Here is a 116,655-nt window from a genome sequence, read left to right as displayed (position 1 = left end):
TCTTGATTCTAAATTAATGGGTATTTGTATATGGGGTTTCTAGTTTTCAGGACCAGCAAAACTTGATGCTTCTGCTAGGAACCCTTTGCACAGAGAGTTTACTGTTTGTAAATTAGACCAGTGGTGACTACTGACCACAGTTAGAGGTTGCTCTATCCTGGCACTGTTCCTTACCACACTCGGGAAATGCATAAATGTGGCATAAGGCTTCCGAAGATGAACTGAATTGAATGGCAAGATCTCCAGGCCACTTTGTAAAGGAGTAAAGAAGCAAGTAACTGGTTGGTAAGTTGTCATGCAGACCAAAGCACTCGCTTCCTTCAAGCCCTGCAAGCTGCAAGGGGAAAGGAGTACACGGGAAGGCAAGGTTTAGGTTAGCCTTTGTCAGCACTGCGTTGTTGGGGTGCTCTAACTGAATGCAAAGCAGATAGGTGGTGGGACTCCGGGTACAGTGGATTTCTCTTTCTTGTAAAGATTAAGGAATGTGGAAGAAGCATGAGGGAACAGGTCCTTAGGGGAGCAGGGAGTTAAACTTCTGTAAATACACAAACACTGTGCAGACTCTTGACAAACATTCCTGAAAATAATGTATTAGCATACAGTACCACTACTAGGAGACAGGGTTGGCTTTCTTTTCTTACTGGCATTTATTTTGCTTGATTGAAGAACTGCAAAAAAATTTTCCCTGAACTCTGCTTGGCTTTCAGCCATGATGTAAAACAAGATCTTTAATAAAAAATTAAAATAATAAAAAACCCCCAACAAACCAAACCACCACAACCAGAATTCTTGTCTTCACCAGAAGACAGTGTCTCCAGTTATTTGATGTTCAGTGTTGCTTACTTTGAAAATAATTGTCATGACAGATTTTCTTTTCAGTTACAGTATTTGTTACGCTGGTTTTACAGGGGGTGGAAGGGGGTTACTCGCTGTGTGTATTTGTTTTTAATCAAGTGCAATAGTTGTAGAAATGCAGAAGACCTGATCCTGAGGAAAGGGAGTGGGGGAGGGGAGGCAGGGGAAGAACTTTGACATTTTACCATGATTGGATTAACAGTGAATGCAGTTACTTTTTGTGGCTTCAGGGACTGAAGGAAGGACAGAATTAACTGCATAAATAATGATATGACTCAGCATTTAGAAAATTCAGTTAAAACACTTCAAAAATCGTTAAAGAATTCTTTATATGTGCTACATCTTTGAACAGAGAAATCGTGAAGGATTGTGCTGGCTCACAGGCACTGGACATGGATCAGATCAGGCACACCCATGTTATCCTAACCCCACTCTGCCTCATCTTCAGAGGAAGGTGGAGTGGAAAGCAAAAGTCCTGCTGAGAGGGATATGCCTTTATAAAGCCCAAACTTACCGCTTGGTTTATCCCTGGCTGTGTCAGGAAGAATTATTATATAGATACATTCTTCTTTTCCTTAACGTTTGTTTGTTTTGTTTGTTCTTCTCTTTGCCTTTACCCCTCTATTCCTGGTATTCCCTGAAGAAGGAAAGAGGTATTGTGTAACGTATAAAGCTTCTCTGTCTTAACTGTTGCTTGTGCTCCTGCTGCTGTTTGGTTCGGGGAGACCTTTCTTCTCATGTCTCTGAATCCATTTCGGCACTGTATGCGTGCATTGCAACAGGCCTTCACCCCCCAACTTCCAAGTACCTGCACCTAGCCTCCTTTTACAGCCAGCTCATAAACTGAGGGGATTGCTTCCACCAGCGCACCTCATTAAACTTATCTTCATGGGGAAGTCGCTTCCACAGTGTTAAAAAGATGAAAAGGAAAAAAGAAGTAGCTCTTTCCTGGCCTTTACATCACAAGAAAGGGTTTCCCTTGGTTTATTTTTATGCCCTTTTGATGTGCTCTGAGATCCTCTTGGTCTTTTCCACTGTTTTAATATAACATGTTCCTATCTTCATTTTTGAAAAGGCGTATAATGTCTTTTTATAGTTTGTACTTTCCATTTCTTTGGCCAATGAGTGTGCTTCTATTCAAAGTCCCTTGTTTTCTGAAGCCTTTTCCTAAATTCCACCACCCACTTTACTCATCAGCCCTATGACTTTTTTATTCCCCTCATTTCCATAGGCCACAAGATTATACATCCATTACAAAAAAACAAGGGTCCTGGTACTGATCCTCAGAAAGCTGTGACTCTTCATGGTGTTTTCTTGCCATCTTTATTATCATCTCCATTCTTCTATTCAGTTTGCACAGCCACCTTCTGGTTTGGCCACTTGAGAAAACACTGTCTAGCATTTTGTTAAATGGGTTCAGGAGTGTACACGTGCGAGAGAGAAATACCACGTGTTAATTTTTACATAAGAAAAACTCCTTTGCCTGTTGCGTGGTTATATGTTTAAAGAGATAATCCTCCCAGTGCTAGGGTATATAGTTAAAAATACAATGCCGGGTAGTCTCAAGGTCAGGCAGGAAAAAGGTTAGTCATTTTTCTTATAACAAAGGAAGTTGGTATGGTACGACCTGGGGACGTGAAGGCTTCTGCTCCAAGGGCATCCTATTACAATCCTGGAAGATGACCTCAGTGCAACGTGAGGGTGGAACATAAAATCAATGGGCCTATGAAAGGTTGCTCCCTGTCTTGATAAAATCTGACTGGGTCCAAATTGGAAACGGAAGGGTCTCGCGTTTCCGTATTGGCTTTCTATCTGGCAGAGGACCCAGAAAAAGCTGTAAAGGCTGCATAATGTTACTCATGCAAATTAAAAGAACCCTAATTGGTAAATAGGCACAGCACTTCTCTAGGTTATTTTCCCTGCTGGATTTAAATCACTGGAGGATGTGACACGCATCAAGAAATTAAAAAAAGATGTGAAGGGTAAAAGCCTGCTTTTGGGTGAAACTGCTATAGTTTCGCACAGAGTAAGGATGCAGTGCCAGGAGCTCTGCCAAGTGGAAGGCCACCCAAAAGGGAGGGAGGACTCCCCTCCTGCCTTCACCCTCCCATTTCTTACCTTGGGCTGACGCTGGTGTGTGTTGCAGTCTTCCATGTGCCACGTTAGCTCGCTAGGCCAGAAGAAAAACCTAGAGACTTAAAGGGCTGATGGAAAGGTCTTGCAAGTGTGAAGCGGGGACAAAAAGGGAGATGAGCCTTTTTCTTTCTTGCTGCAGTGGATCATTAGCTGCCCCTAAAACTGCACTCTAGGCAGCCTCCCTGCAGAATGATGGGGCAGCTTCAGCATAGAAAGGTCCTTCCTAGCTTTCGCCTACAGGGAACAGACACAAACAGCACCTGGATGTGGTAGTACAGGCTAGCCAGCTGTGTCTGTACCCGCTGTCGAAAGCAGGCTGGTGGCTGGGCTAGCCAGGGCTGATGCCCGTGCCACTAACTTTGGTACCAGCAGCACTTCCCCTGCTTAGGCTGGGGTTATACGAGTGCATGTATCTGGCCTGCAGTCAGAGCTCTGCTTGCTGTGGAAGTATGCCTAGGCCATCCCAAACAGTTGCAAGACCTCTGTTAGTGAGAGCTTGTTCAGCTTCTCAATCGATTAACCGTGTTCTGTCAGGATACCCTTTGCTTTTATGTTCTCATACGACACATCAGACATTCTTGGTGTACTCCTTACACTTACTCATCGTGAGCCTCTAAAACACTCCCACTCAACAAAAAGTTGCCAGACAGTGTCTTTTCAGCTTGGTGCTGCCTGGTAGTCAATTATTTCACTTCACTTTGACAGTAGTTCTCCAACTGAAAAGCCCTTCAGCTAGTTGTTAATACCTGTTCTCCAGGCTCTTGGCAGCTTTTTTGCTCAGAGGTTCCTGGACATTTAGTTTCTCGTGAAGGTTAGCACAATTTTCCTGCTCTCTCCCATTTCAGCGTTCAGGTCTAAATTAGGTTTCCTCTACAACTTGTATAATGTATCCCTCCACTAGCTTCAACTATAACTCCACTATTGTTGAACAGCCAATTAGTCATTGACAGCGCTGAATGAGACCCAGTTTAAATTCCTTCTCCTGTCTGCTTTATGTTGTATGTGTTCATGCAACTTCTCATTTTACCGTGCTCCTGTGATGTCTACTTCTTCTGAATTCTTAGAGAAGCACTATCAAATCTGACTGCTTTTTAGTTTAATATCAAAATGCTTGTGTTATGCAGTGCCTCCGCTGCAGGACCATCACATATAGATCTGATATCTGCACTACATGAAGGATGTTTAAAAGCCAACGATTTTCCTTGAACGAATCATGACTGCTTATCTGGGGAATAGAAATTCAATAGGTGAAGGCAATTTGCTGTAGGAAAGATACAGGATCCACTGACTGGAAGTTGAAGCTAGACAAATCCAGTGTAAGCATAAGCTTCAGTTTTGTAATCGTAAGGGTGCAAGCTAAATATTAGCTACTGAATAACATAAACACAGACTCCAACATTTGAAGTTAACGTTGAATGCTGCTGTTCAAAGAGGAATCAGTTCAGGCTTCTGTTTGATACAAAGTCAACTGCATGATCACAGGTAGTGCTTTCTGGAGTTAAAATCAATGAACAAGAAATTATTTGGGGAAAAAAAAATCAACCCACAGAAGCTTGTGGTTCATTTAGGCGGTATGGAAACCAATTTTGGAAATCAAGCCCCTTTCCACTGTGGTATAGACATTTTACTTCCGGATTCAATGGTACAACAGAAGGTAAACCCAGATTAATGTAATGAAACACTTTAATTTGGATAACAGAATTTAATCACTTCTGAAAGTCCATCTAGGAATAGCAACCAGGCAAGTTTATCCTCCTCTTTTTTAATCAAATACTTATCTGCTTTTTTCATTTACTATTGTGCCAGAATGTGACCTTTAATTAATTATATTGCTCCCCTTTAAAATGCAAAAGATTATAAAAGGCTTGTTTTCAGATAAAGTTTGAATGGTCTCTCTGACGCTGAATAGAATCCAGCAGAAAGAATCAGACGATTTTACATTACAGCAGTGAAAGACTAAGAAAAGTTTCATTTTAGTTAATGTTGCTTGTTTTCCCTGAAAAAGCAAACTGAGATGATGCTGTATATAAAGACTGCATGAGGACTAGTCAAACTATCTTGTAGGGTTGATTTGCCGCATGTTTAGCGTATTAAGTTGTACTGTTGTTGGAAAGTTTTGCACAAAGCCACCTTTCCTTTTTAGCCAGGGAACCTGGGTCTGGTAGTATTGAGGCGTACCAAAAATTGTCTGTTTTTATTGACTAAAGTTAATTGTCTCAGTGTGTGATCTACAATGTTTCTCATACCATTTTCATTTTGTGCAGCACTATGGAAAGATGCAACTACAAAAATGTAATTTTTGTATATTTTGTTGTGTAGTCATGACTGCCTCTAAGGTGCCATTAACATTTTTTAAAATAAAAATATTTACATTTATTTGATGAAGAACATTGTTTCTTAAACTGACTCTCTGATCACTCAAACCCCTCTCAGTTTTTCTTTGTCAGTAACAAAGTTATTCAATTGAGCATAAGCCCCAGCTTTAAAATACCCATGAAACCGAGCATTCTGCTCTGCTGCAGTTTTGACAAAAACTGGTAATTTGAATTTTATTTACAGCTATGACATGGCAAAACTGCAAACATCAAATGAGGTATCATCACTGCTCTTCTCCAGAGCTTGTGTGAACATGCTACGCAAACGTGATGCTATTGTGCCAAGCAGTTGGATTCGCTTTGGATTATTTTTTTTGAAAACTGAATTAGAAACCTAAGCTGAATTTTTACATTATTGTCAGAAATCTTGGTCACACGTGCCAAAAATGTAACAGACATGCCTAACAGTTAACATAGCTGACAGAAAGCAAAACATTTGCATTTATTTTTCACAAAAGCAGAGGTCTTGTCAGCTGGCACTGGCAGCCATTGGGAATGGTATCGTTATACCAAGAACAGAGTAGAAATAGTGCGGCAGCAGCATATTGCTTTGCGCTCATGCCGTACTTCCCGTTTCCTCCTATTCGAGGAAACGGCGTACAGCGGCTCCCATGTCACCTGCAGGCTTTCCAAGGTCTTGCCATGCTGAGTTTCTCACATGGGTGCCTAGGACTTGGTCTATATTAAGGCTAACTCCATTCACAAACGGCAGGTCCCCCCCAACCGCCAAAACTTTTGCTCACTTCTGGTATGGGCTGAATAACCCCTGCTAACACACTGACAAACCAGATGTAAAAAAGGGCATCTCACTCATCATCAGTTCTCTCAGTTGCTCATAACTCTGGCTTTGAAGAGTGCATAACACACCCTGGTAACTGTTTTGGCACCCGAAAATAGAAAGGCAGAGGGGAAAATACAACAGTGCTGTTTAACTTAGCATAGAAAGAGAAGTGTCACTCATGGCCAAGTTAGTGGTCACTATACAGTGTTAGCAATCACTGGATGAGACAAATAACCCTTACCAGCAGTGTACACTGAAAATACTTCGTGTTGGTTCTTGGAGGTATGGGGGCACCAAAGTTGTACGAATGTGCCAGAAACCATCTGAAGGCACCCAAGACACTATCTGCTACTATACTGCAACTCATTTTGCAACACCAAAACCCGCTTTCAACTAGCTAGTTCAGACAGTGCTAGCAGTGCAGTTTCAACTTAGGGATAAATGTTTCCTGAGTGCACGTGTGCCCTTGCTCTACTCATTGCATCAATACTCATTTGACAGAAACTTTAGGAATTGAGCTTGCATTTGATGTAGTCGTGATCCCTTCAGTCGGTGAGTGTGCCATTCTACTCATCTGTGTGTGTAAATTTGGAAAAACTCTTTAGTTAGCATGGCTAGAGTGGAGTCAATCTAATGGAGATGAAAGCACAGTCAGGACTGAAGCCTGTAATATATGAGAACGGTATACATAAATGTGAAATCTCCTTGCAGCCCAATAAATTCCCTCTGTATTTTTCTGCTGAGTACCATTTTAATAAGTTGGTACTGGTCTGGGAAACATCCTTTTTCCCCATAGCCACAGACACATGGTTGAAGGGGAAGGACGCAGAAGATCAGTGTTCATAAGCACAAGATACTGTATGTACGTGCTGAACAGAAAAGCAGCGAACACACACCTGTGTGATCAGCGGTCCCGTACAACCCATTTGACTGAGTAATGGCTTCATAAACTGCCTCATGCTTTATATCTACTGATGTCCTATGTGCTAAAAATGACATTCCGGCCTCACCGAGCTCAACAGTAAAAACCCCTCTGAGTTTAACCGGGAAAGGCTCTTATCACAGCACTATGGCATTTAAAAGCATCTTCTGATTTTGCAATGCCAAAAATATTATTTTTCTCAGGCAATCTACGCACAACAACATACGGTTTTAACTCTCCACCACAACTAGCACACTATGCAGTTGCAGACGCCTCTGCCGCAATTGTATGAGATGATGATACTATTTGGATGTTTTCAGGCTCTGCTGACTCAGCGGCTGAACAGAGCTTGTACTCCCAACACTAATTCCCCACTTGGCCTCTATCCTACTAGGCTAGATTCAGGTCAAGGTGACATAAACTAAGCATGGCTTAAACTACAGGTATGACTGGCAGCATGTGTGCATAACGGCAAACCCCTTCTCTAAAGATAGGCCACTGGGCTACAGGAGCTTGAGGATTTACCTAATACGGCAACTATTTTCAGCTTGCTCAACTGAGGCAGCAAGGAAGTCTAAACAAGCTTTCAAACTCATCAAGACATTTTCTCACCATGCTTACACAGTATCTTTGTCCAAAGAGTGTATCTGCAAAATGCATTGAAGTATTTTCCTGGGCTTCTCTACATATTTTACAGCTCTTTGTATGTTGCTTGCTTTGTGTGAGGATGAACCTTGCTGCTCTGTGAAATGCTGATCTATCCAGAACTAATAGAAGATGACATGTAAAGAGACATAAATAATCTCTAATACTGTCAGCCGAAAACCTTGAGGTCTCTAAATGAAATCTCTTTACTTTTACTTGAGCCCCACAGTGAATTTAAATAGTGTACCTTAAAGAGACTTTACATTTTTGTAAACTACTGAGATCTGTAGCTGCATAAATTTCTATTTCTACAAAAAACCTGTGTTGTAGGAGACATTTCAAAAAGGGGAATTTGCCACTGTTGGAATAATCCAACATATTATGAAGGTATTATACCTGCTTCCTTTAGGTACTGACTTAATTAGAAGAGTAAGACTGACATAAAGAAAAAGAAAATGAACAAACAAACCCCAATGTGTTTCCCCTCTCTCCTTGACAGGATGGCTTCTTTTCATATTTACTTCTCTCTTTTTTTAATTTGTCTTGTAATATTTATAGTCTTCATTTTCCAGCTGTTTCTCCCTCTTGCTCTCTCTTGACTGACCCTCTTCTCTCTCTGCTGTGTCCATAAACCCCACGTACCTGCTTTCCATTCCTCCTTCCTTCAGCCATCTCCTCCTCGTGCCCTTGAACTCCATCTTCTCTTGCTTTTTCTCTCTCTTTCCTTGTACTCTACAAGATTCCCAGGTCAAGCCCATCTGAGTTGCTACAGCAGCTCTATTTTTAAAGCACGCAGAGGTAGGAGCCGGTTTTCAGCACTGCTTCTTGCATTGCTGTGAGACATGGAGGGAGACGGTCACTGTGACAAAGAGGAGCATCATTACCACCCATACTTCAGAAATGCTAGCTGTCAGGTGATAAACTACAATTACCTGACTCAGTGGGCCTCGGAGGGAAACAAGTACCCTTTTTTGATCAATGTGAAAAACATGGAGGCAAAAATAAAGCAACACGATTTCCACCATCTTGAGTCATCCTCTTAGAACAAGATTCCACGTTGGAAATGATTACACAAAAATTGCACCATTATTCAACAAATTAGCTGGCAAGAGACACCCAACCCTGTCTGTTGATTTTAGCTACCTAAATCGTTTTAGATTTTGTAGTTTTTTTGCTATGTCCCCCGCAGAGCTCACACTGAGTGACCTAGATTCTTGACATCATGTTTCTCATGTAAATTAATTGTTTTCCAATAGATTATAGCTGTGTAATCCTAATGTGAACAGATACTAATAGAACCAAAGAAAGAATCTGGGCCACGCTACCATTGCTGTTAATGAAGCTGTACAAGGGAGGAAGACTTCTGTTTGCCCTTAGTTAGCATTCATGTTTGTAGAGTTGATAGTGAAAAAAATAATTTAAAAATGAGCAAATTTAATACAGAAAACGAGTCAGGCATGCAGCTTCATAATACTTTTTAAAAAGATTTTTTGCATTGTAAAGCCGTGTAGAACTACGGCTTTTTTTTTTTTCTTCATCAAAATCTGTTTTGCATCAAAATTAAATTTTAGTTCATTTTGGAAGGTGAACTTTTAAGTTGTTGTAATGTTACTTATTTCAGTATAGGTATACATTGGTATAGATTGAATACTGTTGATATTTCACTTTGAATATTGCAAAGGTATTGACCACAAGCACAACATACATGTAAAACTGTACGGCAACATCAGTCTGCAGAGTCAGTCTTCCAGTGAAGTACTAAACTCCTGTCATTGTAGCGATGGAAGTGACTGTAATATGGTTTAGACACCTTCTTATTAACTAAGCTTACAACCACCTCTAGGGGAGCTAACTGTAATTGTAATCTCCACATCTGTATAAAACTACTGGCAAATTTAACATTTGGCTTCTTTTCTCTTTTTCCTTGGGGATGTGTGTGTGTCATCAGTAATACCCACCTTCTAATATACTAATTGAGGCCAATTTTAATCTTCATTAAAGGATTGTTAATCTTATTAGGGGAGTGTCAATACCGGTCTGGTTGATCAGTCTCCTGCTTTAGCCAAAGAGATTTTAGAGAGAAATTGAGGCAGTTTACCAGAAGATCATGTTTACAGTATTTCAACTGCTCTTACAAGCCGATTTCTGTCAGAAAACAGGGATCATTGCCAGGAACGCCCGGAATGTATTTTTCTTTCTACGTGGCTATGTAAGCCTGCGTGTTCAGCCTGGTATTAGCAACTGGACAACAGCTACTTAGTACTGCTGAACACAAAACATAACGCGTACTTTTTTCCTCGGCTAGAAAGCGTTAGACTCAGGTATCTGTTACCAGACATTATTGTGAGCTGCACGGCCGTGCCGTCGTTCCCATCAGCGCTGTGAGTCGAGGCCTGTTGTTCTCCTCTCTCCTTGAGAAGCGGAACTGCAACGATTGGCACAGAACTTCGTGAATGTGGCACAGAAGCTTAAAACTCCTTATTCAGTGACTCAAAAACCGCATTTTAAATACACTACGTTCACGGTGTCATTTTGATACGGCAGCCTACAAGTATCTCCCCCCCCCCCCCCCCCCCCCCCGAAACGGCGAACCGACCGCTAGCCCCAGCCAACTGCCCCGCGCGCGCGGGCGGGCGGTGCCAGAGGGCTCGGGGGCGGGGCAAGCCCGCGGAGCGCCGCCGGCGCACGCGCACGCGGGGCGCCGAGGTCGCGCGAGCCCGTTTCCGCGGCAACGCTGCCCCGCTTCCCCCTCCCCCCCGGCTCGCCTCGGCCGTCCCCGGCGCGGCGCTCCTGCGCTCCCAGGATGCTCCGCGCCCCGCGGGACCCCGGCGGGCGGAGGCGCCGGCGGGAGGTGAGGCGCCATTTTTAAATTCCTCGAACCGGTGGCGGCCGCTGCCGGCTGAGCGGGCCGGGGTGTGAGGGACAGGGCACCGTTGAGGGGAGGCGGGCGGACGGACGGACGGACTGGGGCCTTCCTACTTGGGGCTTCACCTCGCGGCGTGCGAGCTGGGAGGCCCTTCGGCCTTTGCTCCGGCCCCGCTCGCTCCTCCCCTGGGCCGTTAGTTACCGAGCAGAGAGCTGCAAAGCCGGGAAGAGAGGTCGGCAGCCCGTCCCAGAGTGCGATCTTCTTGGTCTTGTGTCCTGTCTGGTGGTAACAGCCTGCTGCGGCCTCCGTTGGCTCGTCGTGAGCTGGTGGGTTTGGGAATCACCCAGCACAAGCCGGGACGGCAAAGTTCAGGGGTAGGAAGAGCCCGCTCGCTGCCAGGCTTTCAAATGTTTGCGTTTGCATGCCTTCTTTTCCACCAGTGAACTTCAGCCATGTGCAGTTTGAGGATAATGATTATTGTTCTGCACTTCTGGATGTGTGACACCCGTATTAGTGTTGTTCCTCTGACCAAGCTCCTACATCCATAAGTCATAGGAAAATTAACAGTAAAAATATCATGGTGACTTACACATCTTGCTTTGCCTCTCATGCTCTTTGTCCACATACTGTAACGTGCATATAATCATACTTCTGCCTACAGGAGGTGTAGGATACATAGACTAACATGAGACCTATGCCCTGTCTGAACATCTCTATTTTTAAGTCAATATGAAAGCGAAGTGATTTTTCAGAAGAGTTTTGGTTGTGGACTATACAACTACTTGTGACAAGCAGCCATCTGTATGCCTGAGTAAAACATTGAATGAGATTCTAGTGAGCAAAAGTTTCTCGTGTGTTTGAAGGTCTCTTGTCATGAAAAAACAGTGGAAAACATATGTGGCATATGTAGACTAGCTGTTCTTGAGTACAGCTAGATTTACCAACTGTAGCTCCCATACAAAACTTCAGTTTGATCGGTAACTGCTGTCAGTTTGACTTAGTAGTGTGTGACTAAAGCAAAAATTTTAATCCTGAGTTAAGATATAACCTTGTTTTTTGCTTTTCTTAATACCTAATAATTAACCGTATCTCTTGTATAAGACAGAAATTGAAAAGGTGATACTGTGTGCCATGTGTAGGGATGGACACTGAAATAATGTATGCTTAATTGTTGTTGGAATTTGTACTTTGAACAGTGTTGTGGAAGAAGTGATGGTAGTTTGAATGAAATTGATGTCTTTGTAATGTAGAAGTCATACAGATGTTCTCCAAAATTTCTGCACTTAGGCACGCAAAGGTATTAAGTGTTTACTTTCACTGGATTCTCTACAGTGATATCTGAACAGTATCCAGATTATGGAAGTTCCTATAATAAAGGTTTTCATGTTTCTCTGGGTTTTTTTTTCCCCAATATGAATACATATATATATTTTTTTAAGGTGATTACTTTGGCTATTGCAAGTTGCTGATGGTGGATTAGTAGAATGTGGACTGTTAAAGTAATGAAAGGTATGCTATCATATTTCTCAAATTATATATAATTTTGTTTTTTATTCACTTGATGTTCATGGGAAGTCTGATCTCTCGTGAGTGTGTTGCATAGTCATTTAAGGTAGGATTTGTTTGGCTTAGCTTTGACTGTCTAAAAGCTAGGTATCTAGTCCAAGGCTGTGATTTCGTGAACATTTGAGCTCATGATGTGACAACTCTCTGCTCCTGAAAGGAGAAAGCCTTGCTCTTCCTCCTGCCTATTTACTTGGCTCTTTGTTCCTTTCTCCTAGCCAGTACCAGCTGCCTACTTTCACTGCTGATGTAGCTTGTTGGGTTTTTCCATGAGCTAGCATGACTCACTGACCTCACAGAAAACCTATTGAGTGTTTTCTGCTTGTTTAAGTGTGTTGGCTTCTTGTGCTAACGCAGTTCGTGGAAAGGTCTGATGAATGACAAATCTAGGAATGGGGATGAAGACAGAAGGAGTGGAACTCACTGGTGACAGTGAGCTCTTGTATTGGATTACACTTTTTCATTAGTTCGTTATCTAGTCTTACTGTAGACCCTTAAGCAGGGATGAGAAAGGGTAGTGTCTGAAGAGTCACTTTCATGAGGCTGGGCTTCCTTTGAGTGTCTCACTTACTCTTTCAGGCAAATAGTTTATTGTTTCACAAGACCTTAGCTGATTTGATTAGAAAAAAAGAAAAGAAAGAGCGTGTAAATAGGTCTAGAGTTCTGACAGAAGCAGGCAAATGGATTAAACCATGCATTGTGTGAAACAGCTGTTTGGCTTTCAACAGATTTTACTGAGAATTTTACTGCTTGAACAAAACATGGCACAAGGCTAAATACTGTTAATTTTTTCATCAGTAGTTGCAAAATTACATTCATTGTATCATCTAACTGTTTAAAACAGTGTTCAAATATGATAAATTTATGTGTGTTAAGTGTGGCTGTGGTATGGAAAGCAGAGCCATGAGTGAGTTATATATGTCACCCAGGTGAATTACCAATACATGCTGAAATAATGTAATTTGGTTATGCCAGGTAAGCTAGAAGGAAGCCTTGTGGTTGTAAACAACATACAATAAAAGTTGTAATATAAATAAAATTATATGATATCTTCATATTTTTCTCTAAATACAAGTATTCTCACCATTTTAAGTGCTTGTAGCAAACAAAAAGTTAAAATAATGTAGCTGAAAAATCTTGTAAAAGAAGAAAAGCCCTTTCACGATGTGTAGATATAAAGAAGAGGGAGATGTAAAGTAGGTCTTTAAGCAAGTTTATTTGCATCTCCCAGTATGCTAATAAACAATTCGAGAAGAAAGGCAAAGCAAAGGTGATTCTTGGAAATATAATTGAGTTACTTCACTTAGCTAGATATTCTACAATAATTATTGCTGTTTTAGCTACTGAGTGTGCATTTTTTAGGTTTCAGGACTCTGCACCAATACCTTTATATGTATTCCTGCACAAAATGATGTTAAGATTTCATAGTATGAATTCGGGGCAACTGATGCAAGTTCTGTAACATGATAAAATTTGGCAAGTATATAGGTGGAGAATTAATTTTAGATATGATGTGGGTTTAGTTTCTTTAAAGTATGTTTTATGGTTCTCTACTTCTTGAACAGATCTCCAAGAGAGGAAGAAATTTTAACTAGTGTTCCTTTAAAGTATTTCTCAAAAATTATGGGCGTAGTCTTGTATAATTTTGAAGATTATTTAAGGTCTGTTCATTGACTATGAGCAAGTACTGTAAGCCATTAGCACAGAAGAAATTCTTGTTAGTAATATACTTACAATATTTGTAGCCCTAAACGCTGTTGACTATTGATGGTTCACTGCCAGGAATTATTTTACCATTTGGGGAAATAAAAAAAAAAGTTTTTTATTTGTAAGAATGTGAGTAGGTTAAATATTACAAGTTGCTATTAATGATTTCAACGAAAGAGCTCTCGTGAAGTAATGAAATCTCTATGTTATTGCAGTTTGTTTCACAGTTGTCACCCGGAATGCAAATCATGGAATGTGCCACTAGGTGTCCCTGCAAGCCAAAATAGTTTTGTTTCCTTAAATACACACTGCTTCGGGTTTTGTAGTCTGAAACAACTGTTTGTAAGGTACAATTTTTTCCCTCTGTTCTTTCCTTTTTTCTTTTTCATGAAATCTTCATGCAGATGAATACATGACCAGGTGTGTGTCTTGCTTTATAATTTGTGCACTTTTTGATAGTAGCAAAAGCTGTGAGGAGAGAATATGCTTCCCACCTGCAGCAGCTTGGAATTGAGAGTACAAAAGGTTGCATTTCCATTTATCTTTTCCTTTTGGTTGATATGCTCTCGGAAAACGCCGTGGTTTTTTGGTGTCTTTGACTTTATATCTCTTATGCCACTTCAGAAATACTTCTTATTCAAGTAGGCTGCAGGATTCAGACCCGACTTTAAATCCTGTGTTCCTAATTCTGAACTTTGGATTACAGCTTGATAGTTACATTTGGTATCTGTAGTTTATGAAAGCAAAGACCTGAGACAGAGAAAGGTACTATTGCCTGGTGTTGGGTTTTGGTTCCCCCTACCCTTGCCCTCCCCCCCCCCCAGTGATCATGATAGCCCTGTTGGTATGCTTAGAAATTCTTAGGGATGTGCTGCCTTGGGTTTTCTCTGTGTACCAGAACTTAATCTTCTCTCACGTGGTTTACTGTCCTTAGGATCACTGACCAGTTCTCCTCATACAGCTGTTGGTTTAACAGTTGAAAATGTCTTCATATTGAGTTTGGAAATTGCTGTTGTCCTTTGTTTCTCAACAACCAACAAAATTCAGGAATGAAAAATAGATACTGTATTGATTAGAAGATTCTTCAGAACTTGTGCTATTGATGTTTGAAATTGGTTGTGCATATAGGACAGTCACTGAGGAGAAAGTTCTTTATTTTGATTTCTTCCCCCTTATTCTCTCAGCAAATTTGAGGAAAGCAGGATACGAAGTTGCTGTTGCTGCTTTGCCTATACTAGTGTTGTAACTCCGGTAGACTTTTCTCTGACCTTTTTCCATCTTAGTGATGAAGGAAGTAAAAATGGGAAAGAAAACTTAAACGTAAGACTTTCTTGACATTATTACGTCTTTTAGCGGAATGGACACTGACATGCAATGTTTATTTTCCTATGTGGAAGACAGATTTTCATCTTGCTGATAGTTCAGGGGTTTATAAAGTCAAATGGTAAGCATTTAAGACAGATCCATGAAAGACTGAAAGAGTGGAATGGTACAAAACATTGTATATTCAACGGTACATGTAAAGAAGGTGAGGTACTTGCAGTGATGATGGAGATTTAACATTTTTCCTGTTTGAGTTTTACTTTGTACAAAGTTACACTTTGTATGCTGCAAGCATGGATTTCTTAGGCATCGGTCCAGTTATGCCAAAAGCTAAAATGGCAGAGTAGTTGGTTTCAAAGCTTTGTAATGTCCCTAAAATTCAGTTACAGTCCTCCCTCCCCCAGATCCTTTAGAAGTGTCAGTAATGATCAGATTAATACATCTTGCTTCTAATATCGAAAAGAACTAATGAGGCATATTAGAATACTTCCTCATTTCTCAGCATCTGTTGATTTGCAGATTCCTCACACCAATCTGATGTTGTCACATTTAGTAAAACTCTTTCTGAAAAGGTCACAAGAAACCACGAAATAAACTTTGAAAACGAGGAAGTGACAAGTGTCAATGATATATTTCAGGGCTGAAGTTTGGACAGGTATCTTCCAGACTGTCCATGAAACCTTAACTCTTCTCCAGAGAGTGCTTGATAGGAATTCAACGGTGAGAATTATCTGCCTTTCTTCCAGCTGAAATGATGATGTGGTGTATTGAGTAGTACAACTTGTTAGGTAGTGTGACAGACTGTGACTCTGATAAGTAGTAATAAAAGCTATATGTGTCTGATATCTGTGACCTCTGCTTGAACCCTGGTTAACAAGGCATAATTAGGGCATTACTAGCATCATAGTTTGATTCTCAGTGTACAGCATAAGTAAAAATAACATTTCATGTAATCTGTCAGATAGAAGTGCTTGTGCTTATTTTGTATTGACTCAGATAATCTCCATGTTTAAGTTTATTCTGTGCCCCTGGAAGGACTATTACTTTTCAGGGCAGGCAGAATGAGCAGAGGAGTTGCCCTTTCAGTAGAAGTTTCTAACCTGAGTTACAGCAGAGCAGGATTATTCTGTACTGAAAGCAAAAGCAGCGTGTGAAATCTTTGAACTGTGAATGTACTTGATTGCTAATTACATGTCCTTGTATTTGTTCAGGTGACTTGATCTTCTGGGATGTCAGCAGAAAAAGTGGATGGCATTGTAGATTAGTTATAAGTTAATTTTTATTTTGTCCTTTCCGTACTCATCGTGAACAGTCATCATAAAATGGATGCTTTGGGCAGTCTCCTTCCTTCTGTGGCTGGAAATGGTGATACAGCTAATTCACAAGAATTACAAAAACTTCTGATTGATGAAAAAATGCGATGTGAACACCATAAAGCAAATTATCAAACTATAAAGGCAGAACATCTAAGGTACACTAATTTAAACAGGTTTCTTCATTTGAGCTGTTAAAAGGTGAAGCTAAATGTTAGGTGGAAGGGATTTGTGTGTGTTAGCTATTTCTGTATTTAAGGACAGATTTGAGCGTTGGTCATATTGGAAAATAAACAATTCAAAATGTCTTAAGACATTGCAGATTATGTTTCTGCAATACTTTTTATGCTTATAAATATGGGATAACTTTTCAGTATATTACAGGAAGAGGATATTAGTAAGCTTAGTTCTAACTTGGTATTTGTCTGCTTCTGCATGTGAGTTTTTTGAGCTTTAAGATCTAATTTTAGAGGGTAAATGTAAAATAAATACGTATTTTATCTTGCAGATTACAGGAGGAATATACAAAATCACAAGATGAACTGAAGCGGTTGTTAGTTGAAAAGCAGACTGTACATGACAAATTTCAGTTTCTTCTTGCAGAATATCGAGAGGAGTTGCTGGGTAAAACACAAGAGCTGGAAAAACTGAAGATGCAGGTGAGAATTTACTGGCAGGACTTAATATGAATTTTAATCCTGTAACAGGGCCATGCATATATTTCTGCTTATGTAACATGTATATACCTAGCTTGCATATATTTCAGATATCTTGAAATTCACCCAACCTGAGTAACGTTTCTTCTCTAGAGTGACTATGGGTTGAAATTATTGTTTTCTTGTTTAACTGAATCTTCCAAATCCTGTTGTTATGTGCTATGTCAATAATAAGACCCTCAGTCTCTGTCTGTGTGTGCTCTCCTGTTATGGGGAGAATCATCTGCCCTGGGGGATAAGTGACTGGAAAAATAGACATTTGTTTCTCTTTGTGATGACAGCTTTCTTCATCTTAAAAAAAATCCCAACAAACACAAAACCAGACAAAAACCCCCCAACATTTAAGATAACTTGGATGACACTTTCTATAACTGCTTGTTTGCTTAAACTAACGCAGGACATGTTCTTAGGAAACAAATATAGCATCTAACAAAGGATCCCAGACTCCGAATGGAGGAGATGTGCCTTGGTACCATAACTAGAATTAGTTTTCAGGGACTTCAGGGTACAGATAAGTGGAAGAAAAGTAGAATAAATTATAATATGTCACAGGTCGTGGATGAAATTTTTTTTTAACACTTTTTCTTGGTAGATAGTTTGCTGTTTTAACCACACCCAAGAAAACTTAATAAAATACCATGTAGCATGGAGCTTAAGGCAGGGAATCTTTCCTGATCTTAGTTTCATTTCAAACCAGTACCCATGTATCTGTTGGGAAGCATGTATCTAATGTGTTTTACAAAGAATTGGTTTGGTATTGCTCATTTTGATTCTTTGGGGTTGGTTCACTTACTGTTTAAGTTTTTCCATATGCTAATTCTTTATCTTTTATGTATGACCACTTTTCCTTCCCCCACAAAGGAGATAAATCTCCTGGCAATTCAGCTTGACATTTGTATTGCTTCTACCAGTAAATACTGACATTTTAAATGCTTCTGTTATCTTCCCAGAATATGTTTAGTTCACTAGTATCATGATTTTTTGCTTCTGTAACTACTACTGAAAATTCTTTAGAGAAACATAGAAAATTAAACAGGATTCCTAAAATCATACTTGAAATACTTTATTCCTGGCTATTTGTCCTATCACAGTGTAAATAAATGAATATGACTAGTTATTTATGATACCTTTCTGTCTCTAGGTGCTAACTCCTCAAAAATTAGAACTGTTAAAAGCACAAATACAGCAGGAATTGGAATCTCCTATGACAGAACGTTATCGGAAGCTAGAAAATGTAAGTAGTAAGTGTTGAAATTCTGTTTCATTTAAAGTAATGATCACCAGTTTATAGTTGTTCCTAAAACCTTAGGAAATTAAAACTGAAAGGGGAGCAAAGTATGACATTCTTTATCTGGTACTTTCCAGTACTGTTGCCCCAGGCAGTGAAGGTTGAAACTCCAGAAAAGGGATTAGGAGGGATTCAGTTCATCAAATATAACTTGTGAAATTATAGGAACATTGCATGGACATTTGAAGGAAATAAATCTGAAAACTTCTGATTGATGTTTTTGGTCTTTTTATCTAACTTAGGAAGTGGAAAAATACAGAACAGAATATAACAAACTTCGTTATGAACATACTTTTCTGAAATCAGAATTTGAACATCAAAAGGAAGAACACGCACGTATTTTAGAAGAGAAGAAAATAAAATATGATGCTGAGGTGCATACATTTTAAGCTACTGTAAAATTCTATCTGATGACAAAGCTGCTTGAACATTGTGAAAATGTTGGTACTTGAAGGGTTGTCAGTTTGACACCTTTTCATAATGTAGTGTTTGTTTCCGTTCTCTTAATTCTCAAAACACTTGTGACTTAGCCTAAAGTTGTCTCTGTAGGTTTTTTCAGTCATGTGTCACAATATAATTCGTGCTATTACAAGTAAGAATAGACTTGCCTTCTGATAAATGACAACCAGTAGCTTTGCTTAATGCTTTTTTTTAGTCGCATGTGTGATGGAATTTGAGACATTACGCTAATCTGAAATTAGTGAGTTATCTGAGCAACTGATGTAAGTTTAATTTTAAATTACTTATGTAGCAACTAATCCAAGAAGAAGGCAGCAGAAGATATTGTTAATACCAGGCAAGGGTACATTTTGCAACTAAGTTGAATCATGCCAGTGATGGTCAAAAAGATACTGAAAACTTTGGTAACTTTATTTCAGTTGTATTAACTCTTGAAGAAACCATTCATGAATTTTCTGTTTCAGAATTGGACTATCAGAAGTGTAGCTAAATAAATCGCCAGCTTATTTATGTTTTAAATATATGCAGCACTGTAAATGAGTGTTGCATATGTAATTTGCATATTCATGTAAGTATTTGTCTGGGAGCATATATCCGGAGATGTATTAGTCCAAACATGAGACACAAATCAAAGCAATGATGGCTTTCAAAATCAATCCCAATTTGCAAATGCGATGCATTAAAAACAGAACAGTTGTCCTTCCCAGAGCTAAATCCACATGCTGCTTTACAGCCTGCCTCTCTTGTGGGCTTGTTGAGTTTGTGCTAGTCCTGCAGCTAATTAGCACACTTGCAGAGAATGAAACTACCTTGAGCCCAGGGCACAATGTGATCTAGTTTCTCTCTCTTAGAGCCTTTTTAACCTTCCATGCCATTTAGCACAAGGAGGCTACAAAAACATAGAATCATTAAGGTTGGAGAAGACCTCTAAGATCATAGGGTCCTACTGTCAACCCAACACCACCATGCCCACTAAACCATGTCCCTAAGCGCCTCATCTACACGCCTTTTAAATACTTCCAGGGATGGGGACTCAACCACTTCCCTGGGCAGCCTGTTCCAATGTTTAACCACTCTTTCAGTAAAGAAACTTTTCCTCATGTCCAATCTAAACCTCCCCTGGCGCAACTTGAGGCCATTTCCTCTCGTCCTATCGCTTGTTACTTGGGAGAAGAGACCGACACCCACCTCGCTACAACCTCCTTTCAGGTAGTTGTAGAGCGTGATAAGGTCTCCCCTCAGCCTCCTTTTCTCCAGGCTAAACAACCCCAGTTCCCTCAGCCGCTCCTCATAAGACTTGTTCTCCAGACCCCTCACCAGCCTCGTTGCCCTTCTCTGGACACGCTCCAGCACCTCAACATCCTTCTTGTAGTGAGGGGCCCAAAACTGAACACAGTATTCGAGCCTGTGCGGCCTCACCAGTGCCGAGTACAGGGGCACGATCACTTCCCTAGTGGCCACACTATTTCTGATCCAGGCAGGATGCCATTGGCCTTCTTGGCTGCCTGGGCACACTGCTGGCTCATGTTCAGCCGGCTGTCGACCAGCACCCCCAGGTCCTTTTCCACTGGGCAGCTTTCCAGCCACTCTTCCCCAAGCCTGTAGTGTTGCATGGTGTTGTTGTGGCCGAAGTGCAGGACCCGGCACTTGGCCTTGTTGAACCTCATACAGTTGGCCTTGGCCCATCGATCCAGCCTGTCCAGGTCCCTCTGCAGAACCTTCCTACCCTCGAGCAGATCAACACTCCCGCCCAACTTGGTGTCGTCTGCAAATTTACTGAGAGTGCACTCGATCCCCTCATCCAGATCATTGACAAAGATATTGAACAAGACCGGCCCTAAAACCGAGCCCTGGGGAACACCGCTCATGACCGGCCGCCAACTGGATTTAACTCCATTCACAACTCTGTGGGCCCGGCCATCCAGCCAGTTTTTGACCCAGCGCAGAGTACACCTGTCTAAGTCGTGAGCCGCCAGCTTCTCTAGGAGAATGCTGTGGGAGACGGTGTCAAAGGCCTTACTGAAGTCCAGGTAGACCACATCCACAGCCTTTCCCTCATCCACTAGGTGGGTCACCTGGTCATAGAAGGAGATCAGGTTGGTCAAGCAGGACCTGCCTCTCATGAACCCATGCTGGCTGGGCCTGATCCCCTGGTTGTTCCGCTCATGCCTTGTGAGCATCCTCAAGATGACCTGCTCCATAATCTTCCCCGGCACCGAGGTCAGGCTGACAGGCCTGTAGTTCCCCGGATCCTCCTTCCGGCCCTTCTTGTAGATGGGCGTCACACTGGCAAGCCTCCAGTCATCCAGGACCTCCCCTGTTAACCAGGACTGCTGATAAAACATCCTAATTCTTAAATGATGGCTTGGGCATGTCATGCAGTAAGTGTTTGAATCTCCTCATAAAAGGGATTTGGAAGGCTTTTGCTGCAGAAATTGGCTTTGCTCCATAGAAATCACTGATGCAACTTCTAAAAGCACTGCTGCAGATCAGAGTTTGGGTTAGTCTCCAAATATCAAGTGAACTCTTACATACCTTACTTTCTTACTCTTTTGCACCCAATATTACATTCAGCCCATGTAACTCATTTTGAAACACTAGAATCTATATATTTATAATATGTTTGTTACTTAGAGTCTCGAGATTAGTTTGTACCTATCGTACTACCTTGTAACAGAAAGGTGGGGTTTTGGGTTTTTTTGCTTTATTTTCTGTCTGACAGGGCCAAATCATGTTGGCTGTCTTGAGTTACTAGCAGATTTGAGTTCTGTTGTGGTTATAGAATTGTGGAATCATAATGTAAGTTGGAAGAGACCTCCTTCTAGTCCAACATCCTGCTTAAAATATTGAAGTGTAATGAGATCGGGTTGCTCAGGGCCATGTCCAGTTGAGTCTTGAACATCTGCGAGGATGGTGATTCCACAACTTTTCTGGGCAAACTATTCCAGTATTTAACCATCTTCACGGTAAACTTTTTTTCCTAATATCTAATTGGAATTTCACATGTTCCAACTTGTGTCCATTGCCTCTCTTCCCATCACCATGCATCTCCGAGAAGAGATCCATCTTCTCTGTATCCTTTTGTCATGTATACAGAGGAATGAAGTCTCCCCTGAGCCTTCTCTTCAAGCTGAAGAGGCATAGTTCTTTCAGCCTGTCCTTATATGTCATGTTCTCCAACCCCCTGACCGTCTTGGTGGCCATCCACTGGACTTGCTCCAATCTGTCATTATTCTTTGTGTACTGGATACAGACTCCAGAAGCAGTCTTACTGGCACTGGAAGGGGACGAAGGATCACTTCCCTGGATCTGCTAGCTATCCCTCTGCCAATCTGCCAGGATACAGTTGGTCATCTTTGCTGCAAGGGTACTCTGCTCACTAACGTTCAACTTGTTGTCCACTAGGACCCCCAGATCCTTTTCCATGGAGCTGCTTCCTAGACAGTTGCCCCCAGCCTGTACTGTTGCATTGGGTTACTCCATCCCAGATGCATGACTTTGTTCTTGCTCTTGTTGAAAAGGTTCCAGTCAGCCCATTACTTCAGCCTGTCCAGATCCCTCTGACTAGCAGTTCTACTTTCCAGCACATTGACCATTTCCCCCCAGTTTGGTGTCACCCGCAAGCTTGCTGAAAGTGTACTCCATCCCATCATCCAGATCACTAATGAGGACATCAATCAGTATTGGACCCTGTACTGATTTCAGAAAGACCCCGCTAGTTACAGGCAGTCAGCTGGGCTTTGCACCACTGATCACTCTGAGCCTGGCAGCCCAGCCAGTTTTCCACCCATTTTATCATCCACTTACCCAGCCCATATCTCACCACTTTGGTGAGAGAAAAGGCTATGGGAGACAGTATCAAAGGCCTTGTTAAAGTCAAGGTATACGAGATCCACTGCCCTCTCCTTGTCTGCAGTGCCAGTCACCTCTTTCTAGAAAGCAGAAAAGTAGGTCAGGCATGATTTGCCCATGGTAAACCCTGCTTTCCATCACCTTGTCTTTCATGCATTTAAAAATGGCTTTTAAGAGGTTTTGCTTCATAACCTTCACAGAGACTGATGTGAAGCTGACTGTCCTGTAGTTATCTGGATCCTTCTTCTTGCTCTTCTTGATGATGGGTGTGCTGTCTGCCTCTTTCCAGTCATCAGGAACCTTCTCTGATCACCATGACTTTTCGAAGATGATAGAGAATAGCCTTGCGATGGTACTAGTGAGTTCCTTCAAAATGCTTGGATCCATTCCAAGGACTTGTGTGTGTCCAGTGGATTAAATGATCCCTAACATTTTCTTCCTCTATTCTGGGTACTGCTTTACTCCCACAGAGTGCTAGGGGGCTCAGTGACATCTGAGGCCCGAGGACAAGCCTTATCAGTAAAAACTGAAGCAAGAAAGGCATTGAAGAATGGGTCTGTTGATTTTCCTACTCTAAGAAAGAAAATAAATGTGAATGTAATTTCTTAATATTTTAAATGCACACTGCTGCTCTTTCCTGAATTGTCAACTGCTGTATTTGTTGCTGTCTGACACCTAACCAATGTAGAAGCTTTTATTTTTCTGATTAACAACTATCAGATTGCAAGGCTGGATAAAGATAAAGAAGAACTCCATAATCAGCTGCTTAGTGTTGATCCCACGAGGGACAGTAAACGCGTGGAGGCACTCTGTAGAGAAAAGGCACAACTGTATCAGAAATTAAAAGGCTTAGAAGCAGAAGTAGCAGAACTAAGAGCAGAAAGAGACAATTGTGGTGTGCAAGCAGAAAATGTTCAAAGAGTACAAGTACGACAGTTAGCTGAGATGCAGGCTATGACAAGGTCTCTAGAGGTAAGATTTTTTTTTATTTTTTTTATTTTGTTTTTTTAAATTTTGCCTCCTTGTAGAGTGTAGTGAGAATAACGCTTGGCCTGATAGAACTGTCACTGAAGTCACTGATAATTTTGCCAATGACTCCACAATTTGAACTTGTACATTTCAGATTTAAAAACAAATTGTAAGGACATTGTGAGTACTGCCAATTCAACTTTGGAAAGGTGGAGAGCTCAACTGAGAGATTGTGTTGAATGGTCTCCTTTCTAAACATGCGAGTGCTATCCATCTTTGCAGTCAGTAAGATGCTCATGTCAGCACTTGTCACTTGGCTAGAGTTAGAAACTGATGACAATATGTTAATAATCTGCTACAGTAAATTTTTTATTCTTTTCAGAAATGTCATATGATGCTCCGCTATTTCTTTAATCCTTTCCTTGTGTGTCGTCTTCTTTCTTGCCTACCTGTGTCTCTCCTTTCTCCAACGCATTACTGCAATTGTTTAGTTCTTGGCTGTTGCTCTCCCTTAAAGAACCTTTGGCATTTCTGGCCTGTTGCATGTTTCCCAGGGTTCCACTGTATTCCTCATCTGTGGTCTTCAGTTCTCCTGTCAGTTCTTGCTGTCTCTCTAGGTAGTGAGTCTTTCCATGTAGATTTCTTGCACAGTTGCAGCATACAGATAGATGGTTCATTTTCCTTTTTACTGTTATCAGTGCTGTATACCTTTGTTACAAAATGCTCTGATCACAACTTAAAAAGAAAAGTGCTGTAATATTCCTAATTTAGAAAACTTAAAAAAAAGTCCTACTGGAAACAGGTCAGTTTGGAAAAAGGAAGGTGAAATCGTAGGTTAGATTACCTTTTTGATACTTAGTAAAGCTCAGGGTCTTGAGTCTATAATACTCACAGTAACTGCATATTATTTCCTCTCCGTGATGTCAATTCTTCAGTTAGTATAACTGCATAGGCCAACATATGACATCTTTTTCAGCGCCACTTATAGTCATACTGGTGTTTACAGCCCAGTAATTTACTGGTAGGAATACCTGCTGCCTCCTAACCGAGTCAGATTACCTCTGCCTCTTGTGAAGTAGGATTGAAAATGTGTGTGATTCTGTGCAGGCAGTGTTAGTAAAAACAGTTGTGACTTTTGAATAAAATGCAAGACCATTGTTTTATTGGAACATATTGTTGAGCAAAGATAAATATTTATATATTATATTATTATATAATATAAAGGGTCAGTAATATCTGAAAGCCCAGGTCAATTGAACCTTTCAAGTGAATAGCAAGAGACAGCCCTGCTCCAAAAATCTTACAAATACCTCCTTTATTCAAGGCAGAAAAGAAGTCTGCTGAACTACAGATTGATCGAATTGAGAAAGAACTACGGATGAGTCATGAGCAAAACATTCTCTTAACTAGTAAACTTCACAAATCTGAACGAGAAGTCAATTCCTTAGCTGCTAAAGTAAGTGCTTTTATGGTATCTGAAATACATTTTTCATATCCTGTTATGTTTAAGTTTTTCTGCTTATATTTTACATTAAGAGTAAAATAACAATGTCTTCTGCTGTGACTTAAAATAGGTTTGGAATTTTTTTCCCCCCAGTTTCAGTTGAAAGATACAGAATACGTTACCTTACAGGAAAAACGTCATCCCTAAAAGTATCTCTAAAGATTGAGGTTGTGCTCTTTTTATTTAATTTTCTAGATCTTTTTTCTAAACAGAACAGGGCTCGAAGAGGTGTCTTTATATTCATGTTTTTAGTACTCATGAAAACAGCCAGCCTTATTTGATGGAAACAAGCATTACTTTTTAATAGTGTGTAAAGTGCAATGGAGCTTTAAATTGATTTTTTTCTTTTTTTTTTTTTTTTTTTAAATGCAGCTGTGGCTTCTGGAGGTCTTAAAAAGTATCCTCTTGAATGGGCTATGTTAGCTACAGGAAGCAAGCTGCATTGGAATCACTTGTGGAGATTTAGGTTATATTAGAAGCAGGATAGTCACATTAGCATAGCATTCTTCTTGGGCTAATGCCAACATAGCTTGTACAAAAACATTTCTGTACGGGACGACATCATATCATTTTAAGTAGATCATCGTCTTGCAACATGTTTGAGTATCTTAGTTGTTGGGTTGGCACCAGATCTTAGAAGTTTCGTGCTGTTTGTATGCTTTTTTTTTTTTTTTGAGATCTTAGAGAAATTTCTAGAAAAATACTTAAGAAAAAAAAGATCAGAAGGTTTCTAGTTTAGGGAAAACCTGAAAGTGCTTAAGAAACTTGACGTCACTGTTTAGTATTTCAGCATAATTGGAGTAGTATGGATGCCAGATTCAGAGTTTTATCTGGTTGCAGTGACTCCTCAGCTACACAACTTAAAGAAGACAGATCCTTTATGCAATTCCATATGTGATTATTTCAATAAACAAGAAAAATTGAAACACTAGTAAATGGTTTTACCTTCAAATGTTGCAGAATTTACATTGCTTTATTTACATTGCTTTATGTAAATTTGAGTCAGGATACTAGTCCTAATGAAATAGTTACTTGGGTAAATATTAGCTTTCTGCTGTTTCTTATTCCCTCCTTTCTGGAGAGAATACTGGGTAATAAATTTTTATCACATCTGTCAGTTCCTAGTAGCAAATTTAATCCCCTGTGTTTTCTTACCTTTCTGGAGAGGCTTTAGTTAGTTCTGAACCAACTGCAAAGCCAGTAACTTTGGTCTTGTATATCTAGCTGAATGCAGAATTATTGTAAGCTCTCTGTTGTCTTAAAGCTATCCTGCATTTCTGAATATACTTTCCAAAATAACACTGACATGCGCTTTGTATGGGTACAGCAGTTAATATTGTCATAATATGCCTCAAGAAAGATACAATACAGGAAGAAAACTTTGCCTTCTACCATAGTTGTTCTTTAACAATCTCAGATTTCATTCAAAACAGGCTTTACATGCACAATTATGAGTGTGAAGTATTTCATTTTGGTCCTTAATCCAAGAAAGTTCTAATTCACCATAAGAATAGTATATACCTATACCAGTATTTAAAACCTCTTTATACAATGTGTCATACTTGTCTCACATGAATAATAAATAAGAGGGGAAAGCTTCTGTTAAAACATTCTTTAACCAATGGTCGATCAGAATATATAGAAGATTGTTACAGTCTTTACTTTTTGTATCAACTGGTGTTCTCCGCTCACCTCCAGAAGTAGGAGAAAATTAAAATGTTCAGTGGTGTTTCTTGAAGGGCGGAAAGTAGACACTAATTTCTATACTAACCTCCACCCCCTTCTGCACCCACTCAAACTCACTCCTGAGCACGGGTGCATGCATTTGTCTTCCGGATTTTGTGCCTTAAAAAAGCCACCTTAAATCTTTGCAAGTTGCCCTGAAATGTTCTCAACTTAGTATTTAAGCAACCAAATCCACCGCATAGTTACTTAATAAGCTACTATGTCATTCTTAACCTTTTGCCACTTGTGTATGCTAGCAGGTTGTAATTACGTTTGTCATTGTGAATGGATTTTCATTATAAGTGCTTTCCTCTAGATATTTAATTCTCATTGACCATGTAATTACTGCGTACAAATGCCTAAACTATAGAAAGTTGCCATGCAAGCAGTAATTGTCTTTGATTTGATGTTCTTAAAGCTCCTGCTTTTATGAGGCCATTTGATGTGGATGTCACAGTTGTAGAGAAGTATTTGATTTAAAATGCACTTCAAAACTATGAAGACCTGGATTTTGAGAAAGTAGTATAGCACTCCAGGAGGTCAGGGGGACTATAAGTAGCTACCAAATTGAAATTACTTGGGGCAGCAATTGATAATGTGGTTTTGCTTATCACTGTTTTGTTTTACTTAGGGAGATTATTTTAGCTTGACTCTGAGGGATCTGTAGTCAGAAGTGAAGTATGTGTAAACTGACATGCTAATGCTTGAGTTAGTGAGGCATCAGGGTCTTAGGCAATTTGGATCAGTGTCATAGCAAGATATTTCCAATGAGTAGTCTTTTCAGAAATACCCCCAAATTCGGAGGCTAGCTTGTAGAATGTGTAGTATTTACTCAGAAACCACGTTTTCACCGGCAATCCTGCGCATCTGTGCATGTATCACCAAGGCTTCTTAAAAGAGTAACTTTTCTACATTGTAGCTTGTAATAACTGGCTGGTTAAAGATGAAAAACATGTCAATAGTCAGACAGCCTGGTTCCTGGAATATATGTCGTGTTTGAGCACTTTAATTTTTTTAATCAGGGAATATATAAAACTTGCATGTCAAGATGACTGACAATTCATTCAATAATCTTCAGTGTGTGACTTGAGGAATTAATAAAAACCTGTAATAGGACTGATTACGATTTGCGGAATCAGATCATGTCAATAGCTTTAGTGTTACAGTATCTATATAATCACCATTAAAAATTATCTATGAGAGTGGATATTCTGCATTGGCTTCAGGAAAGCAGTGGATGAAAAAAAATATTTGTCATGTGTAAAATAAGTGTAGTCCACGATTATTTGGCAGATTTTCATGTTAGCAAAGTATCACATGAAAAACTTACAGTAAAGCTGCAAATATATATATTTATTTTAGTTGATTTGTTTTTTTTTTAATTCACAGGTAGAAGAACTTAAACATTCACATAAATTGGAAATAACAAATGTCAAACTGGAGGCAGCAAGAACAAAGAGTGAGGTAGAAAGAGAGAGAAACAAGATTCAAAGTGAAATGGATGGTAAAATGTGCAATTAATTTCTAATGATTTATTTTGTAACTTCTAGTAAGAATACTACAATTATTTTTCCTCCAAACATTCCCCAGCAGCCTTCACCTTCTACTACTGGTCTAGGTCATAGATCTGACAATTCATTTTGTATCTGAAATAACTGTGTTGTTTCACTTAGTCTACTAGGTTAAGAAGAACAGGTACAGAACAATTTTGCATTTATGTAAATTAGTGAATTTGTGACACAATTTGAGCATAATCTGTTTCAAATCATGTACTTCATATGGTTATTTTTTCTATTATTGCCGAATTCTAGAGTCTTTCACACTCTGCTTGAAACCTTAACGTACCATAGGGCTTCAGTGGTTGTTTTGTTTTCTGATTCTGTGTCCGTGGAATTGTTAACAGTTGGGTAAGGCTGCCGGGTGAAACAAAATACAATTTCTAGCTCGTTCTTCGAAGAAAATAGGCAATGCTCTAAGCTGAGTATGTAGGCAACTTGAAATAGCTTTCTAGAGTGAAAAGGTCAAAGCTTTCTAGTACTAGTTATGTGTTGATGATTTAAATCACTACACAGCTTTTAAGTGGACTGTCCTCACCGATTTGTCATAACCCCAAAACAGTACTTTCGTCTTCCTGGAATAGTTGTTTCTGTTCACTTGCTTTAATATTAAGTTCTCAAAGAGCACCTAAAAAGTGGTGTTTCCTGTATCGACAATGCACTTACAGTATATTGTGAACTAAAAATGTTGAACCCTATGAAATATGAAACTAAATACAGGCAAGATTTAAGCTAACTTGAACTTGCTGCAGAATCCAGTTTGCATCACTGAATTAGCTAAATAACCAGGAATCACTGTTGTAGCATGGTGGCTTATTTGCCAGTGAACACGGGTGTCTTGGTCACAAGTTTTTAATTTGCATCTTTTGTCCTTGCCTATAGAGTCATAATTTTAGAATTGCCTTATTTGGTAATAAGAGTGGATAAAAATGTGAGATTTGTTGTAGCCAGGTTACTATGGTTTCACTGGTAACCAGTTACTGTTTACCATAAACTTCTCCATAAAAAGAAAATAACAAATTTTCTCGCTTGACCTTTTTGTAGCTATTGTGGAACCCTTTTTTTTTTTTTTTAAAAATCCAGACACAACTGCATAGCAGAAATTGCTTTAGAGTTTAAATCTATAATAATATCAACTGTTTAATTACTTTTGTATGTTAAAATAATAAACCCTTGCAGACAGAGATTCCAGTGTAATGGTTACTCTTCAAAAGTTTTTGAAATGTTGCTGTTATACTAAGAAAAGCCATGTCTCTCCTGTTTTTCTTGGGTTTTTTCCCCATTCATTCATTCTATCACGTGAATTGTGATTTTTAGCTCCCTTTTATCAATTTATAAAGTTAGTTTAATACTGGATTTCATCAGGTTGATATCAATAATGACATCTTAACTTCTTTTAATGTATAATGCAGGATTGCTGTCAGACAAGGAAATTCTTAAGGCAGCTGTTGAACGTCATAAGGTGCTTTTAGTAGAAAAGGATCGGGAGCTAATTCGTAAAGTGCAAGCTGCCAAAGAGGAAGTTTTTGAAAAAATTGCAGCCTTACAGGATGAAAAGTATGTTTGTTGATTTACTGCTCAACTTCTAAAAGAGGAGTGTTTTGAGTAACTTTAAAAAATGTCATTCTTAGCAACTAGACACTTCTGGCATTTTGGCATGATTCTTGTGTACATGTTGAATAATGTCTCAGGTTAGAACTCGAGAACAGATTAGCTGATCTAGAGAAGATGAAACTGGAACAACATACTTGGAGACAATCTGAAAAGGATCAGTATGAAGAGAAACTACGTGTTGTACAGTTGGCAGAAGAATCTAGCAAAAAGGAACTTCAGCGTTTGCGGTAGTGTGGCTTTTCTAACCTTAACACAAATTCCTCATTTTTTCCCCCCTGATTTCTTTACAGTAGTAAGTGTAGTAGTTTACTATTCATAGATACACAAATGCTCATTATGGTAAATTAAGCAAAATTATCTTTTGCATTGTGTAAAAAGAAGGCAGAATTAAAAATGTGTTTTTTTTTTTTTTTAAAAAAGAACATTTTTCATCCAAACCTCTAAAAATTATATTATTTTAATGAACATTTTAAAGACATAATTTTGCAGTACTCATGTTTGTTAAACTTGGGTCCATGGTGGCTGCTGGCATAGCCCCAGCGTTAGAGTAAACCATTGCTCTTTCCACAATGGTACCGTATCAGCAACTGGCAAACTGGGACCCTAATATGACATCTCTTTGAGTTGGTTATTATACTTCTCAGTGAAGTTGTTTTACTATGGTATTTGTATGAAGGTCAGTATGATAAAATGAGCAAAAGTCATACTCCAAAAGCAAACAAATCAACATAGTTCTTACTCCTATATGAATTCTAATAATCAATAAAAAAATATTTTTAATCATTGTTTAGTTAAATATTTATCAGCCCTTCAAATTATGCAATGTATTCTATTGTCAGACTGATTTGTCCTAACTTCTAACATCTGTATTTTAATTAGATAAAAATAAGGATGTCTTATACAATTTTAGATTAAAAATTCAACAGCAAGCAATTCAGACAGAGGAATTGGAAGAAAAGAAACGTGAAAGTGCTGATCTGAAGCAGGTAAGGTTTTATTGCATTGTAATGTTTTATAGAGAAATACAATCTTTCCTGTGGTTACCATGTCCAGCGTTTGAAGATTAGATTGAATTTTTAAGGCTTTTTTTTCCTGAGGGACAAAATGCATATAACAGATACTTAAAAGCAGAAGTGTTCAGAAATCAGTCATGCTTTCCTGGACCTTTATAGATGGATTACAGCTCTTTCCTTCATGCGTGTTGTGGGTACCAAGGATTTCAAAGCTGAATGTTTATAGACTGGTGTACTGAATATGGTTATGCACTATTTAACTGGAGATTCAGTTTCCATGGAGACTTATAAATTGTTTCTAGGTAATGCTTTGCATTTACACTGCATCTCTCATCTGAGGTTCTTCAAGTGCTTAACAGATGTTTCATAAATGAATAAACTAGTGTAAAGAGGTATATTTCTATTGCAGAGTGAATTGATGGCAGTGTTGAAAATAAAACCTAAATCTTTTAACTCCTGCTCGCCCATGATGTTATGTTTAGTAGGTAAGAACATAGCTGTGCATCAAAGTAGTCTGCAAGCTGTGTGCACTTGAAGTTCAAGGCAATATTTGTTTTTCCTCCAGAAATCAGAAACTGGGGTATCTGAGCGTGCATGTGGGGAGAGGAAAAGGAAAGGGAATTCATCCTTTCCATGTCCTGCTGGCTGCAGAGGTTGGACTTTTCAGACTCTACACTTGACTTGGTTTTGTGAACTGGTTTGGTACAGCCACGGCGGGCTGTAATGCATTGTGCATTATGAGAGGGAAGAGTCTGGGTAGCTCCACAGCTCAGCTACTGAATGTTGTGTGGTGCTCTAGTTCTGTTCAGCCCTGAGGCTTAATGTTGGATTTCTTAAGTTCTGGGGGACACATCAACAACTGAAGACTCCTGCCTCCCTTTCTCTTTCTCATTTTAACTACAATAGAAAACCTTCCTTGTCTAGTAGTGATTTACTGTAAAGCTTCCGGAGAAGCTTGTTGAGTAAGGAGAAAAGGAACAGATAAGAAAGGCTTATGAAAAGTTAATGCAGCCAGTTGGTGTTCTGCATTTTGCTCTGTCTCAGTATCTCAAAATTAATTTAGTTAGTTGCATACCTTATCAAATGGAAACATTTCATTTCTTTGTAGCAAATGCACGATATGCAACTCCAACTTGCCTCACTTGCTCAGTCAGAAAATAATTTACTGGAGTCTAATCAGAAGCTGAAGGAAATGATAGAAAGATTGAAACAAGAATGTCAACATGCAAGGACTCAGGCAGAAAAAGCACAACTGGAAACAGAGAAGTAATTTTTTTTCTTCTTTTTGGCTTTACTTTTCCTTTTCATATTGCTTGTATTCCTTTCACGTGGATTGCTTACTACGGATTGTAGATTCTGAATAAAGTCTGAAATTAAAAACAAACAGGAAATATCGGACAGTTGTAAAAAATGGCTATACCTTCTGTTAGGCAGTATGTATAAAAGCTTTGCTTGTGGTAACTTCAAAAATAGGAGTTTGTTTCCATTCATGTCTGTTACAATTCTTGACTAGTGAAATACACTATTTTTGCAAAATGAGATCCTATTTATATTGAAGTGAATGTCAAACTTATATTAGTTTAAGTGGATCCAGAGTTTCACACAGAGTTCTTGTAAGAGTCTTTAAGCATTAAGGGTGAAAAAAGTGTTTAAGCATTGTATTATGCTTTGATAAGGTTTCAGGGACCCAGTCTGTATATATGCGTGTATACCTTCTCCCCCTCCCCCCAGATCCTTTTAGGTGATACGAGGCAAATAACAGCTTATTGGATATCTTCTAGTTGCTCTCATCAAAATTAAAAATAATCACTTTCCTTTTTTGCACAAGCTTGACCACATACAATGAAAATATGCTAATAAATGCTGAAGGAAACCAAATCTTGTTCAGAGCCCGTACAGTAATGAATACATTCCTGGAATTTAAAGATTAATTTGTCAGTTAGTCTGAAATGGGTATTTAATATTTCCTAGACTAACAACCAAACACATGTCTAATTTGTACTGAATTATTGTGTGGTGGGTTTTTAAAAAAGTCAGCGTCCTAGATTAAATAGAAAACTTCCAAGAGGTAGAATGTGGCATTTTTTTGTTTTAACTTTGCTACAAATTGGTACTGCAATTGCTGCTTTGTCATTAGTTCAAGTATTGCTTTTCAGTTTAACATTTGAAGAAATTATTGCATCAGGACTGCAGAGTATGTTCAGTTGTCAGTAGCATGTTAAATACTTTGGATGTTTACTTTAGGAAGGTGTATTTGTATTTTGAGTGAGACTGTCACTGTTATTTGAGTGAGACCGTCAGTGTCATTTACATGTTTATGGACCATAGACCAGTCAGGAGTAGCTTTTCCTGGGAAGGCAGTGGAAGGAACTTGGCAGTCCTCAGAGATCATTGTCTAAGTATGTAGATAACGAGAGATGCACCAAGGCTGATACTGCAGAAATTAAGCAGCTTTGCAGCCTACATGTAAGTCCTCCAGGTCTGTCCTACTGTTACCCTTGGGACGTGTTTCCATTCTTTTGCTGACTCTGTGGGTGATAGGGCTTCCTTCCTCAGCTCAGTAACTCTTACGAGCCTGAACTCCAAGAGTTAAGCTGCACCAAAGCAACTTGGCTTAAACAGGAAGTGAAATAAGGACCAAAAGATAAGAAAGCCCAAGATAAAAAGTTTCATATAAATAAAATAATGCCAGTTGAGCCATAAGTAGACGAAGGAGCTGCCTGCCTGGCTGTGTCAACCTTAGGCTTGGAAATGAAAATGTCAAGTGAGAAAAAGGGCTGAAGGCAAACTATGAGACTGATACCTATCAGAGATAAGCTCAAACAGGCACTTGTTAAGCATTTCAGGAACAGCGTTACTGGCATTTTAAAAAAAATCTCATGGCATTTTTAACCGCTGTCTCAATGGAAATTCTTTTACTGTTAAGCAGTGCTTTTCGAGAAAGCTCTTTGGTTCCGGGGTAGTAGTAGTTACTTGCAGTCAACAGCAAGGTACAAACCATACTGGGTCTACTGAAAGAACTGTGATGGGTACCAAGTGGGCCAGGATCCTGGTTCTGATATGAGAGTGGATGGCTCCTAATACTTCCACTGCGGGGAAGGGAAAGGCTGTTTGGTGAGAAATTTATGGAGATTCATTCAGAGTCCCTGTAGGGAAACTGTATCAGCCGAGAACTGGAGTGGTATGGGTGCACTGATACCAAGCCATGGATTGCATTTCTTAAAAACTGCTGCACAGAATCTCACCATTTGATTTTTTTTTTTTATAGTAATGTACTTAAATGTGCAGTTAATTCTTGCCTGCTTTGGCCCACAATGCAGATAGCCCAAACAAACAAGGCAGCAGAGAGAAACTGGCTCCTTTCCTATCCACTGCTAGAGAACACAGCCTAATTTTAGTGTGTTTTAACCATGCAAAGGCCTAAACAGATAACATACGTTGCTGATGATGTGTGTTCAGCTGGAATGTTGTCTAGGAACCATAGCAGCGGGAGCTTCCTGTTGTGTTGGCGTTTGTTCTGGTCGGGAGCACACGCTAGTCAAGTCTATACTTCTCTGTTACAAAGGCATAGTAGACCACACAGGGCAGCAACCTATTCTCTTACATCTTCCCTTCCAAACAGAGCAGGCAGTTGTCAGCTCTTCTGACAGCTGATGTTTGGCATAGGTGTCTACTGTTGTGTTCCAGTGTGATTATTTGAGCTAAATTTAGGAATTTTCCATGGATGGTTTGGTAACATGCCAAACCAACAAACAGCCTACAATTAACTAGCTTATTGGAATCAGTTTTCAAAATGTGCCTCATACTTGAACAAAACCTAGGGTGTTGTTAAAGCACAGGTTCAATTTTGGTGAATCTTGTGCACAATCAAATTTAAATCAGATCCTTCAAGTATATAAAGGGAGGAGTTGTGAAAAGATGCATCTATTTTAGGAGCCTTGAGGCATTAATCAAACGCACTGCTTTGTCTATATAACCTCTTGATCTTTTTACCTGATTTTTTCAAAGGACTTTAGAATACAAACGTATAGAATGGCTGGAGGAGAAGCATGTGCTTACTCAGCGTATCACAGAGAAAGAAGAGAAATACAACCAAGTGAAGAACAAGCTATGTCGAGCTGCTCTTGCTCAGAAAAAGGCACGTTGACTCTTCCTTTATGAATGATCCAGCTTATGAAAAGTTCAGCTTTACTTTGGGCAGCTAGCATTGTTTTGTTATTAAGAGTTTATTTGCAATCTACTGAATATAGTAGCAAAATATATTGTTTCTTCAGGATTAGCACAGAACTAGGTTTGAAGGGATATGCAGAGGAATATTACAGCCAACAACTTTGTTATAATGCCATCAAAGATTTTGTGAGGCTTTGTGTGTGTGTGTGTGTATATATATATGGTTATTTAAGAGGTGGACTTCTTGATTAGTAGGGATGATGGTTTGGATACCAGACAAACGATGTTCTGCTTTTCCTTGATGGAATATTAAATTTTTATATCTTCTCCTAAGCTGCTTTTTATGAAATAACTTGGAAGAAAAAGCTGATTAATTGTTTATAAAAGGTCAAGATTAATTGGCAGCTTTATACACTGGACATATACAGGTTATGAAACCTACCAGTAAGGTTTTTAAGGTTTTTAAAAGTTGAGGTCAACATGAGCAGGGCCGGGGGGGCGAAACCAAACCAAACCAAAACCAAGCATACTTTTTTTGGTCGTGTTTATACTTATTTATGTATGGTCATTTAAAGAATGAATTTTGTAACTCTCAAATACAGTTAGTGTTTGTTAGTACAGTAAGTCACTGACCAACGAGTGACTGACAGCTGTGCAGCTTTCAGTCGCAGCTATGGATCATTTCCCATCTCTTTTGTTTCCCATCATGGGGATTCAGAACCTTCAAACAACACAGCGCTGCTGCTTCTTAAGGAAGGAAAATCCTAAAAACTGTCACAGCTTTGAAACCATAGGCAGTGTAGATTTAATTTTTATAGGATCTAATCTATCAAGGCATTACTTAGCTCTGTTTGAAATGTCTGTTTGACAGAGAAAGACGCTCAATGATAATAAACAAAGGAGGATGCAAGAGAAACTAGAACTTTTGGAAGCCAAGATAGAAGAGCTAGAAAAAGAAAATCAGGTGCTAAATAGGTAATGAACTTTGCTTTTTCTGAACTTGAAAAATGATATATGCCCAAGATCTGACTTACAAATATGAAGTAATTTTGAAGGTGCATGACAGTTTAGTAACTGGAGTCCCATCTAATGACATTTTCAGCATTAGGATTCTTTGAATAGAATCCATTTAGGATGGACAGCTAAGACTTTGGGACAGCTGTGGGGCTGTCTCTTCAGGAAGAAATGGAGGAAAAATATCTGACACGCAGTTGCAGGAATCCCCTCAAAAGAAGGAAGTATGTAAAAAAGGAGATGTGGCAGTGAAGCACTGTTAGAGTTGAAAGTACGGTATGTGAAAATAAATGGAAGATGGGAAAGAAAAAGACTTTGGAATTGCAAGAGAAGCAGACTTAGCATCCTCTTTGAAAGACAAGCTATTTTTCTTCTCTTCATTGCGTACCTATGGAGGGCTTGATTCAGATAATTAATTTAATGTGGCTCCTGCGGCTCACTACTGTGAATGCTATTAAAAGCTTAATTTATTCCATGTAAATTCTAATCTGTAATAAATAAGCAGGTAGCTTAATGTGTAGAGGGACTTCTAGATAGACATTTAGGCAGAAGAATATACACAGATCTTCCACCTTCCAGTTTTTCTGGTATATAGTTTTCCTTTGTAGGCATAATAAACAGTAGGGTACTCGTGGAGAGGTGTGCTTCTATGTTGGGATAATAAAGATTTTGATTTCTTAGAAATCTCTTACTTCCTAGGCAGAATGTTTCCTATGAAGAATATGCACGCCTCCAGAAGAGACTAAAGGACTTGCAACGTAGACACAACGAATTCCGGAGTTTAATTCTGAATCCTAACATACCATCACTTAATCCAGTCAGTACAATGTCATCATCTGCCTTGCCTCCTGGGCCTGAAGCGTCCTTCCCCCTTCTTCAGGTGGTGATGTATTACAAGTTGTGAAAGTAACACAACGAAAGAGGGTACTAGAACCGTCCTTCATTACAGACCTTAGTCTTAAGGAAGGAGTATTTGATCTTTGAACAGAGGAAGGAAACTTTGAGGAATGCTTCTAGCGCTGTTCCCTTCCTCGCAATAGGAGGGAGTTCTTCATAGACAAACGATATGTTACAGAATGTAACAAACGGGCAGTTTTAACCTGGTTCTCCGTACTGTGTCCTTCTCCCGAGAGGCTTTAAACAGCTCCTTCTGGGCAAGAAATACCGTAGTGGTGTTCTCACACCATGGTTTCATTATTAAAAAGCAGTATCGCTGCTCTTGATTTCTTGTGTGGTTAAAGTTTTACTCACTCTGGTGAGCTTCTGAGGGTGAAAATCTCTCTGGCTGAGGTTGACCAGGCTGACCAGGCTGACTTTACAGATTCTTGGTAGCCGAGACCTCAGGTCTGCCTGCCTCTTCATCTGAGAGGAGGAACGCCTGCACGCGTATTTCCTGCTGATGCTGTTCATCGTGAATGTCAGAACAATACCCACAAAACACTGAGGAGTAAAATTTAAGGAATAAGGGTATTTTGGACTTCACAATTTTTATTTTAAAATCGTTAATTAAAGGAAATGAAACTATTGCTCATTTTGGTCCCTTGTAGGTGTGCAAAATGTAACAGAGCCACTTTTTTTTTTTATAATTTCAAGGAGGAACAGCATCAAAGAGAGCTTTCCGTGCTTCGCAAGCGGTTGGAAGAACTAGAAACCACACAGAGAAAACAGCTGCAAGATCTTGGACCATCTAGAGAGCGAGTAATGGTGGGCGCGTACAGGGACTTGGCTAGAAAAAAGATCGCTGGAGAAGGCGATGCACAAAGTGAGGACTCCAAATAAACTCTGCAAACTCTACATGCTGTTAGTTTTCATTAGCTTATCCTTTGTACAGGCTTTTAATATTTTGCCAAAACCATGCTTGTATGTGCCTGAAGAGCATAAAATATATTCTGCACAGTTTCGTATTTATTTTTGATAGACTGTCATAAATTATCAAATATAACGGTTCAAAACAAAAGCATCGAAAGATTACGTTTTTAAATGTTTTTATATAAATGATGTAAAATTATTTGGAAGTCAAAACATATGAAATAATCTCATCACACGAAACTTTAAAAAACATTTATCAAGGTTTGGGTTGTGCTGACATTTTAAATAAAAACTAAAATCAAATTTTTTTGATAAATCCTTCAAAACTTATTTGATAATATCCTCTTACTCCTTCAGTGTAGAAGTTACTGTATCAGCGTGGAGTTTTGGTGGGTTGCTGTTTTGGTTGTTAACAATGCTGTAATCCATGTTTGGATCATTATTTTGAAGTTCCCATGCAGACAGAGAGGATGCAATGAAATGGAGAAAGTGCTGACAACTTTTATTTGTTACCCTTGACAATGTGCCTCTTGCATTTTTATAGTGGGAATAAGCAATAATCGGGTTTTTTAATATAATGTAGCAGAGATGAAGTATAACAAATCGCCTTCACATTATGAAAATATGTTTGTATTTGTTGCTACTGTAATTTGTTTACTTAACTACAATAAAATTATTTATTCAAGGTTGAATGTGTTTAAAATCTGCCCCCCCCCCCCCCCCCCCCCTTCATTATCAGTTTAGTAACAGAAACTTGTAAAGGATCAATTAATTTTTTTTGACTTGGTAGTGAAAACTTTCCTGGAAGCATAAGAATGATTTTATCTGTTTTTTGGGTTTGTTTTATGGTTTTGTTTTGTTTTTTTTCCAAATACTGCAGTGAAAGCATGAGACAGCGAGATATGCAGTGCGATTTCTTTTAGTAACTTATTTGGTATTGTTACTAGATTGTAGTAACAGCCACTTGCATGACTACATTGCCTATGGTGACGCTGTCGTCCATTCAACTTTTCTCTCCGGACGCTGCATTTTTGATTTTCCATACGGTACGTCCGTACAAGGATTGTGCTGCACTTTCTTGGGGAATCTGTTAGACTTCTCCGAGGAAAACAGTGTAACTACGAGGAGTAACAGAAGCTATTGCTACTGTCTCCTGCAGGATCAGTTTGGAAAAAGTAACTACCTGTGCCTGAGCCAGCTTTGCCGAATGTCCTGTTCACCAACGTCTGCCAGTAGGCGATGGCTGCAAAGCGCTAGCTCTCAACCGCCTCGCGTTGCTGCCCCCGGCTCTGCTTACGTGGCCTCCAGCAAGACTTCCAGCCGGTGCCGGGGGGCAGGGAGGGCGGTTTATGCGAACCAGGGAAGCCTCGGAGGGCAGAAAAAGGGTAACAGCGGGAGGAAGAATTGATGGTTATCTACCGCTTTGTCCCTCTGGGGCTCCTTGCGTGAGAGTTGATTTCCTGTCCCTGCAGCACCCTCTCCTGAAAGAACAGTTATCAGGTTATCCTCGTTTTTAACATCTTTAGCTTTTTAAAAGCATCATCGGCCTCAGAGCCCTGAAGCAGTGACGTTGTAGCGCGGCTCCTGAAGGCCGTGTGGAGGTGTAGCGGGCACTGCCTCTTCGGCCTGCCGCTGCTTCACGGAGGATGCTCCCCCCCCCACCCCAGGGAATCCCCTCCGCCCCCTCCCTGCCCCCCGGGCCCCGCAGCGAGGTCGCTGCTCGGCAGCTGCTGGGCTTCGGGCCAGTCCCTCTCCGCCCCCAGCATCCCCCGAGCCTGCATCGTACCTTCCTTTTTTTGTACTTCCCAACGTCAGGGCGACGGAGGTGGTCTGTCACGCACGGTGTTCACCGGCGTGGCTCTGCCTTGGAGCCGCGCAGGGCTGGAACCGCAGTAGTAGCTCTCAGCTGACGCCGGTCAGTGTCTTACGCCCCATTCCTTGCACGACCTCGGCATTGCTACAAGCGGTGCTTGCTTTCTTTCAACCATTTTAAAGTACACGTTAATCAAAATAACCTCCAAATGCATTTTATTCTAGAGAAACCCATACAAACACCAACACGTTATTTGTCATTTGCACTTTTTTTTTAACCATTCATTTTAAACAACAGGTTAACTTCTGTACAACAGGAATTACTTTACACATTAGTAAGATTTGACTTTAAACTAGATGACTGCAAAATAATGCTCTGTAAGCTAGTGTTAAAAAATACGCCGTTTGCCATAGCAGTTTGCCTGTAAACATGTGAAAATACGTTAAAGGGAAGTTTGCTTTCCTTTCAGAAAATGCTATTAGAATTGTTGAGCTGCCATACCACAGCTTTAGGTGGGGGGGGTGGTTCTTTTTGTCTCTGTAAGAGTAACAGCGAATTGCAGATATGGAAGGTGTGCCAATGTGTTGTGTGCTGACCCAAACCTACCAAAAAAGAGCCACAATCACTTCATTATACTTCACATCACTTCGTGAGATCCACTTGATGGGTTACAGAGTCCCAGCATGACTTTAAATGGTTTACTAACAGAGTGACGCTGTTTAGGAGGCTTGAATAAAAGGCAATAATCCTATTCCAGGCTGTAGGCTAAAGCTACAGGGCCTGCTTCAACACATACTTAATCTCTAGAAATCATTAAAGCTATTGTAGCAAACAAGCAGTAGTACAAATACAGAATAGGACTGATTTTTCATTTCCTCATCATATAAACACATATAGTGAAGTTCACAGGATCAGACCCACGCAAACAGACTATTTTACAGCTTTTCAAGCAGAAATGTTGGGGGGTTTTTTTTGTGGCTTTTTTTTTTTTTTTTTCTTTTTTTTCTGCCTGTACAGAAGGTTACTGTTGAACAAAACTATCACAGTTCATTCAAATGCACTGCCAGCAAACACCTGAAGTGGAATGGAACTGCTGAGACATCGGTCTAACTGGAAAGAGTAACCTGCTTATGCCCCTCCTTTAATATTAATTACTGTGCTTTTTTTTTCTTTATTTGATGCTGCTTTAAAAAGTTAGGTTAAGAATGATAAAAATCAAGCCCTTAAGTACAGGTATTCTAAGCTTAAGTGCTACTCAAGCCACAGTCCGCTCCTTTAGGACAGAGGGCAAGATAGGTTAGGGTTGGGGTGGGTTGTTTTTTCTTTTTTCCCAATTAAAATTAAACTTACCACAATATATTGTGCCAGGCAGAGAAGAGAACTGCTGAAAGTACTGCAACACCGTAGTGCAGTTTCCTGAACAAAGCCATACATTCCATCAAGTATAAAGTGTAAACTTAATAGCAAGTATAAGACTTGAATTAAAACACAAAAAAAGCCATCACAGTATGGGTTGGTGGCTGCCCTCACTGATATGCAAGAGGTACAGTTTGTGCAATCACATGGTAGGGAGCGGGGCAGACCAGTAGGCAACGTGTTTTTGTGTTTGCTTTTTCCCCACGTTAACAGGTGGCCCTGCTTCTGCCAAAGCGTGGTTAGCGTTCGCTGGCACTGGCCGGCCGCGTGCTGTGGGATTGCACCTGGTACCAGCTCCTGGTAGGCACTGCAACCAAACCCGCCAGCTTTAGTATTGTTGTACTGCAGCCTCTGGGCTGCTCCAAAGCAGCGGTGCACACTAATAAATGTTTTGAGCGCTCCGCTGCCTGGGAGCCCTGCGTAGGCGTCTCTGGCTGGTCACAGCCCCAGCATAGGCTTTCTGTACTAAACTTGGGCCATCTGTGCCATTCGCAGCCCGTGGCGCCCTCGCCGCTGCCAAGGCAGGGGACAGCTCTTCCCTCTCCTGTGGGCCACTGCGCTACGCCACTTGCCTCCAGCGGTGGGACCTTCCGGCAACGTGTGGAAACGTATCTCCATCTCATCAACGCCTTACCTCAAATCTGAGGGTAGGCTGCAGCCTAAGTGCCTCCGTGTGCCTGAAGCAGAGTCCACGGCAACAAAAGGTTTCAGCTCTGTAGTGGAGGGTAGGACTGTGCTGGTGTGGTAGCAGAACCAGAGCCACGGCTGCGCCTCCGTGGCTTTGCACGGTAGCCACTGCACCAGCCTCGTCTCAGCAGCATGGCCACGTACCTGCTTTCCAGCTGGGCTAACTTCAGCCACCAGTGCAAATGTAACGGACCCCTGTGAAAATGGCCAAGCCTCAAAAAACACCCCAGCAGGACTAAGGCAGTTGCCTCCCTCTGCAGCCCTAACTCTCGTGTTTGTATCAGTTTCTCATACAGAGGCAGAGATTGCACCAGCCCTCCTGTTCTCACATGTTATTAAACTAACCCTCTTTTGACAAAGCCTTTGTGTGGACAACCTGAAAAAAAATATGCTGGCTTTAGATTTGTGAGGCCCTTGTACACGGATGGCAAGACTGGCCTGGACTGTCAGCACTGATGCATGGGCCGATCATGCACCTGAGTACAGGTTTGTGCACCAAAGTGCAGCCATCGTCAGCTGCTTCATCAAATCACAACGGTGTTCCGATGCGGTGCAGCTGCATGGAGGCTTCACGTGTGAAGCTGCTCACAAGTGTTTCACAGCTTTTTTAAGGATGGAAAGGTAGAAATGTAAACACAGACTGATGCCGGTCTAGCGCCCTTCTCCAAAAGCCTCCCCCCGTGCTCGGTGGTTGGCTTCGCTTCGCACGTGGAATTTCTAACCTAAGGAAGAGAAGTCCTGCCACGTGGCGTTTGGACTTCAAACCTCAGACCCACTTTTTCTGCTAAACACACTTGTCCTAAGTGTCACTTCGGTGCTGTTTTTTTTTTTCAAACAGGAACCAGTGTACATTTGTCTGGAAGGAAGGAAACTGCAGCTGACCCATATTCTGAAGCCGGAGCTCATCCTCACCGTTAGCAAAGGCTGCCGAAAGGATGTGGCGAAACATCAGCTTTCTCTCTTCAAAAAAAGAGCTAAGCAACTTACAAGTTCACATGGGCAACTCTAAACTTGCCATGTGTTTTGCGCATCTCCCGCAAGCTTGTTTTTAAGTAAGCAGAAAGCTTACTTAGGCAGTATTTTTGAACCAAAAGGTACATGTGTTCAAAGTACCTAAAAATGCTGGCCCTGCCAATGCTAGACTTGCTTTCGCTTTCATGCCCGCGTTTGAGTAGCTACCCCTGCCCGTGCTTCATTCCCAAACGCAGGTATTACTTGGAATGGTCAGAGTGGAGAAGAGTGTCCAAATGTTTCAAACCCTGTACATATAGTCAGTCAAAACAGTTTTGGGAGCAGTAGCGCTTATTTAAAATCCCCCACAGTGATGCTGTGAGTCAGTGCTCTGCTCAAAGCCATTTGCATTTTTTCTTTTCATCAAATAAGGCTTTTACTTGCTGGAGCTGTTTCTGGACTTCTTCAAACCCCCGTTCTCGCTCGAGTTTGCTGACAATCTGTTAACAATTAGCAAAAAAGAGAATCATTTCTTTAGTGCTTATTTTACTTGCTGTTTTTTAAAGCCTGCTTTTCTGCATTCCAACAACTACTGGCAGAAAAATCCATCTGAATGCCTGCCTATATGTAAACATTCTTTTCTGACTTTAACACTTTATTTTGGTAGTTTTCCTTTCAAGTCACTATGATTACAGGATTTGCAACACTTCCACAAAAGAACGACAGAGCCAAGCAAAAAAACCCAAAACAAATCCAACACATGTTCATCTCTTGAAGTGTGAGGCGAGGCCAGTGCTCCAGTTTTACCCTAGAGCAGATTTGCAAATGCTATTTTATTTCTCTTCCTCTGCCCTATAATCTGAGGGCAAGGAACTGCCTCTCTTCCTCTAGCTGGTCCACTTGGCACCGACCCACGTGATAGGAAGGAGCACTACTGCTGTCTGAAAACCCTTTGCTGGCAACTCTACGAAGCGACTGAGGTCTCAGCAAACAACGAATGAGGTTTAGCTGCTCCCAGTCAAAAGCCAGAGGCGGAAGAGCAGAGGAAGGGTTTCCTTCTGAGGATGGGATAAGTTTAGCCAGTACTAGCTTCAAAAAAGCAAAAATGGGCACTAAGATTAGAAAGTATTCTGAAGTCTCCTGCGTCAACAATTTTAATGAGCTTAATCAAGTGTAGCGCCATTCTGAGTATCATCCCAAGCTTCTTTTAAGAGGCAAAGATTTGATGCCGAACCCAGATAATTTGAGATGTTAGAGATCAGAAGTGGTAAGCTAGCTAACAGGTGACTGAGAACTGGATGATTACAGCAAGCGCTGCTGCTGTGCTGCTGGGGAGGAAAGAGAGAAAGGTCTGGTTGCTGGGAGACCCAGACAACCTGCTGGAAGTGGTAACGAGGCCTTCAGGCAACACACCCCAGCTGGCTCTTATCTTCGTTCCTGCGCAGGCACATGCAGCCTCTGTTAAGGATGCCGAGCAAAATGGAGTGGAGAATCCTATCATGCAAAGCGGAGGGCAGGGATTTTCTTACAAAGCAGCTTAGAGGTAGCCTGTGACCAGGCGCTTTCAGTTGAGAAAAGATTTCTTTTGTTAGCAGTAGCAGGGACTGGAAGCTATAGCTTCTTTTCTTTAAGAGAAAGACTATTAGAGCAGAGCATAAGAGGGCTATGATGGGAAAGGAGCAGACACCTCTTCCTGTAAGGCTGAGTCTGCTCCGCTGAGGTGTTTGTACTGACTGTTAAATCGAGATCCCTCGTGCTACGTTCTAATCTGATTTCCGAATCTCCAGGGAAATTGAGCGCATGCACAGGAGTTGTGACAGGCATTAGCAGATACTCTGCAAACATAGTAAAACAAGAAGTCTAGGCTGTATGGGAACTTTCTCAAAACTGCAGGGAGAATTTTATTGCCACTGTCTCTGTGAAATACAGTGGTGACAGTAAAGGTGCCTTTAGAAACCTTTGGCCGGTGACCCCTCCGGGAGGTGGGGGCTCCAGCCGCCCCGGGGGCTGCACTGCTCTGGGCCCACACAGCTCAGCGGGAGGAGCAGCCGTGGCTGCATCACTGAGAAGGGGCTGTCTCTGGAGTGGCACCCAGTAAGTCACACACCAGGCCAGCCCTTGGTTACTTTGTCAAGCCCAACTTTCAAGCCTGAGGAGGAAGCAAGTTAACATCAAGGGGTTAAGCAGGAATAGCAGACGTGCTTACCTCATCATAGTATTTCACTATGTATCTGTAGATTTCAGTCAAGGCCACTTTCTCATTAAATTCATTTTCATGTTTCTAAAACAGAAAACAGTTCCAGTCAGATAGTTCTCCTTTTTAAAAAACTTAACATGAAAGCAAATGAAGTTGCTGCTTCTCAACCATACCTTAGATTCCTGAGTTAGAAATTCTTCAACCTCTGAAGTGGTCAATGGAGGCAGATCCCTGATGGCTTTATAGTACGCTTTCACCTCCTTCTTGTAGAGTGGAATGTCCTTAGCGTAGAGAAGCTTATTTGTTGGTGCTTCCTTAAAAGAAAATATTTGAAGCCTTGTCAATTTTCACAGCACAGATTTCCTAAGGTTCCACCTCCACATAGTTAATTGCATCTAATTGTGTCTGTTCTCTGTGTGACTCATTTCTCTTTGCAGTGGTTATATGCAAAGAATCAAGGTTATGAAATAAAGATGAGGAACAGACGCAGGACCTCAGCAACAGTGCATTGTGTTTCATGACAGTTGCCATATAATTATTTCTATTGGCATCAGGAGTGATGAACATGTGTCCCTTAGACATATTTTTCTTCCTTACTTCCTCCTCACCGCTCCCCAGACCTGAAAGATTGGGAAAGCTGAACCAAAGGGCTTGAGGCTGGTACCCTGTTTACATAGAGGATACAGCAGGGCTGTGGAAAGTTCCCCCAGGGTAACATGCCAGAGAGCCTTGCTAGATCCTGTCCTGGCGGAGAGTGCCCTAAAACTCTCTGGTCCCTACTGCTCCTTTTGCTCGGGGGTTCGAGAGCATGGAGAGCTGGCTGCCAGGCACGCACAGCCAAAGGGATTTATTTTTTTCCCCAGGGCTTCAACAACCCGGGTCAGCACTGACCTACCAGGCAGCTTTAGGCTCATCTGAGGAAATAAATGCTGGTGTTTGTGGTAGGAGCCGAAGCCCCACCTGGAAACCATGTTTTCAGAAGGTAAAAGTGGGGGCTGGTAGTTTCCTGTCACTGCTCTAGTTTAAATTCTGGGGAATAAATGACACAACCATGTGATATCTTGTCACTACTGTTTCCGCTGTGGGATGAAATGATTTAAATGTTTGTTTTCTCAGTGGCTAAAGAATGTTCTAAGATAAAAGGCTAAAAATCATGAAAGTAAATACATTTTAGTACTAAAAGGCCACAGGATGTTTACTGCATTGCAAACCTTTATCAGGTTTCAGCATCCCTTTTCAAATGGCTAATGGGAGCTGTTGTACTTCACAATGGATGTTAAGCATGGAAACCCAAGGGACCATGCTCATTTGCAGTTTTTCCATCAAGCAAGTGATGTGATTAGTTTTAATTCACGACACTTCACTCCTAAAATAAGATAAATACGCACATTTTTTGTTATTTACCTTTAACAGATGAGCAGTTGGTTCAGACCACATAGGAAATTAGTCCATTTTTATACACATTATTTTTTAGGCTAAAAAATCTCTAGCCTGTTTTTCTTGGTAGTATGAGCCTGAACAAATGCTTCCTGCTTTGGTCCAAAGAAAAGGAAAACATCCTCGGGGAAAAGTGAAGTATTTCTGATCCCCAGAGTTTTGGACACTGTACTAAAGAGCTTTTGAATATAAGATTCCTGGACTTGTTACTCCAGCAAATAATTTTGCATATAAAAGGGAGCAGCTAATACATGTGAAAGGAACTGTTTCAAACTTCAGAGCTCTTTCAAGTATTCTTACAGCTCCCAGTAGCTTACTATGAGTGTTTTCTGAACATCGGTGTGTGGCAGACAAAATTTGGACTACTTATCAAATAATGTTAATACTTTTAAGACCTTTGTTTGAAAATTCTTTAAAACGTCATTAAAATCTTACAATTTCCACCCCCTTCCACATATTCTATAAACACACTGTGCAGAAACTAACTGCAGAGAAGACAAGCAGCAGTTAACTATAAACACAGCATTCTGTGGCCTGTATCTGTCTACTCCTGTGAATTCTTCAAAGCCTTGTGAGGCGGAGCAACAAGGAATGGAAACCCAGCTTGCTTAGGCCCCTGACAGCTTTGCCCCCGATGTCAGCAGATCCAGGACTTCATCCCCTAAATCATTATACAGTTGAAAAAGACATTGGTTGAGAAGTTAGCAAAACATTGGAAGGGCAGCATTACCTTCCCCAGTGTCTGTTCTGCTAGAGAAAAGGCATCCATGAAAGCTTGTGCGATTACAGACAAACAGCCATCTATATGTGAAGTCTTCTTAATATCAAAGACAAACTGGGGATTCTTCAGTATGTTCACCCAGAAGCGAAGAGGAAGACTAGACAGAGAAAGAAGAAGCATCTTTAAAATTAACCACTCAGGTAGCACAACTGCTTTAAAATGGTAGTTTAATTGCACCGCAGTCATGGAAAAAAGCACATTTCTGGGCTGCTTATTCATGTTAAAAAAGGGATCAGGGAACAAAGGCCACAGAGCAAACACATCAGTCAGTCACCCTTCCATCTTCAAACAATGCTCTCAACCTGCAGATACTTCTGAGTGTGAATTCAGTATGCAGACTTAGAAGTCCTGGAAGCTATGGTGGTTTGTATCAGTATCCAATATACTAAAATTACTGGGATCCACAAAGCCAAACAACATCTTCAACCAGACGTGCCAAAATCTTATTCTTCTGATCACAGGTGACCTGTTCCACCCTTGCAACTACATTTTCAGAGAGTGCACGCACTCCTGTGCATATCATATGGGCATACCTGTTGGTTTTCCATATATGGACCACATCAGGGTCAGTAATTTTTTTGCTTTCAGCCTGGGTATCCAGAAAGTCAAAAAAGTACTTGATGGCAACCGGTGCTTTATTGTTGGGTAAACTCCAAATGCTCCTGAAGAGCTTCTCAACAACCGAATGAATTGCAACCTGAAAAGTAAGAAAATGAACAGTGCTATTATTACACAAGAAAAGAATAGGATTTCTTGTCTCAGAGAGCTGAGCATGCCCCAAGGCAACCACACACAGAAACTACAATATGCTTGTGGCAAACATCTAAGCCATAGGTTATTGGCAAACAAGATAGTCAATAACAAAAAATGAAACCACAAATACACCATAATGAGCTGCTTTCTAATGTCACATGTCCTATCACTTTACTGACAGGAGAATTGTGGTGAACTCTGTGATGAATCGTAGGTGGAAGGAATCACTCGTTCCAACAAAGACAACATCAACTCTTCAAATACTGTTGGCACCGTTGCTAAAGGCATTTGGAAATTGTGACTGGAAGTAAGAGGGAGGTGAGCAAAAGGAGTTTAACCAGTTTTCTAGGGCACTGGCCTTCATGGTGCCATCTGCGACACATATTGAACACGTGTGCTCATCAACACTTCACAGCCAAGCGACTGTGGTGCTTGATCTAGCTCTAGGATAACAGCTTTGGGTGGCATACGAAGACACTAATATTAGAGAGAAGAACTGAAAACTGAGTATTTCTGATCCAGCAGTGAAGCTATTTGGCTCACAAAAGCAATGGCTTGGTTGCTGACGGACTCACTGACATCATCACAGAGTATTCATAAGTAGAGGCAAACAAAGCAAACCACTGTTTTGTGCTTTTTTTCTTCACATCTGTTCTGAAGCTCAGTTCAGCCCCATCTTCTCTCAACAAGAAGGATTTAAGTGTATCCCAGGGCCTTGATGTGCTACTTGCCAGTTCATTTCACGTGGCAAACTGCAGTTGTGTCTGTGTGCATGTATGGGTGAGCGAGAGAGGGAGAGACATGGTTCAATGCAATTTCCTTTAGTGCACGATGTATCATGGGTGGAATTTCACAGTGAAGGATATCACAGCACTGTTGTTCAGAGCACTATCCTATTTTGGAGAAGGAGATGATTAATTTAAAGCCCTTTAAAAGGACTGTTTCTTAAGAGCCTGATCTTTTCTTTTGTACTTCAGTCTTCCCCCATAAGGTGTTACTGGTTTATTCCAGCAATTCCTAAGGGCTTATGTTAGTTTCCACAGTTAATGAGAAATGACCAGTCTTCACTCTCACTTTGGGTAGCGTCCCAAATTACTTCAGATGCTATCAACAATCTAATTAAATAATGATTGATAGATTTTTAAATGCAGGAAGGCCATAATCATCATCTCTTCAGGTCTCTTGTATCGCACAGTTCTCAGTGTCGTGCACTGATTAATATTTTAAGTAATATGCTGTTGCAAAGAGTTTTATAACCCTTTTGAGTAAGTCAGAAACAAGATGACATTACCAGAGGGAGCGAGCAGGGCTTATTCCTAAGGAATGCGCACTGTATAAATTAGGTACTCGTATTATAAATCCTAAGGACCTTGTTTTTAAAATTAATCTAGTTATTTTGGATGCTTAATTTGAGGCCCTAAAAGATTATTTCATTTCATGGGCAGTATTTTGTGAAATTCAGGCCTGGGAAGTTGTCTCTAAACTGGGCAAACTCTAGGAGAGAGTGAGGAGACTGTTGACTGAAAGCCGTCTCTCCAGAAGGGATCGTTCTCGCTCTATGGGACTCAGTGGCAAAACTCACTTTCTGTAAGCTCAATAACTACCTTTTTTCTTTAACCTGAGAAAAAAGGTTGTCTTACTGAGGAGATAGAGAGTGCGAGTAATAGACAATTTTAGAACTCTAGCATTAGAAAACCTGAAATGCGTCCGTCTTTGCAAATGGTCATAATCCATAGTGAATTTTATAGGCTATCTTTTCATTTAACATTCGATACACATGCAGGAAGTCTGCATAATTTCTGCTTTAATTTCTATTTCTGTTGTGCCAAACTAGCCAAGCCTAACATCAGCCCTCCCCCATAATAAGGCCTTTACAGTTTACCTTGGTTGACAGAAGCTTTGTCAGATACATTTCTTTCACTTTGAATTTTTGCTTTCCTTTGTGACCTGCTCCTTTCACATCTTTGTTTGCTTCGGAGTCTGGTAAAATCTGAAGAGATTAGAGAGATTACACAGATACAAATACAGCTCAGTATTAAATCTACCACTTAACAGTGTAATGACTGAACTCACCAAATGACAGTGTTCATCCGAGTAGTCCACATCTAAGCAAGAGAAAGCAGAGAGCGAACAGGCATTAATGAAACACACAGCTACAAGCTTGTGAATTCTGCTGGGCTCTTGGCTGTGCAGCAGGGTGCATGCCAGGATGCCGAGCAAGCAGGCGTCATGCTTTCCTGTCTGCAGTGTGGGGGAAGCCTCTGAGAAATGCACAGGTCCTGGCTCACCTCCCCAGTGTCAACCTGTAGCTCGGACCACTAAGCTAGGGCATCATCATCTGCTGCTGGGGTAAGCTGGCAGCAAATCGCAGCTCCTCTGAAAGGAGGACGATAGACAGCAGATGAGATGATTGCATTGGTTTAGTCTCCAAGAGTACTCAGTGCAGGCGGGCTAAAGTCAGGCTTGAAAGCAATGGCTGAGAATAGACAACCCTGTTCTTGCTGAGGGAAAGAGCAATGCCATCCCAGTGACTTGCGCCTCAGGGACACATCTCTCCTAACTTTAGATGTCCACTTTGACGGTGAGGTGAATCACACGCTAGAAGAGTCTGTTTCTCCCCAGGGGCTACAGAAAGTCCATCTCCACCGAGCCACCAGCTGGGCTGGAGCAACCTGCATCACAGGGATAAGGTAAGATGAACTGACCCCTTGTAAGCACCCTTTAACTCCTGACCTGCTGTTGAGACAGACGAGTCAAAGCTTTCAGAAACACAGTCAAGAGAATAAGGAAAATTCCAAAACTGAGGTTTTTTTGTTATGGCTGTCTCTGGACAGCATACCACTATGTCCGTGATGCACAACGCCAGGCACCGGAGCAGGCCATGTTCCCCATGTTGGTCTCACCAGTCAGCACATTGTGTCACCTGGGCTTCCCTGCCCTGCTTTCCTGCCTATGAGTCTGTATCTTTAAGCATTCATTTGCCAAGGACTGTAAGTCCTTCTGTCCTTCTTTCCTTTGCCTTCTTCCCTCCTCCTAGGCCCACTGTGCCTGCCAGAGGCCCAGAGCCAGGGTAACATGGCTCTTCCTTTGGCTCAGCTATATCAAAGTGCCAATTTTTCTGACCTATTGACCAAGATACAACCTGTCATAGCTCAGCCCTCTGCATTCCCAGCCCACTCTCCACAAAAGATTAAATAGGTTGCAGTTCCTTTGTTACCTGATCGGGTATTTGCCTTCTTTTTAAAGACTTTTATGGTTGCTCCATTTGAAATCTGAAAGCAAAAACAAACATATCATGCCAAAACAAAAGTGTCTAGAATTCACGAAACCCTCAGTTTCATTTCCTCTGTCCTTAAGCCCGTGGCAGTGCAGAAGCATGCCAGCCTGCTTCGTTCTCACCACGGTGTGCACGGCGCTCAGCAGGCAGCCAGGGCTGGGCTTTCAGGCACAGGCAGCAGCTGCAGTTTGTTAGCCTTACCTGGCACGGTGAGAAGGCAGCTCTTCCAACAAACCGGCCTTTAAGACCTTTCCCTTTCTTTGATTTTTCTGGTTCAGCCCCTACCTATTTGGACATTTTCGTTTTCATGTACTGCTTTGTGCTGCTTCTTGCATCCATCTTTCTACAGATAGCCAGACAATTCAACCTGGGCACCAACGCAACAGGATCTTACGGGAAGGTGAGGCAGGGAGGGGAACACAAGGATGATTTCTCTTCTGCCCCCCCTTCTTCCAGCTCAGTCCATTCCCCCCATGCCCTACGGAGGGGCCATGTTGAGGGTCTAGCCTGGTGCTCCCAAGAACTATTTTCAAACCAAGCAAAATACTTACGGCCCGTGAACCGTAAGGTCAAGATCCATATCTAGCTACCTTGGGATTTCTAGGAAAAATCTTCCCCCCTCCTTCCCTGAAATTATAGTGCTGCCAGGATGGTAACTATTATCTTTAAAAGAAACTGGCAAGTCATGCTTTTATTGTCAATGAGTAACTCAAAAACGGTTCCCACTGAGAACTACACCACTGCTCTGCTGTCAAATGTTGGGTCTTGCCAAGTGCTAGTGTACTTCACTCTATAATTACAAAAACAACTGGCCAGTTCTAGGAAAGGATCTCTGCCAAAATAATTTAAGTGTTTTTTAAACCTTGGCAGCCGGCCTGGTGTGAGAAACCAGTTTAAACATTAAGATACTCTATCAAAAGCTGTGTCTTGGGCCAAAGAAATCTGCACTTACACTTGCTCCTGGAAAGTAAATGCAATCTATTTTATAAGTATGATTTTTTGCAGGGTTTCCATTTATCATACAGTGTTTCAGAGCCCTTTCAGATAACACAGAGCACTTTAAAACCACACTACAAGCAGGAATATGCTCTAAGGCTAGCTTGTGAGGTGACACAAACACCCAGAGAGGAGTCCTACTTGGCCCTGAAGATAGGCAAACAGGAACAGGGCTACCCAGCAGCTTACCCCCTCCCAGAGCGGCGTGGGCAATACGCCGCCTCCACTCCCTCTCCAAGAAGCAGGAGAGCAGCTCAGTGCTGAAATGTGTTGGATCCTGTCCTGAGGGAGACGGCAGGGCTTGGAGGGAGAACTGTGCTTCCCTCCAGGAACCAGAGGCATTGGTGCAGTGAAGCCATGATCCAAACCTCCACTTCAGGTTTTATTTCTGGGATAAATGATGCTTTTAGCATTGACTGGAATATGCTTTCCCTTCTTTATCATTACTGCAGCAGCCATACTTGCTGTTTCTTTCAGTGTGATCCAATAAAAAAAAAAAGCCCTTCTTTTTGTGTCCTGCTGTCTAAATCACTTTTCGTGGTGGGCTGCTCCCATGGGCACCTCAAAACATCTTTACTTTGTCAGGTGCGTTACTGAGGGGGACAAAGAGGAAGAAGGGAAATCTGTTCAGACCCACACAACATGGAGTAGAGCTACTTTGCAAAATAGAAGATGTAGTAGTGTGGCTCTACGCCTCTTCCTTGTTCTCCAGGCCTTCTGTCCTCCCTATAATCCAGTTCTTGTCAGTGAGCTCCCTGGATCACACGTTCAGATTCGCTCTCTGGGGCTGTGCCTGCTCCTGGAACGTGCGGTGCTGCTACAGGTTGAGAAATTGGAGATCTGTGACCGGACAGCAGATCTGAAAGCGGTTCTCTAGCTCTCTTCTTGTGTGGGAAATAGGACAGCATGATAATCAGCAACTTTCTAGTCAAGGCTTGTGGTTATTCTCATGCAAACAATAGTGCAGACCTCATAAATAATCACATCAATAACCCTACTAGGAGCAAAAAATTAGAGCAAAAGGAGCACACAAGTCAGAGACACATGAAAGTCTAGTAAGAGTACAGTGGATTTTTTTCCCTTCAGAAACACACACAAAAATGCAAACATCCCCTACTTGCGCCTTTTAAAAATCAGTGTAGAAACTAAGTCTGCTTTTTCAAGAGTGACTGGTGATTCTGGGACCTTTACAACACAACCCTCATGCTCCAGTATCTTAAAAAGATTTGATGGTACTTCCCAGTTTCAAAAATCTGGTTACTTTCTAGCATTTAAGGCTGGCAAACAAAAAGAAAAATTCAGGCTTGCCACAAAACTCTAGGCACTGTTGAAATGTAAGTTGGAATTCCTCAGGCAACCCCTCACACTGTGTATGCAATGTTCCTTTTTCTTGCTAACTAGACACCTTTACATTCCTTTTTGCATTAATATGCATACAAGAAAATAAACTAGATATGCTAATGGCTGATACTTGCCACTAAGCCACTGCCTGAAACACCACTAATCTTCTCCCTAAAATGTACATTATTTTGTCAGTGTCAGAAGAAGTGAACTAAAATATATAGCAGAGATACCCAGCACAATTTCCATAAGGCAGCTGCTAAGCTATAATTAGTGTAGTTACAGCTTTGCAAAAACAACTGAACCTCCAACCTTACTTGCATTTGCCTGCAGAAACCTCAGACAAAAACAAGGGCTGGGACAAAGATACCCAGGGATGACAGCGGCCAACTGGAGCAGCCTCATTTGCCATGAGGTATGGCACCCATGAGCCATGGGCATGACATGAGCTCAGGAAGAGCAAAAAGCTGCCAGGTACAATCAGGGAGTGCTTGCAATAGCTGCCTGTAGTAAAGAGGGTGGGTGCTATCACATTAGCCAGAAGTTCAAGTATCTAATCAGATTCAAATCTACTTTGACCTTTGCTGCACAGACTCTGACTGCAACACTATAATGTCCTAATTTGTACAAAATCTTTACAAGGGGAGTGGACGAAGTCCCACGTTAATCTATAGACAAGATTCAAGAGAGGCACAGGAAAAGCTGTATTTAAGACACTGGATGGTGACTCAGGACATCGGAGTTCACTGCTGCCTCCCCAGGAGGTAAGGAGAGTAACAAATGCCTACAGCAATCTGTAAAGTGACTCCAAATGAGCTTGCTCCAGATCCGAGCAGCCTTGTGCTCCACCCAAGCTAGGAACAGTCCTGCTAGGACTCCTTGTTCCTCTCTGTGGATGGCACTGTATTTGCTCATGAAGACAGCAACATGCTCAGGGCTGGCTCAGGTTTCTCTGCACCATACTGCCTTGCATGACACAGACTTAAAGCAAAACTTCATAAATATTGATTATCGTGTTAAGAGCCAGACTTTCAAAATCAATGAGGCATGAAGAAAGCTCACTAAAAGCACTCAGAATACTAACCTCATTTCCAAAAGCTATCTCTAAGCATCAAAACGTGAGCTACCATATCACCTGAGGCAAATCATCTGCTGCAGATTTTACCCCAGCCTCTCACCCTCTATTTTGACTAGTGGCAGTGGAAACTCCTTAGACAGGCAATGCTGCTCGCTATGTTTTCGCAATGTGCTACACCCACAAGGGCTCTGCCACCAGTTGCAGCTTTGTGTGTTTTTGCAATGATGGGCAGATTATTGCAGCATTGAAAATGACTGGTTTACAGGTGCAATGGGAAATGGAGGGGAAAACTTACGGTACAAGTGGCAACAGTAGATGGAAGCAGAAACGGAGAGAAAAAGGGAAGGAGACTGACACAGGAGGTCTCAAGAGAAGAGTGAGTAAACTCATCAGTCCTTTTTATTCTGACTCTTAATGAGCTTTCACAAGTATCACTACTGCCTGTTCAGATAATCAAAATATGAGGTGGGAAGAGGTAAACAATTGCTCATGGTGCAACAAAAACTCAGCAGCAGAGACTAGAAAAGACTCAAGGCAATGTTCATAGCTGGAAATCAGACGCTGCTTTAACTGAAATGCTCAACAGAAGTAACGGTTTACCTGGCTTGAACCAAACAACCCTGAAACAAGCAAACCTCTGAAAAGTAACAGAAAACATATGACTCATTGGCAAGAAAGTTGTGTGTCACACATTTCCTTCTGTTGATGATGCTCAACTACCTCTTCAAGATTTTGATCAATCAAGATACTTCGGTGCAAACAGCATTTGGGAGTTGGGGTGAAACTGCTTCTTGATTCATTGGTATGGCTTCCATGCTTACCTCATAATGACCGATGGTATTTAGCTTCCTTATCCCATCCTCCATCACCTCTGAGGAACCATCAATATCTAACAATTCTCTTTGGTGCTCCTCAGACACAAGCTCTGCAGTACGACAGCAACAGAAAACAATTACATCCCAATGGCATTCTCACTGTACAGATGTTTGTAAAGAAAAACAACACCTAATTATTTTTGTACCAGTGGCTCCCAACTGAGCTGTTTCTCTGTCCTTGTACTAAGTCATGAGAGTGGTTTTGCACTCCCACACTACAGATTCCTTTTCTGGGGTGACAGCCTGGGTAGCTTCCATTACTGCAGGCTACTGGTGCTTCACTTTGTGTTGGTAAAGGCAGCGGTTTTGGAGGTGCTTTCACCTACCCTAGCTATTCTGTTGCACAAGCGTGCCCTGGTGTTATGGCCACATTGGGACTAGAAGAAAGGTTTCACAAGCCACTTCTAAGAGATCACGAAAATGAGCTGTACAAGACTGACATAGTATTTGTGAAGGGTGGTCAGGCACTGGTGGTGGATATAAACATCAGATATGAAAGCAAATTATCATCGCTTGCCAACATAGCATCTGAGAAGGTGAGGAAATATCAACGTCTTAGGGAGCAAGTCCGGGAGGTGACAAATGCCAACAATGTAGAGTCTGTTAGATTTCCTATTGGAGCATGTGGGAAGTGGTATGGTGGCAACCACAGGCTTTTATCTCACCTTGGACTCTTGAAAACCTGACAAGAAAAGGTGGCTCATCTGCTCATCTGGAACGGCCTTATTTACATCTGTAGATATTCTACATATCTTTGTGAGTCACATGTGAACTATTACGTAAACCTAATCTGACTGTAAATAAACTATATTTGTGGGTTCTCCTGATCAAGGGAAACACAGGCCTGTTGGAAGGAAGGGTGGTAGGAGAGATAGTACGTAGGTACTAACGTACTTGGTAATCATGATGTGTCATCTTACCTGCTGACAAAATTTATCAACCGGCTGTATTTAGGTGGACGGGCCACCTTACTTAACCCAGAAAAGGAACATATAAATTATACGTGTTCAGTAAATAACACGTGTTTGTTAACTGCATGCTGAAGTCCTTGAAGAAGCGAAGCAGATGTAGTTCCAATGTTCTAACTGGTAGCATAAATGATCTAGTATTTCCCTAGAAATTCCTTACAAAAGCTATGTTCTGCCTAGACACTAAAAAAAAATCAAAGCCAAAGGTAGGAATTCCTAACAAAACTCCACAGACAGACCAGTGAACTCCATGAAAATACAACACAGTGACACTCTCTTACCAAGACCAATTTCATCCAGCTGAAGACCATAGAGAAAGCCATTCTTATTAAGGAAAGCCTGAAGGCTCTTCTCCTTGGCTTGGCCTATGGTGTCGCAGTCCAGAACATTAACTTGGATAGTCTGACAGGCATCTCCACTCTCATTTTCTGGGATTTTTTCAAAGATAATGTTCACTGTCTGGGGAAAGAAACGCATGTTATTCTGACTTACAGGGAACACCTGGCACAAGAAACCTTTAAACTCCTGACAGCAAACCTGAGAGATTTTCAGCATATTTATTATTAAAGCTATTTCAAATAAAGATTATTTGAAGGAATTACACAATGAAGCATTTAGAATTCCTCATGTCTGAAGAATCAAAGATATATAGCTATGTATTTCCAAAAGTGTATTTTGTATTCTGCTTTTGTACAAATCTATTTCAGTGAATTACCCAAAAAAAAGACAGGAGACCAGGACAAATTACAATGCATGTTCTAAAAAAAGCAGATCTTTTATTTAAAATGAATGCCTTTAAAAGCAAAACTGTAAGTGACTAGAGATCTGATAAGGTTGCTAAGTAAGTCATCATGGTAAGCATGCTTGATTTTGAGTGGATAGGAAGCAGTGTTAAAATGCATATTTACACCAGCAGATTATGCCGAGTACCTTGTATCATACAAAAAAATACACCTCCCCTGGAGACATCAGTGTCTGTCTGCATACAGCCATGTCTCTAGAGGCAGCAGAGACAGGGCTACTGCAGAAGCAGTGGAAAGCGAAAGCATGTCGCAGCAGACAGAAGCCAAAGTGGTCCAGATCTGAACAGAAAAGTGCGATTTATTCCATTAGTTATTACTCCAGGTCAAACACCCACACGACCTGCCCAGTTACAACACCCCTGCCCTTTAGCTCACAGCTACTCTTAGCTGGGACACAACTCATCTGCTGGGCTGCACACAAGGTAAGTATGGGCTAGAGGGAGGTGCCAATGAGACTGGGTGACCATCTCCAGGGAATGTTTTTAGTCAGGTCATATTTCTGGTCAGGTCATGCAGATCAACTGCTTCCAAAAGGCAGGGAAAAGGACTGAGCACAGGGTTGCTAATGCCGAGTGATAGTAGCACTCATTTCCAGTGCCATAGCCTGCTCCTTGCAGAGACATCACTGTTCAGCTACATGGATACAGACATTCTGCTGCAGATGTCTTGGGACAGAATTAAAACAAGTGTTTTAGGTGCCAGCACTTGACTGCAAGTGGCACAGGGAAATCTACGTACTCAAACCATTCTGGCTGTTGGACATTTCTGGTATCATACATATCTTCTGACTGAAATGCGAGCACTGCAGGTGTGACTCAGTGAAGGAGTGATCGTTAAAAGAGGAAGCAACTAAAAAATTTTTTTTCTCCTGCTGTCATGCGAAGGAAAGAACTTCTGTCCAGGTTGCTGCAGGGACAATTTTTATCTCTTCTTAGAAAAATGAGTAGTTATTAATAGCTGTAGAATGCTATTTTCTGCTTTATTACCCAGCAAGAGTGGAAATTACGGCACACTGGTGAAAAAAACTTTACTGTTTCTACAGAAGCAAAAGGAGTATTAAAAACAGAGTTGCAAAACTATGAAGATCAGGATTTAACAAAGACTAGGATGTAACTGAAGTAACTGAGAATAACTTAATCAGGACACCGAGATGTTTAATTGTGAGGAAAATGAGTCCATGGAAAGGACAGACAGAACGGAAGAGGAGGATATGTGGGAATGGTGCCTGCAGAAAGAGAAGCAGACTGGATGCCATGCCTCAGGTTGGGATTTCATGCAGAAAATTAGTAAAAAATATATTGGCACAGGAATGAGGGATTCATGCTTGGTTAGGCCCACAGACCAACTGAACAGACAGCAGTCCTGCCCTTGACTTTGATTGCCCTGAGGTCATGGTCTTGTAGGATAAAAACGTGCACAGGGACTAACTGTATTTTGATTTTGGAAAACTCATTTTAATCCAAGTTTTTGTCTCTTCTAGTCTCCGAACTGATGTTTCTGGAGTAGCTACTCACACTTCAACTGATGTTGATTTGTCTTTACATCCTTGGAAGCATTCCTTCCTTTAGTTGATCCTTTCCTCCTAACATTATTCTTACACTGCAATATTCATGTTCCTGCTTCTCCTTCATTTCCTCTTCCCTTCAGGCTGTCAAGAGAAACTGTCTTTTTCGCTGCTGCATTTCCTTTTCAGCACATGCTCTCACACAGATTGCACATAAATGTGCAGCCTCTTCAGTTATTAGCATGCCAGAGTCCTCCCATCCCCACTCATTGTAGGATGACAGGACTGTAAAAAGAGAGAAGTAGTCCTTTATGTAGGTGGAATACAAGTCATTTATGGACTCCTTAATCGAAAGTATCCACAATGTGAGGATAACAACACTACTTTATGACTCAAAGAAGTGGTCAGATGGGAAGAAACATTTAAACACGTAAAAGTCTCTAAACCAAGAGAGCCGGACAGTTTTGCTGATATGATTTCCTGCAGAAGTTAATCTTAAGTGATGAAGCAATTGATGGGGAGCTAGGAAAGCCAATTATTATTATGTCTTCCCTCTGTAACTGAAGTTTTCATAAATCAGATTCAACCTGTCTGACAGCACAATCCCTGGCTTTAGAAACCATTAATCAGAAGCTGACAGTCACCATCACTGCATTTAGACACAAAGTGTAGAACTGGAAAAAGAATCAGAAATGACTGTAAAATTATGAAAGCTCTTTTATGATCAGCTCTGAAAGTCAGAAAACATTTAAGAGAAATCACAGGAGGACACATGGAAGTCACAAGGAAGCATCATCAGGCCCTTTTCTAAGCTCTCTCACTTTGCAAAGGAAACAAAAATACAAGTTAACTTAGGGAAAGATTCAGGAGAAAATTACAGGACATATGGTTCAACCTAGTAATATCTAGAGTTTGAGACTTCATGCACTAGAAATTAGTGATCAGCAACACAAAGTCACGCGGAGGCTTAACACAGGTTGCAAGAATTGTTGGAGGCTACTTAAGGAGCACAAGGCAAGCATCTGCAACTACTTGTATAGGAACTAGCTTGAAACCTAGCTAAAAGACAGCAACAAGTTTTAAAAACATGTTTTCACTCATGCAGTGACAGAAATAATGACATTTGAAGACAATGTTTACGGATGATTTTTCAGATTTGTAGTTTTCTTGAAAATTAATTTCAAACAATGAATTATGTAGTAAAGCTATTAATAATCATGGCAGACAATAAATGAGATGTGGTTTAATAAAGAAATGTGATAATACTATAATTTCTTAGAAGTAATGAAAAATCATCTGGGATATTCAAGGGCTCTTATTCATTACCCTGTTCTCTATTCAGCTATGCATCTGAACAAAGCATATTTCCATTTATCAGACAGACTGAAAAAACAAGAAAAACTTTTGATTGGTATGGAAAGGAGACAGCACCATGACGTACAGCACAATGAAACTGCCTTAAACCTACTCCCCTGCCTCCCAGACTATGAAATACAATAAACAGGAAAAATCAGACTGATTGTATGATCCTCCTGTAGCAGCCAGAACAGTTACCCATGAAGAGGTTATAGAACAGCTAACAGACTGGCATAGAAAATGTTACAGGAGTTATATTTAGGCTAGATGGGCACTACGCAAAGCAACGTTGTACTCTCGATGCTACAGTATGGTACTCAATCTGCATCTAATTCAGAAGACTCTCCTGTAGCCAACATCTGCACTGCTCGTTTCCTAGCGAGGGCTGTTGTATCCTTTTCTGTCGACGAAAATCCCCATATGTCACATGCTTTTAATAGCTTCCTTATCTCTCACAAACTGTGCCTAATAATACCACAACCATGGCGTCTTATCAGGAAATTGGGTTCCCTGTCTCTGCTTTACTCCCTTACAGCCCTCCCACTTCTTTTAACACCCTTCTTTTAACTCGTAAAGCAGCTGAACACTTTAAGCAATCTTCCACCATGTGGCTTTGCTTCACTTTCAATAAAAGGCTGTTGGCTGAACAGGGGAATTAGATCATTTCTTCCCATCTAAAAATGCAAACTCATTTCAGCAAAGAATTCAACAGCCCAAATCCCTTTTTTAAAATAAGCAGTGACTATTCAAAAGAATGCCGGAGCACCAAGTCCACCACATGAAGAAGTCTCCCCTGGTTTTCCACAGGAGAAATTCCACTGAGAACCTCTCCCATGCCAGACTGGCACTGTGTAGCTTTTCTATTTAAAATGAAACATTTCAGTGAAATGCTAAAGCTCTGTGCACCGTGCTTCTTCATTAGTCATTGAGCAAATTATCCACCGAGGAGTGCAGCTGCTTGTCTGCCTGTGAGAAAGCAGGCTTGCTTCCTCAGCCTGTGAAAAGACTCCACGACACATCCAAGTCTCTTTCAAAGCAGTTTTATTTCTCAATACTCAAATATAAGCACAGTGTGAAACCACATAGCCCCTCAGTTCATACTGGACCAGTGCTTTTAGAAGCATCTTTCCTTCAATTCCTCTGCTTGAGCATCTACTTCAGCAGCCCATCTCTGTTCAATATCTGACCCTTTCCAGCAGAGAGGGGTAACAGCAGGGGATTGGCTGGTCCCAAGGTCCGTGGCCTTTTTAAAAAGGCATGGGGCCCAGCCAAGGGACCGCTCTAATACAATTCAAAACCAACACGTTTCTTGGTTCTCTTTTTTCCTGTTACAAATGGCCTGAATTTTAGAAAACCTCTCCCATCCTTCCTTCTTTCTCTATGCCCAGTGCTTCTTCCTTCTCCTGCCCCAAGAATTTATCTGCATAGTGGTGTGTTTAGGTGAAGACCTGTGGAGCTCCCCCTGATTTTTAGGAGCCTGTCTGTATCCTGCTTTTATTAGTTTGGAACTGAAGTCCCAATCCTGAAAGGAGAGATTTGCATGCAGAGTGCCTACACCCTTGTTTGTGCCCTGCCACTGGTTTGAGAGTTGAACTCCCTACCAGATGCATCCCTGCGTCTTCAAATGCCTACATAGCTTAAAAATCTGGACACTGAGTGTCTGCAGATGTGCTTCAGTATCTTTCTATCACCCTCCTTTTGGCTGTGTTTTTATACTTTGCTCTGGACAGGTAGCTTTTAATGTACTGTTAGTGTGGGGCTGTGGAAAGGGGCAAAATAAAATACCAACAAAATACTGCAAGACTCAGAATGTAACTGCAGTGAGCAAATGTGCAAATGCATTTGAAAACTCAGCTCAGAATTTATTCCGTTAGAAAACAAAACCTGCAATCCTTTAGGCAGAAATTTTCTTCCAAAGAAAGCAGAAAATACTTGGTTCCCTGTCTGTACACTCACAGGTCCTGCATGTCATTGCAGTGCATGTGAAGTGGTGTTAGCGAGAGAAGAAAAGCCGACTCCTTCCACTTTAGCATCCTGTTAAATGGTATTCTTGAAGAGAAAACATGCACAGCTGGCCTGCTTCCCCAGCCCAGAAAGCCTCACTGTTCCACTAAATCTTTTCACAGCACAGTTTTAGTTTCCAGCATAAATCTTAGACAAAACACCAAACAAAACTGTTTCCCTGTCCGGCCAGAACTAGAGTCCTTGGGCTCCATCTCTGTAATTTTACTGCAGGATCCTCTCTTCTTTTCTGACGGTTTTAAAGGGAACATTCAGCCACTTCTCAACTAAGTCCAATAAACTGCTGGACCTTAGCGGTGAAAGCTGACTTACTAAGCCTATAACAGTATTACTATCTCCTATTTAAAAGCAGGAATACAAAGTACAAAGGCAGCAAAAAACGTTCGAGAAAGGCTATCTGCTCTCTCACTTCCTCATCCATCCGCAGACAGCCTTCCGCACTGATACCGAGTCCTTCAGACCACTTCCCCTCTTTCCTCTTCACTGCAGGCTGCCCACAAGACCCTATCAGTGACTGCATGCATAGAAGTAGCACTAGGAAAAGTATTTAAGGCAGTGTTCAGCAGTTTCAGAGTCAGCTATCCCCCCAAGGTGCTCTCAATTTGAATTTGTGCTATAAATAAGAAAAGTCAATCAATTCCACAGGACCAGATGTTCCTCCGCAGTCTACTAGCAACAGGCATATTGAGCTTGCTTGAAAATTGTTGCTCTGCGTAACTACTGGGTTTTGTATCCTATGGCTATATATAGAAATATATTTAAGCTTACCCTGGATCCCAAATGCATGCCAGAGTGCAGCGCACAAACAAGGAAACCAAAGATATGGTATTATGTGTTTAATTTTTAGTCACAAACTTCCTTTCCAAATGCACACTGTGGGAACTTAGCTTGAAGTACCTTCAAATGAAATTTCCAACAACAGCTTTGTAAATAGCTATAAGAAGATTTGACTATAAATTTGTCAGTCCAAGAGCTTTCAGCAGAAAATGACAATTCAGAAATGTTTCACAGAAAGGTTGTCATTTCAGTGAGCTTCCTACATGACCCAGTGAGCTAAGTCCAACGGATTGCTGACCAGCCAAAATTTCCAGGGTCATATAGTCTATTACAGTATGTGGCACGTTAGGACCTCCAGGCTCTTGCTACAAAAACGGAAGATGGGCAGACCTAGAAGCTCCAGCCCTACCTGAGGCTCAGGATATGCGCTCTGAAAAGGACTGAATTCTCTTCCAAAGCCACCAGCACTTGCAGTGTCCCTGCCACAGCAGTTGCTGCCCTGGCAGTTTCTGCTCCCAAGCTCTGAAGCCCACTATTCAGTCGCACTTCTCATACTCATACATAGTATGTCTGGAAACTCTGACAGGAAGCCAGGAGTTAAGAAGCAAGGAAGCTATGGAAATGACTGGAAATGCAGATTTTTAAGTTCCCAGACTCAAAATCACTTGGAAATTCTGGAACAAAAGTGCTCTGGTTATTCTGAAAACCTTTTTCAGACCTCCTACTCAAAAAGTCACAATTTTTACATGCTCCAAAGTGCAATAATCCTTGCTGCCCCTTCTCCCCTCAGTGTCAGAATGACAATCAGTAAAGGAATTCCAGCTTTCAAAGAATTCTGGGTGTAACTGTAAAATAGGAAGCACTTTGTAGTTGCTTTGAGAAAGGCAAGAAATCTATGGTAAAGTTCAGAAACTTAGCTAGGCTTCCCAGATACCTTGTTTTTAACCAAGCAACTAATTAAAATCCACCACACTGTAACCTTGCTAATTTGGAGCTAATTTGGAGCTAATAACATGGAAACCCACAGCAAATTATTGCTGCCTGAAGATTAGCCACAAGTAAACACAATAGAAAAATAAAACCTCTGCATTCCATTCTTTCATTCATTGGAAAAGTGTAATTTAGTTTAAATTCTAAGCATATGTTTATATTTTTGTAGTACACTTTAAAATAAGAAGGAATTTTAATACCCTGAGATTTCATTAAACCTAACCTTTGGCAATTAAGGCATGCTGTGAAGCGAGGAGCGAGTGCTATTTGTGAAATATATATTGGTGAAATACCAGCTAGTTAAACTCTATTGCATTTTGAAACTTTGTCGGCAATAACATTTTTATTATCTGGGTACTTAACCATCACCTTAGTGTCTAAGAGCCTTAATTTAGCTTCCTAGAAAAAGAGAAAACATTGTAGTTGTCCATGTTTGGAGGGAACACAAACTGGCAAACATACCACTGTTTTGAATTCAGACACTTGCCACAGCAGCCAGTCTTCGTTAAGCGTGTAGAGGGCTTTGCAAGTTATTGCGTCAACAGGTCCTTTGTTTATCCTCTGATTGAGGGTTGTCACTAGCAAATAGAAAGGTTCACCAATTGTCTCCTAGGACATGAAACAAACGCAAGGAACATGTTTATTTTTGTAATCATTAAATGGGCATGAAGAACTAGAAAAAAATAAAGTGTAAGAAATTAAGTTATTTCCTTTTAACTAACTTGTTATCTTGCAATTAGAAAAGAAAATCCCTCTGAGCAGATTTATCTATTTAGTTGTTTAACCTCCATCCTTTGCTTTTCGGTGTGAAAGTCTCATGCAAATAGCAAGGGACAGCTGGAGTGTGTGGCAAGATAGCTCACAGCCCCTTGCTGTGCACAAGCACACTACAGACAAGCTGCTCCTACTCCACCTGGCAGACGCTTCCTAGTTCCACCAAAGAGCAGGTGGGGGGTGAGACATGCATGTGTTCACACGCATACTTCAGCTATCTCTTCCTTTTTCAGTCTTGTGAGAAAACAAGCTAACAATTAGTTTCCTTTTGAATTGGCATCTCCCCTTGTTGTCCCTGAAAAAAAGCCTTGGGAGCAAGGTGGTGGGACAGACACTGGTGTATCAGCAAAAGAGGGAATTAAACTGGGGCTTCCCTCTCCTGCCTGAACCCCAGGTGCTTCAGGAAAGCACCTGAGAAAGGAAAGATAGATCTTTGTTTCCACGTGACACCATTCCTGCAGCCTGGCTGAGGCATCTCACTGGCACAGATCGATACACAAAGATCACTGGTGTATCGAGAACAGATCTCTCACAGTTCCTTGGCTCTCTCCTGGGGTTTCAGGAAACCGGTGCGAGCTGCTGAGCCTCAAACAATTCTGCTGTTGTATTAATGCAAGGACCGATATGAGCGGTACCAACAGTGCGATACCATCACACCGGTAAGAGAGACAGGAAGCATAACCAAGCACTGAAACACAGAATGAAGTGCTACCAAGTGGGCTAAAATAAACAAACAGTAAAATGAAAGAAAATGCTTGTTTTGTTTCCACTTGAAGTCATTTAGTTCTTGAAAACTGCAATCCTGTTTGGAGGTTAAAAAGTTTGGAAAGAAGTTTAGTTTTCCAAAAGACGGTATTCCTTAAATCTCCAGAACGTGGTAGCTTTCCAACAGCTTGCATAGAAAGGTACAGCTGCATTTTAACAAGTGTGTCAGTCTTTTGGTATGACCACAATACATCTCACAGAGATGAAATAATGTCTGACATGAGAAAAGGATATGCTAGAATTGCAAAATTACCCAAATCTCAGCCAAATAAATGACATGATCATTGCTCACAGATGTGCTCTTTCCTACATCCCATTGATGATAGCTAGCTAAGTCACCTAAACTAGAAGAGCGCACATTAATAATGTTAAATGTTAGACTGAATGCTTTAAACTGATCCCTCTAACAATTCCTATGGAAGAAATCAGTTAAAAAAATTCTTTGCCTATCCTACGTAGTGAAAAGATGTACACATACCCGGAGAAATCCAGAAAGGCAGACAGACATCCAGTTTGTCAGCAATTTTTCTACCACAGATTCAGTTCGTCTGAGCAGGAGCTTAGGCTGTACATTGCTTGACTGCTCCATCAAGTCCTTTGTCAACACTTCCAAAATATGGGTTAGATAAACTAGCTTAGTTTGTAGAGCAATAGTCAAGAAGGATGCAAACAAGCACCTGTAAAAAAAAAAAAAAAAAAAAAAGAAAGAATGCTATAATATTTGGAATTTCTCTTCCCAGTCATCTTTAATAAATGAAACACACTTTAGTGCAGTTCATATCCTAAGTTTTCCCTCCTCAGGCACAGAAACTGTCCACTGATCTCTACAAAAATATAAAAAATGCAAGTCCATCTGCTCCTCTGATTACTTTTTAAACACAGAATTTGTGTCTCTAAATTTAATTCTGCAGAACAACACCTGCTTCAGTGACAGAACATCTCTAAACTGTAGAACTGTTGATCTAACTGCAGGAAGTGTTTACAGCTTTGAAGTGAGTTTTCCTGCTCCTTTGCCTCTTTGTTTACATGTACAAACATTCTGATTTCTCTTTAATGGCTTGTTTTAATGGCAATGTTTTTTCTTCCTCAGTGTGTGCAGATGGAGAAGATGGAAAAATGCTCTGGAGTAATGCAAGCTTGTTTTGCAAGAAGTAGAAATTACATTTTTGTGCTACAATCCATGCTGTTTTTTCCTGCTAATTCTTTGTCTTGAAGATGATAAGCATAATCATACTATACCTGTCTTTCACAGAGAAATTTTTCTGCTTTTCAAGGGTGTGAATGAGAGTAACAAGAAAGTTCTTGTTACAAATTAAAGCATGCAACATGTTGAAGCTTTCATCCTTGCTCGTTTGGTCTCTGCTCTGGAATAGTTAAACAAAAACAAGCAAACTGTAGTTTGGCTATGATGGATTCTTAACGCTCAGAAAAATGGTAAGCAACATATGGCATAAGATCCTGGCCTCATTCAAATCAGTGGGAATTTTGCATTTATTTCATGGGTCTCAGGATTTTACCAAAGATGCATTTGCGGTTGTGTACAACACAGAGTACACATGCGCAGAGCATACATTTTCTGTCATATACACAAAGTAATGCCAATAGTTAAGTTTGCCTGTCATCTCCCATGACTAGATTCTGTTTATTTTATTTAAATAAGTCATAATATACATTGGGTAACAGCATCTTACATATCAAATTCTTCTTATATATAAATCCATGTAACCCTCCTCATGGGGGAAGGGAACATACTGAAAATGCAATCTGATGTGTTCTAGGGCAACACTGAGATAAGGGATACAATCACTCTTGAAAAAATATTTATTAATTAAGGCATATCACACTACATCAACTTACCTGTGGCATGTCTTCACTGAAGATGGATGCAAAGCCTCCTGACTAAAATATAAGACAGGTGATATTTATCATTCTTACGTATACCAAAAGTTTCTAACACATGTATGTTAAACATGCCAAGCATGTTCCTGATGGCATACAACTTGAAATAAAACAATTGAAATGCTGGCTTCTAATGTGGCTACAATATAAAAACTCTACACAAGAACTTCTGCAAAGGTGCTGCCAAGGTTCACTGAAAAGTGAACTCTCAAAGATGACCTAGTATCGACTTCAGTGTTACTGTGTGTGTTACTCTATGCTGCTGAGCTGCACTAGCATAGCCGTCAACTAATGCTCCGCAGGAAAAGCTGTTTATTACCCTCATCTGCAAATGTGCTGGTGTGCAAGGGGTGCTGCAGGCTGCATCCTTCTCGGACGGCAATGATAGCCTTTGGTATACAGGGTTTCTGTAACAGAGTGACACTTGAGTTCATCTGCCTCCATTCATTTCAAGGCACTTTATGAATGTTCACTAATGAACTCTCCAGGAGGTCCATGCTGTCAGCCTCCAGAGAGGCACAGGTGCCACCACACATCCAGTCCTAGCGAAAGCTCTCACAACAAAGGGAAGCCCCCAGTTCTCAAATACATTGTCAATGCCTCTTGTCTGACTCTTACCACCTGTAAGGTCCCAACACAGCTGCATGTTCCCAAAGCAGCACCCTTGAGCAACAAATTCACACTAGTAACATTTACTGTCATCTGCTTTATCTGTGATGCTGGCAGCCCCTAGTTTCCTTATAGAATCATAGAATGGTAGAATGGTTTGGGTTGCAAGGGACCTTCAAAGATCATCTAGTCCAACCCCCTGCCATGGGCAGGGACATCTTTCAGCAGATCGGGTTGCTCAAAGTCCCGTCCAACCCGACCTTGACCACTTCCAGGGATGGGGCATCCACAACTTCTCTGGGCAACCTGTTCCAGTGTCTCACCATCCTCATTGTAATTTCTTCCTTATGTCCAATCTAAATCTATCCTCTTTCAGTTTAAAACCATTGCCCCTTGTCCTGTCACTACAGGCCCTGGTAAGAAGTCTCTCTCCATCTTTCTTATAAGCCCCCTTTAAGTACTGATAGGCTGCAATAAGGTCTCCCCAGAGCCTTCTCTTCTCTAGGCTGAACAACCCCAACTCTCTCAGCCTTTCTTCATAGGAGAGGTGTCCCAGCCCTCTGACCACTTTTGTGGCCCTCCTCTGGACCCACTCTAATAGGTCCATGTCTTTCTTGTGCTGGGGACCCCAGAGCTGGATGCAGTACTCCAGGTGGGGTCTCATGAGGGCAGAGCAGAGGGGGAGAATCACCTCCCTCAACCTGCTGGCCAGGCTTCTTTTTATGCAGCCCAGGGTACAGTTGGCTTTCTGGGCTGCGAGCGCACATTGCTGGCTCACATCTAATTTTTCATCTACATATCTGATTTTTCATTCCTCCCTTTCCTCATGCCTCCTGTTCTCTTCTCCCCTACCATACTCTTATTCCTCTTTCTCCACTGGCTATTTCCATTTTTCCAGAACTCCTTCAGCACCCCTAACACCACCTACCAATAAAACACACACACACAGAGTGCAACAACCAGAACCACGTTAAAGGTTAAAAATGCTTGTGAACAGGGAACAAGCATGGCAGCATTCCCAAACAATGTGGGAAATTGAGGGAAAACAGAAATAATAACCCAAATTTAACAAGTAAAGCAAAAATCAGGCTGAACATAAGGAATATTTTAAGAATAGATGTAATATCCATTTAACACCACAAGCATTAGCACAAAACAAAAGCTATCAAGCTAGATTAAATATAGAAAATTGAAGCAGCAGGAAGCTAGAAGCTCAAAATCAAGATGGGGTCCACCATTTAATTTTAGGCATCTGACTCCCTCTTTAAACAACTCACCCCATCCTGAGACAGATGTCTCAGGCAAGTGGGATGAATCACTTCCTTGAGCTGCCTGTCTCTGCACTGACTACAGAAGATGCTCAGTGAACAGCTTTGATGTCCATGTTTAAACAGCTTAGATTAGATGAGACAAAGCCCATCGAACACACTGGAAGGCAGAAAGAGTACAATATAGACATCATTCAAACACACGAGGTTAGTAAGGGAAGTCGTGGTTTGTCACTTCGACCCTTCTGTCAACCCTTCTGACACTCGGTTGCCATCTATTACTCCATCGCCTTTTCTATTAATCTGTAGTATTTGTTTAGTAGAGCACTGCTCTCCTACCACATTCATACAGCACAAGGCATGTTTGGACACTCCCGCAACGTAAACGGTAAGTACTTAGCAGGAAAAATTGGTACACAATACATTAAATAACTTGCCTGACACCACATGTCTGTAGAGAGCTAATAGCGGCAAGTTTACCTTCGTGGTATCAGTATTTCAAACAGAGACAAAATCCAATTGGAATTGTTTCCAGGACGTGCAGTGGCATGAAACTTGCCAAGGCAAAACAGGAGCCCTTCCCTTTCTGACCTCACATAATGCAACAGAGTGGCAGACTTTGTGCCTTTTTTTCTTTCCTTTCTATTTGCATAAAGCAAAGCATTTCCACCCAGACAGCTTCTGCAGACTGTTACTGTTTTGACAGGGGACTACCACTAGGAAAAGATATTCCTAAAAATAAAACCACTATTTTAATGCTAATATGCCTGGCAACAAAACAAACTGAAAGGAAAGAGATGCAGAAAGTAAGGTTTCCTTGGTCCATTTTCTTCAAACCTCCTAGTGACCCCGTACAAATTAGACTGGGGGCATCACAGCAGTACCAGAAGAGATACTCCCAGTTTCCTTTGGTGTGAGAAGTGGACTCAAAGTGTACAAAGATTATGCATGTGTAATTTTTAAATATTATTCTGCCTTAGTATCTGATATTTGGCATTGTACGAAAAAAGGCCCTGATTCTGCACTATCACATGTGTTTATCACAATAAGCTTTTAGTGGGATCACACACAGCGATAAAGTGAAGCAGTGTGCAAATAAGACTGCAGGACTGGGCTGCAGCAATGATGAGTAACGCATGAAGACTAGTAGATAATTTGCATACATACCAGCTATACCCTAAAATACCACAGCACTAACCAAGGGTTTCTACTCATTGGTGTCAGTCACACAGCAAAATATCACCAGCTGAGATCACAGCTTCTGCCAGTTAGTAAATGCCGGTAAGCACTGGTTAACATCATGATATAATTTTGAAAGCTGTGGCAAATGCACTTATCAGCATCGTAATGTGCCACATATGCAAAATATAGCAAGAGAAGGAAAACATTCAAGAGAAGGAAAACATTCAGGAGAAGGCCTCTTCAGTCCTCTGACGCAGTGGCACAAACTGCTCCAAAGAACAATGAAAATATCCACCTCTAAACTGGACAGCACTTAAGTACTTATGTAATTTTTAAGCATTTGACTTGCGCTCCTTTGAATCAAGGTCTTACCATTTCTGTCAGCAGCTTGGAGCAGAAAGTCAGCACGACCTTAGAGCCATTTCTTCATCCCACAAATCTAATTAGGAAGTGTCATGACGTTAGCTAGCATGTTAGCTAGCCTGACTGTTAATTTAACTAGTTATAGCGTGGAAAGTGAAAGCATGAGAACAAAAAAGCAATGGATAAATTATAGCATAGTTAGGATGGCCTGAAAGGCAAGCAGCTTAGTGAGGCTGGGCAAAAAAGAAACGGATGCACACACAACCCTTGAAAATTCAGCAACGGTCCTTTATCTACAGCAATTAGGCTTGGTTAAATATAGAGATGTACGGCCTTAAGTGTTCTTTGGTAATTCTTGATTTAAGAAAAGTTTCTTGTGAAAACAATGTGCAATTACTATGTAGTATTTACTTCAGTTATTTGATCCTGACCTTCCTAGCTTTTTCATTATTAGGCAGGGCTGACAACTGAAAGACTTGTAAATATTTACCTCTGGAAAGAAAGTTCTAAGAGCAAAGTGTTTGTAGTCAAGGAAGGGAACGGTTCCAAAACTATCCACCACGTCTAATTCATCCATCTGCAGTTCAGCAAATCCTGAAAAAGCACCCCCCCTCCCCACCCAGAGAGTTAGTTCAGTTGACACAAAATCATCTTCACAATTATAACTTGGCCCCAGTGGGTGTTCCTTAAAAAACAGTTTTCAGGGAAGAGGGGTTGTTTTTCTAGCTGAAGCTCTTATGAGTGGGAAAGTACCAATCCATTTTTTTCCCCACTTTTGTTGAAGGAAATATTACATGCAATCCTATTAGCTCAGTGCTATCTCTACTGCAGTGCACACCGACATTAAAGAGGAACTCTGATACAACACAAAAATATTCTAACAGCTATAACATTAAAATGTTTACATAATGTGAGCTTCTTGACAGTTTCAGTTCAGAAATTATGCTGTACTTAAGCTCTACAAAGCTTTTTAGACCTACCCTCGCGTATTTCCTTCCGAATCTCATACTCCAGCAGTTCAAGTTGCTGACTCTGTTTACGAGTTAACTCTTTGGATTTGTATCTAGTAACTACGAATGCCGCTAAAAGGGAAGAAAAAAAGATTCTGAGTACAGAAACTGCAGAACAGACAACCCCTATACAAGACATATTTTAATATTACTTTAAGAAACAGAAAGATTAATATACATTTGCACTCTCCAGGGGGATTACTGTTTCTACTGTTGTCAGTGTGCTAGTACCCATGAGCCCTAGTTATCTGGATCTAAACCGCAATGTTTAATAAAAACCATCCCTTTTAACAAGGTCTTAGAATTGTCAATCCAACTTTATTTGAAAGTACAGCACACCCTGCTATGTACAACCTGCACAGTGAGACACAGAATCTAAAAACCACTTCTACTACTAGCAACCTGCTTAAAGTAGCACTGATTAAACAGGAAAAACAGTTGTTTTGAACAGGAAATCCACTTCCAAATCGTTAACTTCTCTAAAGCTTATTTTGAGAGAGTAAAGGCACGAGATATGGTTCCTGTAAAGGTAATGCACTTTTTAAAAAGAAACCCAACCAAACAAAAGAACAAACCCCTAAATTTACTACAATAAATGAAAATTTATCAAATATATAACCAGGTCAAAACATTCAGAAAAAAGGCATGAGAAAAAGAGGAGGGGATAACTATTTATCTCCCTCAATTTAGTAATGACCTACAAATTCATGAATGATCCAAATGAGACTGAGCAGAAACACCACAAACACTGCCTGAGGATAAGGAGTTTGTTAGGGAACATCTGCCCCAGGGACAGGAGGGGAGCCCAGCTCTCAGAGCTGGAAAGGCCCAAGCTGTGGCACAAGGATGTCAGTCCTATGGCTTGCCTCACTAAATGGTGGTAAGTAATCCCGGCAGAACAGCCAAAACTACTGTCTTGTAACATGCTGTAGTCTGACAAGACGGACTTCACCACCAGTCCAGAGTTAACTTTGTCCACTCTTACTGGGAACAGGGGAAAACCACCAGACTGTTTGTGACAGTCCCAAACATGCATGCGTGTATGTATATGTGTTTATGTGTCATGATTATACCCTTCAGCAAATCAAAAACTGAAAACACATTACCGTACTTACCTATAATGACACCCACTACAATAGGCAGCAAAATAAGAACATATAAATATATGTGTGATGATGTTGGTTTGACTTCGTGCTCAAAATTTCCTAATTTGACCTGAAGAAAAATAATGGCTGTGTTAATAGAGGACAGGTATTATATATCAGTGCTTAAAATGACATTTAATGCATAAAAAAAAATGTATTTTAGGGACATGAAGGACCCTGGTTCTGGAGATTATTGGGAAGACAGCAGCAATTCGGGAAAACATACGTGAACCAACAGCAACTTAACTTTTACTGTATTTGATGTTTAAGCAGGATAACAGAGCATTGACAAGAGAAAAATGTGGAGGTCCTCATGCAGCACCAAATTTTGCCATTGCTCTCGCTGCAAACTAGAGCCCTCAAATGAACGGCAAGATCTGGCCTCCAGCTGGCCAAGTGGCTCACGCACTTCAGAATTGCTGCTAAACGTTCTGGCATTTTGAAGCGAGGAAGGCACGTCTTGGTAGTTAAAAACATTCCTTTGCACTCACAGTGTTACTCTGCTGAGCAGAAAAGTAAGATAAGACTCACGCAAATAATGAGGGAAGTAAAATTTTTGATAGACGCCTGGCCCACAGCCCTCTTCCCTACTTCTTTGCAGAAGTTTCAACCTCTTTATGGAGAATGTAGGGCATTCCTGAACGTCCGCTTAAGAACAAATACAACATACAATACATGTACAACATCCCCCAGCAGTCACTGGGCTTGTCAAAGGCAGGACAGGCATTAATTCTTAGGAATACACAAAAGTGCTGAAGTCTGCCAGATGCCAAACTGAGGCATTCACCACTGATAATTACGGCAGAAGAATTTCACAAAGGAGGATCTCAGAGGACTGTGAAAGCACATAAATAAAGGGTAGCTAAGACTATAAACAGACTAGAAGCAAAAATACGCTTTGACACAGAAAAAGAATACCACCAAGTGCCAGGGATAATTGAAAAGGAGAGTTGGGTTGAAATTATTTTGGGTTACAGCAGGGAAGGCAGAGATCTGGTGATTTCAATCACTGGCTTGTCACAGGAGGTGAGCAGCCAGGGCAGCTGGACACTACCAAATGGATAGTCACATCGCAGCTACACGGACATGAGCAAGCAAAGAAACCCCACAGGGCTGGAAGGACACATCCTTCGTATTTCTGAGGCTACAAAGAACAGAAGACAAAGCAGACCTCTTTCCTCCATAAAATGTACTTTTTCTTCAGTTGTTTATGTGTTTTCACAGCTCCTCTACAAAGTACTTTCGGTCTGAGCTTTCCTAGGATCCCATTTGCCTTTTCTAAGGGTGAAATGCATTGGTGGCTAAATACATTAATCATCCCGTGACTAATACACCCGACTTTCTCCACTTGTCATGTCCAACCAAAGCATTCCTAAAGCAGAAATTCCTGTTACTCATCCCTGCTTATTGTAAACTGAGGCAAAGCATTCATTTAGTTTTCCATTCATACTCAGATTATCTTTAACCTTCACCATAACCTTCCGACTCAGTGGCCCCATTTCTTTCCTTATCTTTTATTTATCTTGCTTATGAATTGCAGACTAAATAAGGTACACCTGAATTCATCCGATTCCTATTCCTAAATTCATTTTATTTTTCCTGCATGACATTATAAAACCTCCTCTGGACTGGTAATGCCTCTGAGCTTTATGTAATCAGCAAATGTTATTAGTGCATATCTTATTTTTGTGCTCAAGTCACTAGTGATATTAAATAATATCTGTATGAAAATCAACATTGCCCAGAGTCAGCTCCCCATACACAGCATCCAGTTTTTCTAATCCCTAGCGTCTTCATAATCACCATGTTAAGTAGTTTACTGAATGACTTCCAGGTACATGTGATCTACTGCTTTTTTGTTGTTGAGGAAATCACTCATCTTACCAAATAAAGATTTCGAGCATAATCTGCTTTTATTAAAAAGAAGTTGACAATTATCCCATTTTCCATTTACTTCCAGGTCTTTCATGAGTCCCTCATTCAAAATACATTATAAAGCTTTACATAGAGCTAGGATTAAATCAGCAAGCCTCTATTTGCCTAGTTTTTTTTTTTTCTTTTAAATACTGGATTTGTATTTGCTGCTTTCCAGTCATACAGTACCTCTCCTGACTTTAGTTTTATTAAAAATCTCTCCTACTAAGCCTACAATGTCATGCACCAGTTCTTTCTCAGTGCTGTGATGGGAATGATCCTGTCCCAGCTGTCTTGAGCCCCTTGATCTATCTGAATCTTGCTTCTGTCACAAGAATGGCATTTTCTTCTTTGACACCTCCGTTCAGACTGATCATCCTGTCTTTGACCCTATACTCAATATCCTCTTCCTTCCTGAAAACTAAAGCAAGAGATACATTTATTCTTGGGCCATACCTATCTTTTATGCCCAGCTTACCCTTTCTTCAGAGTGGCCCTACTTCTTCTATGATGATTTATTTACAAGATTGAAAAAACACGTGATGATTTCCTACTTCAACATTTTTCTTGATGTTGGAAAAAATAATTTTTAAGGTACCAGAAGTGAAATGTTACCTTATAACTATTGCATTTGATATGCCTTAGCGAAGTGGTGACCTTTCTATGACAGTCACTCCTATGAAGCTTGCAGGATGAACATGTGATATTGCAAAGCAACGTTAATATTTAAATGCGACACCAATCTCAGAAAGGCTTTTCCATGCCATAATTGGCTCAGATGTCAGGATCCACAGATGGAGGATCAGTTAACAGTGATATGAAATTGAGAATAGCTTTGTTAATCTTTACTGTGAGCCATATGCCTTGAAGTCAATAGAGTTATTTCAGTTTTATACCACCATACACTTTAATAAGAGTCTGGCATAATTTTTCTCCCTCATAAACGGTGATGATTGCTTTTTAAAAAATTCATATCTTCATCTTATTCATGGAGCAAATACCTTAAGCTGCCATTTAGCTTTGACATCCATGCTAATGTTCTTATATTTGGGGCTGGCTTTGTGCCATATGTTCATAGCATTTTGGCCTCCCCGGTGCACGCTGAATTTTACCCCCTTTTTCATCCGGAAATGCCTTCTCTTCTGTCTTAGTGGTGATCACTATGCACTGTTCAAGATCCTTATCTACTTTAGTGGGAAAAAGTGAATGGGAGGACACAATCCTTTTCCTCATGGCCACACTGCAGCAGCAGATTGCTTACAGATCTAAGATGAGGGGCTCTCCTGGAGCCAGTGATGCTTCATTGGTGATGTCTGTGCTGCAGCCAGAGGTCTGACAAGCTACTGCTCTCCTGGAACTCAGCAGCAGTGAGCTCAGCTTGGACCACAAAGCCTATCTCTGACACTACAGCAGTAACCAGACAGTAAATGAACTCGGCACTGTTAGTGGCACCCAAGCTAGGCAGGCATGCTTAGATGTGAGGAAGATAACCAGACTACCGAGTACCAGGAGAACAAAAAATGCATCCAGTTCCTCCCTCTGTAGAGTATTCATGATCAGAGCATTAATACTACATTTTACTACATTTGCATAAACATTCAAGCATTGTTAAATTGCAACAAAAGGGAATTCTACTTACAAAAACTTTCACTGTGGAAAAGTCAATCTTGTCTGTTCCTTCCCTTTTGAATTTGCACAGTATGGTGCTACGATCTGGTTTTTTGGTAATATTTTGGACGCTGAACCATATCTTTTTGGTCTGCGCACCACTCATATATGACAGATAAACCTCTACCTCAGTTTTAGAAATATTCAAGTTGTCTGTTTCTTTCTAGAGGGAAAAAATTGAAGATAATAAACAGTCACTAAATACAGTAAGAAATAAAATGATCCCCAACGACTATTTTAAATAAGGAATTAAAGTTTATTACTTTCAAACTTACATATATTTTTAATTCCAGGTCAGGATCCAGCTCAGTGTGTAGCTGGTAGTTAATGAACACTGGGTCAGGGTGATAGTGTAATTTTACACATGGTATAAAGGTAGTTTCCACTTTTAACATCATATCAACAACTTTACCCTCTGTTGCATGGCTCAGGCTTGGAGTTAAGTAATGATATTCAGATTCATTTCCAGGACACCTAGAGACCTAGAAATGCAATAGCAAAACTGTAACGGTCATTAAGTACTCAACAGTGGGTACAATTACAAACAGAGGCACTCAAAATCATTTTAACATCTTCCTGGCTTCACACAGATACCTGCTAAACCTCTTCTCTGCGATCGGGGCTGCATGCAGAGCACCTGGGAAAGTTCCTGTGTTAAGCTTGTGTCTACTTTTAAGCACATTTATCACACACTCTGCATGCTGCTTTAAGGCAGACTGCACACTGCTAAGGCAGCTATTTCCTGCAGTGAGACAGGAATAGGGACAGTGGTTTCTCTTTCCTTCCCCTCAGTGAAGGTGAGGAGAAGAGCAGGAGGAGCTCTCCAGCACCCCTGGGCATTGGCTTTCCCCAGCTTAACTCCTGATAGAGGGGAGTTGCTACAGTCACCCCATTGGTTACACCATGGGGTGGTGCTGCTCTTTTCTGGTCTCTGTGCTGCAAGCCCAGGAGGCAACAGGCTGCCCACCTCCTCACAGCCTTGGAGGAAGGGTTTCATCCCAAAATCAGCTCCAGTCTCCCGCCCCTTGCTGAGGCAGTGGCACCATTTGGGTTTTCAGCACAAAGCCAGAGAGTACACTACCCCCTCCTCCAACAGACCCGCACATGGAGGCTGGGGAGGCTCAAAAAGGACGAATTTGGAGCAAGTCTCTAGAGCATAGAAAAAAGGCTCAGGGAATTATGCAGGAGAGTAGCTTATGTGTATCCATGATCCTGTACTGAGAATGTGTGCAACTGTAATCCCACAAGCGGTCATATTTATTTCAGTAGGGTGACTGATGTGTGCCTGCAAGTGTTAGAAAAATATTGAGATCCTCCTGAAACCTTAGGAATAAAACCTAATCCCTTAAGAGACCTCTATTTGGTATTGTACAGGAGATTAAGACTTACGGTGAGGTTTGATCTCTGGTCATCTGAAATAATCACACTGTCCACCACATTAAAATTTCTACCAATTGTAGTAATTTTGCGACCACCACTGTAAAAAAAAAGGGGGGGTGAAAGGAGGTTTATATTATCTGTTTTCCCACAAATAAGTCCTGCATTAAGGCTTCAGCCGTGAATAAACTACTCATGTGCATTTTGCTTCGGTAGCAGCCAATATAATAAAGTCAAACTGCAGGACAAGATAATTTGAGCTGTACAGTGTACTTCCATTCTTCCCTCATGATGTAACTGCAAAACCAAATGACTTAATAGCATACACATGCATACTCCTTTTCAGGGACTCCCCACCTTGTTTTCTATTCATGCAGCCAAAGAACTAGACCGTGATTTAATATTCTGTCTTGAAGACATGGCATTTCACTGCCCCAGAGCAGCCCCGCCTGTTGTTGCCTTCTTCAGGACAAACCGATGGTGCCAGGCACCTCACAGGAAACATTCTCAGCAGTGTTCAGACCATCTGTCTCAGCACACACAATGGTGCTTGTGTCTGTGGGCTCTGGCTCACAATCTCTGCTGAACACAGTTGGAGTGGTTTAAGGTATTATTAATTTCCAGCTGCCTGAGCTGCCCCTCACCTGGAGATGAGGGCATGCGTCCTAGCTGCTCAGCTGCTGCAGCTGCCTGCCCAACTTATTACCTCAAATCCACATTTGCCTGTCCTTGACGCCAAGATATCAGATTAAGAACATGAAAGTAGGTAAAAACTGTGCAGGCAGAGGGACAGGTGGAAAGCTGTGCCTGAGAATATCTTAAAACCACCCTGTAAGTCTTTCATTGGAGCTGTGAGTCTCCCACAGAACACAGCAGAGGCTTGAAAAGGGCTCCTTTGGCTTTAGGAAACCCGGTCCTAAAGCAAGTCCGTGCGTATCACTGCAGTGGTGGTTATTTTCACTTCATTTCCAATTTACTGATACTGTTTCGGAGGTGAAGGGTATGTTAGTATCAAGAAATCAAAGTTAATTGGAGTTTGAATTTATGTGTGCTACCCATATTTTGCATTTAGCTTTAGTACGAAGAGACTACTTTTGACTTCTACAAAGGAGACCTGGGGTGGGCAGGAAGGAGTTTACAGAATCCTGCAGAACACAGAATCCGTCTTGCAGCTATCATGACCCTATCTGTATGTTAAATGTTAAATCAGTTCACCGGCATAAATTCATCCTCCACAACAGGTTACAGCAGTCATCCAAGTTTACACCAGCTGCAGTCTGGCCAAGGAAGGAGGCTCATATCGGCTCAGTGGGACTACATTGTAATAAATACATAAAGTATAGAAAGACAAATTTACCTGATCCAGGAGGTATTGGGTGTGATTCCAAAACATGATGGCAGTGAAACATAATGTAGGGTCATGGGTGGTGAACATTTTTTCCCATTAGCCTGTATACATATACTTTTTGCCTCTTTACGTGTCGGTGGGAGAGCAAATGTCATTTGCGTATCGTTTAGCACATTTCTAACTTTAATGCTGGAGGAGAAAGAAAACAGTTAGATGCCGAAAGAGAGATGCCACTATGCCACTCATTGATGTTACTACACAAAGCCTATAACCTAACGCAAAGGATGAGGAGAGAAGAGGAACGAACCTCTCTTTGAGCTGCCAGATGGAGGTGGAAAGAGAGAGCAGGCAGTTGAAAAGACAAAGTAGGACATCTTTTGGATGAAGTTGCTATATGTTACAATAATCACAGAAGACGGTACAGATATTGGTCTTATGGCCTTGGGATGAGGCTATGTAATGCAATGTGTGATTTTGCTGTGTAAACTGTGTACTTTGCTGTATACTTCTCTGTGCTATCAACTCATTAGCTAGTCAAGAATAAGAATCTTCAGTTTCCTTTTCTTTCTTCTTTTTCTCTCTTTCCCCCTTCCTTTCTTCCTTTCTCTCCTTCCTCCCTTTCTGTCTACTTCCTCTCTCTCCCTCCTTTCCCTTTCTCCATCCTTCTCTCCTTTTGTTTTCTGTGGTCCCCAAGAAATTCATGGTTCAACTAAAAATTGAACTGTACCATATGAATACTTTTTCAAGTGCTAGCTATGTAAGATGGGCTTGGTAATCACGGGCAGCCATTGCAGCTGCACCTGAAAATGACTGATTCAAAATAAGATAGCCTAATTATCTAGGGGGTTACACTGTGCAATCATCAACAGAGAAAAGTACACACTGTCGCATGAGAGATTCCCTTCCCTGCCATGGCATCTGTGCTTTCACAAGCAGAATCCTAGAATATATGGGGGATATTTTGAAGCAGAGGAGGGTCAAATAAAAGCTGAGGCTTTCCTGTGACCTAACTTCTTGTTGCCTGCTGCAAGGCACAGAAGGCCACACGTACAGAACTGCCGTAACTACTGCTGAGAGCTGCCCACCTACCCACCCATCCCTTGTATCGTACCCAAACACCAAATTCGTTTCCATCCTTCGGGAATTTAAAGTGGAAGTATAACTAAAGGAGTGCAAAGCATCCCCCCCTCTGCTGAGGAGAGGTGCATGACAGCTATTCACACAACTGTATTGCTAGGGCAAAATGGGCATAATTTTCACCATGCAAAGTAAATAGTATTATTTTTCAGAGCTTAACTCACATGTCTGGTTTACAGCCAGTGATTCCAGTCAGTATCAGTTTTATGCCTGATGCACGTGTAAAGTTTTCTCCTTTGACTGTTATTTCACTTTTGCCTAATGTAGAAATCCACAAAGGTTCAATGGAATGAATGCTGATATGCTATTAGAAAACAAAGCAAAACAAAATCTAGTTATAAAAAGGCAAGGCAGTTAAACAACAGCTGCAAAAACAACCACCACTCAGGAATGCGGGTTTTATGGCACTGGGATACATTTTTCTTATTAATTTCAAATCTTGTTAAGCTTGATCCTGTGAAGTACTGTCAATCACAACTTATTTACAAGCCAACTATTTTTGCCTACGTATTTTATATTTCAATTTATCTCATAACAAAGTTGCCCAAAGGAATCACAATCTGACATACTGGAAGGTAAGTATCATAAAAACTCAGCTTGAAATGATGCACTTTGTGTGACCGTTGAAGAACTAAGAAACAACACAAGACAAAACCCATGGTGCTGACACTATGAGAGGTCAGAGAAACAAATGAAGGCATCTCTCAAGACCTGAAAAGGGGAAGCAGGGTCAAATCCTAGAATGAAAAGTCAAGAAGGAGTCCCAGAATTAGCTTTACTAGAAAGTTTTTTCAAAGTCATACATAGAGCTAAAGGTCCAACACAACTGTGGGGATTTTTTGGTATCCCATTTTGATGCTAAGAAGTTTACAAATCTATTTTCCAGCATTTAAGAATAATTTTAGTTTGCTCTGATGCTGTCACAGTCTTGCAGAAATGTGGCCAATTTTTAAACTGTGCTTTTCTTTGTGTATCTTTATATTTACTTATTCTAACTTACACATACTTCTAGCAAGAAGAGATTTTTTCCCTAGTGTATTTACTTGATACATTTGACAGCATCTCATGTTTAATCAGTTTTGCTGCTTCCCCAGTTTTATAATCACACAGACGGTTTCCTCTCTGTATGTTTCAGACAACAAACTGAAAACATTCAAAAAACCCCAGGAAAATACACATGTGAAACCACAAACTGTTTGGGACCTTCTCAGGCAAATGATTTCTAGCTTGCTTTTGGACTGCCTATAATACTAGTTTACAGTGAGTTTTTACAGCATTGTGATTATCCCCATTTCTGCTGTGCACCTGTGGACACATCCACTGAGCAGTTCAGCCTTCCTGACCCTGAGAAGGGGTGCTGGTGCAAAACTTCTAGGAAAGTCCTTGCCACAGGGTTTTTCTCCCCACTAATCTTTTCATGTACCCAGAGCAGCACCAAGCCTTTGGGCTGGTGGCCTGAGGGGACCACCGGGGTCACATTGCCATCCACTGCAAACACAGCATTTGCCCATTTCAGAAAGGTCCCCGGCACGTTGTCCCCACATGCTACCATGGCCCGCTGAATGCCAGAGCGCTCCGGAGCAAATGTGAGACCTGTCACAACTGATTGAAAGCTGCAACTTGTGCCTTAGAAAAGGGCAAGAGAGTGCAAAGGCTGGGGCCAGAGGGCCTGCAAAAAGGGCCTCCAAGATGACCTCTTGTAGGGATAATGGAGGAGGGCAAAGGAAACCCCTGACAAACAGCCTGAGGGGGAAAATTCACACCCACCCTGACTTGGGGATCAGTTTAACCCTTAGTATGCAAGCAGGACAACTGAAGCAGAAATCTGAGAGATTAAAGCCAGCGAAGCACAAGTGCTTTTCTCCACCCATGTCCCGTCCCTCTGCTGCTGCCCAGCCTCCAGCGCACCAAGGACAGTCAATATCCTCACACAAATCCAGAAGCCAAATATACAGAAAGGAGTAAAACACTGCTTTGGGGCTCTCACTGGTAACCAGCAGGGAGCCCTGAAGCACAGGAATAAGGCAGTATCACACAAACACACAGAGATCCCCCACAGCTGCATCAGGGCTGTGAGCCCCGGTGAGGGAAATGCCAGGCATCCCCTGCTCAGGGGTGCGGCAGGACGCTGCGGCGCTTCGGGGCTCCCGCTGGTCTCTCTGCCAGGCACCACACACCACAGGGTGCCTCAGCTTGGCTTGCCTTGTTTCTTTTCTCACACCAAGAAGAAATCACGGGAAGAATGGTTCACTCTGGAAGTTTCAGTCCCCCCTGAAATCATGCCTTCCCTGTGGCTACACGACACGGGCTCCCTCACCGCGTCCTGCCTTGGACTCATGGCGTCAGCGCAGTCACTCGCAGCGCTGAGGCAAGCTGGCCTTGGTTGCTCGAGAGCCTGCTTCCCGGCTTGACCACTGTGGTCCACGACACTTTCCTCAGCAGCAAAAAAACCCCCGTGAATTTCCTCACTGAATGCAGGAGGGACCAAGCATCCTCGCTGGGGTCTGCGGTGCTCATTTCCCCAGCGCCAGAGAGCTGCTGACCTTCCAGTCACTGCATGGCAGGGGGAGAGATGCCAGGCAGCAAGAGGGAATGGAGACAGCAGAGAGGCAGAAGGATATTTATAAAAATCACTAGTTGTGAGGCACACGATGAAAGCAGTATAAACACACAGAGAGACATACAGAAAGCGTGCACCAGGTCCTCAGGTAATATAAATCAGCACAGCCCTGTCAACTTCAATAGAGCTCCACACTTCTGAGCTGCAGCCCGCCCCCCTCCCAGTCCCCTGGACAGCCTAACGCTCCCCGGGGGCTGCGTAAACAGTGGCAGCCCCATCCTCAGAGGTGTGGTTAGCATGGCTGCAGGTCACAGCAAGATATCTGGCAGCGGCCCAGATTAAGCAGCCTCTGCCACCCCGGGGAGCTCGTCCCTGCTCCGGCACAGTCCCTCCTGTGGTGCCAGCATGGGGCCCCGAGGCCACGCAAAGAACTGGATCGGGGAACTGGCCCAGATGAAAAATAACCTGCTGAAAGACAACGGTTATTTCCAGCCAAATCAGTTCCCCAGCCAAGTGTACTCATGCAACCACTCCAATTGCTGCTCTGGCGCAGGAAGGGGGAAGGTGCATGCATGGAAACCAGCAGCTGGAGTCAGAAGGAGGGCTGGGGCTGCCACTGAAAAAAAAAGTATATTAATCTAAATCCTTGGCTGGGGTTGTGGGAAAACACAAATCCTCTTTCTCAGCTCTCCAGTACGTTCTCCTTAAAGCACCAGCAGTCAAAGGAAAGCAGGATTTCAAATGCAATTTCAAGCCCTCTGAATGGATCAATCACTTCTAAACAAACATCTGCCTTTGGACTGCCTCTAGCACTTTCACTGCCTTGTCCATCACTGTCTTTCCAAGATAAGGTGTGTGGAAGAAAGCCATCTCCCAGGCAATTCCAACTATTTACCAATGTCAAATTAATGCACTTGGAAGCAGAGCAAAGAAGAATTTCCTCTGTTCTTTCACCAGCCATAATGCTTTATATGCAGACCAAATCCAGAATATTAATGCTCAGAAGCACAAGTATTGCAATCCCACTCATCTCTGTGAAAAACAAAATGGATTTTGTGATGTTGTTTACAAAACCTCAGCTGAACAGCTGAATTTAAGAGGTTGTGCTGGTTTTGGCTGGGATAGAGTTAATTTTCTTCACAGTAGCTAGTATAGGGCTAAGTTTTGGATTTGTGCTGAAAACAGTGTTGATAACACAGGGATGTTTTTGTTATTGCTGAGCAGTGCTCACACAGAGTCAAGGCCTTTTCTGCTTCTCACACCACCCCGCCAGCGAGTAGGCTGGGGGTGCACAAGAAGTTGGGAGGGGACACAGCTGGGACAGCTGACCCCAACTGACCAAAGGGATATTCCATACCATATGACGTCATGCCCAGCATATAAAGCTGGGGTAAGAAGAAGGAAGGGGGGGATGTTCAGAGTTATGGCATTTTGTCTTCCTGAGGAACCATTACACATGATGGAGCCCTGCTTTCCTGGAGATGGCTGAACACCTGCCTGCCGATGGGAAGTAGTGAATGAATTCCTTGTTTCGCTTTGCTTGCATGTGTGGCTTTTGCTTTACGTATTAAACTGTCTTTATCTCAACCCATGAGTTTTCTCACTTTTACCCTTCTGAAGCTCTCCACCATCCCACCATGGGGGGAGTGAGTGAGCAACTGTGTGGTGCTCAGTTGCTGGCTGGGGTTAAACCATGACAGAGGTAATTCCTGTCTTCACAGGTAAAAGTTTGGGTAGTTCTAACAAAACATTTAGAGATAAGAACACAGTTGCTATTTATACCAACTGTGCTATCACTCACAGAAAAGCAGAAACCAAAAAGTGTAGGCAGCAAATCTCTATGTACTTACTCATCAGTCAAATTTCTCTTCACTACTCATTTCTTTCCTAACACCTGCATGTCATAAGCAACCACTGATGACAAGATCGCTCAGTTTTATAAGAAAATAAAACCATTTTAGCACCATAAAGAAAGAAGGGATAACCTCGTGGTTAAAGGGCTCGCCTACGAAGTGAAAGGTTAAAGGGCTGGCCTATGAGGCAAATCATATAGACTGTACGCTCACATACAGTCTATATGATTTCAACAGAGAACTCAACAACCAGATTCAGAAGGTACTTTGGCACCAACGACACTCCTTCCTTTCCAGTGATCCAGCTTGAGTGGGATGGATGGAGAGTAGCTCCATCTCCAGTTTTGTCTACAGCCTGGAAGCAAGGAAAATTTTTCTGGAAGTGTGAACTAGGGATTTACTAACACCCAGAGATTTCAGTTCCTGGATGCATCTTCTAGCCACTTGTCTGTTATGCAGAAACTGGGTGGCACATCCTCCCCTTCCTTCTGCTCCCCTGGCAGCTATGTTTCAGGAGCGGTGATCTGGCTGCATAAAATGAGGAAGAGGTTTGAGACTCCGAAACCTAGTTTCACAGAGTTGTCTGTGACAGCAGAACTCAAACATGCATTTAGGTCTAAGTAAGAGATTAAGTCCGCGATGTTGTTCTTTGGGTTTTTTTTGTTGTTGGTCAGTTCATACGTCCCAGCCCTCAGCACGTTGGCTCCTGTGGAGTGCCTAAATACAGCATACAGGGACTTTGGCATCTAAAGCAATATTGTAAATACTGCATCTAGAGGTAGGCACATGACTATTGCAGTGTCCAACCCACAGAACCTCAATAATGCCGATCTTAAAATGCTAACTAACCTCTGTTTTCTGCGCAGTGGCAATCCCCTTGGAAGCAGTTGCATTACAACTATCCTGAAAAAAAATCAGCATTTCTCCATGTCAGGACAAGGAAGAGACAGACTGCTGCTCAGATGTAAAAAATACAAGGAAAGGCATCACAGGGGATTCCAGTCCTCCCCAACAAACTTCACCTGGCAGGTGGTGGCAGGAGAGACACGCGTCCATTTACAGCTGGCACACTCACCCTTGTGTATACATCGTGAGCAGCTGGTAACACAGAAAACAGAGTTTTTGTAAGACACAGGAACTCAATCTAGATTCAGCCATGAATGTGAAATTTCAAGTGACAGAAAAAAGCACAAACCCAAGAGAACAACCTGGCAAACGTAATGAAATGCGTAAAACCTGCGTTTACCCTCCAAACCTATTGTTCTGTTGTGCTTATTCTGAGGACAAATTTAGTATGAAATATAATCTGTGCTGAGATGCTGAGAGTCATAAATTTCCAAAATGCATGAAGCAGACGGAACACTTTGGGTTTCATTTTGCTGTGGTCTTCTCCAATACATAAGTGGCCAGATAATACTTTTTAACCAGAAAAGGGCAGAAAACCATCACTGATTCTTTCACAGCTTGCCTGAACTTCTGTTCTGTGTGTGTAGTGCTAGCAAGTATTGCTAGTTTGCTATTGCCTTCCCCTACCAAAAAATATGCCTATTGGAGACTAGTTTGTCCCTATCTTGCTTTGCAATGCATCTATGAGCATGGAGAAGAGCCAAGAGCAGCACAGGCCCTCTTCACGCATGCTGAGAAATGCTCTGATTTAGAGAAAGACAGTTCCTTCCCTGTGTTCCTCCAGGGACAGGGAAGTGATGTGCCAATTCCCAAAAAGCAGAAGTTCAATTTCATCCCAGGTGCCTATGAATTAGCCTCTTTGTACAGGGGAGGAGTGTTCTGAACGGGAACACTGTAGTTACCTACAGCATAAGTTAGCCAGATCTTTCTAAGTTTTAACAACCACATATCATAAAGGGTTAGGCCATGTACTGGGCACAGATGCTTTCTACTGCGAGCTCTCAACAAAGAGTGTGGCTCTGAAAAATAATGTGTACAGAACAATAGGTATTCATTATTCCTATTAGCAGATTAGATGTTACTTTCTGGTTTAATTGTATTCCTGATACCCATGGACCATATTTAAATTGCATCTGGCTCTATTAAAAAACAGCTCCATGAAGTGACTTTTACAGAATCTCTTGACTCCTTTGATCTAGGTCTTATCCTGCATACCAGGGGCCCACCTTTTTCACAAGGACAAAAAGGATTTTAATGTCACTGTGACATCCTTTATTATCTCTTCACGCACTTGTCATAAATTCAGTCATTGTAGTGACTCTCCTACAGCTAGCTGCCAGGGTCCCGTTAAATAAAAGAGTCATCAGAAGAAGTAGCTTTCTAAGGATAATAAAAAGAGGAAAAGGAGGAAATGGGCCAAGAAAAGGGATTTGACTATCTTTAGCGAAATGTATTTCCTTAATAAATACCAAAAAAAGAATGATCATACTTCAGCCCCCCTCCCTGCACACACACATAAACCCCTCAATGAACTTCAATAGGAACCAGGCTCTTACTTTTTCAACCAAAATGTTTGTGTGATATTCCAAGAGCTTGAGGACAGCGATGCTTCGAGAACTAGACAATCTGGAAAAATGTGACTGTTAGACATATGCTGGATATTACAAGAAATAACTGTAAAAAAATAATTGAGTTGAAAGCTCATGTGCTTTCAGCTGTTCTCTACATGGTATGCACCTTCTCTCATACATTTGTTCACACTTCTGACTGATAAAAATAACTAGATTTTGTCCTTCCATAGCACCCTTCAGCTGAGTTATTCCAAGACTTTATACACACTCATTAATTAAGCTTGATGCCACCACTGCATGACATACAAAAGTAATGTTATTATCAGGATACAGATAAGGAAATGCTACTATGGAGCAGGGATATTAAATCATCTCCCAAAGAGCACACAGTGGTATACTGTGGCACAGCCAGGCCCCGAATTCAAGCCTTCTAACGCAACAGACTGTTCCAATGCAAGAGACTCCAACATACTGTACTTCTCTCTCTTTCTGTCTCAGATACTTGGTTTCAGAGCCTTCTTTTGTAATCTATGCAGTAGCAATTTTCATCCTATTTAAATCTTTTTTGATTGCATGAGTCAATTTGCCATTATTTCAGCTAGCAATTACTATACCGACAATTCACTGACAGCTGTGGAATGAAAGAGTATCTTCTCCCATGAGCAGAATACCACATCGAAAAGTAGAGTTAGATACATACCACTTAAGCCATGGTCCCTTTCATCTGTGTGCCTGCAGATGTGTACATCTGTGAAATTAATGACTGTCTGAGATCAAATGAAACCCATGTGTGCAGACTTTTCTGGCTTCCCTATGCTAGGAAGTAGAGAGCTTTTTAACCCGGGAAAGTTACACAGATTTAAAGTATATCTACCTTGCAAAGGTAGAGAAAGCTTTGTACATCTACATTGTTAAATGAGAGGTATCTCCTAGCTCCACACGTCAGCATGGCACTTGGGTGCTCACCGCAAAGGTCACCTGCACCGCTTGTTAGAAACAGCCCCTGGGACTGTTCATATGCTTAAATACCTTACTAAATGGATAGCAGAGAGTCTGACTTTTAAAGGTGTTTTAATGCTTGAAGATGTGGATGAGCACATACAGACATTCTGAAATCGTTCACCAAGCACCTATTTGCATCTCCAGAAATCTACGTATCTGCAGAAATCTGATATGTTGGACACAAAATTGCCTAAATCACTTGCCCAGGTCATTATATGAGAAGGGTCTCAAGCCATGAGCTACTGAAAAATAGTATTTTACTAGGAGTAGTAAGTAAAAGTAAGGAATTTATCTGCTTCTGGCAGAGCTTGTCTTCTCTTTTAAGTTTGTATAAATACTTTAAAAACAACACTGTCAAATATAGTTTCCTGATTTTGTCTGTGTTGAAATTAATGGAACCTATTATTTTCTGTATGGCCTGGGCTGACCTTTCAAAATGCACCAGAGCGCACTGAGTAGCAGGTATTTTCAAAATGTTTTTTTCCAGAAATGATACCTGAAGGAGTTTTGCAAGTGCACCTTCTTGTGAGACGGAGGTCACTTTACATGAGGTACCATAAATAGTCAACGTAACTTCCACACTTGCATTATCCACTAATATATCTCAGCTCGTAGAAGCATGTGAGTGGCAGTAATACTGGCAGGCACAAGCTAAGCTCACAGCCTTCTGGTCAACACTGTCAAAGGGCTCATCCTTGGCACAAAGTACAGGCAAGGCGAGCTGGCTTCCGTAACACTATACTCTGAAAACCTGCTAATGGAGTAAGAGAAAGCCTTAGTCCGAGAAGTCAGAGAACCAAAACAACGTACCCATAATTATAAGAAAACATGGCTTTTGGGACTGGGTCAATAAAGGACATTTTTTTCTTCTCTAATGCATTTGTCCCTCTTAAAAATCCACTAATAGTGTTTACTAAAGACAGCTTAATAGACCAGAATACTCATGGATATCACACTAGCCATCACCTGCTAGTGACAAAGTTTTTTCTTCTTGATCCCCAAATCAATATTGGACAGGAACTTGACACAACACTTTTATGATGTCAGAGGAGCTTTTCCCATACCAAGGCCATAGGATGAGCTCCTGAGATCCCAATATTCCAAGGAACCTCCTTCAGGGGCAAGGGTCCCTGAGAGAGAGAGCTCTTTGCAGCACTGAGCTCTTCAGAACAGGTCATTGTAAGTTCTGGTTAACATTTCACTCTTCTTTCTAAACAAAGGTATTATAAGAGAATCAGATTCATGCAGAGTATTACATGGTTTTGGGGCTATATTATCTAGGAAAAGATAAAGGCAGGTATTCATCTAAATTTTCTGTTTCCTTTTCAAGTCACTTAAGAGCACATGGTATCCTTGAGGTTGCTATCTTTGTCCCTCAGTTTAGATTAAAACTCTCTTTTGTATTCTAACATAAGCAGTTTAAAAAAGGTACGAGGTCAACCTGTATTAAAGAAGCTTTGTGCTTCTATACAGACCCTTGAAGCAAAGCAAGGGGGACATTTTTCTCCTATTAGTCAAATAACACGCTACTGTGAAGGATTATCATCTGATCTTTAAGACCAAAGCCTAGAGAACAGCTCAAAAGTCTAGACATTCAGTAATTTACCACGTCATTCTAAAACTTGTAGTTGCCTATAAGATGCACCAAACAGATCACATGCATCATGTGTCTCTAATTCTAAGAACTACGGGTGAACAAAGTAGTATAAGAATTATTGCAAAACGATTCAACCGATAATCCAGAAAGATGAATGAAGTCAAGTCAAAAAGATGTACCAGCCAAATTGCCCCGAACCGTGTATTTTTCTGCTAATCCTCTACATGGGACAATCACTTTCTCACAAGTGCCTAAGTTAGGTTGAAACAGTTAATTGAATGTTAAGGTTATTTATTGTACAGACATCCATAGTCAGAGTCTCCTCTTATTTATGCTAGTACTGTTTCTTGCAATGAGAGAAGTGTTAAGATGGGTTAATTTGTCAAGGCAGAGCACTGGACCAACACTGCTTCCATAGGTCCAGCCAGCTTGATTGTCATTGCAGCTATCTTAAGTTTCCTTAGACAGTGATTAATGGCACCATGTAAATATACTCCTAATGCTAAAACACTGCACTGCTACAGGCTGAACTGAAGAAGCTGCTTCTAGTCATAGGTGGACATGTTTTATTACTTCTAGAAAGGATTCCATATTAACAAATCTTTAATTATCAAGAATAGTGTGAGTATACTCAAATCACTTGACAAAACATGAATTTTTTTTTTCCAATGACATTTAATAAAAAGCATTACCTACTCCTACACTCATTAGGCCTGTATTTATGCTCAGTTCTCCTCAGTAATAAAGGACAGTGAATAAGCATTAAATACATGTAATAGTAAAACATACCATTATCAGTTATCACCGGAGTGGTTAGATTGCAGAAACAGGATGAGTTTTTCAGCACTACATTTTCGTAAAATGTATCAACAGGTTTTACAATTTTTATCATACAGGAAGTAAGGATTTTGCTTATGCTTGCAGTCACAGCAACCTATAAAACAATAAAAACAAGAATACAACAGATTTCTTGTAATACTTGTTAAGTCATCACCTTGTCTTTACAGAAAACTACAAACCATGAAATGTACAAAATGAAAATTTTTTTGGCAGAAGCAGACAATTCACTAGGTAGCCTCTCAAAGGAGAGGGTCTCTCCCAGCTGAAGAAGCAATACAGAAAGAGTCCCTGAAAGGAACAGCATTGCTTTCTTCCAGAAATTAAATGCATCTGTAAGGCATGTTAGGGGAGCAATCTGGAATAATTTTGGATTTTAAAACAAGAATTCTGCTATAACAGTGTTATATGCTGTTATAGTCCCTTAAAAATATTTGAGCAAGAATGTACAAATCCTCACAGAGAAACTACGTTTACATCCATAACCAAAGTGCACTTAATTATGAAACAGAATTTATCTTGTAATGAATTATCCTTTGTTTCTGGCTGAGAGCACTTTACAAATATGATCACATTAGTGCATTCAATCAGGAAACCAGAAACAATAGCATGCAGATTAAGTGGCCAGTCACAATACTTGATAAGCAAATACTCAAGGCTGTGTGTGCTGTGAACAGATACTGAATAAATACTAATATCAAACACTTAAAGATGCATTTGTGTTAGCATATGTGTCCCAGTCAGTATTTTGTGACTTGTTACAAAGCTCAGAACTTACATAATGCACTTGATACATAGTCACTGGAAATATTAAAATAGCTGATAAAGTGATATAACAGAAACATCGCCTTTGTCAGCATAGTGAATTTTTGACTCAACATCATGAAGTATAGCTTCAGGATACATTTTACAGGAGAGGAAGAGAACATCTATCTGATTGACACATTCAACTTACTGGGATTTCCAATACATTTGCCAATTGTTGAGATAAGAGGGACTAACATATGGAACATGGTGACAAAAGAAGGGACGCTGCAATAAGCGACAAAATGACACATTTTGAGTCACAATAAACAAACACGCATAAAACTGGGTGTACATACCTGATTTTTGGCAGGGAAACTTAGCAGGATTTTCAGATCTTTATCAGGTGCATGTGAAATGCTATACCAACCCTCTATGCTGTTTGAACGTGTACAATTTTCTTTTAATGTGCACCTAAAAGTATACATAAAATTATGCTAGCCTCCTTATCGTGGCTTTGACTTCAGACACTATACTTCAACTTATTTAATGTTATTGATTTTTTACAGGAACACTATTGATTTTTTACAGGAATATGGTTATAACTGCAAAAAGCTTCAGGAAAACAGTCAGTAAAATCTTCTGCTTATCAAAATAAATTACAATGCATTGACATCTGCTTTAGGGTCCTGATTAAGTCAATGGGACTCAAGCAAATACTAGATGCTTGGTCAGTAACATTGGACTTGGTAGCCTGGGATGGAATTCATGGCCCCCAACTTGATTGCTCCGTTGTACAGCTCTAGATCTGACACCCCCCCGCCCCCCATTCCCTCTACAGTCAATGGGGAGAAATGTGCTCTTTCAGGGTGCAATTCATCTAACCTATTTTAGACATTCATACAAAAATGGAATGACTCACACTACAGAAGCTGCTCATTCACTCCAAAGAGTATAAGAGGAGATGGGGGTGAAGCTCAGATGTAGAGCTATGCTACAAATGTGTATAGTTGATGAGATGCATCCTCCTTCCTAATCTCCTCTGTCGTCCACTGATGTGAATGGTAATCTTTCCCTTTTATGTCAGTGTACTTGGTTAAAAACACCAGATTTGAAAAGGTAGTTCAAAATAGATTTCTCTGTCTTCAAGAATAAAATCCATTTCAGAAGTAGGATGGCACAAAGTAAATAAAAATGTTAGAGATGCCAAACTGTAGGAAACAGAAACTACACAACAGAAAATTAAGGAAGAATGAGGAAACACTGGGATATAAAAGTACTACAAAGGTTACATGTATTAAAAGCATGTGATAAGAAAAAGAGAACATAGGCATACAAATTAGATGGACAATCACTGAGTTTGAAAGGTGAGTCCTTAAAATACCGTCTGCTGTGAACAGTTAATGAATAATCCAAAGATTAACTCCAAGCAATTTCATATAGCTAGCAATTAAAGACAAGTGCTAACTGTATATATCTTAATATTTTAATATTAGGATTGAATATTTAAAAATAAATGTAACATTTAATATTGTTTTAATAACACTACTTTTCTACCAAACATAGAAGCATGTATAGCTTCAATCATGTGATCAATGATATGTGCCTTAATGAACTATTCCTTCGCTAAAAACTAGAAATGAGTACATACTTGCAAAGCACGGGCCTTTTTCATGAGGAGCTCACTGTATAAACGTATTTCACAAACTATGTGTTTTCTCTCCAGGAGAAATAACGCAAGAATGACTTTCAAGAAAAATATCCACCGCTTTCCAAAGTGTCTGAAATAACCCCACAAACCATAGAAACCATAAAGCCATCTTCTCTGTAGATCAAGACGTTGGCAACTGGAATGCAGTTAAGCACAAGGTCACTTCCTTTGCGGTCTAACTCAGGAAACTGAGTTCCTGCTGCACAAGAACCTGGTGGGGCTTTGCATCTGAATACATACAGATCATAACTATACTGTAAGAAATTGGGACTATGCCTGACATATTTCAAACTGTCTGAACTAGGACAAATTTCAGTCTCATTTAGACCTCTCTTCATCTTACTGAGATCACGAAGGTCCATTAGCACCACAGTTTTAGAACCACAGAGGATGGGATCTGCCATCAGCAGATGTGCATAAACCAGATGCTCAGATATGTACGGGTAGACAGCTCTCACTGGGAATGACGCATGGGAGAGAGACATCCTATAGTTTCTGACAGGCTGAGGATCATAATGTTGAATCATAGAATAGTTTGGGTTGGGAGGGACCTCTAAAGGCCATCTAGTCCAACACCCCTGCCATGGGCAGGGACATCTTCAACTAGATCAGGTTGCTCAGAGCCCCGTCCAACCTCACCTTGAATGTTTCCAGAGAGGGGGCATCCACCACCTCTCTCGGCAACCTGTGCCAGTGCTTCACCATCCTCAGTGTAAAAAATTTCTTCCTTATATCTAGTCTAAATCTATCCCCCTTTAGTTTAAAGCCATTCCCCCTTGTCCTGTCGCAACAGGCCCTGCTAAAAAGCTTGTCCCCATCTTTTTTATAAGCCCCCTTTAAGTACTGATAGGCTGCAATAAGGTCTCCCCAGAGCCTTCTCTTCTCTAGGCTGAACAACCGCAACTCTCTCAGCCTTTCTTCATAGGAGAGGTGTTCCATCCCCCTGGTCATTTTCATGGCCCTCTTCTGGACCCGCTCCAACAGGTCTGTGTCTTTCTTATGCTGAGGGCTCCAGAGCTGGACGCAGGTGAGCCCAGCGAGGTGAGACCAGGTGGGGTCTCACCAGAGCAGAGTAGAGGGGCAGAATCACCTCCCTCGACCTGCTGGCGATGCTTCTTTGGATGCAGCCCAGGATACGATTGGCCTTCTGGGCTGCGAGCGCACATTGCTGGCTCATGTCCAGCTTTTCATCCACCAGTACCCCCAAGTCCTTCTCGGCAGGGCTGCTCTCAATCCCTTCATCCCCCAGCCTGTATTGATACCGGGGGTTGCCCCGACCCAGGTGCAGGACCTTGCACTTGGCCTTGTTCAACCTCATGAGGTTCACATGGACCCACTTCTCGAGCTTGTCCAGGTCCCTCTGGATGGCATCCTGTCCCTCTGGCGAGTCAACCACACCACTCAGCTTGGTGTCATCTGCAAACTTGCTGAGGGTGCACTCGATCCCACTGTCTATGTCACTGATGAAGATATTAAACAGTACTGGTCCCAATATGGACCCCTGTGGGACGCCACTCATCACCAATTTCCATCGGGACACTGAGACGTTGACCACTGCCCTCTGGATGCGACCATCTAACCAATTCCTCACCTGATGATGCAAAGCAACACACTTGTAATACTTGGCACTAAAGAGTGTATGCACTTCAGTGACACTAATATTAAAATATTAAAAAAGAAAACTGTTTATAAAGCTGAATATTTAAAACTGTCCTAAGACAAAGTTATTTGCCTTCTTAGACTGCCTCAGGAACACAAGCAGTGAACTTGTTTCCCTCATCTACAATGAAGAATCTAAGAGTTTAATGGCAAAAAAAGTAATGCCACGCAGGACCCAGGGTCATGCTTGTCTTCATGCCAGGAAAAATGTGTCTTTTGTTGCTCTAAAAGCTGACCTTTAACACTCAAACAATGTGCTATGGAGAACGGTCATTTTGTAGGAAGCAGTCGCAAAGGGGGCAGTATAGCATCTGATGCCCCTCAGCGTAAATTCTCACAATTGCCCTGCACAGGCCAAGCGTAACATGAATTCCACTCACCTAAAGATGAGAATATTTTGTTATATTCCTATTTTTACACAATTGATATTGTTTGCAAGCACACTGGAATGACTATAACAGATAAATATTATTTGTGAACCACATGGTTCTGAAAAGTAACATCCAGACTCAGACAACTATTAAGTCTGGCTTTCTTGGAAGGGTGGACTGGACCAGACCCTATACAAGTATGAAGTTATAAGGTATGAAACCCTAGGATCAGATTTCAGACATGCATAGATACATGTACAGAGAAAAGCAGAGTCGAGGGTTTTTTTAATCTTTCACAGCAAGCTAGTTCTTTATACTACTAAAGATTCCTCTTCACAATTGGAATCAAGTTCCTCTTATTTCATTATGATAACACAATACCTATGCATACCGGTTCATTCATATTTACTTAAGTCTCTGCTTCACTAATCTTGTATTAACTACAGATCCTACTGAGTTTGCCCTCTCTGCCTTGCTAAAGCATACTGATTTCCTCATGGAATGAGAATATGGTTTCAGAGAAAGTTTTGGCTTCCTTTTCCAAGGTACCAGCCCCTGAATGAAATCCACAGATGTCGCACACACTGACTAAATTCAAAAGTACGTCTGGTCATGTCAGATAACTAAGACATATTATGTTATTTCCATATGGAAAATACATGTAAAACATCAGTGCCTTGTATTGGAATAATTTCAGCATACTGCAGGTAAATCTGATTCATCTATAGAAAATCTATGAACATTAAAAGAAATCACACAATGATATGACTAATTGTTTTGAATGATTGTAAGTGAAAAGGAGAATTTATGTATTTGTCCCTGTGGAAGAAAGAGTAGAAATAGGAACAGTAGAAACATTTTGTTTCGTTTTGTTTTCACTTGCAATAAGATGTGCAGATTTTTTCATCAAAATACTGGATTTGAGTTCACACTGTCTTTAAAATGAAGCACTGCTGGTAAGTTTTATTTTTAAAATGGAGTGCATATTTAATGTAAAATTTATTTCCCAGTAAGAGTATAAAACATATAATCGGTCTCAAAATTATTATGGAATATATTGCTTTAGTGGACAAGTACGGACTTTGGTTAAAATACTGGCTAAAAACATCTTCCTCTTTTTCTAAAGCTTCACTCAGAGCTCTCTTCACAAAACCAAACATTTAATGCTGCTAAGTTCTTAACAGTGAAAAATTATGTGGGTGTTGAACTGGAGTCATATTATAGTAGTTCATTTTTTCTCCAAAGGAGTAAATTATTTCTGTTTCAACCAGATGGAAACTTTTGGTGATTCCCCTCATAAACAGGGGATTTACTGACTAATAACTTATTATTATAAGGTAACTAAAAGCCTGAAAAGCTTAGCACTGTTACATATACAGTTCTAACAAGGTAGCAAAAGAGAGAGTTTGAAAAAACCACAGAATAAACACCTACTCTCTTCTAATAACTACCTTTGCAAACACAAAGTAGCAGGTCGTCACCAAAATCACGTTAACATTGAAACAAACCAAAATGGGTAGTATTAACCTTCTAAAAGAAGGCTACTATGGAATTCCTCAAAAATCAATCTTACAACCACTTTTGTTTAATGTTTTAATCACTGATGAACTGGCACAAAAGAAGGTTTACACAGACATCTGCTGATGATACAAAGTTGGGAACATTACCAGGTAGAGGAAGATGGGAATATCACACAGGAAAACTTGGATAACCTTGAAGTGGGATGACATTTCAAAGCATAAAGTACAAGAACATGTACCTAGAGCAATAAAAATCTCACAAGCCATATGTGTTATAGACTGGAAACTCATCAGTTGGAAAGAAAAAAAAGAAAGAGAAGGACCTGGGGGCATTATTTGATCGTGGATGATTGTGGCCCATCAATGTGATGCTGTCATGAAAAAGATGTTTGTGATCCCAGGACACGCTAAGTAAGGTGCTTCCTGGACAGACTGATTAAACACCATTGAGCAAGGCACAGCTGAAATCTCTTCTGGAATACTGTGACAGTCCTGGCCATCCTTTTTTTAAAAGGATGCATAAACTTCACAGAAGGGCTACTGGAGTGGAGTTAAGAAAGAAGTGTCTTATATGAGAGGATCTTAGTAAAGTTAGCTGTTTTAGCACACCAAAATGAAAGTGAAAAAAAGAGACTGCTTCCACAAAACCATTGAGGAGATAAGCGTGAGGGAGGGGGGAAAACCTATTTAAGCCAAGGCAATGTAAGCACCAGAACAAGTGAGTATAACCTGTCCATGAACACACGTGATGAAAATGAGCAGACAGATTTTAACCAGCAGAAGAATGAGACTCTCAGATAGCCACACAACCATGGCAGGGAGGACAAAAAGCCTATCTAAACTGAGGATGGTCCTTGATTAGTTTATGAGTAGGTTTACATGATGTCTTTGCTTGCAATTGCCAAGACTAGGCTTGATGACCCAGGAATTTCTCCAGTCCAGGCCAAAGACGTACAATAGCTTTCAAACCTGCTTCAAAGCAAGCTGCAAAACTAATGACTCAAATGTGAGGATGAAGTGTTTAGAAAGAAATTCTCCTCTGGCCTAAACCAAAGGCAGTGGTTCCAAAGCAAAGAACTATGAATACTGAAGACAACTGAGCACTCTTTCTCCGTTCTCACATGCAAGATTCTTCCAGCTATTAAGATGCTTCAAGCACGAGTGTACGATTTTATCCCTCAATCAATCTGGAAAGCAAAAACATCTGTTCTAAAACCAAAATAATTTCTTCTTCTTAGCCCAACATATATTTTATGGGTAGATCTCAAAAATCTGAGGGTTAACATGGTCTTTAAAAGATGCAGAGCTCCCTTTCACATGACAATACAGTGTCTCACATTTATGGCCATGACTGATTCCATAAAAATGCAGTAGATAAAATCTTGATGCTGAATAGCCCCAAGCCAGTCAAAATGTACACTGACTAATAATGCATTGCTTTTATATGAAAGTCTAAAATACCAAAAAATACCTTCGATTCAAAGAACACCACCCACAGTAGGGATCCTTTGCTGATAAGCATTCTTGCTCAGAAACATATCTACCGCAATTTGCAACTGGTATTCTTCTCACCTAAAACCAAAGAATGCAATAACACACTGAATTAAAATAGCCTCCATAAACAGGGAAATTGAAGGTCACCATTAAAAATCTGACAGCAACCAAGCACGATCCCTTCGGGAAAGTTTCCTTATGGATTCCCCTCTGCCAGAAGACCTTTGGATAGAAAAATGCAGCCTATTTTACACACGCTGTATTTTGCCATCAGATGGTGAAACGCCTCCGACAATGACAATTTGATTCTACTACTCAAAGGCCAGCATGGACAGATTAATGCAAGAAAGACTGATTAGCATAGTGAATTATAGATAACAATAGAAAGGAGGTATATTTTACAAATAATGCTCTGCTTAGCAGAACACCGTTTTCCTCTCATCAGAACTGAGATTTTTAAATGATTGATGAAGGTGCATCCAAAAATGCATGCGCAAAACAAAATGCATCTGTGTTTGCATCACCATGTCAGGTTACTGCATGTGCACACTAAAACAAACGCATGCAACTACTTAGCATGCATGAAAATGCCATTTCAATAAGTAAATGTAGATAATTGTGGCTATATTGTATGTAGCTATACTTGTACATTCAGCTCGAATATCCTAGCCAGCCATTTTCAGAAAAGGAAAGGAAAAGAAAAAGAGAAAGCTGATTACAAATACTGAATACAAATACACATAATGTTATTAATAACAATGTGAATAATAATCTTAGTAAGAAAAATATTCCTAATTCAAACCATTTTTTTTACGAATTTGCAAGAATTAAAAGTTCCTATATTTTGTGAACAGAAACAAGGATACATGGCTTTCTGCAAAACTGTATATACTGTTTTTTCCAGCCATATCTTGTAAAATTCAATTTATCTGAAGGCGTGCGAGATAATCAGTTCAGAAACCAGCCAACATCATAGACTACTAGCAAGTTAAAAAAGACAGTGTAGAAGCCTTATTTAAGCCCCAAGAGATGATGAGAGGCATTTATTCCTAAAAGCTGTTGTTCCTCTATAGCAACTTGCTCTTTTACCAAAGCTAAAGAAAATTCAGGTCTTTACTTTGAATATCTATATATACTTTTGACTGAAATTTTGATTCCTTCTGCATTTGTGATAGATGGTTTATATCAGTCAGAAGTTCTCCTACAAACTTACCCACTCTCTCAGATGGCAGGCTAAAATGCTACATTCACTGCTGGAAAAGTGATTTTATTGTAAATGAAGGTAATCTGGGTGCTGGGTGAAATCCTGTCCAGCTAAGATGGACAGCCAGCCCTTATGTTTTCACTTTCCTGCTGCTGGTGAGACAAAGGAATTTGCTGAGCTGATGCTCAGCAGCCCTGCTGCAGGATGTGCTGCAACAACTGCACCAGCTCCTGGGAGCCGCTCTCTGCTTAACATGCAGCTCTGACGCCTTTGCTCACATGCAGTAGCTCCCAGTGACTGCTGAACTCCTTGGCCTCACTATGCATACACATTAGTCACTTCTGATTGTGTTTTTGTTTTTTTGTTTCTTTGTGTTTTTTTTTTAAAGTCTATGCCTAACTGAAGACAATGAGAATTTTATCATTGATTTCAGCAGAACTAAGACTTCAAACCCACGTCTCAAATTAAGAGATTTCTCCACATTAGAAACTCCATAATTGACTAGCAAACCCTGGCCTACCAATACCTGGATTGCTAATTCAGAAGAACTCCGTCTCCAAAGAGTCTGCAAGTTTTGTTTGCTACCTCCAAGCTTGATTCTGCATGATGCCTCCAGGAAAAAGAGAAACAAAGACCCTCTCGACAGAATGACATAAAATAAGCATGGGATTAAGGGTGTTGCTGGACCATAGCAACAATGGGCAGTACCATGAGAGTAGAAGCTCTTCTGAGCTCTGCAGAAGTGCAGCCCAAACTTAGACAACATAACCAGATATTAGATGTAAAGTTGGTAACTGCAGTTTGGATATTTAAGGTCTAACTCTGACCCAAACTGATGCTTCACTTATAAAGTAGCAGAAATCCATAAAGCAGTAATTTACTTGAATTTATTATTTTATTTAATATTGTGCTTACCTTATTGGCAGAGGACAGATAGATGTAGTTATTATCTACTGGGTCAAGTCGAAGTTTGGGGAAAATGGAGGTTTCTTCCTTAATTTCATATAGAACCTCTGGGCAATTAGATTCCATATCCTCATTAAGTACAGCCTAAAACACATGAAATTAAATTATTCACAAGTCTTTTTATTGATCAGTCAGCATTTTAAACAAAAGCCTAATTTCAGCTACATCAGAGCTTCTGAGATGATTTACTGTGCCCTGATTCAATTCACCTATTGCACTGGCTCTCACACTGCAGAAAGATGGAGGAAAAGACCATCAGAACAGAACTTCAACAAAATCCATGCCAGACACATTTTTCACTGAATCTGGCACTGGTTTAGTGTCACCAAGTATGTTCCTGATTGACACAGAAACTGAATGTGGAAGAGATGCCTATATCCCAAAGTCATAATGTGTTAAGTACTCCTATGAACGGAGAAGAAAGTATTAGCCTTCAGAAAACAAAGTAACATCCAGACACCCATAATGTAAAAAGGAACCTACACAAGTTACTGACAACTGTCTTCAGGACAGAAGTTTCCTTGTGGCTTCAGTGAGTATACATCTGAGGTGGTATTTCTTTTTCTTACCTTGCTCAACTACAATTTTCAACCAGCCTTAGCACAGAATTCAAGAGAACCAGAGACCACAGAAACTTTATTTTGCAAGTTAATAAGCACACCAACATTGATATAAGGTTTTCCATAAACATGACTAACCAAGGGAGGTATGTTCATGGTCTTCACCGTGCTAAGGAGACACGGAAGACTTCAATTTCATTTTTCATTATCAAAAACACAGTGAAATCAAATGGGCAAAAGCTTTTCAAGCTCTCTGCTATATTCCTCTCCAACTGCCTGCTTAATAAAAACAAAAAATTAGAGTCATCCTTTGCAGTGTAGACAGGAAATGCACATTCTTGCAAAACCCAGAAAAAAATAAAAGCATAAAAGACATTTGACTGGATGGTTGAAAAGTTTGGTAATGAGATAAGATGACTTTCACTTGCAGGTGATTGATTTAAGTAGCGTAGGTCAACTATTCAGAAGCTAAGGCAAAATGAATCTTGACTTTTCTCTCTAACGGACAGCTATTCACATCACACAGATACACTACCAAACAAATCAATATGCTTCCAAAATCTATCAATATTTAATATTTCTACTGGAAAATCAAAGCAAGGAAGGAAACAAAAGACAGAGTAACTGAGAACTCCACAGTCCGTAAATTGGTACTGTGGGCATTAGCAGTTTAATGAAATGTTTCCATGAATTTTAAGCAGGGTACATAATTGCATTTGAATGTAATCTTGCTCTCCAAGTAACAATACAGCAGTTACTTCACAAACAAACAAAAAAGAAATAGAGATTCATGGGATTATATCTGTTTATAATACAGTGCCTAAACCAGGAAACATTTACCCACTTGAACACAGCAGCAGCTGATGGAGAAGGGAAGAACTGCCACACTCAGCTTACCTTCAGTAACTGTCCATCATCTGTTCCCAAAAAGAGAACTATCTGATTCAAAACAACTGTGCCATAAACAGCCGCTAATCCAGAGTGAATCAAGGTAGGTAATTTCTTGATTGATCGTGCCTCCTGAAAATCAGATATAAGAGAAAGCTATTACAAAATCATTCACCTATACTGCAAAAAGTTAAGAAAAAGAAAAAGAAGAATCCCTGGAAACATTCTCAGAGAACTCAACTTTAGACAATACTTTGGGTAACATTTTAATTCTGACACAATTTCAGAGCAACATATCATTGGAAATGGCACATGAAACATGAAACTACTTATTTTTTATACATGGCAACTGGTCATGTCTGTGACAGAAATTACATCTACTGCAGCTAAATCACTGACCTCAGTGGGACACAGACTTGGCCGAACAGCAGCAAGTTACTTTGCAGCAGAATTTCTCTTTTTTGGGACATAATGTCCTGGGCTTATTCTGAATTGTCAGTTCTTCTCAGTGAAGCCACACTTTGCCATCACCTGACTGCACCTACCATGAAGGCTACAGATACACTCAGCAATGACTTTTAAAGGCATGCAAATATTCTGGAGAAAGGAGGCGGGGGGGTGTGTGTGTGGTGTGTGTCAGAAAATGTGGAGCTTCATCCTCCCCTTTCTGGTTTCCTGTTTTACGCTAAAGGAAGTTGAGAATTGCGTATAAATATAAAAATGAGATAAAGCAGCATAAAGTTCATGTCAGGGAGAACATAAATGTACCCGTGTGAACTTTAAAATCAACATGTTACCTACAATTCTCTGTCCAAGCCAAAGACAGTTAAGTGACAAACACATGTAAGCAGCTCATGAAAGAAAACATCGTGCAGGAAATCCCTGTAACTTGTGGAAGGAAAAACCAAACCAAATAATCCCGATTGTAGATGATCAAGTGCTGAAAGGAAGCCCTGATGTGTGAGAATAAGGTCATTCACCAGATGAGAGATGGTCTCTACCCCAAACTCCCTACAAGTCCAGATATCTCCCTAGCAAGCAGCACCTCAGTTTTCCAGTCCTGTACTTGCTTTAAGTCAATCTCCATGGCAGATGCTGCCAAAGGTGTGATCCCACCTGCTTTTCAAACGGGTCCAACCCCAGCCAAGCTCCACCTCCCCTTCCCCTCTATTAGTATAATGCTTTCCAGTGAGGTTGGTTAAGGAAATGAGGTGCGCCTAGAAAATGGTCTGTAAATCCATCTACCTACCTACCTAAATTTTCATTTGAGTCATTCTCCTCATCACATGAACACGTGGCTGCACGGACACCAGTGCTGGCACAAAGGAGTGGCAGGCATGGAGAGGTGGGGGGAAGAGCTCAGGTAGGACCAGGTCCTTCGAAACAAGCCCAGTGGGTCAGCTTACAAAGCCCAGAATCTCAGCCTCAAGGACAGATTCCTAAACCTACAGAAACCCTCTGAGCGCAAGAGCCTATTTCGCTTTAATGCACAAGACAAAGTGTAAGAATGGACCATTAAAACTGACATTTTGCCAAAACCAGCACAGCATTTCTCAAAGTTATGAAGCGAATCTGTAATGCAGTAACAGCTGAATTCAACTCTCTTGCATGCTAGGATGCTGGCTTAACCCCAAAGTCTTTCCACATAGAAATAAATTTTTTCTAAACTGCAATCCTAAGTCAATTAAAATATTTTTCAGTCATCTGAATTATTTTAATTAGCTTGCAAGAACAGCCACTTGGAGTAAAAGAAGACTTGATTAACTTTCATATTTAAAGATTTTTTTTTTCATGCAGCAGGAAGAAGACACAGGAACTGTCATGTACTGGCACAGAACTTGAGTGAAACCCACTACCATGGAGGTCTGTTTTAGATGGGGGGGAAGTGATTGCAAGCATATTAAGGTGGAAAAAGTTAACTCACTTTTTTATTGGATCGGAAGGTAACAAAACTCCAGCGCTGGTGCACACAATGAGCCTGTATTTAGGCTAAGGAGTGAGGAGGTGAAGCTTCCAGGCTTTCATTTCCACCAGAATTAGGATTTTTTTTTCTGCAGTGCACCATATAGTAGTGTAAGGAAAACAAACCACCCTAGGGTCCTCGCAGACTCTGTACAATAAGATCAAAGAAGTGGGGAGGACTCACCCAGTCTCTGAAAAGCTTTGCTGCCAGATTTTATTTTGACCCACATACTAGTAAAATAACTAGTGTCATATCAGTGCATCCTCCTCATCTGACTGAAGAACCAATACTGACAAGTGTGGAAGCCTCCTCCCCTCACTCTGCTTGCTAGAGGGAGGGTCAATATGACATTGAGCTAATACAGATAAGACGACAGGGAATTTAGACGGTGGGCAGTCACAACAAAAATTGCCTTCTCTCTTTTGCAACCTACTTCTCTGGCTTGCCCGTTCCCTCCAGGGTGCAGCTGCTGCTTTCACCCTTCTGTCATTCCTTTTCCACGTGCATTTATTTTTTTAACAAGCTCTTTTACCTCTTCCACTGTGACTAATGGGGTTACAGCACTGTAGGGCCTTCCCAAGCTTTTTCTTTCACAGCTAAGTCCATCCTTAAAATGCATTTACAGTCTAAACTTCCTTTATACTTGAAGAGTCACTCATGTCCACAATCATCTATCTGTCTATCCTGTAACATTTTCAGGCTCATACAAAAACAAGAAAAGCACAAGAAAAGACAATACTGCTCTAGGAGACCTTTCTTTGTTTAATTCTTCAGTTTCACCCTCTGTTCTATTCTATAGTCCCCCAAAATCTTCACGTGCACAGGTAAGCCTAGAGATCTCCTGAATTAACTTACATTGTGCTTTTAAGTTCACCCCCCTATGCTGTTCGGTTATTGCCATGACAGGTATTTATACTCATTTTCTATTTTGCACCTCATTTTCAGATTTATCTCCGTATGATTCCAGCTGCAGCAACCCTATTCACACTTCTACTTTCCGTCTTGATTTCCTCCTGATTATTTTACATTGCGTGCCTCAGAGGGAAGGGCAGCATTTTTAGCTCATGCAGCACTCAACATATTGCAGCTGGCCAGAAAGTAAAAATAAAGGGTTTGAGCATCAGAGTGAATGAACAGATGCAGCTATACAAAAGGACACAAGACTTGTCAGCAGCGTATAGCAATAGTCCTGCACCAATTTTATTATATCAGAAGGTAACAAACTTAAATATTGGTGCAGTGAGCCTTTATTAGGGCTAAGGAATGAGGAAATTAACTGTTCCAAAATTTTATTTCCACGAGGTTTTTTAATTTGTGCACTGCATACCAATGCTAGGTGGACAAACCATCTCAGGGGAGCAGACAGCAAAAAATCAGGGAGGATGACTAGGAAATGAGAGGGTCTTCACAGAGACCTTGCAGAGGCAAGATCCTGAGCCTCATGATGCAAGGCAGGAGGGATAGTCAGAGGCTACGCTTGAGCAAGAGGTTGACGGAGACTCCTGAGATGGGGGAGGCTAGAAATTTGTGACTTCTTGCAGCAGCAGAAACACTCCTTCTCTGCCCTTAGATTTGAGTTTACCGAACTGATAAAGTTCCTAATAACCAATGAGGGAGAACAAGCTCCATTAGGGAAGGTTTTGAAACCAACTGAGCTTGAACAGAGCATTAGCAGAAAGCAAGAGGAAGTGGTGGGTGACTGTGGCTGGAGATTCCCTCCTGTGAAGGATGAAGGCACGCAACTGCTAAATCGTCATGCTGTTACAACAAGTTTCTTTTTTTTTTAGGGGCCCTGATCCATTACATTGCAGAGAGACTGCCAATGATTTTCCATTCCTTGGACCACTACCCATTGCTGCACATCCACGTAGACACCAAAGACATTGCCTAGTGCAGACCAGGACTAGGGAGCTCTGGGGGCAAAGTGAAGGAGATGGGACCCCAGGCTTTGTTAACCCTATGGGGTCAGTGAAGGATGATGCTCTTCTGGATTTGCTGCTCACAAACAAGGAAGAACTGACTGGAGATGTGATAATCAATGGCAGCCTTCACTGTAGTAACTACGACATAACTTGAGTTAAGGATCCTGAGGGTGGTGAGAAAAGAACAGCAGAGTACAGAGCTGGAGACCAGGCTTCGGCTTGTTCAGGGAACTGGTTAGTGGGATCCCCTGAGAGGCAGCTTTGAAGGGAAATGGAGCTCAGGAAAGCTAGTAGGTCTTTCAGGACAACCTCCTCCAAGCACAAAACTCAGGAAAACAAGCAGACATAACAGGAGATGGCCCTTAGCTAAGCAGGGAAGTAATGATTGAATGATAATGCAGAAAAACAGTATAGAGGAGGTGGAAGCAGGAACAAGCAACTAAGGAGGAACTGCCTGGACATGTAGGGATGGTGTTAGGAAAGCCCAAGTTCACCTGGTGTTGAAACTAGCAAGGGATGTTATGGGCAACAAGAAGAGCTCCTACCACCACACGAGCAATAAAAGAATAAACAATGAAAATGTGTGCCAGCTGCTGAATAGGTGAGGTGATTTACTGACAGTGGATGCAGATAAGGCTCTGACTTTACCGGCAAGGTCTTGCGGTCTTTTGTACCTACAGAGTTCAAGGAGGAGAGAAACTACCAGTACTGGAAGAGGATTAAGCCAGGGATCTCTTAAGAAATCTCAGCTTATAGAAGGCCCAGGGGAACCAGATGGGATCTGTAGGAAGATGCTGAGAGACTGTCTGGTGACACTGCGAGGCAATTCTGTCATATTTCAAAAGTTGCGGAGATCAGGGAAAGTCTCCAACAACTGAATAAAGGCAAATACTGCACCCATCTTCAAACAAAGACAAGAAGGATGTCCTGGGGAACTACACATTGGTCAGTCTCACTTTTTCCCTGGGAAAATCATGGGGCAAATCCTCCTTGAAGCCATTTCTAGGCACCAGAAGAAGAAGAAAAAAGTGACTGGGAAAAGCTAGCATGGATTCACCAAGGATAAATCATGCCTGACCAACCTGATTGCCTTCTGTGATGAAATGACTCGATTTGTGGAGGAGGAGAGAACAGTGGATGTCATTTACTTTGACTTTAGCAAGGCTCTTGACACCATTTCCCACAGCATCCTTGTATCCAAGTTGGAATGTTACAGTTTAGACAGGGGGACTACCGGATGGGTGGAAAAACTGGATGGATCATCAGACTCGAAGGGTATTGGTTAATGGTTTTTACTCTACCTAGACGCTGGTTACAGGTGGAGTTCCCCAGGGAACCTATCCTGGGACATGTCCTGCTGGACAAGACACTGGAGGAAGACACTGAAAGCTTCTAGGTTAAGCTTGCAGATGACATCAAAATGTGTTGTCATGTTTGAGTGCAGGGCTGCCATTCACAGCGACCTAGATAGGCTGTAGGAATAGGCCAACAGGAACCCCAAGAAACTCAGCAAGGACAAATGCAAAGTCCTGCACCTGGGATGGACTAACCCCCTGTGACAGTACAGACTGGAGAGCAGCTCTGCTGAAAAGGACACAGGGTCCTGGAGGGCAGTAGGCTAAATGGTGTATCCAGGCAGCAGTGAAGATTAACAGCATCCTGGGCTATATTGACAGGAGCATAGCCAGATCGAACGAGAAAAGCGATTATTCTCATTTACCTGGCACATCTTCAATTGTGTCTAGGATACTGCGCTCAGTTCTGGGACCCTCAGTACAGCACTGATCTTGATAAATCAGAGTGAGTTCAGTAGTGGGCCACTGTGATGGTCAGAGTGTGGAGCACCTGCCCTATGAGGAAAGGCTGAGGGAACTGGGCTGGTTCAGCCTACAGAAAAGACAATTTCAGAGCAACCAGAGAAACAGAGCCAGGCTCTTGACTGAGGTGTATGCAGGACAACATGAGATAATGACACAAACTGAAACAGGGGAGGTTTCTAGTGGACAGGATATTAAAAAACATCACTAGGAGGACAATTAAGCAGAACGGGTTGTCCACAGAGGTTGTGCAGTCTCCATCCCTGGGGGTTTCGAGATCTGACAGGACAAAGCCCAGAGCAACCTTGTCTGATCTCAGAGCTGACCCTGCTGTGAGCAGGGGGCTGGACTGGAGATCTCCTCTGAGGTTCCTTCCAACCTGAACAATTCTGTGATCCCAAGGAAGTGAATCCTCCATTCAAGAGCCCCGAGGCTCTCAAAAGGTTGTGCTAAGAACACCTGGTGAAGCCAGATGACTAAAAGCAACTCTTCTTCTTACTGACAATGTGAGAGTTTATAAGTCTCCTATGGCTTATTTCCCCCACCAAACAGGGATGAACTGAAAATTCATTGTAACTGGACAGAAATACTCTAGAAACGTTAACTCTAGAAATCTGTCAAACATCAGATGAAATACTAGCAGTCTGGTAATACACAGGAGATGACTTTACTACTAGAAAATTATTACAGGATCAATTTTGATACCAAATGATATTTAGAAGTCTGTAATTCTTTCCTTAAATAAAAGACTACGAATCATTTTGGAATGAGTTACCACACAAATTCAAACATGATTCCTGCAAATTAATGGCTGTGATTAAACTGATGTGACTCTGTTGACTTTAAAATCTCCTTTCAGTAGAGCTTATACCAGCTAAGATTTGTCCTAGGATTCCAAACTATGCTTGACAAATTCAGGGGCATATACCGACCCACATATTTATCACCCACTGAAAAATGCAAAAATTCGAAGAACAGACTGTTATATATCTTTACTTGCATTAAATAGGAGATGAAAAGAGAAGACAGCTTAACATTCAGTAGCTATCACAGCTACTTAGCCTTTGCACATCATAAAATAAACACCATAATATAAACTACAGCAACTTCTCTCTGTCTTACACGTATATGCCTAACACTTTTTTGAATTTTCTCCCTGAAAAATTGTAGAATCCTTTTCTTCTCATGCAACTTTTTTTAATGGCAAAACTAATTTCCAGATTTGTCATTGAGGTTAGGTAACATCCTACAACTCTCTCCTGTTTATGTTCTCTACTTTGAGCACTTCTCCTACTCATCTGCTTGTCTGTGATCCACAAGGTCCTGGGATCTCTGGGAGAGGTCTGAGATTCTAGTAGCTCCTGTTCAGCCACGGAACAACAGAAGGAAAGGCCTTCTTAAAGCTCACTAGCTACTGGAGCAAGTTTGTGACAAATTCCAGCATTCCTCCTATGTACTGGCTAAGGAGGTTCGATTTCATAATTGTGATCCACCAAAAATGTTTGTAAGTGCTCAGTCAGGTTTCTGAAAAGAAACGGAGAATGAGATTTGGCAAATTCACATTTATTAACTAAGGAAATTGTGAAGAACATGCGCTTATGTACATGCAGGTTATGCTAGTAAGTCCATTAACGCATACACCTCGACAGTGCATATAAGTGGATATAATCAAAACTAAGAGACGTCTGGATCAGAGGAAAACAAGCTGAATATAAAACTGCAAAATGTTTTCAGAGTAGTTTCATCTAAGACATCCCTTGCCTCTTGCTAGTTACGGATCATGCCTCTGGGAATCCAGTATTATGTATGTCCAGAATAAACACACCCAACCAGGACAAAACGTTTTGTGCACACTACTGCACAAAACGAAAACAGAACTAGCTAGTTCTCGTAAGCAGCAATTCCACAGAATCTGTAGCAGTCACCTACTTTTTGATAAAGTTGGTAAGCAAGGATCTTAAAAATTTTCAATGGCAGACTCAAATGCAGCATTAAAACTTAATGCAAATGTCAACTTTGGCCTAAGTAGCAATGTGAGGCTGAAGAGATTACACACCTACAATGAGTTCCTACAGGATGAGGAGCAATTTGGTTCCAATCCAGTGAAGTACTCAAGTTCATGTTTAACTTTAAAGGCATGGGCAGTTCCCCTGAAGATGATGGAACTACTTATATGCCTAATGTTAAATATACCCTTAAGTGCTTTACTGGGTTAGGGCCAGAAAGTTCAGTACCTTACAGGAATGAGTTCAGAGCAGAACATGCAGCAGTAGCAGAGCAGGGAATTCAGGACCACAAATACCTCGGGCTAAGCCCCCCTTGCAGTGTACTACTGAGAAGCACAGTGCCATCACAGTGCAAATAGTCTTACCTAAAGGTAATCAGAGTAATTACAGAAATCTGAAGAATGACAAGATCAGAAGGAAAACAAACTGCCACTACTCCCTAATGTATACTCTAACTATAAATTGTATTCCTGCAGTGGGAAAAAACCCGTGTTTTCTATTCCTACATAAACTGACAGTCTGTGGCCGTGATCATGATCAGTGTACTTCACATCACGCCTAAGCTCCAGAGTTCAAGTGTACCCAGCAAAGAAGACTGAGACCCGCAGCACCCTACAACACACGGCATCTGAATGCAAAAGTCAGGTTGACATTCAGCATGGTCCACCCGCCACAAACACCGTACATGTCTTGCACTCCAGGCAATCATAACGCTGCAACACGTTCATTTGCTCAGTACCAACACTGTCTTTAAAAGACTGGGCTTTAAAGCACACGTTAAGTACTGTTGCTTGCTGCCATTCCTACATGTTGTACTACAACATACTCATGATGGCTCCATGCTATGAGGCACTCCTTTCTGGCCAGAGCCACTGCTAGCTATTGCACACACTTCTACAAGCTGCACACTGACGGACATGCTGCACACCATCTTCCTGCCAGTTCTGAAGCCCGCGTGCTTCTGAGTCCAAGAAGAGCGTGTTCCACGTTTGCAGGGACTCCCATGATTTGGTGAGAGACAGCAGAAGGATCTGGACTAAAACAACCCAGAAGCAGCAGCATATGGGCTTGTCATCTCCAAACTTACTCTGCAATAGCCTAGCCTAACCTTCTGTAGTATAAAAAACATATTAAAGCTGAACTACATGCATTTATTGCTATGTTTATATACCATAAGCTCATATAATTAGCTTAAAAAGGGAGCATAATTAGCCATGTAATGTTATAGGTCATATTACTACACAACACTCAGATGTCCTGCTATCTCACAAAATACTAAAATACCACTTTCCTATCAGTGGTAAACTGTATTTATTGTTGTGCCAAAATACCATGATTAATAACATCACATAATGTGTTTGCTCAACACATAATGTTAAGCAAACAATCCTTTTAATCATTTTTAAAGTTGGGATTCTTCAGCATTGTAGCCAAATATAATCTGCATTTCCAGGAGGGACGAGCCTTTTGGGACATGAAAGTAGCTTTGGAGTCAGAGGAGTCTGATCTGAATCAGATCAATCCTTAAACATGTGGATCATTGATTTTTCATATTCAGACACTGGGAGGCAATGGGGACAGGGGATTGAGAGGAACACCAGTCAGACAGAAATACCTGCCTCACCTTACGTGCACTATCTTACTCTATGAAATCCATGAGACTCTTCTGGCATTTCTAGCATGGGGCTTTGGAAAGTGTTTATAAAGGATCTGCTGCCCAGGGAGGCTTCTTTTTTTTTTTTGCTTTGCAGGTTCAGAAAGCACCTCGCAAAGAAACCCCACGAGTAATTACGAACAAGGAATACAAATTAAAAATCCAACTAGCAAATAGGTATTTTGGGATGAGGATGAGACTTCAAATTCATTCAGCGAGTTTGTCTTGTGAGAGCACAGAAATCATGCGGTAGGCTATAAACTGGCACTAGAAATGAAAGGATTGGCTCCAGCTCTGTTGTGAGAGTGTCACTATTTACTTCAGCACAGTTGGTTCATGCACATATGGGGTTCTCATAACTACGTCCTCTAACACTGGCAATAGTCTCGCAACTCAGTAGGGAGATGAGCAGACTGAATCACATGTGCCCTCCGGTAGTTTGTACTTGGAAGAATCTCGGCACTGCGCTCTGCTATGGGCTAGATTTGGGAAGCCAAGGAGCGACAGTAAATCTACTGCACTTCTTTCAAGGAGTTTCCAACAAACTCCCATTGTAACACAGCAAGGATTCAGGGGTTAAGCTGCAAAGTTCCTGGATGGTGGGGGAGCTGCAAAAGGCCAAGGCTTGCTTTGTGATGGCTTGCTTGATCCCCTGCGGTTGTCCCTGATACTTTTCAGTGTTGTTCCTTTTGCCACAGCTCTGAAAAGACTTCAGAGTGTGACTTAAAAGCATGGACAGGCCTTGCAAAAGCACCTTTTTCTCCTGAATTACATTTTTAGCTTCTTGAATTTCATTTTCAGTTCATTTCTTTACTAGCTACCAAGGCCACAGCAAAGCCGGTAGCCTTGCCCACCCTGCCCTCCATGTGCACAACTCACCCTCAAAAGGAGGAAGGAGCTGAAGAGAGAGTGTTAGAGAAGTAGGTGACCAGGGGATCTCCATGGGATACCACTGCCTGTGAAAATGTAACCACTGCAACAACAAAGACATATCGCCTATTACTGTCTGCTGCGCGTATGGGTTTGGGGGGGTGGCTGTGAGCCCTCTCGAGCAAGGCCAATCCTGGGAGGTTTGGGAAACACCTACCACCAAACGAGCAATGGGGATAACAATGCACACAGCCCAGTGCACAGGAGTCAATTTGATAGGCTTTTTTTCATTTCTGATGTAGCTGCAATGACATGAGATGTGAATGCACAGAATAAGGTAGGAGATGCTTTATCTAGGCTGTACGGAAGACAGAATGAGGTATGACTAATCCTTGACAGAAAAGGGCGCACTGAGTGAGGAGCCCGAGACTCAGGCCTGACCCAGGATGCCCTCAGGTGTTCCCTCAGACATGTCTTTCCTGAGATGTAGGTGGGAAGGACACTCCAGGATCTGGTAAGGGATCAGCTTTTTAGAAACAGAAAGTGCTGGAGAAATCATTAGGGCTGACGGACCCAGGGCTGATGCGCAAAGCCTGGCACGGCTCTGAAGTTCCCCACGAACTTCATGTGCCTTCAGGTCAGGGACACCCCACAAGTCATGCACAGCAACACCAGCCACAACAACAACAGTGACAACAACAGCGTGCAGGAGGAAAGCTTAGCAAAACGATGCCCAGACTTACACAGCTCTTCCCATTCATGATGAAGTGCGTGGACGCACAGGCTTGCTCCTTCATCTCCTCCATCCCAAAGATGCAGACAGCAGTGGTGTTCCAGGCCTTGGTGCCGCGGCTGTGGCGGAAAACACCCACCCACCAGCCCCGCTTGCCCTGGCGGACAAGGCTGGAGGAAACGATGAGGCTCCTGCACCCGCAATCCAAATACACGTGCCCTTGCAAAGTAAGGCCACCCTCTGAGGGGCGCAGCTGGCGCAGGACAGCCATACTCGGTGGCTCCGTGTCGTTGCCCAACCTGGCCTTCAACCTGTAGTAAGGAAAGAAGAGGTGATCCCCCCACTGGAGCGCGTCGACAAAGTGCAAAGGCTCCTCCTTGCGCTTGATGATGCCCAGCTCCTCCTTGGACTCCAGGTTGTCCATGCTGCGCACCGTGATGACGGTCGCCTCATCCGACTGGGAGGGCTCGCAGTCCAGACGGTTCCCGTAGGGGCCGGCCGAGTAGGTGGCCGCCACGGCCAGGTACCAGACGCCGGCCAGCTGGAAGACGACGCCGGCGGTGGAGCCGTCGGGCAGGCAGCTGACTACCTCGCTGCGGTTCAAGCGCTGCCGGTAGGCCGGCTGCTCCCACACCTCGCAGGTGCCGGCCTTCTGGGTCCAGCCGGCCAGCAGGACGCCCTCTCCTCCGGCCTCCTCGTAGGGCAGCAGCAGGTTGCTGCGCACGCCGGGGGGCTCCCCGCAGCCCTGCCCCGCCGCCGCCGGCACCACGCGGTGGTGGGGCCGCAGCTCGGGCCGCAGCTCGTAGAGGCAGCTGCCGCCCGCTACCAGCACGCCGCCGCCGCTCACCTCGATGTTGTCGATGGGTGCCCCCGGCAGCTCGAAGCTCTGGGGGCCGCCGGCGCCCGCCAGCGCCGCCAGCAGGGGCAGCGCCCAGCTGAAGGCGGGCGGCGGCGGCGGCGCCATGGGCGCGGGCTCGGCTCGGCGCCGCGGGGCGCCTCAGGCGGCGGCGGGCGGCGGGCGCTGGTACGCCATGCTGCGCGGAGGGGCCGGGCGCGCTGCCGCTGCTGCCGCCGCTTCTCCCTCCGCCGCGGCCGGGCTGCGCGCGGGTGGGGAGTTCCTCTTTCGGGGCGGGGAGGAGGGGGTGCCTGTACGGGAGAGGTGGGCCGGGCTCCTCCGGGAGGGCTGCCGAGCCACCTCGTCGCCGTGCGCCGCCGCTCCCCCTCCGCCCCCCGGCCCCGCCGGTTCGCCTCGCCGCGGACGGGGGGCGGCGGCGGCGCCGCGGGAGCCCACCTCGGCCGCCGGGCTGCTGGGGGCCGGGGCTGGGGACGGCCCCTTCGCCGCGGCGTGGCGGGACGCGGAGGGGGGCGAGACCCGCCTAGCCTCAGGCAGGCCACCTCGCCTGGCCGCCGGCCAGCACCCGGCCACTCATGGGGACCCCTCCGGGGCAGAGCGGCCCCCGCGCACCCCGGTTTGCTTCGCCCTCTGCCCGGCTGAAGCCTCCCTAGGGCCACCGTGCGGGCAGCGGGCGGAGGAGGGAGGCAGCGCGGCCGGGGGTGAAGGTGCTAAGCGGGGGCAGGCTTGTGGACCGGTCCGCTGGTGGGTGCGGGGTGTGGGCGCAGGGTCAGGCCTTGCTGGGCACCAGCAGCGCCCGTCTCTGCGTGCTGCGAGCTTGGAAACCCGGCTTATACCCATTAAAATACTCTACATAACCGTCCTGCTAAACAGCACCCCCGTAGCCCAGTCGGTCGCTGCCACCGTGAGCGGGAAGGTTGAGGTGTCGGATCTCTGGTTAGAAATCTCATGGTCTCGCCTGAGGTAGAACAAAGGCTCTCGGCTTTCTCCCGAGTTCAGCAGGGTAGACAAAAAGCCCTGCCCTCTCCAGCTGTGCTCCCGCGAGATGGACGCCCTTCCAACCCGTGCTGGGGGGCAGGGTGGGCCACGTTGAATGGCACAACCAATTTACTTTATTTCCCGCTGGGTCATTGCTGGTACAGGCTCAACAAAATGAGAAGTATAGGCTGCATGCTCAGCTAACGGTAAATGATCGTTTTGCTGAATTTTAAATGAAAAATGGGCTTATAAAAGGTAGCAAAGATGCATTTTAGTGTTCTTTCATGGGTGTCTCTGGAAATGCTGGGTGAGGATGGGCATAGGGCCCATTGCCACTCTTACTGAGAAGCAGACATAATGTTCAAAACCAAGAGGCCAGCTGACCCTCCATTTACACTGCTTTTATCTTAAAGTAGCTTTACAGGGGGAATAAGTGGAGCTATAAAAACTAGAACAAAAGTAACCTCTGTACAAATGAGTCAAGTGCAACATTTTCAAGTAGGAAGTGCAACATAGTTAGCAAATTTTTATTATTTTTCTCCATTACTGTACCCAGCAGCAGTTATTGTGCAAGAATTGATGTTGCTCTGGTCAGCAAAAATACTTGACTGTCTTGCAGCAATCAGCGTCTAGGACAAATATTGCCATGAAATTCTGAGCCCTCCACAACTCATCTGCTTATCTTTTGTACAGTGACTCCAAAATGCGTCCAAAATCTGCAAAATGTAGCAGAGGGTGTGGAACAGAATCATTGCGCAATTTTTCTTCTCGCCAGATGCAAAGAGATGCTCTGTCTACTAACAAACACTGCCTGCAGTTCCCTGCGCAGGACTGAACTTCTAGTCAACATGTAAGCGAAGTAAATCCTTGTGCCAATGTCACCAAAATAGATTGTGTACAGAAATGCAATTTATACAGCTTTGCAAAGGAGGCTGAACATGTCACACTGGAGTGCATTATACGCTACCTTGCCTTCTAGTTGCTTTTCAGCGCAAATATAAAGCTCTCAGTGATCTATGTCTTGCTCACAACTGATGAGGCTAACCAGGAAAGCACACCAACCTCCTATCTGCAAGACACCTTTAGTTCTGGCCACAGAGCACGTCCAGTAATAGGTCTCCTTCTGCGGACATCCCTCCCTTTGCAAAATCATCGAGCTCTGGATTTGTTGGCTCTCAGGACTGACCAAACGGCCTGTTTCTGAGGCTTTATGTTTAAAATAAGCCACATGTACTTCACTGAATGACTGATTTAGTTAAATGGGTGAGGCCAGGTTTATTCTAGTCTTAGAGAACAGTGACTGCTCCTAAGGCTGCAGACTTCTCTGACTACCAAAACAGCAATGTTCTGCTTCAAATTTTGCTTATTCTAGGACCTGGGAAGGCTGGACTGCATACGGCTACTGTCACAAGAAAACAGTCTAGTTGTGTGGGGTAGCAGGTACTACTACGATGGGATGGGATGGGATGGGATGGGATGGGATGGGATGGGATAGGATAGGATAGGATAGGATAGGGTAGGAGGCTGCGCTCCACCTGTCCCAGGGACAGCCATTGGAGCCCGATTCTGCAGACTCTTCCCTGCCTGCATCACTTTTCTGTTTCTGTTCTTTCTTCCTTCTTCCCAGGGAAGCAGTAGCTCGGACCAGAGCCTCATCTTGCAACGTTTAATTTTGCTTACGCTTCTGAGAGCCACTGAAGCAGCTTTGTATTGAGAATTAGTGCATGAAGTTTTGCTCATGAGTGGCCAAGTTCTTGAAG

General features: G+C 41.8%; 2 protein-coding genes across 4 annotated transcripts; one reads left to right on the top strand and one right to left on the bottom strand.

Annotated features, from left to right (window-relative positions):
* Positions 1–10,516: 10,516 nt before the first annotated feature.
* Positions 10,517–38,314, top strand: CEP83 (centrosomal protein 83). 3 transcript variants are annotated; one of them, XM_076334635.1, is made up of 17 exons: positions 10,941–10,954; positions 12,020–12,089; positions 16,486–16,644; positions 16,995–17,145; positions 18,344–18,436; positions 18,733–18,864; positions 23,522–23,773; positions 25,095–25,226; positions 28,389–28,503; positions 29,968–30,112; positions 30,247–30,396; positions 31,080–31,155; positions 32,291–32,448; positions 35,191–35,320; positions 36,224–36,327; positions 37,066–37,246; positions 37,960–38,314. In XM_076334635.1, the coding sequence occupies exons 3-17, from the start codon at positions 16,496–16,498 to the stop codon at positions 38,143–38,145; spliced, it is 2,154 nt and encodes a 717-aa protein (XP_076190750.1). In that variant the 5' UTR covers positions 10,941–10,954; positions 12,020–12,089; positions 16,486–16,495; the 3' UTR covers positions 38,146–38,314. The 3 variants fall into 3 exon arrangements, with proteins under 3 accessions (XP_076190741.1, XP_076190750.1, XP_076190732.1); XM_076334626.1 differs by lacking the exons at positions 10,941–10,954; positions 12,020–12,089 and adding an exon at positions 10,517–10,565; XM_076334617.1 differs by lacking the exons at positions 10,941–10,954; positions 12,020–12,089 and adding an exon at positions 15,834–15,893 and having other exon boundaries at positions 16,385–16,644.
* A 1,872-nt stretch (positions 38,315–40,186) lies between these two features.
* PLXNC1 (plexin C1) lies at positions 40,187–114,028 on the bottom strand. The gene is made up of 31 exons (XM_076328584.1): positions 113,075–114,028; positions 102,109–102,231; positions 100,601–100,735; positions 98,459–98,559; positions 92,086–92,200; positions 90,935–91,079; positions 87,532–87,601; positions 86,092–86,167; positions 85,919–85,972; positions 80,821–80,960; positions 79,529–79,708; positions 78,184–78,271; positions 77,070–77,276; positions 76,766–76,957; positions 73,183–73,282; positions 72,038–72,139; positions 71,548–71,651; positions 67,594–67,635; positions 66,976–67,100; positions 66,215–66,413; positions 64,660–64,806; positions 57,027–57,204; positions 55,724–55,827; positions 51,428–51,482; positions 50,284–50,315; positions 50,093–50,200; positions 47,991–48,154; positions 47,407–47,554; positions 45,413–45,553; positions 45,249–45,323; positions 40,187–43,542 (listed from the first exon to the last, which is right to left on the bottom strand). The coding sequence occupies exons 1-31, from the start codon at positions 114,026–114,028 to the stop codon at positions 43,438–43,440; spliced, it is 4,509 nt and encodes a 1,502-aa protein (XP_076184699.1). The 3' UTR covers positions 40,187–43,437.
* Between the last annotated feature and the right edge of the window lie 2,627 nt (positions 114,029–116,655).

The sequence above is a fragment of the Aptenodytes patagonicus genome, chromosome 1, assembly GCF_965638725.1.
Source record: "Aptenodytes patagonicus chromosome 1, bAptPat1.pri.cur, whole genome shotgun sequence".
NCBI lineage: Eukaryota > Metazoa > Chordata > Aves > Sphenisciformes > Spheniscidae > Aptenodytes > Aptenodytes patagonicus.
Note: the sequence above shows the minus strand (reverse complement) of the source record. Positions and strands in the feature narration are given on the sequence as shown.

Coding starts and splice junctions, on each gene's coding strand:
- CEP83 (XM_076334626.1), top strand. CDS start 16,496: ATGGATGCTTTGGGCAGTCTCCTTCCTTCTGTGGCTGGAAATGGTGAT. Junction 17,146..18,343: donor TGGAAAAACTGAAGATGCAG/GTGAGAATTTAC, acceptor TTCTGTCTCTAG/GTGCTAACTCCTCAAAAATT. Junction 36,328..37,065: donor GAAAATCAGGTGCTAAATAG/GTAATGAACTTT, acceptor CTTACTTCCTAG/GCAGAATGTTTCCTATGAAG.
- PLXNC1 (XM_076328584.1), bottom strand. CDS start 114,028: ATGGCGCCGCCGCCGCCGCCCGCCTTCAGCTGGGCGCTGCCCCTGCTG. Junction 76,958..77,069: donor ACCTGGAATTAAAAATATAT/GTAAGTTTGAAA, acceptor TTTTCCCTCTAG/AAAGAAACAGACAACTTGAA. Junction 45,324..45,412: donor TTCTAACTCAGGAATCTAAG/GTATGGTTGAGA, acceptor TTTCTGTTTTAG/AAACATGAAAATGAATTTAA.